Below are 144,179 nucleotides of genomic sequence, written 5' to 3'. Positions count from 1 at the left end.
GTGTTGCCCCTTAGCTGGCCTGGACAACATGCATCGCGAGACCCACAGCCTCTTAATTGCCCTCTAGCTAATTAGGGATGGGCAATAAATACTGTCCCAGTACTGCTCATGTCCTGTAATCAGACATAAAAAACTAAACAGCAGGAGTTTTCAGTCTCCATTTCTTTACATACACTGCTTAATATTTGTTCTCAACGAGTGAGAAGATTAACAAAGTTACTCTCTTATTAGCTGTCACTGTGAGAAAATATACTGGTGGGATCTCACCTTGATCTGCAGGTCTTTATGGAAATGGCAATCTCATGATGATGCTGTGTACCACTTGCTGGATTTTATCTTGGCAACACAAAAGAGATTGCCTGGTTAAATTGTCTCCCTTTTAAAACATCAGTTCACATGGAATTACCCCGGAACTGAGCGGCCTGTTTCAAAAGGTAGTTAAGAGTCAAACAGGTTGGTAAAGATCTGGGGTCACTTGTAGAATAGATTTCCTTTGCTAAAGGCCGTTAGTGAAGCAGATGGATTTTCCAACAATCAATGGCAGTAGTCACAGAGACAGATTCTATAATTGCAGATGTTATTCATTAAGTTTCACCAGATGCCGTAGTATGATGTGAGCCCCCTTTGCAAAAGCTGGGTCTCTAGATTGCTAGTCCAGTGAAAGCAACTGTACCACCATATCACTATCTCCCCCAGAGCGAGCCTTTAGGCAGGGAAATAGATCAAACAATGAACTGGGTCCTGAGTGAGATCAAACATCTTGGGTATGGTTGCAGTTGTCCCGTCATACTGAAGAGGGAAGTGCTGGTCTTGATCACTTCCCAACTAACTGCTGCAGGAGTGGATCCCCCTCTGTGATCAAGTAACCTGCCACATTTATGGTCAAGGTCATGGTTGAATGATTGGTACGAACGGAGAACTAGTGCTCAAAACATATTCCAGATAGGAATCGATGGTGAGGGATGAGGAAAGGAGAAAAACTCATAATAATGAATTCAATTACTGCCCGGTAGTCTGTAATTTCACTAGTTACAGCTTTTTAACTTTTCAGGTCAACCTATAATATTCATACTCAATCACAACAGAACAACAAAGCTTATTAATCAGACAGTAAGTCAGATACATTTTAGAAGTTCACAAATATTTTTCTTATAAAAATATTCTGTTTTCCATATCCCTGTCTTCATTCTGCAAAGTTTTATGCTTTCTCTGTAGTGCACAAACTTTCCTAATTGTGGAAAGCTTTGTTTACGAGAAGTACAGACAGATCACTGCAAGCAAAGGATGTGCAGCTCAAAACCATTTACAGACATACAGGTTACATTGCAGGTTACATTACTGAGACTAGAGTTCTTTCAACAGTCTGATAACAGCTGGGAATAAGCTATTCCTGAACCTGCTCACGTGTGTGTTCAGGCTTCTGTACCTTCTGCCTGACGGAAGAGGCTGTAGGAGATCATTACCAGGGGGTGATGGGTCTTTGATGATGTTGGCTGCCTTTCCGTGGCAGCGAGCCGTGTAAATAGAGTCCATGGATGGAAAGTTGGTTTCCATGATGGTCTGGGCTGTGCACAGCACTTTCTGTAGTTTCTTACAGTCCTGGGCTGAGCAGTTGCCATACCAGGCCGTTATACACTGGACAGTACACTTTCAATGGTGCATCTGATTAGCTGGTGAGGGATGTTATGGACACGCCAAACTTCCTGAGCTGTCTGTGGAAGAAGAGACGTTGTTGTGCCTTCTCGAATGTCACATTTACCTGGGAAGTCCAGTAATGGCTGTCGGTTATTGTCATTCTGAGGAACTTAATGCTGGTCACTCTCTCATCCTCAATTCCATTGATGTTGATGGGTGCATGTTCTCCTTCCTTCACTCTCAAGTCAATGATCAGTTCATTAGTTTTGCTGACGTTGAAAGTCTGATTGTTTTCATTGCACCATGTCACCAGGCCCTCTATCTCCCTCCTGTATTTTGACTCATCATTGTTAGATATCCATCCCACTACAGAGGCGTTATCAGTGAACTTGTAGATTGCGTTCATTCAAAATTTAGCAACATAGTCGTGTGTGTACAGGGAGTACAGTAGAGGGCTGAGAGCACATCCTTGGGTTCCTCCAGTGTTAAATGTTATTATGGAGGATGTGCAGTTACCTGTCCTCACTGATTGCAGCCTATGGGTCAGGAAGCTGAGGATCCATTTGCAGAGGGCAGAGCCGAGACCAGGGTCACAGAGTTTTGAGATCTGGAGGAAATAATGGTGTTGAAGGCAGAGCTGTAGCCAACAAGCAGGAGTCGGATACAAGTGGCTTTGTTGTCCAAATGTTCCAGGGATGAGTACGAGGCTAAGGATATGGAATCCTCTGTGGATCTGTTATGTTGGTTGGCAAACTACCGGGGATTGAGGCAAGTTGGGAGACTGGAGTTTATGTGAGCCATGGCCAGCCTCTCGAAGCACTTCTTGATTATTGGAATAGTGAAGAAAAAGCATCCACTGAATCATTTTTACCAGTTCCAAGGTTTCTGCCTCATGAAAGATCAAAAATAAAAATGGGAACAAGAGTAGGCCATTCAGCCCTTTGAACCTGCACTGCGATTCAATGGTTAATCTGATTACTCCACATTCCTTCCTCTTCCAGATAACTTTTTGCCTTGTTCATATTAAGAACCCATCTTCATCTGCATTGCAAATAATCAGTGTCGCCGTTCACTGCCTTTTGTGGAAGAAAGTTCCAAAGACTCAAGACTCTCTGCAGTGAAAAAAAATCACCTACTCACTGTCTTAAATGTGTAACCAATTATTTTTAAGCTGTGCCTCTAATTCTAGTTTATCCCACAAAAATAATCATTCTTTCCACGTTTACACAATAAAACCTCTGACAATTTTATGTGTTTCAATAAAATCACCCCTTTCTCTTCCAAACTCTAACAGATACAAGCCTAGATTTGTCTTGTCTCTAACAGATACAAGCCTTATCTAGATTTCTTCCTGCCCATTAATATATATTATGAATAGCTGGAGTCCAAGCATGGATTCCCATGCTATCCCACTGTTCACTGCCTGAAAAAGACACACTTATTCCTTCTCTTTGTTTCCTGTCTACCTGCCAACCACAGACCAAGCACTGCTATCTACAAGGGTCACCTGTTGAGATGCAAGCACGTGTTGAAACATTCTGTTTCTAGGGGCTTCTGCCTTACACTGTGTTAATAATGTGTCGGATTCCTTTTTGGTCAATGATCACCGGCTGTTATGACTATTGTCCCTTTGCTCACCTCCATGTAAAGATTAACTTCATTCATTCTAAAGCCAAGCCTCTTCATTGTACCACACACTGCATTGATAATAAGGTAATGTGGCTCCAATAAATCTTTGATATTAGCTCAATGAGACGTTATGGCCTCAAAGATTCTAATGATCTTTCCTTTGTTTTGACATGTTAAAGATTTATTTATGTTTGTAGAGTCTAGTTATTGCTGTAAAACGTAGGTCTAATCTAAGGAGGATGATTGTCCACTTTGGAAATTCCATCTCAATGGTCTTGTGTTATGTGATAGTTATCCGAATGGTGAGCCGATCCTAAAATGACATCTTCTTCTACACAATTGTGGTATGTTTCTGGGAGGTGGAATTGGACCTTTGCCTCGAGGTCATTGACATTCCTCTCCCCTGTTCCTTTTCCATACTTCCTATGGCAGCTGGATGTTCTCAAAGAACTTTGACCTTTCATACAAGAGTTTCCTTTAAATTGGTTTCTTCTGACTCACTGTCTCCCAAGTGTTGAGATCCATGTTGCAAATCTTGAGGAAGACTTCAAGGAGATTTCGAATTGCTTCCTGTAACCACCCCTCAATCAAGTGCCTTGTTTGAGCTGGACAAAGAAGGTTTCCTTTGGTAGTCAGAACACAGGCATTTTAAACACCATGGCCTGCCCAGTGGAGTTCGTTTCAGATGACCACGACTTTGATGCTGGTGCTATTAGCTGCTTCAAGGAGAGAGATGTTAGTACTTCTATCCTCCCAGTTGATGTGGAGAATCTGTCTCAAACAACATTGATAGTACTTCTCAAGGATCTTCTTTATATAGTCAAAAGTTTTGAGCCATATAGAAGAGTTGTAAGTTTAACTGCCTTATCTACAAGGATCTAGGTATCAGCATGGACGTCACGGTCATCAAAGACTCTTATCCTTCAGACCTTAATGGAGAGATGCACCAGAATTTGACCTGGAAGGTGTTGGTGAAGAATTTGAGCCTTCTTCAGGTTCAGGCTGAGATCAATTCTTCGGTATGTTTCCACAATGATGCTAAACAAGGGTTGAAAATTCTCTTCTGAGAGGGCAGAGATGATTGCACTTGCTCTCAATGCTTGGTTTGAGCAGAATTCCTGTGGCACGGTGATGACTGCCCCGATAATCCCAAACGCATCTGTCCTCTCTGTCACCTCTGAAGATGTCAGATCGATCTTCCTGAGAGTCAGGCCTAGGAAAACAATGGGGCCAGACAGTGACCCCGGCCGAGCACTCAGATCCCGTGGGGACCAACTGGTGGAGGTATTCACTGACATTTTCAACTTTTCCCTCCTACAAGCCAAAGTCCCCACCTGCTTCAACCAGACAATCATCATCTCCGTACCTGAGACAACACATGCAATGTGCCTTAATGACTACCGCCCAGTAGCTCTGACCTCAATAATCATGAAGTGCTTTGGCAGGCTGGCCATGATCCACACCAACTCCAGTCTCCCAACCTGCCTCAATCCTCTACAATTTGCTGACTGATGTAACAGATGCACAGTGGATACCATATCCCTAGCCCTGCACTCATCCCTGAAATATCTGGAAAACAAGGACACCTCCGTCAGACTCCTGCTCATTGACTACAACTCCACCTTCAACACCATTATCCCCTCCAGATTGATGACTAGGGTCTCGGCTCCACCCTCTGCAACTGAATCCTCGGCTTTCTGACCAAAGACCACAATCAATGAAGACAAACAACTGCACATCCTACACAATAAAACTCAACACTAGAACCCCCAAAGGATCTGCCCTCAGCCCTTACATTACTCCCTGTATATCTATGATGGTGTTATCAAATCCCAAATGAAAGCCACCTGCAAGTTCACTGATGACATCACCATAGTAGGAGAAATATCTAACAACGTTGAGTCAAAATACCGAAGGGAGACAGAGGGTTTGGTGACATGGTGCAATGAAAAACACTTGTATCTCAACATTGGTAAAAATAAAGAACTGACCATTGACTTCAGAAAGAAAGGAGGAGAACACATCCCCATCTACATCAACGGAACTGAGGATGAGAGGGTGAAGAGCATCAAATTCCTCGGCGTTTTGGTAACTGATGACCTGTCCTGGTCTTCCCACATAAATGTGACAATCAAGAAGGTACGATACCTCTTCTTCCTTGGGTGGCTTGGGAAATTTGGAATTTCATAAGGCCCCTCACCAACTTCTACAGATGCACCATTGAAAGCAAACTATCCAGGTGCATAACGGCCTGGTATGGAAACTGCGCTTGTAGGACTGTAAGAAACTACAGACGGCGATGTGCACAGCCCAGACCATCATGGAAACTAACCTTCCATCCATGGACTCTATTTGCATGATTCACTGCCACAGAAAGGCACGCAAAATCATCAAAGGCTCATCACACTCCAGTAATGACATCCTACTGCCTCTTCCATCAGGCAGAAGATACAAAACCCTAAACACGTGCACCAGCAGGTTGAGGAACAGCTTCTTCCAGTCTGTTATTAGACTGATGAATGGGCTTTCTAGCCTCAAATAAAGCTTTCCAGCAAGACGGCAGCAGGGTAAGTTGGTGAGGCAGTGTCAGAGAGAGTGAGCCGGTGTGGCAGTGACAGTGAGAGTGAGCAGGTGTGACAGTGTGAGTGAGAGTAAGCTGGTGTGACAGTGTCAGTGAGAGTGAGCCGGTGTGGCAGTGACAGTGAGAGTGAGCTGGTGTGACAGTGACGGTGAGAGTGAGTCAGTGTGACAGTGTCAGTGAGAGTGAGCCGGTGTGGCAGTGGCAGTGAGAGTGAGCTGGCGAGGCAGTGTCAGAGAGAGTGAGCTGGTGTGGCAGTGTCAGTGAGAGTGAGCCGGTGTGGCAGTGACAGTGAGAGTGAGCCGGTGTGGCAAGTGACAGTGAGAGTGAGCTGGTGTGACAGTGTCAGTGAGAGTGAGCTGGTGTGGCAGTGACGGTGAGAGTGAGCTGGTGAGGCGGTGTCGGTGAGAGTGAGCCGGTGTGACAGTGTCAGTGAGTGGGAGCCGGTGTGGCAGTGACAGTGAGAGTGAGCTGGTGTGGCAGTGACAGTGAGAGTGAGCTGGTGAGGCAGTGTCAGAGAGAGTGAGCTGGTGTGGCAGTGTCAGAGAGAGTGAGCCGGTGTGACAGTGTCAGTGAGAGTGAGCCGGTGTGGCAGCGACAGTGAGAGTGAGCCGGTGTAGCAGTGACAGTGAGAGTAAGCTGGTATGACAGTGTCAGTGAGAGTGAGCCGGTGTGGCAGTGACAGTGAGAGTGAGCCGGTGTGGCAAGTGACAGTGAGTGGGAGCCGGTGTGGCAGTGACAGTGAGAGTGAGCTGGTGTGGCAGTGACAGTGAGAGTGAGCTGGTGAGGCAGTGTCAGAGAGAGTGAGCTGGTGTGGCAGTGTCAGAGAGAGTGAGCCGGTGTGACAGTGTCAGTGAGAGTGAGCCGGTGTGGCAGCGACAGTGAGAGTGAGCCGGTGTAGCAGTGACAGTGAGAGTAAGCTGGTATGACAGTGTCAGTGAGAGTGAGCCGGTGTGGCAAGTGACAGTGAGAGTGAGCTGGTGTGACAGTGTCAGTGAGAGTGAGCTGGTGTGGCAGTGACGGTGAGAGTGAGCTGGTGAGGCAGTGTCGGTGAGAGTGAGCCAGTGTGACAATGTCAGTGAGTGGGAGCCGGTGTGGCAGTGACAGTGAGAGTGAGCCGGTGTGGCAGTGACAGTGAGAGTGAGCTAGTGTGGCAGTAATGGTGTGAATGAGCCAGTGTGGATAATGCCAGTGAGAGTGGGTTGATGAGGCGGTGATGGTGAGAGTGAGCCGGTGAGGATAATGCCAGTGAAAGTGGGCTGATGAGGCAGTCGGGTTGAGAGTGGGGCCGGTGAGGCAGTGATGGTGAGAGTGAGCTGGTGAGGATAATGCCAGTGAGAGCGGGCTGGTGTGGCAGTGGCAGTGAGAATGTGTCGATGAGGCAGCCCAGATTGGGACTCTAGCAGATGCAAGGCATGGGCTGGAAAGCATGGAGTGGGACTGCAGCAGTGGAATGGAAAGATAGACTGTCTTAAGTTTCTTTTAACCTACCTTATTCTATGTTAATGTGAACTGTGCCATGTATGTACGGCGAAGATACACACTTTCCATTGTATTTATACATTGAGTACAAGTGACAATAGATGATCCGATTCAATGATCTTGTTAAAGTTGATCTATCCTAGTGAGTGCCTTGTGCAATTTAATCTGCATGCCTCTTTCTAAGTCTTTTTCCAATCTCTGATCTGCACATCCTTGCTTACAATGATCTGCTTGTACTGCTCATAAACAAAGTTTTCACTGTACTTCGGTATGTGTGACAATAAATCAATCAATCAACCAATGACCGGTTTGATGGTAAGAGACAGAGGGCTGGGGTAAAGAGGTGTTTTTCGGACAATATGGATGAAAATACAGGCAGCTTAGTGAGTCAGTTTATGAAAAACACCAAAATTTGTGATATAGTGAACAGTGAAGAAGGTTATCTAAGAGTACAATGGGGTCTTTATCAACTGGACCGGGGGCAGAGAAATGGCAGGTGCAGTTTAATCTAGATAAATGCGATGTGTTGCATTTCAGTAAGACACGCCAGGGCAGGACTTATGCAATTAACAGTATGGCCTTGGGCAATGCTGTTGAACAGAGAGACCGATGGGTGCACGTACACTGTTCCTTAAAAGTGGTGTCACCAGTAGACAGTGCAAAGAAAGCACTTGACATGCTTGCCTTCATGGCCAGAACATTGAATACAGGAGTTGTGAGGTCATTTTCAACTGTACATGGCATTGGTAAGGTCACATTTGGAGTACTGCATAAAATCCTGATCACCCTGCTATAGGAAGGATGTTATTAAACAGAAAAGGGTGCAAAAATGATTTACAAGGATGTTACTGAGACTGGAGGGTTTGAGTTATAGGGAGAGGCTAGATCGGCTGGGACATTTTACCCCCTGAAGAGTCGAAGGCTGAGGGGTGACCTCATAGATGCTTATGAAATCATAAGGGACATAGATAAGGTGAATAGCCAAGGTCTTAACTCCAGGGTAGGGGAGTCCAAAACCTGAGGGCATAGGTTTAAACTGAGTGGGGAAAGATTGAAAAGGGAACTGAGGGGCAGCATTTTCACACAGAGGATGGTGCATGTATGGAGCAAGCGCCAGAAGAGGCATTAGAGGGCGGTTCAAAAATGACATTTGGATAGGTACATCAGTAGGAAAATGGAATTAGTTCATTTTGGGAAACCTGGGTGGCATGGATGTGTTGGGCATATGACTCAATGATTCCATAAGTAAAGTTGGTGTCGTTTTCTTCCTAGGCTTCAACTGGTTGAGGTTATAAAGCTTTCTGTTCATCCAACAGACAATGTTTCTTTTTATTAAGATTTAACATGTCATGTCATATATTGCCCATCCCTAATTGTCCACAGGGTAGTTAAGAGTCAACCACATGCTGCAGGTCTGGAGTCACATGTAGACCAAGCCAGTAAAGAACAGCTGTTACCTTACCAAAAGGACATGAGTGAACCATCCCATTCGGAAGCTTGTTCTTGACAAGATGAAGAATGGTGGTGATGAAGATGGAGAAAATGGTGATGGCAATCACAGATCCCTGCTTGACCTGAAACAATTCTGTCAGATTACAGTCAGTGAGGACCATCGCTGACATCTTGTTGTGGGTGAATTTCACTGGATGTTGGCCAATGAGGAGAGAGGAAGTAAATGGGCAGGTGTTATACCTCTGGCTGTTGCAAGGGAAGGTGCAGGGGGGCTGTGGAGGGGTGTTGGGAGTGAAGGAATGGAAACAGATGTTGAGGAAGGGAGGGGAAGAGTCAGAAATGGACAAAGGGTGGAAATGAGAAACAAATTTGATAAACGTTTACAATTTCAGATGAGGGAAGTAGCACTGATGATGTCATTGGTATTCAGGAGAAAAAGTTAAGGATGGGGCCCAGAGAAGGACTGGAGCAAGGAACGTTCCATGTGCCCCACAAAGAGCCAGACATAACTGGGGCCCCTGTGGGTGCCCATGGCCACCCACTTGAACTGAAGAAAGTGAGAGGAGTTAGAGGAGAAGTTGTTCAGAGTGAGGATGAGCTTGGTCAAGTGGAAGAGGTTTGTGGTATATTGGGTCGGAGCAGGCCTTTGTTCTAGGCAGAGGTGGAGAGCCTGAGAACATCCTGATGGGGAATGGATGTGTAAGGGGATTGTACATCCATGGCAAAGAGGAGGCAGCTGGAGCCCACTAGATTGGAAATTCTGAAATTGATCAAATGGGTCAATGGGCTGAAAAATGGCAGAGAGAGTTTTATCTGAATAAATTTGAGGTATTTTATTTTGGTACAACAAACTTGGGTAGGACCTATACAATAAATGGCAGGGCCTTGGCTGGTGCTGTAGAACTGGGGGGCCAAGGGGATCAACTACATAATTCTTTGGAATTTGTGTCACTTATAGATAGGATGGTTAAAAAAGTGTTTGGTATGCTTTCCTTCAATGTCCAGTCCCTTGAATATAGAAGTTGGGAATTCATGTTGAGGTTGTACGGGTCACTTCTGAAGCCTCCTCGGGAATACTGTGTCCACTTCTGGTTGCCCAGTTATTAGAAGGATTTTATTAAGTTGGAGAGGATTCAGAAGACACTTACTAAGATGTTGCCTGCTATGGAAGGCTTGAGTTATAAAGGAAAGCTGGATAGGCAGGGGCAATTTTTTTTTTACTGGACCATAAGAGGTTGAAAGTAGACTTTATAGAAGTTTATAAAATAGTGAGGGGAGTAGGTGAGTTAGTGTTAGTTGTCTTTTCCCTAGGATAGGGGATTTCAGGGCTAGGGCCACATTTTAAAGGTAAGAGGAGAGAGATTTAAAAAGGATATGAGGGGCAAACCTTTTACACAGAGCATAGTTTGCACGTGGAATGAACTTTCTGAAGAAGTGGCAAATATGGGTATAATTATAACTTTAGAAAGATATTTGAATAAGTACATGAATAGGAAGTGTTTGGAGGGATGTGGGCCAGGAGTGGGCAGATGGGACAGACGTAGTTTAGGATTATGTTCAACATGGACCGGTTGAACTGAAGGATTGTTTCCATGCTGCATGACCTTATGACTCTACGGTGTAAAGCGCAAGAAGAATTGCAGATGTAAGTGGGAAGAGATTGGATAAGTGGAGAAAAAAAGATTGAGCTGAGGTAGGAAGAGATCTCATGCATCTCAGGATGCACCTTATAGCTCTTCACTCCATTCCATAGCAGTCACTAACTTTGCATTTGCCTCTGTGGTGCAAAAACAGACTGAAACAATGGGTCTGCCTGGGTAGTCCTGTTTGTGAATTTTGGGAAGGGCATAGAAGCAGCTTGTTTGGGGTTTATGGATATGAGCTGGAAGGCTATGAAGAGGAGATCACCAGATGAGATGAGCTTCGTGACAGTCATAGACAGTAATGGGCACTCCTGAACTCCCACATTAATCACAATGCTGCTCATCTAATGCACTCACACAGCAAGGAATGAAAGCTATGGAAAGAGGTGTCCTGTCTCAACACTTTATCCAAATGTAAATTACACAATTGTACTGATTATTGTTTATTGCAAAAATGGTATGATAGCAGTAAGCCACCATGATAAATGCTCCCATCTCCATCCTCCACCACTATCTTCAATAAAAACACATCTCATAAACCACAGGCAATGTCCTTTTATATTTACAGTTCATTGAGCAATTATGGCAGCTCCAAGGCGTTGTTTCCCAGTGAGAACTAAGGAATGTGTTTCAGACCAGGTGATCCTTTTTATGTTGGTGTCTGACTACATCTACTTAGCAGGCATGAAAACCAAGCCCTGAAGGCAAGTTGTGGGCTGGATCCCAGTGCAGAAGGCAGTCTGAATCCAGGCTGGCCTGGGAGATGAGCTCTAGAGGCAAGTCATGGGCCCGAGGCTAGTGCAAGGAGGCAGTGAGTCCTCATGTTCTAAAGCCCCATGGGCGCAGTCTGTAATTTGAGTACTTTTTAAAGAAACTTCTTATTCCTATGCTAGACTATTACTTTACTCTTTCAATTCTGCAACAAACACTTAAGTATCTCTATCTAGGTAACTTGTGACTAAAATGGCACCAGAGTGGCAACATTACAAATGTTTCACTGCACTCATTAAAGTGGACATGACAATAAAGGCTACTCTATTCGAAAAGGAGGAAAGGAGTGTGAATAATATAAAGGCAACAGTTAGTTGCAGTGATAGTTTGTAATCTGCATTCTTGAGCTATGAGTGACCCATCAATTATTTTCAAACTGATGTCAGATGATGATATTACTGAATCAGTGAAGACATGATTAGCAAAATTACCCCTAGCCTGACCTCACATTCAATTTTACTTTGTCTGCAACGAGCCATATTGGGCTCAAAATGCAAACACTGTTTCTCTCTCCACAGATGCTGCCTGACCTGTTGTATTTCTCTGGCACTTACTGTTTTAATTTCAGATTTCCAGCATCCTCAAGATAATCCCAGCCATTCTGCATGTGGTGGCAGCCTCATTATTGAGCAGTTGAGTTTGGCGTGAATTGAGCCAGTTTTCTGTCTTTTGTCCTTGTGAGTGTGTTGGAGGCTCTGCCTTGGAAAGACAATGATTCCTTTTCCTTCATCTTCCCCTTTGTGTTGCTCTCCCAGGGCCCATGATGAATTTGCAGCCTCACTGTTGTTTCTGCTCAGCCCTTTTTTATAACCATTAAGGTCCCCATTTTGCTCCCAGAGCCCAATGCATTGGAAATGTCCTGATATAGCTGGCCATATACGCTCATCACGTCAAGGTCAGAATGATAGAAACCTGAGAAAAGCTATCTCCCATGCACTAAGAAATTCACACTTCTATCCAGGATCAGGAAGGGTTTAGAAGGATAAGGGCCAAATGCTAGCAAATGGAACTACGTCAAATTGGGATGTGTTGTTGGCAGACAAGTTGGACCAAATGGTTTGTTGTCATGCTATCTTGACTTCTTTCAGTATGACCATCCCCTCAGAAGCCCAGCCCAATGAAGACCATCGCCAGGCATGAGATGCCAATGTTCCCGAGGACTCCCCAAAGCTCCCCCTAATAAACTCCATTTTTTGCCTAAATCTCCAGGACTGACTGTGGCCCAGGCCCCAGAATGACCTGGTGAGACTGCCATGAATGATCACAGCCCACCCCTTGGGCTGATGGTTCCACAGCACACCACCTGATCTACTTGGCAAGCATGGCCCAGTACTTGGACTACAAATACATGGTACTTGGACTGTCCTAGGCCCAAGCACCTGACTGTTCAGTAGTGTAATTGGTCAAGCCCCTTGAGTAACTATTGTAACATAGGCTCCCTTAGCCTGGTCAGGGCTGATCCAGTTGGCTTTCAGACATGATTGAAGGACATGCAGTATGATTGCTATCTGAGCAGCTGGCACCTGCTGCAAATGTGATATTAGCCATGAACAGTGTCATTCATTCACATGTCTCTTCAATATTCCTAACTGGAACAAGCTGCCTGCCTCTCCCTCCGTACTAAAAAGCAATGCAAGCCACAGAGGAAGGTGCAAAGTGAGTGAGTGCTGAGGAATGAAGCTAAGAACTATACGATGCATTCTATATAGATGTGTGAGGTATGTGTGCCTGCCCCTGGCGGAAGTATACAAGATGTCCCTGAGCTCCAAAGAGAAGTGTTGAAGGGTTCAAGTGGTGTGAGAGTTGGCCTGAGGGCAGATAAGATGACGTGATGAGCCTGGTGGTTTACAATGCAGGCTGGAAGAGGACAATGTCCACAGAGCATGTTGGAAAATTATGGTAAAGACAGAATTGGATGAAGGCCTAGAAAAAGCAAGTGGTGAGCTCACCCTACCAGGTACCTGCTTTGATTTTCTTGTCAAAATTAGCACCATTGATTTTCTTGGAGGCAAAGAGAACTGCAAATAACTTATAAATGAGTGGAGTTGAAATAATAATGAGATACAAATGCATTGAAATAAAGTTGCTGCTTCTCATTAGCATGATTCTGAAGTCACAATTTAAAACTTAAAGAGAAAATCAGGAGTTTCTTTCTCAATATCAAAAAATTTCCAATATACTCATTCTTGTCATATTTGCCCATCTTCCCTGTCATTGCCTATGCCACACTGAGTGAAGGGGGTAGAATTTGATCCATACATAGCCACAGAATATAGATGTGCACTTGTGATGCCAAGGTATACAAGTACTAGTAAATAGAATTACAATAGTTAGGTGTATGTTTTTGACTGGTGCAGACATGATGGGCTGAAGGGCCTTTCTTGTGCCGTAGGCCTCTATGGCAATACAACCTGAGACAGGTTTAACATCTCCTCTGAAAAAACAGCACATTTAGCAGTGCAGTGCTCTCATGGTACTGCTTTGGTTTTAGACTGAATCATGTAATGGTGTCTGAACCCATTAAGTTAGGATTGAGATATAATACCAGCTAAGCTATTCCTGACATAGAGAACTTTGCACATTCCATGGAAGTAAGTTTTCAAAATATTGTTACTTAGAGTGCATCGGAGCTCCCATAGGAATTTAAAACAAACTTCCTGCAAACTACAGTTGCAAAGCTGCACATTTTTTTAAAAAAGACGACTGGGTAAATTTTGAATGCCACATGTCAACAGCAGCCCTTCATGTGCAACCAAGACTCATCAGAATTTCCTGGCTATACAGTTCAAGATCTGCTTTACAAAGATCTGATGGACTTAAATGTGCTCCCAAATTTAATACTTTAATTGGAATTGTTTATCCAGCTTTGAAGGTGATAAAGAAATTCCTATTTGTCCTTTTTTTTATTCTTTTGTAGGATATGGGCAATGCTAGTGTCCTGAAACTGAATGGTTTTCTAGGCCAGATCAGAGGATATTTAAGAGACAATGACATTGCTGTGAGCTTGGATTCACATGTAGGCGAGACCATAGAGATGCACAATTTCTTCCTCATAGGCTATAGCTATCCAGGTGGATTTTTATGATATTATAATTATAGTTTTGTAGTTACCATTACACAGACTAGAAGTAAATCCCTCTTTATTAATTCAATTTAAATTCCACCAACTGCTATGGCAGGCTTTGAACTTATGTTCCCAGAGAATTGAGTTCATTGCCCACCTGAACAATGCAATGTGCTTGTGTCAGCCGACTCCTAAATTAGGCATTACCACATTGCTGTTTTGAGAGACCATACTTTGTACAAATTGACTGATGTGTTTCCTGTGCAGTAACAGTGAATGCAATTCAACACTACTTCATTGGCTATAAAGTATATTATAATGTCCTGAAGTCATGAAAGATGCTGTAAATGTAAATTATTTCTCAGGTAGTACTGTTCGCTTCAGACAAATGCTTAGTACAAGATTTTAATTGCATGTCAGTCACACACTTGGGCAAACCACCATCAAAGCCAAAGGTTTTTCTCTTTGACCACACTTGTATTGGGTTTCCAGGGCTGGTGTGGAATGTGAAAATGAGAGTTTGCAATTGGTAATGGAGTGTGCTAACCTTGCAGCGTAAGAAAACCTCCAAATAAAAATGCAAGTGTATGAACATCTGGTAAACAACAATAAACACATTGACACCAATAAACATAGCAATTGGAGGTTACATTGTAGAAAATAACATTCCTATGCTGATCTAGCTGTAGATTTTTTTTCAGTTGTTACTCATTAATGAAACCACCAAATCCATATTGCTCCATTTAAATGCTAAAAATGCTCATCTTCACCTTGATCCCCTGAAACAATGTTTGTACTTAGTTTGTACTTCTCTTGACTAAAAACCCAAGTGTTTCTTTGCAAGTACTTTGAAGCACCTGCGTATTTTGTCCTGGCAAAATTCTAATATGATTTTATACCTATAAGATTTTACTTTCAAGACCTGCTTTGCACTGAAGAATGACACTGACCGAGAGATAAATTGAAGCTCAGAGCCCTGCTCTTATCACCTTGTCAACCATTCGCTTCTTCAACTCGAACATGTAACTTAGATGTTAATTGGACTATGAACTATGCCCATTAGCACAGAGTTGGGCAGCATGGTGGCTGAGTGGGTAGTGCTGGTGCCTTACAGCCCCAGGTTCAATCCCACCCTTGGGTTGCTTACTATGTGGTGGTTGAACATTCTCCCTGTGACTGTGTAGGTTTCTTCCTACAGTCCAAAGATTACAGGTGAAGTGGAGTGGCCTTGCTAAATTCGCCATAGTGTCCAGGGATTGTGCAGATTAAACGGATTAGCTGTGGGAAATGCATGGTTACAGGAATAGGAAAGTGGGGATTGGTCTGTGTGGGATGTTCTGCAGAGGATCAGTGTAGACTTGATGGGTTGCATGGTCTATATCCACACTTGTATGGATTTTATGATTGTATGTCAACTTTATGTACATTTAAGTCATCATTGGATAAGCATATGGACGTACATGGAATAGCGTAGGTTAGATGGGCTTCAGATCGGTATGACAGGTCGGCACAACATTGAGGGCTGAAGGCCTGTACTGTGCTGTAATGTTCTATGTTCTATGTTCTATGTGTTTACTGCAGTCACATTGTCACCACTGTTTTGATATTTAAAATATCTATTCTCCATTACCACAATAGCAATCTCATTTCAAAAGTACCCCATTTGCCATAAGCTTCTAAAATATCCTCTTTGGTACAGTGGTAGGATACCTACCTTTGGGGTGGAGGTCTATGTGCAAGACCCCCCTGTTCTGAAGTATGTCACAATGTGCCTGATCAGGTGATTAAAAATTTCCATAAATGCAAACTGTTAATTTATTTCATATCTACCAAGGCCTCGCTTAGATTAAAGTGTTCATTTTTTTATTTGGGAGGGCAGTTGCTGAAAGCTACATGAGTTTATCACTGACATAACTTCATCAAACACAAATCTGTAATTACCTGAGATAATGGGAACTGCAGATGCTGGAGAATCCAAGATAATAAAATGTGAGGCTGGATGAACACAGCAGGCCAAGCAGCATCTCAGGAGCACAAAAGCTGACGTTTCAGGCCTAGACCCTTCATCAGAGAGGGGGATGGGAAGACGGAACTGGAATAAATAGGGAGAGAGGGGGAGGTGGACCGAAGATGGAGAGAAAAGAAGATAGGTAGGGAGGGGATAGGTCAGTCCAGGGAAGACGGACAGGTCAAGGAGGTGGGATGAGGTTAGTAGGTAGGAAATGGAGGTGAGGCTTGGGGTGGGAGGAAGGGATGGGTGAGAGGAAGAACAGGTTAGGGAGGCAGAGACAGGCTGGGCTGGTTTTGGGATGCAGTGGGTGGACGGGAAGAGCTGGGCTGGTTGTGTGGTGCAGTGGGGGGAGGGGACGAACTGGGCTGGTTTTGGGATGCGGTGGGGGAAGGGGAGATTTTGAAGCTGGTGAAGTCCACATTGATTCCATTGGGCTGCAGGGTTCCCAAGCGGAATATGAGTTGCTGTTCCTGCAACCTATGGGTGGCATCATTGTAGCACTGCAGGAGGCCCATGATGGACATGTCATCTAAAGAATGGGAGGGGGAGTTGAAATGGTTCGCGACTGGGAGGTGCAGTTGTTTATTGCGAACTGAGTGGAGGTGTTCTGCAAAGCTGTCCCCAAGCCTCCGCTTGGTTTCCCCAATGTAGAGGAAGCCACGCAGGGTACAATGGATACAGTATACCACATTGGCAGATGTGCAGGTGAACCTCTGCTAAATATGGAAAGTCATCTTGGGGCCTGGGATAGGGGTGAAGGAGGAGGTGTGGGGGCAAGTGTAGCATTTCCTGCGGTTGCAGGGGAAGGTGCCGGGTGTGGTGGGGTTGGAGGGCAGTGTGGAGCGAACAAGGGAGTCACGGAGAGAGTGGTCTCTCCGGAAAGCAGACAAGGGTGGGGATGGAAAAATGTCTTGGGTGGTGGAGTCGGATTGTAGATGGCGGAAGTTTCGGAGGATGATGCGTTGTATCCGGAGGTTGGTGGGGTGGTGTGTGAGAACGAGGGGGATCCTCTTTGGGCAGTTGTGGCGGGGGCGGGGTGTGAAGGATGTGTTACGGGAAATGCGGGAGACGCGGTCAAGGGCGTTCTCGACCACTGTGGGGGGACAGTTGCGGTCCTTGAAGAAATTGAACATCTGGGATGTGCAGTAGTGGAATGCCTCATCGTGGGAGCAGATGCAGCGGAGGCGGAGGAATTGGGAATAGGGGATGGAATTTTTGCAGGAGGGTGGGTGGGAGGAGGTGTATTCTAGGTAGCTGTGGGAGTCGGTGGGCTTGAAGTGAACATCAGTTACAAGCTGGTTGCCTGAGATGGAGACTGAGAGGCCCAGGAAGATGAGGGATGTGCTGGAGATGGCCCAGGTGAACTGAAGGTTGGGGTGGAAGGTGCTGGTGAAGTGGGTGAACTGTTCAAGCTCCTCTGGGGAGCAAGATGTGGCACCAATACAGTCATCAGTGTAACGGAGGAACAGGTGGGGTTTGGGACCTGTGTAGGTGCGGAAGAGGGACTGTTCCACGTAACCTACAAAGAGACAGGCATAGCTGGGGCCCCTGCGGGTGCCCATGGCCACCCACTTTGTCTGTAGGAAGTGGGAGGAATCGAAAGAGAAGTTGTTGAGGGTGAGGATGAGTTCGGCTAGGCAAATGAGGGTGTCAGTGGAGGGGGACTGGTTGGGCCGCCTCCCCCTCTCTCCCTATTCATTCCAGAACCCTCACCCCATCCCCCTCTCTGATGAAGGGTCTAGGCCTGAAACGTCAGCTTTTGTGCTCCTGAGATATTGCTTGGCCTGCTGTGTTCATCCAGCTTCACACTTTATTATCTATAATTACCTGATATCTTTGTGAATGTTCATGAGTCTATTTTTGAATGTAAATATATATTCAACCGTCCTAAATACAAATAGTTTGCTATGTTTTTCAATTAATTTGCTTTTATCCTACTCTTAACTGATTTTAAATGACAATTGACATACAAAGGAGTACGTCTCATTTATTTCACAACAGTATATGGTCTCCTTTTCTTTTTCATTCTACCTCTACATCATGCTTAATCTAATTTAGATCACTTCACACTTTTGACTGGATGCCTTATCAAACTTGAATCCAACAAGAAACAATAATTGCTTTTCAAGATGTTTTTCCTTCAATGTAACATGTGACACCACTCATTCACCCCTGTTACTGCTGAATGGCTAAGACTTTTTAAATTGCTTCAAAGTATCTTGACTGCTGTTGATTCTCTGACACAAAATCTAATTTTTTTGTTTATGAAGAATCTGAATTTACATACAGTGTATACAAATATTGCACAGATGAAGCTAATCAGTTGGTTTAGAAACAAGATACCGGAGTTCATTTCTCAGGGAATAGAATTGAAAAGCAGAGAAGGTGCACTAGACCTGTACTGAACCTTTACTGTTACACATTTGATGTACTAGGAGTTCTGGCCTCCACTTTATAGCAGATGAGGGAGATGGAAACAGGAGGGTATGTTGAGCTGGGAAGATGAGAAAATGTAGAAGGTGGCTAAAGGAAAGCATAATCACTGTCATAGGTTAGTTGGGCTGAATGGTCTGTTTGAGTATTTAAATAAGTATGTAATAGTCTGCAATACTATTTTGTTTTATCCTTAAGAATAATAACCCAGGAGTTGATTAATATAGTGAACCTAATCATCAACATACTTTAGTAACATACCTGCAAGCTTTCAGCTTTAAACTGTGTTTGCTCCCTTCTTTACCACTTTGGTCTACCCTTTTATGTTTTTGCCTCGTAACAAACCGTTTCCCTGCCCAAAGTAATTTTTTCTATTCCTTTAACATGGATAGAACATTTTGCATCTTCCCATACAGTGGCATACAAATGTCAATGAAATAATTCTGGATTGCTTTTAGGATTGAATAACGAAATAATTCTGGATTGCTTTTAGGATTGAATAAATATAATGTAGTGTCTTCATTTTGTACTTAAAGAGTAAGATTTTCAAGCAAAATAAGCAAAGGGCATTAGCCCAATAATCCGGCCAGCTTTTCTAGCAATACAAACTGACCAGCATTTGGGTTGAGTTACTCAAGACTCCTCATTGTTGTACATTTTCTTAACTCAAAATAGAATTGGTGATGCCATGACAGTTTCTATGTGTCTTACAGAATAGAAAGATGTAAACTGGTTTGTCAACTAGCTGAGGCACATAGACAAGGGAACTGATCAGTTATAGTAGTGAACCATTATACATTAAATTGCATAACAATAGACCTTACTTGAATCCACCAACACAAGGACAACTGTCTCATGAAATTGATTGAACTGCTTGACTGGAATACTAGTGACAGAGAAAAGGTACTTTGGGAATAAATGGGCAAGTCACACGTAGTTAAGTGATGGGCGCTCCTTTTGGCTCAGAACATGGAATCTTTTCTCTCTTTCTACTCAGACAGAATGCTCTCCAGAACCATGGAGATCAGTGATTTTAACGAAGATGGTGAACACACCAGATTAACATCCCAAACATTATTGGCATGAGTGGCACAGAGTGTTCCACAGCTGCACAGAAGTTGCTCTTACTTGATTCAGTCCACCATAATTTGACCAAATGCATGCCTTCTCTATCCCAGATCATCCAGTGACAACATGATTTAGAATAATAAAGGAAGTTGTGTCTCTTCCCAATGGACAAAAATAAACATGAACATTCTTCAGTTTAATGGGATTACTGTGATCAGTGGGATGCCAGTTGGACAGACATAGAGCCTCTCTCTTTGCATTTATAAATAATCCTGATGAGAGTGCTGAAATTGGAATGTCTAAGATGACTAGATTATAGCAGGTTAAGTAAGGATTTGTAAAGGATATTTACAAGAGCTAATAAAGTACATGAGTTAACAGAGACTTAAAATGTGGGGAAGTAAATGACAGATTTTAACACTGACAAATGCAAGGTAATATTCTCTTTTCTTAAAATAGGAAAGATGGCTAGAAACCAAAGAATGTGCTGTGAAAAGAATAATTTTGATGCAATTGTTGACCAACTAATGGAACATAACATATGGTAGTGGTTAAATAGTAAATGGAATGCTTGCTGTATAAATTGAATCTTTCAATACATGTTTTCTAATGTTGTAAGACATAGTGTTATGCCCAGTTGTGGTCACTGTAGTTTTGAAAATTACAGAGGCAGTGAAAGGATTCAGAGAAATGTACCATGGATGGTTTCAATTTTAAATCAGTCAACGTCAAAAAGATACGAAGGAAACAAAACAACTCTCATTGGAAAAAAAATTAAGGGAGAGAGGACATAATCCAAGATTTTTAATAATATTTGGATAGAATCAGAAAGATATTTTATTGAACTAAAGTTCAAAACTCTGGGGACATAATTCAAAACTGAACAGAACATAAACCAATATGGCTTCAAGAATAGCAGTAGCCATGATTTGCAGCACTTCATGGATGGTACAAGACAACTGAAAGAATTATAGTCCCGAGTATACCCAGAGCTTCTCCTCATTCCTATTACTTTCAATCATTTCCATAGCAAGTTTCTTTTTACTGTCCCATTAAGGGATGTATCTAGCTCCAATAATTCTGCATTTTAAATGCATGATGAAGATAAAATTCTATCTAAGCTCACTTGTTTGTTGCTGTAAATATAGTCTACAATAGTTGCTTTCTTGATTTTGGTTGCATCTGTTTCTTTTATAAATGGTCTGAGCATCTTACTTTTGTGGGAGTGAACTGACGCTGTCATGTTCCTGTTTGCACAAAAGCATATGTGGGGAGTGTGGCAATAATTTCCCTTTTAGCCTGAATCAAAATGCTTGTTTCCTTTGCAACTGTACTTCTTCAAACTCTCTCAATGAGAACAAAATAAAAATGAAAATAGATCATTTAAAAATTATCAAATGCCTTTACCTCACAGAAATGTTGATTTTTGAAACAGCTATTATGAACAGGATCACTTAGTTCAACCCATGCAACTTATGTTTACAGAATGACACAGAAATATCATGCTGTCCAATAGCTAGGATGACTGATGAACTATAATGACTTCTAATTATTCTCCAACATTTCCAACCATTTTTCCTCATTGAGAGTTTTCACATATTTACGTTAGACTCTACACCTCTTTGGGTTTATAAAATGTTTTGCTTATATTCTTGTCTGTCTCTCCCTTTCTCTCCTCTTTCTCTGTTTGTGGGCTGACAGGGATCAAAGGATTTTCCGAGATAACAGGTGGAATGTCTTCTTTGACTATCTGGGTAGAAAATCAATTACATATTGCTCGTGGATTATATGCAGTGAACAATTGCCATTTAGCATGCCAACCAACTTTCATGCAGATGACTTTTTCAATCTTGGTGAATAAATACTTTGCGTAAGAACAACATTAAAAGTGACATTTTTTAAACACTCTCTGTGGAAAACTGACCCACCGTGAAACATGATACTTGTCAATTATTGTGTTTTCTTACCCTTTGAGCACACTTTGAGCTGAACTGTTTGTGACAACCACACTGTGATTTTGTGATTCAAAATATTGGGATTATACTCTAGGCAGCATATTTTTATCTCTAAGATGAACATGGTAATTTGGTAATACATTCTGGAAGAATTTGTGTTGCTCTTTAATAAGCATCTCCAATTAGTTAATATTTCTTTGATAATGTGTTGCCTATAAATTTCCATACTGTCAGCATGAGACACTGCCTAATCTTTTACAGGATCAAAATAGTTTCTTTTGACTTGTAATCAATTGCAGGCAAGATTCATCCAGGCCCTCCTTGCAACCAAATTAAGGAGAACCAATTCCAAGAAATATTTTTAGACATCAGAGCATTCCTGCTAACTATTGAGTGAAGCTTTCACATGGGAATGCATGGAAAAGTTTAATTGGTGCTGGTGTATCTAAGAGGCAACCAGATTTGTCAGCCTTGGGTGCTGTTTGTGTTAGCTGTCATCCAGCAGACGTAAGACATAACACCAAGCATCTTCTCAGTCCTACTACCTGTCTGACTGGAGGGAATTTCTCACCCTCATAGTGAAGAGGCAATTTTGTTGCAGTTCTATCGAAGTTTGATAAACTGACATTATGATGTGTTAATTGAGGCTGGTATTGTATTCAAGCACAGAGCTCTGTAGCATGGAGCCAGGAATATAACTTTTGTTTTGTGGTGCAGCGGTAGCAACTCTACCTCTGGATTGGGAGGCCCATGTTCAAGTCCCATCTGCTCTTGACATGTGCAATTACATCACTGAGCAGGTTAATTGGATAAAAATAGGTTAAATAAAAGTTATAAATTCTGTCTGAGGCATTTGTGGCGCAGTGGTAGTGTCCCTACCTCTGAGTATGAAGGCCAGGGTTCAAGCCCCACCAGCTCCACAAGAGTTTCATAACATCTCCAAACATGTTGATTAGAAAATATCTGTAATTTCCCTCTGCTACATGCAAATTATGCCATTGTCTAGCCTTATAACTTTTACATTGTATCTTGAGGATGAGTGTTTGACAATTCGGTTGTAGATATTGAAAGAGATAGCTTATTATCAGATCACTTCATCCAATTGGTTCTGAATGAGAGCTGCCTATAGATTCGTTTTCTCTCGCTGAATAGTCCACAACTGGATGATAGTGTTACAGGACACCACAAAGATAACACTGTTGGAAAGGATAGAGTATTCTAATACCTTCTGAAAGGTAGTTGAAGTAGTTGAAACCTGAAGTTAGCAGTTTAAAAAAAGCTGAAAGTATAAGGAACCCTATCCAATTACAGCTGAGAAAAGCTTTCTATTCATATAGTATTGTTGAAATGCTGCTTCCCAATCACTCATATATAAGTAGGACCACAAAGGTACAAATGGACATGAGATCATACTTTGGCTTAGAGGATCCAACCACCCTTTCACAAGGGTCAAAGTGATCTATTTTAACTTTCTACATTTGAACCTAAAAGAACTAAATCTGGTAAGTATTTTACTGCAGGTTCTGAATAATAAAATTTGGTCCCATCAACATGTTCTACAAACACAGTTGCACATCAGATTCTAAGATGCTTTTTTTGTTATTTAGCTGACTACGAGTGGTGAATAGCAATGAATTTGTTTGCATTGCATTTTCTGAAAAACAGAAGGGAGAAAGACATCAATATTTTGATCTGCAACATTTCATTATCTGCTGTTTAACTTGTCATGAAAGGCTATTGAAGGATGAACCTGCTGGACATAAATGAAATTCCAAGGTAAAGCAAAATAAATTCTTATATGTTGGCATATTCCCAAAATAATGCTTTATTGTTTTACCCTGAGGGGTTATGGGGAAAAGGCAGGAGTCTGTTGCTAAGTTCAAATGCTTGGAGAGGCAGTGCAGACATGATGGGACAAATGGCCTCCTTCTTCATTCTGTGATTCTGTGATGCACAAGAATCAAAAGAATTTGGCATTTAATCATCTATCAGGTCTTCATTTAAGTAAAGTTATGCAATAAGTCATCTTTTTTGACAGCAGTGTTGTGCTATTAGAGCACTGCAACATACTGAGGGAATCTGTGCTATTTTGATGTGTCCACTCTTCTGAGGCATAAGTAATTGATGTGAGCCAGTGATTTTAAATTGTACATATCAGACATTGAGTGATTGTCTATTTTCAATTTAGATGTCTTTCAAATGTCTGAGATTTTTCCTGGAGATTTTTACGTGCAACCAATGACTTCAAATTTGCTATGTCTATTAACCTGTGAATCATTATGTGTTATGTACAGCAGGAAGTTATATATATCAGATAGACCATGCAAGTAATTTTGTGTTACATCTTTTCTGCAGCCATTGAGAGTGATTCCACATTTTATACACCAGAAAGTCAGAACCAAATTGGTTGTGGTACCAAAGAAAAGCCCAGAGGGGAAGCAAATAATGAAATAAAGAAGCAGAAAGAGTGTATAAAAAGAGACTGGCAGCTAATATAACAATGAATATGAAAGCCTGCTGTAAGTATTATTGGTAAATGGGTCTGGCTACACTAAAAAAGGGGATGTGTATGTATAGAACAGTTCATGGTTGAGATACTAACTGAATGCTTTATAGCTGTCTTTATCAAGGACAACCCTTTGCTGTAGTCACAGTGAAAGACTATGTAATTGAAGTATGTAATGAACTTTTTAAAATGAAAAGGAAAAGGAATTGGAGAAGTTTGCCATAATTAAAGTTGATGACTTCCTAGGGTTTGTTTGGATCAATCCAAAGATAGTGGTGGGGTGGGGTGGGGGGCAATGCATGGAAATTACAGAAATACAGGCCAAATTTTCTATTCCTCCTCCTGAGATATCAGAGCGGTTCCAGAGGTCTGCAGAATTTCAACTGCCAGCCACTACTCAAAAAGAGAGTGTAAGGATAAGTACAGCATTGACAAGTTAATTTACCTTCTGCAGTGAGAAAATCTTTAGAAACAGTCTAGTGGTAGAAAATCAAATATTACTTGGACAATAGTGGATTAATTGAGGAAAGTTAACATGGATTGTTAAAGGCAAATTGTGTTCAGGAACTTCTTTTGATGTTTTCTGGATGAGGTGACAAAGAGGGTTAATGAGAATAATATGGTTGGTCTTGCGTAAAGGTCTTCCAAAAGACATTTGATAAACTACAAGGATACTTACAGCAATGCAGAAGCCCATGAAATAAAATGAACATTGACAGTATGAATTTAATGCTAACCCAGTGACAGAGCTTAGAGGGTAGTGATAAAATGTTGTTTTTGTCAGATGAAGAGTTTTTTGGGTTTTGCAGGAATTGTGTTTTCCTTCATCTATTAACACCAGGCTACAATGTAAAATTTGGAGGATGGTATAAAAATCTGGTGAATTATGGGGAGTTCCTTGAAGATTATTCAAGGTCCTTCCAAACTCATGGCCACTTCTACCTTGAAGGACAAGGGCAGCAGACACATGGGACACCACAGCCTGCAAGTTTCCCTCCAAGTCACTCACCATCCTGTCATGGAAATATATTACCATTCTTGTACTATTGCCTGGAATAAGTCCTGGCAAGGATGCTAGATGTCTCTGCACCCTAGGACTGGAGCAGTTCAAGAAAACAGGTCACCACCAATGTCTCAAGGGCAACTAGTGATGAGCAATAAATGCTGATCAAGCCAACAACACCTACATCTCATGAACAAACAAAATAACCGGCTGAAGACAGGCTGGTAATGGATAGATTCTGTTTCATGAGATGTTTAAAGTGATCCATTTTTGGCAGGAAGATTGAAGAAAAACAATATAAACTAAAAAGTGCAATTCTAAAAGGAATTCAAGAGCAAACAATCTTGGGGATATCTTTATTCAGTTTGTCGAATGTGGCAGGATAAGTTCAAATGCAGTTTTTTTTGTAAAAGGTACACAGGATCCTGTGATCTACATATAAATAAAAAAACTGGCCTCATCTAGAGTATTGTATCCAATTCTAAGCATTGTAGTTTAAGAATGATGAGAGGAATTAAAGGGTGCAAGAAAGATTTTCAAGAATGGTTGGAGGAGTAAGAGTTCATGTACCAATAGATTGGAAAGACTGGTGCTGTTCTCCTTTGAGGTGAGAAGGCTGAGAGAAGTTTGACAGAGGTGTTCAAGAAATGTCAAATACTACGGGAGGAGCAGAAGTTTAAAAGAGATGTGCGAAACAAGTTTTATTTTATACGGAGTGTAGTAGATGTCCAGGGAAGGTGGTAGAAGTAGACATGATAGCAACATTTAAGAGGCATATGGAGGAATTTAAGAGGGATATTGGCCATGTGCAGGCAGATGGGATTAGCTTGGAATTGCATCATGGTTGGCACAGATGGTGGGCTGAAGGGCCTGTTCCTGTGCTGTACTGTTCTGTGTATGTTCAATGTAGAATCACGAGGATTCTGGGCTGGGTGGAACTACTCCGACTGGCAGAACAGTTGAGAAGCGAGGGATGTGATTTAAGGTCATTATCAAAAGAACGAAAGGCGACAGGAGAGAAAACACGTGTATACCGCAAATGCCTACCTTCAGACTTTGTAAGGAGAATTGAGTCTGTGAATGTGCGTGTCTGTGCGTGTGTGTGTGTGTGTTTGTGTCAGAGGCGGTGGGGTGGGAGTTATGGAGTTAATGGAAAAGGACGGTGAAGTGGGGTCATCCAAAATCATTTTAGCCAGAGCCAACATTGACTCGACAGACCAAATGGCCTCTCCCTAGGTTATAACTGTCCATCTTTCGATATTTCAGATCGTTGGCGCCGATGGATTTGTACTGTGTGGGCTCAGAAAAGTGTAGCTTTTGTACTTATTTACAAACGTTGAATTAGTTATTTTGGTGAGGTCGGCACATTGGTTGTGATTTTTATTGGAGTCAGGGACATGAGCATTCAGAGGTAGACATAATGGTCATATTGAAAACTACATCAAAATCCTCTCGCTTCATTCGCCATTTGGCTGTTTATGAAAGTAATTAAGTTTTATTTTAGAAGCGGGTTTATTTTGGAAGCGGACTGTTCCGATCCCTGATCATTTCAGATATAGTTATTTTTCAGTGAAATTTATCCTTCTAAAATATGCTGGGATGTGATTGGGAATGGTAGCGCAGATGGCTACAGTATTCGAGTCAGCAAAGCAATGTCTTTAAATTAAGAGTATAAGATGCATTTTGAGATGATTCTATCAGTTGGGCTAATTTTCTTCAGTGGCACAGTGCGGGCAATAACGGTGCGTAAATTGGTTATATGCCCAGTGTGCATCTTTGTCCTTGAAAGTCAAATTACCGTGAAATAGTTCCATTCCAATCTGTACTCATCGAAATTTTATCTTCAAACTGAAAATTCAGTTAGCTATATATCATTAATCTACGCCAAATTCTAAATACTACAAAAAGATGTTTGTGGTGGAAAAAAATTTGTGAATTATACAGTAAACTTAAAGAATTGGGGGGGGGGGGGGGGTTGGGTGTGAAATACTTCCATATATTTTCGTGACAAAATGTGTTGAGAAGGAAAAGAAACAGTAGGCAGTTTCTCTGAAAGATAACATTTCATTGGTATTACAGGAATAATCTGGCTTCTCTTTTTTATTGTAAGAGATACTTAACGGTAGATGTGCCGAACAAAACGACCGAGAATATGGAAGGCAACATATAATGACGGTTTTTGAATATTGGGTTCTTTGGAGCCAGAGAACGCCACGTATTTGAACAAGCAATGACTTTTTAATCGGCGAGGGAGAGGAGACGGAGGCGAGGGGAGGGGGTCCTGAATTTATACCATCCCCATCCTTGTATTTATTGCGGCTAAACATTGCAACTTGCCCTTTCTTTCCCACCAACTCCCATTGAACACAGTAAATCATTGATATGTTCAGACAGTGGGAGAGTTCCCAACAGGATGCACAGCCTATGAGGAGTTGGGAATAGCGAATCTGAAACTACATTTTACACCCCGACGTAGTAATGTTCAGCTTCCAGAGAGAGAGGGGAAAAATGCTTTGTGATTCCACTTCCTTTCCCTTCCCTTTCAAGCAATTAATAATTGATACCTCTTAATTACAACAACGAGCACCCAGCGTCCACTTTGTCTGCGCCCTCCCAGTTGGGAAAAGACACTAGGCAGATGCCGCCCCTCTCTTATTAGATGATAGTGCATTGTCTGCGGTGAATCTGGAGCTGTCATTAGCGTGTTTACTTCCTGCTCGGAAGTTTATTTTTTCTAATCCTTATTTCTTTCAACCTATTAATTCATCAAACTGCACAGATATCGATAATTTATATTTATATACACACACATATGTATAAAGACATATGACTGGGAAACACTAGCAGTTATATGTAACGATATACATGGTGGAGATATTTTGTAAGGATGGCAATGCTCCGGCGACAACTTACTATGCGGCTTGAACTGACGCAAAGAAAAGCCTGATTTGAAACCACAGCGATCCTTCTGCAGCCAAACCCAGGGCAATGGGCGTGTGGAACAGAAGCTCGGTGAGCCCAAGTTACTCGGGATATAATTGGTAGGAACACAGCTACCGCTGCAAGTGACAACCTCTGGTTAGATGGAACATTCCCCACCCCCTCATGTTGCGTGCGATTATAACGGGATCCCGAATACACGGGGATAACTTTTGCCAATCCTTAAAAGGCCACCCCTTGCTTGGATGGATACACAGGGAAGACCCATCCGCCAACTCTCTCAACCCCCAACTCCCTTGAGAAACCGTTGTGTTTGGACTGAAGTCCTGTGTCTGGCAAGAATCTCCCCGTCAGTCCAGCAAAGGGGGACACAGAGAGAGGAAAAATCTCCACAAACTAAGCTGTTCTAGTATTGTTGCTGTAGGGCCACTAAGAGCACTTTCTGGGAGGTTAAGGGCTAATTAAAAATGCTTCCAGAAACAGACAGCAGACCACATCTAAAGTACCACCCTCAGTCAGAACCAGACCACATCAAAAGTGGATTTTTTTAAAAAAGAGAGAGAGAGAAATGGTCACCAGACAACTTATAATCTACGTCACTGAGCTTCCATTTGTCTGTAGTCTGCCTGAAAGAGCCACTTGATATGATGTGCCCAACTGGAGATTTTTGTATACAATCGGTTTAACCGTTTGGGATAGTGTGTTGAGGGAGTGAGTGAGCCCGAATGGGACATTGATTGGGTCTAATCGTCGGAGTGAAGGGTAATGTTGCCGGGGGAATTCGTCGCGGTCTCACGAGTGAGTTGAAATAACAGGCCAGCCACTGGAGAGAGCGAAGGGAGAGATACCGGTAGCCATTATGAGAATGGTAACCACCATGCAGGCGGGATGCAAGCAATTTTAACAAAAGTCATTGCATTTTGCTGTTCCACTCATATGATAGTCCAGTGATTAACAGTCAGCATTTAAAAAGAGGGTTTGGTTTAGATACATACATCTTTATTGCAATATTAAACAACGATTGGATTTTGTGACTGTGTGATTTGATTAGAGGCATCGGATACTATTGGAAACAAATTTTAGCTCGAATGATTGTCAATTAGTTACATGCTGGCTCGAGTTGTCACTGAAGTAGCAAGTTGCTTAGTTCGTATCCATCTAAGCACTTAACACGCCCTACACACTTCAATGATCAAATACGTTCGTATGCGCCGTTTCGTTAAATGTCAAGTTATAAAACAGACTGTGCGTGAGATATCCCATTCACAGGAGTTTCTGACAAGCGGGGAAAAAAAGAACTTCTGTCTTCCCCAGCTCCCCCGAGGTAGGTAAGGGAGATGGCCAGTAACTCTCATGTTGACCCATTTGGTGGTGTAAATAGGAGCAAACGAATTTGAGATACACTTAAAATATGCCTTGTTCTCCGTAAAATGGATGTTTCCAAATGAGGTTCTGATCACTTTCTTTGAACATTTGTGTCGGAAACCGGGATGTATGAGTGGAACAAAGGGAGAGCAGGCTGAAAAAAACTCGGCAGGGTCTGGCAGCATCTGAAACATTTCGAGTCCAGTGTGACTCTGCTCCAGAGCTGCGTCAGTACCGCTTGCAGGCAGGCAATCGAGCGGTTCCTTAGCTGCAAGTGATTCTGTCACAACATCCTACAGATGTGGGCTGATTAATTCTCAGGGAAAATAGAAGTATTGAAGGTGTTATCGATTTGAGCGCTTATTTCGGAGAGAGAATCGTTCATAAAAGGTTTTAATTAAGCACTGTAGAAAGTCCGTTCGCATTGCCCTGGGCGCACTCCACAGCAGTTCGCGAATGGAGATGCTACATGTTAGACTGAAGTTCCCCTTGCCGTCCGTTTCTATGACCACAATGGGCTTTCAATGAAATTATCTTCGAATTGACCTTGGGGGAAGGGGCGGGCTATGGAGGGGAATTGTGATAACCAGCCTAGGCTGGAGGTGTTTGTTGTGTGTGTGTGAGGGCGGGGGGAGGTGGGAACGGGGAGGGGGAATATTCGGTACATTCATTGAACACAGCCGTTAATGTTGTGCACACGCCCGATGCGGGACCAACCTATCGGAGCACTATAAGAAGGTGTTAAGTGGTCATTTTACGTGGACGAGTGGGACCAGTCAGGATTGCAGCCCAACTGCTTCCTTGAACACAATCTGCGACGTTGGCGATTCCCTTTTGTATGCAAGTTCAGTTTTTTTTAACCGTAAGCATTTTGGTTTTTTTTGTTTAAAACAGACCGCTTTCTTTCTCTGCGTCTCGAATTTGCTTCATTTTAGCATCAGTCACCTCAGGATGTCACGTATTGTTAGTTAGCATTGATAGGAACTGCAAGATCTCGCGTGCCCTGGGGAATAGTCTCTCTGCCCCTTCAGAGTGTATAGTTTCTCATTTGTATAATTAGGCTTTTTTGTGTGGTGGGTGGAGTGGAGCGGGGGTACGTGAGACTGTTAAAATGGGGCTCTGAAAAAAGTCTTTCCTCAGATGCACTTCTGGTAGCTTTGTGATGCGGTTTTCCGCATTGAGTCCGTGTGTGTCATGTTGTAATCTTATCCGTGCTGCACTCTGTGAGTTCAGGCACACACACACACACACACACTCAAAGCTGATAACTCCTACTCTCTTTGTATCAATTGGTTGGAGTTCGGCTATTGTTCCAAGGAAAAGTTCTTTCATTCCCATGCGCGGTCGCTCGCCGGAGCTGCGCCGAAATCTCACGATAGTGTCTTAAGTGAAATTGTACCCTTTTTTTTAGCTGTAGTCTGCCCTGCGTTATTTGGGAAGGAGGAGGACCCGCGGAACAGGCACCAGTTTAAGGGGGATTATGACAGGCCGGCCAAGTGAGGATTGATTCAGAAGGTCAAGACAGATGAAGTACCCAGAGCGTGAGCGAGTGCAGCGCCGCGTCCCGCAATCTGCTCGCCCGCCAGGAGCCCTTCTTTAATGGGAACCCTTGAGACGGCCATTCCGCCACGGATTGTACCCGCCTGGGTTTGGACCATGCCACGATGCTTATAACTGTCTGCCTGTTGCTGAGTTCGCTAGAGTTGAGTGCACAGCAGTCGCCGCTGGCCCAGGCGCCGGCTGTGGCTCCGAGGGAGCCGTGCGGCCCATCGCTGGCCTGCGAGCCCAGACTGAGGAGAGATGCCGGCGGCCGGGGGGGCGTCTATGAACATCTTGGGGGAGCCCCGCGCAGGAGGAGGCTCTACTGTGCCACCAAATACCATCTGCAGATCCACCTGAACGGGAAAATTGATGGCAGCCTGGAGAAAAACAGCATCTTCAGTGAGTACTCAGAGCATTCCGTGCACCAAAGGGGACAGAGAGATGGGGATATGGGTGTGTGTGAGGGTCTGTATGAAATGGGATCTGTGTGTATGTCGGGTTGATATGTGTGATGTGTTTGTGAGGGGAGATGAGTGTACGTGATGGGGGTGATGTGTGCGCGGGGTAGTGTGATGTGTGTACGGGAGTGATGTGTGTATATTTGTGTGTGTGCGGGGGTGATGTGTGTGTGTTTGCGGGGGTGATGTGTGTGTGTATATGTGTGTGTGTGCGGAGGTGGTGTGTGTGTGTTTGCAGGGGTGATGTGTGTACGCAGGTGATGTGTGTGGTGTGTATGCGGTGGTGATGTGTGTGTAGGGGGTATGATGTGTGCGCGCGCGGGAGTGATGAGTGTGTGTGGAGGGTGTGATGTGTATGTGTGGGGTGATGCGTGTGTGAGGGGTGTCGTGTGAGTGTGAGGAGTGATGTATGTGTTGGAGGTGTGATGTGTGTGTGTGGGGGGTGATTGTGTGTGTTGGGGTGTGATCTGTGCGTGTGGGGTGATGTGCGTGTGTGCAGGCGGTGATGTGTTTGCGGGAGTGGTGTGTGTCGGAGTGATGTGTGTGTGTGGGAGGTGTGATGTCTTCGAGGGATGATGTGTGTGCTTGGAGACGATACGTGTGTATGTGTGTCGTGGGGAGATCGTGTGTCGGGGGTGATGTGTGTGAGGAGCTGATGCGTGCGTGTGAGGGGTGATGTGTGTGTGTGAGGGATTTGATATGTGTGGCGGGGCGATGTTTGCGTGTGTGGGGGGAGTGATGTGTGTGAGGAGGTGATATATCTGTGTGAGGGGTGATGTGTGTGGGGGGCGATGTTTGTGTATTGGTAGGGTTCGTGTGTGTGGTGTGATGTGTGTGACGGGTGATGTGCGTGTATGGTGGGGGTGATATGTTTGAAGATGAGGGAGTGGTGTGTATGTGTGGGTGAGGGCATCGTGTGTGTATGTGTGTGTGGGTGGGGGAGATGTGTGTGTGTGTTGGGGGGGAAGATGCGTGTGTGTGCGGGGGTTGGAGATGTGTGTGTATGTGTGCGTGGGTGGGGGAGACGTGTGTGTGTGGGTTGGTGGGGGAGATGTGTGTGTGTTGGGGGAAGATGCGTGTGTGTGCGGGGGGGAGATGTGTGTGTGGGTGGGGGAGATGTGTATGGGTGGGGGGGGAGATGTGTGTGTGTGAGTGGGGGAGATGTGTGTGTGTGTTGGGGGGAAGATGTGTGTGTGCGCGGGGGGGGATGTGTGTGTGGGTGGGGGAGTTGTGTGTGGGTGGGGGGAGATGTGTGTGTGTGCATGGGGGAGATGTGTATGGATGGGGGGGGAGATGTATGTGTGCGCGGGGGGGAGATGTGTGTGTGTGTGGGGGGAGATGTGTATGGGTGGGGGGGAGATGTGTATGGGTGGGGGGAGATGTGTGTGGGTGGGGGGGAGATGTGTATGGGTGGGGGGAGATGTGTGTGTGTGGGTGGGGGGAGATGTGTATGGGTGGGGGGGAGATGTGTGTGTGTTTGGGTGGGAGAGATGTGTGTGTGTAGGGAGCGGTGGAGGGAGTATTGAACCGTGTCCTTTGGGATGCCACTGCACTGAACCGCAGGCTTCATCCTCATTGCTTTACACTGCATTTTATTTGGAAAGACTGAAATGTCCTTGAGGCGAGTGTGTAGGATCTGAAGCTCAACCAACTGGCTGCAGAAGGTCCGGATAGGAAAAGAGTGGTTTAGTTTCTGCAACTTCTGAGTTCAGATTTCCTCTCATCGTAATTCGATCCAAAGGCATCATTTCACATTGAGTGGCGATTTATTTTAATAGTTGACACTTTAAAGAGTCTAATGCCTTTTCACTGTTTTGGTTGTCAGTTTATTTTCGCGGTGTCAGTAGACATTCCAGCCGTTGCCCCCTCTCTGGGGCGTGTTAAGGATATGTTGCTTTCAGGCTAGCTGCTCCGTCTCTCTCATATCTTTTGCCAAAGTGATGCATCGCCTGACTCCTCTGCTCAGAAACAGCGCAATGAACTTTACATCCTGCCTCCAACTTTCCCGTTCTGTGTGTTTCTCTGGCACCCAAGCCTTTCGGACTAGCTGCGCGACACCCCCCACAGCCGCCCCCGCCCCCGCCCCGCTATAATTCAGCACATTGCAGCCAATCGCTGAATGTAAATCCATCAGATACTCTATTCCAAGAGAAAAAGATCCGCCGCATGTTTTGATCACGCTCTGCCCCTTCCCCAGGGTGTGACCTTGATGAAGGGTTTTGAGGGTCTGATTATGGAGCACAGTTCCTGGAGTCTGACACCTCAGGGTTCCCTGATCTCATTCCGCCGATGCCGGTCCACGTGCTGTTGGCGGCGAGTTTTGTTCAATTTACGCGCTTTGTATTAGGGTTCAGTTCAGGATGGACACCAAGGTAGTTTATTCCCCTGAATAAAGGCTAACTGCAGTAAGCTGTCACTTTGCTTAAGCACCTCTGAAGAAACCGACCCATTCCAGGGATTTATCCCCACACGCGTCATTTCCCCTGAAGGCTCAGTGTCATTACAACCCTAATGCGTTGCGCCGTCCTAGGAACGAGACACAGACTTGTTTTCTCAACGCCACAAAGCGGGTTAAATTGTTCCCCTTCTCCGAATCCTTTGTGTTGGGCGCATCGGCGAGACCCATTAGAGCAATGAACTGCTGTAATAGCCTGAACCGGGATTAACTATAATGGTGCTAATGTCGGTATGCTAGACTTCCGAAATGTATGGTACACACGAGAGGAGTGTAGTGGGAGCGCACATAAGAGAGTAATTTCTTTCTGAATACGAAGCAGTTAAGCACATTTAGATTAAGCCGAAAGTGACTGATGTTCTACGAAGTTGATATAAATATTTGAAAAGCACCTGTACTAATTGTGATAGCTGCAGTAGCTTTAATTATCCCACATTAAAGAGATAAGAAGATTCATAGATGTGGAAAGTTGGGAAGAGCATCTCAAACTCACGAAGGCCCCGAGCAGCTGTTAGAAATATTTTGATAAGGGAACACGACACAAATCATCACAAGATTCTCAAGTTTGGGTCAGAAATGTAGATAACCATGGGATTGGCTGGGGCGATGTGATAATGGGAGGATGGAATGAACCGTTAGAATCAACTGCCCTACAGCGTAGGAACAGATGCTGGAATCTGAACTCGAAGCAACAATTAGTGAAGATCACAGCTAGTCAGGCAGCATCCATGGAGAGCAAGCTCACGTCAGCTCCGACAAAGAGTATCTAGACTCGGAAAGTAAAGTTTACTCTCTCGCCACAGATGCTGCCTGGCCCGCTGTGATCTCCAGCATCTATTGCTTTCAGGTCCCCTTACATTGTTCGTTTGCTCCGAGCTTCGGCCTCTTTCAGCTAGATTCATGCAACATTTCTGCCATACCCGTGAGCACGAAAATGTTACTTCGGCAGGAAATTTGCAGCGGTTTTGTTGGAAGATCATACAGCGGTTGTAGGTATCTTTTTATATACAGCAAGTTCAGGCCAGCTATGACACAATCACTAGAACAAGTTCACTTCGGTTTATTTCAGTCCCCGACTCTTCCTGCATTGAGTTTGACATGATCTCTGAACTAGAGCAAATGTGGCATCCTGCTCCATGACTTCCTGTTTGTTTCATTTCCAGGCATTTTGGAAATAACTGCTGTTGATGTGGGAGTTGTGGCAATTAAAGGTCTGTTCTCGGGTAAATACCTGGCTATGAATAAAAGAGGTCGCCTCTATGCGTCGGTGAGTTAACTTTGTGATAAAAAATATTAAAATACGTTTTAACCGTGAGATGCCCATTTCAGATACGAAGATAAAACAGTTAAAAAGCGTTCCACACATTGTCAGCATGGGATTGGACAATAATCTTCAGTGCATGTATACAACATAGAACAGTCCAGCACGGTACAGGCCTTTCGGCCAATGATGTTGTGCCGACATCGTACTAGATGCCGCAGAAACAACGTGACCCAGAACACGACCAAGTGCACCCGTTCGCTTTGGATAAAAACCCAAAAAGAACTGCGGATGCTGCAAACCAGAAACAAAAATTGCTGGAGGAAGGGTCACTCGACCCGAAACGTTAATTCTGATTTCTTTCCACAGATGCTGCCAGACCTGCTGAGCTTCTCCAGCAATTTCTGTTTTTGCAAGCGTTAGCTTTGTTGAGTGAAATGTTTTTATTAAGAGATACATTAGCCAGCGCCATAAAGACTCCGGAAAAATCGAGCTGAAGTAGGCAATTCGGCTATTTAATTCCCATCCTCCCTTCAACATGATGAGGCTGACGCTCTATCTTGCAGCAATATTCCCGCACTCCCTGACACCTTTAAAATCTTCAGAGTCGTATGTTTATTTCTTAAATATATTCAGGCAGTGCCGAAGTTGTGTAGTGACTCGGAAACGGCAGCCAGCGCCCTTGGTGGTCAGTGAAGTGAGTTTGCTCTTGTTCGAGTCGTGGAGCTGAACAGCCCAGAAACAGACCCTTCGGTCCAATTCGTCCATGCCGACCAGATATCCTAAATAAATCCAGTCCCATTTGCCAGCATTTGGACCATATCCCTTCAAACCCTTCCTACTCATGTACCCATCTGGCCACTTGTCAATGTGCTCGGTTTTCCCTCCGTCCCTTTTTGTTACTGGCCTCAGTTTCCCGTTGAAATCTGGAGAGATTGGGCACAGTTACTGCTGTCTGCTTTATGTGAACAAGCCTGTGGTCTCTGGATGTTAACTGATAATATCGAGACGTGGCTCGCGGAGGTGGTATCCCCCAGTTTAAAGCCGACATTGAAAAGGTGGGAGTGATATGTATCTTTTTTTTGATGGTTTCTGGGATGTTGAGCAACGCTGAAGGTTGAGAAAGACTCACATCCCTGGGGATGGAGCCTCCATTCCCATTGGTCCCTGAAGCGGTGGCCTTTTTTTGCTCTCTTTCTGTCGTTTACCAAAAAGGGGCAAGTTGAGTGACTCTCCGTGTCCTCACTGAACCATACACAGCTGAGAGCTCATTGTGGTGTAAATGCCGAATCTAAACGTTCCTATTAACCTCTCAAATACAAAACAAACTTCCAAATATTCCGTCATCAGCTCAAACCCAAAATAGGTTTGCAGAAACTGCGCGGTGACCAATCAGTGGTTGCATTGCTGTCTGAATGTGAAAGTGGTTCGCATCAACCAAATACCGTCAACCCGCAGAATACTGACCGCAACCCTCACAATCCCCGCTCCACGACCTCCCTCAACACCCTTCCCCAGCATCACCGCCCAGCCCGGCTGTCTCCAGCTCCTGGAGATGGAGATAATGGGGAGATTCTTGTGGCAACAAGCAAACCATAAACTGCACAAGCGACCAGCCTGGCTTCAAACAGATGGGGAATCACCATTAGAAACTCCGCATTTCCCCCCAGACGTTTCGGATTAACTGCTTCACCGTCGGTTGTTCACGTACAATTTCCAAATCTTGGCTATCTTCAGCCGCCCTCCGGCATGATTCAAATCTGGTTTGACAAAGGCAGTGCAGTTTGGCTGAACTGTTTGTATCAAATACCTCTTAGACTTGCTTTATGGGGAGTCACGGTACAGTAGCAGAGTCCTTGTTAGAAATAAATTTTGTTCCTTACTTTCAGAGCATTAATTTACATGACGCTTTTTGGTTGGACTAAATTGATATTCACATGGAAGTATAGCTTTAAGACTGATAAGTAGCTGGTGTTGTATATCTTGATTTTTTGTTGTTTTGTCCCAATTTCAATTCCGCAAACCGCACAAGTACTCAGTAATGCTTCTCCAAAAAGGGTGGTCTCACATAATCTTTGTTTGATCCTTTATTCGGCTCTAAATTCTATGCAGATAGAGCATCGTTTGATATCACAGACTTGCAATCTTTTTATCTGTTCAAAGTGGAGTTATAAGAAAAGAGAAAGCGTTCTCACACAGCCAATCTTATCTCCCATCAGACTGCTACCGTCTCAGTGCCAGCTTTTTCAATATGACCCTCTGTTCGATTCAATGCCGTTTTATTCCTGATTGGTGGGTCCCTCACACGCAACCGAGCAAAGTGCTACTTCCGATAGTTGTGATTAACTGGCAAAAAGTTTATAATGTGTTTCAGACATTTTTTCTAAAAAAAAGAGGAAGGCGATTATTAAAACATTACTTCCGACTAATTTTGGAAGTTTGACCTGATAAGGACTTTAGAAAAATGAACTTTTATTCAATGCGTAATTATCTCAACTAAAAAATGAATAATTGTTAAGATCGAGGTTCCTAACTTTGATACAACAAAGAATCGGCGTCCTTTATACCTACGCCACAGGTTCTTACAGCTTTCCCATCGTGGTAATGCGTCGTTGTGGCGTGGGGGGTGGTGGGGGGGGTGGTGGTGCATGGGGTGTCGTTGAAGGAACTGACCAGCTTTGAAGAAGCACATGTATTTTTTGGTCTGTTCAAGGTCTTGGAATTGATTTCGTTGCAAGAAAACGAAAATAACTTCTTTTTAGAACAAAAGGGTCCCATTTGATTTAGCACCACTTGATTTATGAGGCAGATGAATGTAACGGGGCACCATCATTTAAAACTTTGTCCTCACATCAACCGGATTTGATGAGAGCACTCACCGCTGACTTGGGAATGAGCCAATTATTTAAACAAGTGTTAGATAGTTTCCCTGAGCAGATTGTCATAGGAGCCGGAGTAGGTCATTCGGCCAAACGAGTCTGTTCTGTCAAACAATGAGAGGATCACTGGTCTGCATTTTAAATCCATATATTTGCCTTTGGCCCATGTCTCTTAATACCGTTGCTTAACAAAAAAAAGTTTATCACTGATTTAATATTGACGACTAATCTTACATTCATTGCCCTTTGTGGAAGAGAGTTCCAAACGTCTCACACCCTTTGTGTGTAGAAGTGCTTCCTCACACCTCTCCTGGATGGCTTTGCCCCAATTCTCAGACTATTCCCCCTAGTTATATAATCCCCAACCAGTGGAAGTAGCTTATCATAATCTACACTGTCTTTTCCTGTTAATATCTTGAAGACTTCGATCAGAGAACCCTTTAACCTTCTACATTCTAGGAAATAAACAGGCTAAAATGTGTAATCTCTCCTTATAACTACCCCTGAAGTTCAGGTATCCAGGTGGTCTGAAGAACCACCTCCTTCACCCTCAAACACACACACACACACACACACACACACACACGCACAGACACACAACAAAAACGGGCAGGCAGCAGCATTGCTCCCATTTCCTCACGCCTTTGCTTCGGGAGACCTGAGAAGAGATGCTGAGTTTCCTTTTTGTTCATGTGGACTGGTTCTGTCACATGGGATACTGCGCTCTGCCGGCTGTTCCCAGGGAAACACAGGCCAGGCAAGCAATAACTGAAGCTGCAAGTCCATCAGCTCCCTGTAATCAGAACAGAAGTTGCTGGAAAAGCTCGGCAGGGTCGGCAGCATCCGTGATGAAAAATCAAGAGGTAATGTTTCGGGTCTGGTGACTCTTCGTCAGGACTGAGGAAGGGGTCACCGGACCCGAAACGTTAACTCTGATTTTTTTCTTCACGGATGCTGCCGGACCTGCTGAGCTTTTCCAGCAACTTCTGTTTTTGCTCATGACTTACAACATTCACAGTTCTTCCGGATTTTACTTAGCTCCCTCTAATAAATGTTCTTTGTGGTGCGGAAAACGTGTTGATCTTGCAGGATAACAGGGTGTGGAGCTGGATGAACACAGCAAGCCAAGCAGCATCAGAGGAGCAGGAAGGCTGACGTTTCGAGACTAGACCATTTTTCCGAAGATCGGTCTAGGCCCGAAACGTCAGCCTTCCTGCTCCTCTGATGCTGCTTGGCCTGCTGTGTTCATCCAGCTCTACACCTTGCTTTTTCAGATTCTCCAGCACCTGCGGCTCCTACTATATCTGATCTTGCAGGATGGAATGTTTTCAGACTGGCATGTTCCAAAGTTCAGACTCTGGGTGGGAGGAATGTGATGAAAGTTCTAGCAGCTGCTATAGAAACTCAGCGTGAAAGGCCACAGTCTAATACCAAACTGCCAAAATATACTGACCGACAGCAAATTGTAGAACCCTCTGGGAAACACCCTTGATATGGAATGTATATTGAAAGTATCATGTGTTTTGCAAATTACAGTGCAGTAGCTTAGAATGCAACGTGCTATGTGAAGCAACGTTTAATTTCATTGCACTTTCTGTAAGATTCAATTTGAAACATTTTGTAATGAGTTTTGTGCATTTTATTAATAAAGCGTGTGTTTTTTTTTGAAAACAAAGAGTAATTAAACAACACGAATTTGGCAGATGTACTTTTCACGTCCTTTTGTTTTTATATGGATTTGGGCGTCACTATCCGGGCCAGCATTTATTGCCCATCCGTGACTGCCCCTTGAACTGGGTGACTTGCTAGGATCATTTCAGAGGACACGTAGGAGTCAACCACATTGCTACATGTATGGAGTCACGTGTAGGGCCAGGCTGGTAAGGATGGCAGTTTCCTTCCCTAAAGGGCCCAGACGAGTTTCTGCATTCTCCCTCCATTGTGCGAAAACAATGGTGAAGTATACATCCAACAGAAAGGGGAGACAGAAAGTGCGAGAGGTAATGAGTAGGTCTGGCAGAATCTGTGCAGAGTAAAACAGAGTTTCAAAAATTTCACATCGCTGACCTTTAGCTGGGATAGTCTGTTGCTTTACTCCCAGTCCGGGCTTCCAGCAATCACAGAACGCTGTCTGTGGTTTATTCTGAAGTTGTACTGAGTTTTACCAAATTGAGAAAGGCACGATAAATATAAATCTCCCAGATGGGGCGGCATGGTGGCTCAGTGGTTAGCACTGCTGCCTCAAAGCGCCAGGGGCCTGAATTCGATTCCACCTTCGGGCGACTGTCTGTGTGGAGTTTGCACATTCTCCCCGTGTCTGCGTGGGTCTCCTCCGGGTGCTCTAGTTTCCTCTAGTTTCCTCCCACAGTCCAAAGGTGTGCAGGCCAGGTGGATCGGTCATGCTAAATTGCAGATATTGTTAACAATGGGTAGATTAGGTGGATGGGTCTGGGTGGGATACTCTGAGGATCGGAGTGGACTTGTTGGGCCGAAGGGCCTGTTTCCACACTGTCGAGATTCTATGATTGTGGTTGCAAGGATTTTGGATTTTGGAATTTGAATGGCCACTTTGCAGCAGCGACGAGCTGTTAGACGCCGAGCAGACTTTACTACATTGGGCAAGTCACATTCTCTGTGTGTATTGCATGTTCTGTACGCATTAGCGAGGAGCAGGCCCATTCTCAGTGTACGGGTGATCTGACCCAGAAACCAAAAACTCTAAGAATGTCAAAGTCAGACGGGGACAATGACGAGCAGAGCAGAATTAGTTTAACCCCTATATTTGCACAGCAACAGTTTTTCGAACAGGCAGGCACTTAATGTAAGTAAACGATCCCAAGATGTTGGGACCCAGTCTGATACAACTTAGAGCACAAAACAGAAGTTGCCAGAAAAGTTCAGCAGGTATGGCAGTACTTGTGAAGAGTTAACGTTTCGGCCCCGGTGGCCCTTCCTCAGAACACAGACCCCAAGACGGGTCACTGAACCCAAAACGATAACTCTGATTTTTCTTCACAGATGCTACCAAGCCTGTTGAGTTTTACGTGCAAATTCTGTTTTTGTTCCTGATCAACAGTATCCGCAGTTCTTTCGGATTTTATAATTTAGAGCCCTATCGCTTCTGGATGTGAATCTCATACACTTCTCTACCCATTTTGCAGGAAGTCTACAATCCGGAGTGCGAGTTTGTCGAGCGGATTCATGAACTGGGCTATAATACTTACGCTTCCAGATCCTACAGGACCGTTCCTAACGCAGGCGGCGCAAGGCGCCGGAACAGCGCCGAGAGACTATGGTACGTCTCCATCAACGGCAAAGGCCGACCGCGGAGAGGGTTCAAAACCCGCCGGACTCAAAAATCCTCCCTCTTCTTGCCGAGGGTGTTGGACAGCAAAGACCACGAGATGGTCCGATTATTCCACACCAGCTCGAAGTTTCGAGAGAGCCTTTGGAAAAACTCGAGCAAATCCGAGAAGACAAGAGCCGGCCAATAGTGAGAATTCCTGCTGCCATAACTTAAGATATTTTATAATTGTTGGGACTCGCGTTTGAAATAGGACAAAATTTATTTGTAGAATGATATACTTAGCATTACAGGTGGAGACTATTTGTGATATATTAATTAATGTAAATATGTAAATTAGTTTTTATTTGGTCGTTGCCTTCGTGTTGATCATTTCCAATGTCTGACTGGAACTATGTAGGGATTTCTTGTAGTCAGTGATATTTGAAACATGTTCTATTTTTGTATGTCTTTTTTTCCATCAGAAAAAAAAATACAACAGATTAGTGGAGTAGCGCTCTCTAATTATTTCCCCTCATTGTGGACAGAACTCGGGATTCCATTTTACCGGCTCCCATTGGCTTCATAACATATTGAAAGAGAGCAGGTCACAGAGTGTAGGGATGGTTCCCCCACCGACAGGGACAGGGGGAAATCTGAAATCCACTGCCTGTGATATGCACATTTGAATACGACTTTCAAAAGTGATTTGGATGAATATTTAAAGGAGAAACAGTTGCAGGGGTAATAAAATGTGAGGCTGGATGAACACAGCAGGCCAAGCAGCATCTCAGGAGCACAAAAGCTGACGTTGCGGGCCTCACGTTTTATTATCTTGGATTCTCCAGCATCTGCAGTTCCCATTAGTTGCAGGGGCATGGGGAAAGATGGTACGAATTAATTGTTTATTCAAAGGGCCACCTGAAAGCAGCCGAAGCTTTCCTTACCCGTACAGTATTATTCTCAGTCTAATTCAACTGCAAAGGTATTCAGAAACCTGGCTGGACAATGGACACGAAGGCTTATCTTCATTTGTTGGGTTTATTTAAATTTCATGAGCACTTACAAAGTTTGATGTACAGGATGGTCCTTGGTTCAGTTCACTTGGGGATATAGGGACATTGGTTTTAAGAGCAGTAATGTGCCATTCGGCCCCTAGAGCCAGCTCCAGCATTCAATAAAATCATGACTGGTCTGGTTGCTGTCTCAACTCCACTTTCCAGCCTGACGCCAGTAACTCTTGATTCCCATTATCTGCCCAAAATCTGTGTAACTCAGTCTTGAATGCATTCAATAACGCAGCCTCTCCATCAATAGCACAAGGGTGGACCAGTCACTTTTAATCTGCCGCACGGAGTTCTATCGAATGTTAGCAGGGTGAGTTTATAACGGAAATAGATCAGATTTATCCCCATTCCAAAACAATTCTAGTGCAAGGGTGGTCTGGCTCTGTAATTGGAGAATTATCACTTCTGATGATAAAGAGGGGATGGTCAATCCCAATATTACAGATCCATTCTTATTAATATGGAGACTTGGTCATGGAGGAAACCCTCAGCTCGTTTATAATTTTCTTTTTGGCTGTATATACACGTTCCCACGCCGTCCAATAATTCTTACAAAAACCGAAAGAACTGCGGATGCTGTAAATCAGAAACAAAAAGAGGAATTTCGGGAAAAGATCAGCAGAATTCCTGACGAAGGGTATATGAACCCGAAACGTTCACTCTGATTTCTCTCCACAGTTGCTGTCGGACGGACTGAACTTTTCCAGCAATTTCTGGTTTTGTTCTCAATAATCCTTATTGTTCGCCGTCACATAGAACCTTCTAAAATAGCACTGATCGCCACTGGCTCGGCTAGAACTTATTCTCCAAATCTAATTGCGCAGAGGGCAGCTTAAGAGTCAACCACATTGCTGTGGGTCGAGAGTCTCACGTTGGCCAGACCAAGTGAGGATGGCAGATAACAAAGTGTGAGGCTGGATGAACACAGCAGGCCAAGCAGCATCTCAGGAGCACAAAAGCTGACGTTTCGGGCCTAGACCCTTCAGCAGACAGGAGTTTCCTTCCCTAAAGCACATTAGAACCGGTGAATCTTTGGTAGAGTGCAAGGTTTTACATTATTGTGAGCAGCGCCTAGAACCAATCAAATGCTGGTAGATAGTTTATTGTGAAGTACCCGGTGTTATTTGATGGCAGCGATGATGTGGAAGTGCCGAAGTTGCACTGGGGTAGATAAAGTCAGAAATCACACGACACGATGTTATAGTCCAACAGGTTTAGTTGAATTCATAAGTTTTCTGAGCCTCACTCCTTCCGACAGCTTGTGTTTTCAGATAAAGCTGTTGGACTGTGAGCTGGTGTGGCGTGATTTCTGACCTTACTTGACGGTAGGCCTGTATTTGATGACGGAGGCTGGATCCAATTGTTTCACTTTCCTCATCAGTTTGAAGTTTTGATGGAGCATGAATCGACTTCGAAGTGTTTTTTTTTAAAATCGCTGACACTTCACATCAAAGCAGCTTTCCCGCTCAACAAATCCGTTTTCTCTGTGAGTTATCAACCGGGAACTCTCGCATGATAAGTTTCAAACTGCATTTAGAACTTGAACACTTTCTTCTACATCCTTTATCGACTCCCACACCCTCCGGCTGCTTTCCGCACAGCCAAGCCGCTCTCACCCACTCACGGTCTCCACTATCAGCTTCTTTTCTTCCTCGGCTTAACATCCCTTTATCTGCCCAACTCTCTCTCCATCTTTCTCTGGACTCTGTATCTACCTACACCACTCCTGTCTTCAACATAAATATCAGCCCTTCCTCGCTACTCTCAATCTGAAGGAGAGTCACTGGATTCAAAACATAGTCTCTTTCTCTCGCCACAGATGCTGCCAGATCTGCCGAGTTCCTGCTGCAATGTTTATTTTTGTTTCAAATTATTATCGGCCTTTCAATTTGCCAAAATAATTTGGCTGTGCCTCTAATAGACACCGTTCGAAGGTATTTTCCAGAAAAAAGTGTAGAAATCTTTGAAGGATTTGGCAGTCAATCTTGGAAAGAGTGATGCGGTTCTGGGATATTGTGTGGTAAAATGTTCGAGCACAAATGGACCACTTTTGCTATTTTAGGAGAACATGAAGTTGAGGCTGGTATAATTACAATTCCAAAAGGCACCTGACAAGTACATGAATAGGAAGGGTTGAGGGGGATATGGGTCAAATGCTGACACATATGCCTACATCAGTTTGGGATATCTGGTCAGCATGGGTGAGTTGCACTGAAGGGCCTTACTTCCCTGCTGTACAGCTCTATGACTCGATGTATGGATTCGGCCCAATGAATAAAGCCCAGGAGTTCAGGAATCGCAGTCATGGGCTCGGACACTTTTCTGCTGGGTTTTCTTTGGACACATGGCCATGTCGAAACCCCAAGACTATCTATTCTGTTTTTTTTTCTATCTATAGAATGGTAGTTTCATTCCGAAGGTATGGAAGTCTGTCCGTTTGAATGTTGAAATTTTGTTGTGTGGAGTTTTGTTGCCAATGCGTATCACCGGGATACACAAGGAATAAGTAGCTTCTGCTGGATTGGCAAATCAGGAACCACCCGAGAAAGTAGCTAACATTCAAAAGAAATGTGGGTGCTGTGCTCGGTTTTGTGCTGTCAATGCAAGAATGTGCCGAGGTGAAATGGCCCAATAAGCTGAAAAAGGCAAGTCAAAGATCTTACTTCGAATTATTTCCTAGCCCTGCAATCAGGTCCCATCATGAAATAAAAACCGAAAGGACTGCGGGTGTTATAAATCAGAAACAAAAACAGAAATTGCTGGAAAAGCTCAGCAAGTCTGGCAGCATCTGCGGAGAGAATTCAAGAGTTCACGTTTCAGGTCTACTGAGCCTAACTCAGAACTTTCATAAAATAGTTGCTTAAAGCTCAGCTAAACCGTTTTCAACCACTTACAACTCTCCACCCCTCTCACCTATCTATTCTTCACTGGCTTACCACCAACAGCCCGTTCGCCGATCATCCTTTCCCGGAAGAAGGTTCACTGGACTCGAAACGTAACTCTGACGGTCCTCTACAAATACTGCCAGACACGGCGAATTTTCCAACATACCCTCATTTTCTTTGCCTAAGGTCTTACTTATTGCCTGGAGGCGAGAAGTAATTCAATTATCACAGATAATGGGAACTGCAGATGCTGGAGATTCCAAGATAATAAAATGTGAGGCTGGATGAACACAGCAGGCCAAGCAGCATCTCAGGAGCACATTCTTTTGGAGTCTAAATTTCAAAAGACCCTCGGACATATGCTTGCTTGAAGAGGAGCTCAAACCGTCCCCTCTTTGGGACATAGCATCTATTAAAAAGAACCCGAAAACGACAAAAGAGTGTTGATGATCAAACATAATCACAACAAATGAACTCGTAAGTTTGCATCCAGCTCCACACTTTGTTATCTCGGATTCTGCAGCATCTGCAGTTCCCATTATCATAGGTTTCAAATGTGTGAACGGCGCAAAGGAGGAACTGGTAAATAGTGCTTTCGGATATGATCAATAGTTACCTGCAACAGCCTGTACTTATAAACGCAGCGTTCATCCCACTGTGATCAAATCAGTATTTGCAATTGTAGCCTCCTCTATGTTCAGCATAGATTCTAAAATGATAATACCGCGGCTGACCAAAGTGTAGTCCCTGAAATGTAACTGCCCCGTTTTCTCACGGGAACTCAGTGCAACCTCCCCGGGAGAGATTTGACGAGTACCGTCATCTTAAACAGAATAAAATAATCTACTTCATATGTAGTGAAAATCTAAAAAGAGTATAGTGCTCAGAGATGCACCGATCATTAAACTGTCATGAAAAGATACCGAAAATGTGTAGAATACCTCAGGCAATGTTGACCGTTACACTTAAGCGGGGCACAGGTCACGCTTCAGCTAATCAAAGACACGATTAGACTACAAGTGGAATGTTCAGACCTTCTGAAAATCACACCTTCGAAGGAGATATTGGTTTTGGAAAAGGGTGCAGTCCGTTCCAGGATCCCACGAGTTAATTACACGGCGAGATCCCACAAGCTACGGTTATGGCGGCAACATGATGGACTTGATAAAATACCAAGAAGTTCAGAAATGAAGAATTGCGAGATTTTCTCCCCCTCCCGCCGGTCGTGGAGTCTAGGATTAAGAATGTGTCTAAGAAAATCAAGGCAGACTTTTTAGGAGGGAGAACAGAGAGAACAGTTGAAATTTGCAATGCCCTTCTGCCGATGTCAATAAATGTCCCGCAGGTGCTGGACATCTGATTCAAATTCAGAAAGTGCTGGAGAAACTCGGCTGGTCAGGCAGCATTTGTGGAGAGAGAGAAACGCAGTTAACGGTTTGAACGGAAACCTTTTCCGAAGAAGTCGTAGTAGACTGGAAACGTTAGCTTAGTTAATATCTGGTCAATCTACAAATATGCACTGATGAACTGTATAAGAAGATATGTAACATTGAGAGGCGTACATCTGCCAAGATCTCAACATGTCAGCAAACAGGCTGGCGGAGGTATACCCTGTTTTTGAATAAATAGCCTGCACTATCATTGGCGAAAATAACTTTCCTCGGAAAGTGTTCCCGCAGTTCGATTTTGACATGGTGCAGGAATCAGAGCACCCCTCTCACTTTCAAATAGCCTTCCAGCAGACATGAGCCACTGTCAGGGCAATGTTCCACAGACCACTGGCATTTGATAGTTTCCTAACCTCCCTGCGGTGGGTTTACACGGTGTAGCAAGTACAAAAGCATATCCACCCCATTTGTATGGGCGGGGGGGGGGGGGGGGGGGGGTTGCAGGAGGTGGTGATGTGACATGGCGACGTGTGATCAATTTGTACAAGATATTTTGAACCGTGGTTTCAACAGAATCTCTTAAAAAAAGATTGTAGACAGGCCACACAGATTCCGAATACAACCACAAATGATGGTTAGCATTTTCTCAGGGTTTTAAATGAAGTCGTCACATGACACCAGGTTATCGTCCAACAAGTTTATTTGAAATCACAAGTGCAGCTCCTTAGTCAGGTGAAGTGAGAGGGTAACACACTGAAAGAAAATTTAGGGCAGACAAATCAAGGGCAGAGAGATCAAAAGATCATACCAATGGGGTGCGTGGAGTGTTGAATAGTAAGTCTCTGTAGGACACCAAGAGCGTTAGAAGGTGTGAGTAAAGTGTCAACAGCTGAATAAAAAACAAAGGACTGGTCCAATTAAAATGAGACAGAGAGATAATTAAAAAAAACAATAAGGTGGTGCTGGAGACAAACTAAGAGACTGGAATAACATGGTAGGTATAACAACCACGAGCAGAGGGTCTAACTGAAGCCATAAGTAATCCAAACCTGTACAAACTGATTAAGGTAGAGGCATTATAACAATTTATCCAAGCAATGGTGATAAAACAGAACAGTAAGGATGATTTTACAGGTACAGAACAGTACAATGGGGTTACATGTAGTGTGACATAAGCCCAATATCATGGCTGAAGCTGTCTTCATGGGTACAGAAATCGGCTATCAGTCTCTGCTTGGTGATTCTGCATTGTCTTGTATCTTCAAATCTGTCTTGGAGGATACTTACCCAAAGCTCGGAGGCTGAATGTCCTTGAATGCTGAAGTGTTCCCAACTGGGAGAGAACATTCCTGTCTGGTGATTGATGTGCAGTTTCCAGTTATCCCTTGTCATAGTGTCTGCATGGTTTTGCTGATATACCGTGCCTCTGGGTATCCTTGCCTGCAGTGTATGAGATAGACAACATTAGCCGAATCACATGAGTATCTGCCATGTACGCGGTGGGTGGTGTTCCGTGTGATGGTAGTGTCCATGTCGATGGCCTGACATGTCTTGCACAAGTTGCCATGGCAGGGTGGTGTGGTGTTGTGGTTGGCGTTGTCCTGAAGGCTGGGTACTTTGTGACACACAATGGTGTATTTAAGCTTTGGGAGTGGTTTGAAAGGTGAGAAATAAAGACATAGGGATGATTATGATGTATGCAACAATGCAGATTTGCTGAGCAGAAACTGATAGCCAAGTTCCACCCCATGAAGATAGCCATGAAGATGATCTTTTGGGTTCATGTTGCACTATGGGTGACCTCACCATACTGTACTGTATCTGTAACATCTTCCATACTATTCTGTTTTATCAAGATTGCCTAGAAAAATTATGATCGCTCTACCTTAATTAGTTTGCACTGTTTTGGATTACTTATTTCTTTGGTTAGATCATTGGCATGTGACTCTTATGTTATTCTAGCCATTTGGTTTGTCTCCAGCACTATCTTCTTTTTAATTTCTTCATAATTCTCTCTGTGTCCTTTAATTGGATTATAGGTCATCCCTTCACTGGTTATTCTGCTGATGATTCTTTTACTTACACCCTCCAATACTCTTGGTCAGCTGAAGAGACTTTTGGACATGCCTACACCAGTTGTATGATCTTTTGATCTCTCTGCCCTTGATCTCTCTGCCCATAAACTCTGCATCTGTGTGCTCTTCTCTCTCACCGCACTTGACAAAAGGGCTGCTCTTGGAAAGCTTGCGATTTCAAATAAACCTATTGGACTGTAACCTGGTGTCGTGTGACTTCTAACTTCACCCAGCCAACATTCACATCATGGTTTTAAATGAGGCAGTTCAGAGTTTAGACAGCAACATGCCTGGCCAAAGTGTAATGTACATGACAGTGTCTTTACAATGAGCAAGAAGCAGGGCCTTAACGTGGTAATGAGTTCTCCTCCGGATCTATAGCTGCATAGATGCTCAGCACCACATGATTTTCTTGCCTACTTGCCTCTTGCCCACTTCCTCCTAGATTTAGAACCATCTCTGAGGTTGGCTGGTTTGAACCACTCGTGTTAAAGTGTCAGATATTAAACCGAAGGTGTTCACTGACAGAATGAAACCCAAGAGACAGTAAAGTGTGGGCACTCCTCCCCCATGGGGGCAGGATGCTGAGAGGCCATCTTTCACAAACACAAACAATGCATTGTGATATCTTCATTTTAATTATGTTACGCCTACTTAAAGATATTTCATCTAGAAGCCAAGGTGTTGTGTGAATCTGTAATGCCATAACTAACATAAATGTATGCCTGATAATAAAGTGTGAAGATGGATGAACACAGCAGGCCAAGCAGCATCTCAGGAGCACAAAAGCTGACTTTTCGGGCCTAGACCCTCCATCCTTTGTGCTCCTGAGATGCTGCTTGGCCTGCTGTGTTCATCCAGCTTCACACTTTATTATCTTGGATTCCCCAGCATCTGCAGTTCCCAATATCTCTGATAAATGTATCCCTGACTGATATCAGCCAAACTTAGAAACATAGCGAATAGGTTCAGGAGTAGGCCATCCTGAGCCTGCACTACCATCCAATATGATCGTGGCTGATCATGCAATCACAGTATCCCATTCCTGCCCTCTCCTCATACCCCTTGATCTCTTTAGCCGCATGGGCCACATTCAGCTCCCCCTTGAATATATCAAACAAATTGGCCCCAACAGTTTGTGCGAGGAAATTTAACAGGCTGTTACCTGGGCTGGAGAGTTTCAGACTTTATCTTAAAGCTGAAGAGATTGAGGGGAACAAGACTGAGATATAGAAAATTCTGAGAGGTAACGACAGGGTAAACAGGAAGAATCTTTTCCCCTTAATGGGGGGGGGGGGGATAGTGACAGGGACACTAGGGACAGGAGGTTTAGAAGGGATGTAAGGAAAATCCTTGTCACCCTAAGGGTGGTGTGAATATGGAATTCACTGCCTGGAAGGGGTGGGAGAGGCAGAAACCCTCAGAACATTTCAGGTGTGTTTGAATGTGCACTTGTGATACCAAGACATATAGGGCTAGGGGCTGGGTTCTGGGAATGGGGTTAGAATAATAACGTGTTTGTAGACAAGAGGTGGTTATTTTTTGACCGGTACGGAGGTGACGGGCCAAAGGACCATATTCCGTGATGACAATCTCGATGACTCTATTGTGTTTGAATTACTGCCATTGCAAGGGTGTTTCATCATCTGTGTCATCTCTGTTCCTCTCCTCCTAACCGTTCGGCTCCGCTTAAAGAGAGCTGAGTCTACGATTTAAATTGATCAGGATGGCCAACGGTTTTAGCAGCCGGACAAAAGTTATTGTCAACAGAATGGAAGGGCCACAATTAAAGAAAAGAAAAAGCTAGCTAAACTCAAAACTTGCTCAAAGAAGCGAAGGTAGCCTGTTGTAAAAAGGCAGTCAAGGGGGAGATTAATGCATCTACTTTGCTTTTAATAAAAGACCGTGGGCGTCCGTGAAGTGTATAAAGACTGGAGAAAATCAGCCCTTCGAGGCACGGTGTGACCAGAATTGGATCCCACGGGGGTACAGTAATTGGCTGAATCCCTACGTGGTACTCCTTGTGAAAAGGCCGCAGATCAGAATGGGCAGCTGCGGGCCGTCAATGGGCGGCCCGTATTAACCAGTCACATTCCTCCCGGCGGCTCCTCAGCTGCGATGTTGCTCAGAGGGAGAGGGCCCGGGGTGCTGCATTCATCTAGCTACTTTGTCAGCAGGCCCAACTGAGCTCCCTTCCTTCCGAAATAGAAACAAAAATTAAAGAAACTCAGTATCTACACAGGCAGAAAGTGATCCTTCTTCACAGCATTTCTCCCCGATCATTGGGTCAAACCCCTTTGCTCAACTCCCCAGCTCGTTCTACCGAGCTATCCGGAAACTTCTAGAATGCTCCCTGAGTACTGTTGACTCGTCTTGGGCACAGTTTGCAGTCACTTTAGCAAGTAGTAAAGAATTCAGTCATATCTCCCGCAAACACTGAGTGTGTGAAGGGAATCACACTCCGTACCATCACTAACGCACAGCTCTGTTAGACCTCCACGTTGACAACGCGTCCTCACACACCGAGCTCCTCATTTCAAAGGATCGTGTTCTTGTGTTGGCGCTAATTTTCACTGTCGGGCTGTCTCGGTCTCTAAAAGAAAAATACTGTGTAAACAAAAACATAAAGTCCTGAAGAAGGTCAGGCAGCATCTATGCACGAAGAAACACATTTACCAGCAGGCTCAAGAACAGCTTCTTCCCCGCTATCATTAGACTTCCAAAGGGTCCTCTCAAATTTTAAATTTAATGTGCTCTCGCATTTTGTGCACCTTCTCTGCAGCTGTAACACGGTATTCCTCACTCTGTTCTATTACCCTTATGAACTTCGTATGGTATGATCTACCTTTACTGCATGCAAACCAAAACTTTTCACTGTACCTGCGTACATGTGGCAATAATAAATCAAACTGAATTCAATTAACTTGGGGGCGGAAGGAGTGAGTGCGATATGTTGATGGGGTTAGAATGATGGCGGAGGCGAAAGTCTGGTCAACGTAGCAACAAGGGCAGGTCACCTGTCTATCCAAGCTGTGAATCCTCTATGAACTATACGATTTGGAACCACGCCAGAGTTTCCAGAGCATTTTGAATTTTTTTCAGAAACTTCAGACTCAAAAGGTTAACTCCGTTTCCTCTCCACAGACGCTGCTGGAGCTGTCGAGTTTCTCTAGCATCCTCTGGTTTTGTTGAATGTGTTAGCGTGTGCGCTGTGTCTTTGCCGACTGCCCCTTCATTGATAATTTTCCTATCAATTTGCAAATATTGCGACCATCAGCATCATTGAGTTAATGGGAGTTTGCCGTTTTAACATAAGTTAACAAACGTTATTGTTCAAGTCGCAAACTTTACGATCATCTGATTGTGGAATGTTAAATTCTCTCTTCAAAATGTGATAAGGTAAAAGTGAGAATGTTGGATATGACTGACGCTGCGGACAGATTTCCCCGGCAACTTTCCACTGAATCTGCACCAATTTCCGATTCCAATTAATCTCAAAAGATTACAAAACTGTTCCTGAAAGACAGCATGAAACATTCCATTCTTTTCCTCGATCAGAGTTTGTATCGGAAACAATCCAGATGGAGAGAAACTGCAGCGTTCTGCTTTAAATTAACCCGTAATTTGCTTATGCCGAGGAGGTACGGTTCCAAATCGTATAGTTCAGAGAGGATTCACAACTTGGACAGTCAGGTGACCTGCCCTTGTTGCTACGTTGACCAGGCCAGTCTCCGCCATCATTCTAACCCCATCAACATATCGCACCCACTCCTTCCGCCCCCATGTGCTTGCCTGATTTTTCCTTAAATCTATGGATCTCATAATGGATGTGTTGGTGAATATCTAACATTTGCAGGCTTTCGTTCTTGCCCCCCACCTTCAGTGGAAACTTACTCTACACCTTCACCATATCAAACCCTTCATGTATGTAAGCCTGCAATTTTCCGATGAAAAAGAGCTCCCTCTGAAAGATCTAACCTCTCAATATAACCTCTGCATCATTCCTGCGTAGGGTTAGTGTTAGTGTTAGGCTAACCCTAACCTAATCCTAACCCTAACCCAATCCTAGCGAGTTTTGAGAAGATTTGTAAGATTTGTACCTTGCAAGAACTGTGACAAACACTATATTGGACAAACTGGCAGAAAGCTAGCCACCAGCATACATGAACATCAACTAGCCACAAAATGACATGACCCATTATCACCAGTATCCTTACATACAGATGAGGAAGGACACCACTTTGATTGGGACAACATATCCATCCTAGGTCAAGCCAAACAGAGACACGCATGAGAATTCCTAGAAACATGGCATTCCAACCAGAACTCCATCAAAAAAACACATTGATTTGGAGCCAATCTACCACCCCCTCAGAAAAAGAACAGGAAATGACATCACCAATGCAGGAAATGACATCACCAACCCAAGGAAACCTAAACAGATAAATAGAAAGCGGGACATAACACCAGCGCTTCGTTGGAGGCTCACTGTTGATATTACCTAGAATGGTGACAAAACATCTGGGAACAAACCTTCCAGCTCAGTGAACCAGCTTACATCTGGAACAAAATAAAGACCCACTCTTCTGTGGACCGAGAGGAGGAGAGCGCTGTGTTGGAGGTGGAAGGAAGACATCGGGTTGGCTGTGCACCCTTGCAACCGATGGATCTTAATGCTGGCTTCGGCCTAACGCTGGTTCAGGGGAGCAGCCAACCTGCAACGATGGCTGCGGCAAGTGCTCGTGCCCCGGGTCAGGGGGTCCGGAACACCATCCGTGTTTGCGTGAAGAAGGTGGATGAAGGTGCACCTGTGGACCGCACCTTCTTCGTGAAGAGGGTCCTGTTGGACTGTTGTGGGTTCGCTGCTGCGGACATTTACTGCCTGCAGGATTTCCCCGGAGGAGGTTTTTACGATGTGACCTTCAGGAGTGCCAAGCTTTGTGAGCACTTCCTGGAGTTTTTCAAGGAGAAAGGAGGTGAGGGACCCCTCTCTGTATTGACCGCTGTCCCGCTGTTCGTGATGCCAGCGCAGAGGAGCCGTATTGTGACTGTATGTATGTACAACCCGCATGTGCCAGCAGTTGATGTCCTGACCTTCCTTGGAAGGTACGTGAAGGTGGAAGGGGACCTAACCGACATCATGGACCCCTTTGGCATCTGGACCAGTAAGAGGCAGGGCAAGGTGACGCTGAGGATGGGCGCGGACGGGAACATCGTACATCCACCGTCCAGCTTCATGATCGGCGGGAGCAGGGGCTACCTGACCTACGCAGGGCAACCTAAAGTCTGCCATGCCTGTGGTAAGTCAGGTCACGTGGCGGCCGACTGCAAAGCCACCATCTGCAGGAACTGCAGGGAGGAGGGACACCTTGCAAAGGATTGCCCACAAAAGAAAAGCTGCAACCTTTGCGGGGAAGCGGGCCACCTCTATAGGGCATGCCCGCTGCAGGGGACCACCTATGCCCAGGTTGCCGGCAGGGGCAATGCAGGGCCAGCCCCCCCCGGAAGAGAGGAAGGCACCAGGGCCCAGCAAGGACCCCACTGATGTGCAGGAGGGCCAGGTCGTGCAGCAGGGCCCAGCCCTGCAGGATGCGCCCACGGCCAGCAAAGCACCCCTCCAGGCTCTGCTCCCCCCGACAACCCGGAGTCGATGGAGGCAGCGACAGGCGACCCAGGGGAGTGGACAACGGTCCGGAAAGCGAGGAGGAAGGCGTGCCAGCGGGCCCAGGAACCACAACCATCAGGCGGGAAAAGGCAGCTACGGGGGGGCTATAAGAGCTCCTCTGACGAGGGAGATTCAGAGAGGGCCCGCCCAAAGCAGAAGCTAAAGATCTCAAGGAAGAAGGAAAGCAGCACCCGGCTTCCAGGTGACGGGGGGTGTCCTGAGGCTCCATCCGACACCCAGCCACGTGCCCCTGTGGCCTTGGAGGGCCCCCCGGAACTTCCAGGCAGGAAGGAGGAAACAGCGCGTCTCCAGCCTGACTCAGAGCCGGACTCTCCTGCCTCCGTACCCCCAACGGGAAGATGCCACCCGGAAGGCAGCACGGATGGTTTCCTGAGCCCGGAGAGTGTCCAGCAGTTAGCCCAGGCAATGGGCATGAAGGGTCAGATGGAGGGGCTGGACCTTGGACTTGGGGAGGGTACTGCGGTCACTGCCCACAATGGGGGTAAGAGTTGCGAGCATTAATGTGCGCAGCGTCAAGTCCACCGCAAGATGTGTGTCCACGTTGGCCTACCTGACCACCATCAAGGCGGACCTCCTGTTTCTGCAGGAGTGCGGGATACCGCACCTCGGCAGGTACGGGAAATGGTCCGGCACCTGGACCTGTGGGCCTTCGATCTGGTCGGGGGGTAATGACTGTCGCTCCTCGGGCCTGGCTATTCTGCTGCAGGGGCGCAACTTCACCATCTCTCAAGTTCAGGAGGTGGTGGGGGGGCGCCTCCTAGTGGCTGATGTCACCTACAGGAACGCTCCCCTGAGGCTGATCAACGCCCCAGCAGTACGGAATGAGCGGTTGGCCGTCCTGCAGCGGCTTCCACCTCTGCTGGCTACATCCAGGCTGGTCATCCTAGGCGGAGACTTCAACTGCATCATTGATGCAGATGGAAGATCCGGCGTGGGGACAGCGGGTGGGGGGAGTCAACTGGACATCACATCCAGGTTCCTGATGGGCACGGTGAAGGACGCCAAGTTGCTCGACGTCTTCAGCACCCCTGCAGATGGACCGCAGCGGAGGTACACCTGGTCGCGGTCAGACGGGTCTATTCGCTCAAGGATAGACTTCCTGTTTGTGTCACGGGCGTTCTTGGTCAGGTCCACCGGCGTCGAGCCGGTGTTCTTCTCTGACCACTGCCTTCTGCTGGCCGACTGTCACTTACAGGACGACCAGCCGGCCGGCAAGGGGACGTGGAAGCTCAACACGACTCTGTTGACCCCAGAGAATGTTGAGGAGCTTAAGAGGGAGTACGCCGGTTGGAGAACCGTGAAACCCCTCTTTGAGTCTCCAGGCGACTGGTGGGAGACGGTGAAGGAGAACATCAAGAGGTTCTTTATCCTCAAGGGTGTTCGGAAGGTGAGAGCGAGGCGGGGAAAGCTGTCGCGATTCCAGAACAGGGTGCAGAACCTGCTCCTTCTGCAGTTGATGGGGCTCGATGTCACAGATGATCTCCGCGAGGTGAGGGGCCAGCAAGCCTCGCTCTTCACCGCGGAGGCCTCCAGGATAATCTTCCGGTCCAGGGTCTGCTCCGTGGAGCAGGAAGAGACGTGCTCGTGTTTCTTCTTTCAGAAGGTGCACAAAGAGAGCTCTGTGCTTAGCTGGCTGAAGGAGGACGACGGCTCGGTGACATCGTCTCGGCCCGACATTTTGAGGATCAGCAGATCCTTCTATGCTGGACTGTACGACATGAAGCCCACGGACAGCACGGCCTCCGAGTCATTCTTGTCATCTATCACGGAGGTCTTAGACGACGGCACGAGGGAGTGGCTGAACCGGCCGATATCCCTGGACGAGCTGACCAGAGCCCTCAGGTCCTTGCAGAGGAATAAGACTCCCGGGAGCGATGGCTTACCGGTCGAGCTGTATTCCGCTCTGTGGGACCTGGTTGGCCAGGACCTGCTGGAGGTGTACGATAGTGCACTTCGGGCAGGGGAAATGTGCACGTCCATGAGGAAGGGCATCAACACCCTCATTTACAAGAGGAAGGGGGAGAGGGAAGAAATTAAGAATTGGCGTCCCATTTCACTATTGAACGTGGACTACAAAATCCTGGCCAAGGTCATAGCCAACCGGGTCAGGTCTGTCCTGGAGTCGGTGATTCACCCTGACCAAACCTGTGCTGTGCCGGGCAGGAAGATCGCTGGGGGCCTCGCGTTCATCAGGGAAACGATTGCCTACGTGCAGGACAGACGGGTGGACACCTGCCTCGTCAGCCTGGACCAGGAGAAGGCCTTCGACAGGGTCTCTCATGCTTACATGAGGGACGTCCTCTCCAAATTGGGGTTTGAGGAGGGCATCCGCAATTGGATCAGGCTGCTCTACACCAACATCGTTAGCGTAGTCTCGATCAACGGGTGGGAATCGGACAGTTCTCCCGTCAGATCTGGAGTCAGGCAGGGCTGCCCGCTCTCTCCTGCCTTGTTTGTGTGCTGTGTGGAGCCCTTCATCGCCTCCATCAGGAAGGACGTGAGCCTGAAGGGTGTGGCTATCCCAGGCAGCGGAGGCCTTCAGGTCAAGACCTCCCTGTACATGGACGACGTCACCGTGTTCTGCACCAATCGTCGGTCGGTGAGTAGGCTATTGGACATCTGCGGCCAGTTTGAACTGGCCTCGGGTGCCAAAGTCAATAGGGGTAAGAGCGAGGTCATGTTCTTCGGGAACTGGGACGACTGCTCCTTCATCCCCTTCACCGTCAGGACAGACTACCTGAAGGGGCTGGGTGTTTGGTTTGGTGGAGCTGGGGCGTGCACTAAGACTTGGGAGGAGCGTATCACCAAACTGAAGCAGAAGCTGGGCAGGTGGACGCTCCGGTCCCTCTCCATTGCAGGTAAGAACCTGGTTGTCAGGTGCAAGGGGCTTTCGGTACTGTTGTATGTGGCACAGGCCTGGCCTATTCCCTGGACCTGCGCCTCTGCGGTCACCCGGACCATCTTCCACTTCATTTGGGGGTCGAGGATGGACTGGGTCCGCAGGGACACCATGTAAAAAGACCTGGAAAATGGGGGAAAGGGCGTACCGAACGCCACCCTCGCCCTGACGGCTACCTTTGTGTGCGGCTGCATCAAGCTGTGCGTAGATCCTCAGTATGCAAACACCAAGTATCCCTACTTACTGGGGTTCTACCTGTCCCCGGTGTTGCGAAGGATGGGCCTGGCCTCGTTGCCGCGGAACGCTCCGAGTAGTTGGACCGTCCCGTATCACCTGTCCTTAGTGGAGAAATTTTTGAAGGGAAACACCTTTGACCACAAGGCCGTCAGGCAGTGGTCAGCACGTAGTATCCTCGAGACCCTTCGGGAAAAGCAGGGTGGATCCCGTCATGTGGTTCCCCACGCAGACTCATCGCCAGAACTTTCAAACAAGCACAAGGACATTGCTTGGCTGGTGGTGAGAGGGGCTCTGCCAGTGAGATCCTTTATGCATGCCTGGAATCTCTGCGCCACCGCACACTGCCCTCGAGGTGGCTGCGGGGGGGACGAGACTGTCGATCACCTCCTTCTGGAGTGTGCCTATGCGCAGGAGGTCTGGAGGGGGATGCAGTGGTATTTGTCGAGGTTCGTCCCGAGCAGCTCTGTCACATGGGACTCCGTGCTCCAAGGGCTGTTTCCGGGGACGCACACCGAGACCAACATCAACTGCGCCTGGAGGACCATCAATGCGGTGAAAGACGCTCTTTGGTCTGCCCGCAACTTGCTGGTCTGCCAACTGAAAGAACTGACCCCGACCGAGTGTTGCAGACTGGCGCACTCCAAGGCCCAGGACTACGTGCTGAGGGATGCGCTAAAGCTTGGGGCAGCCGCCGCCAAGGCGCGGTGGGGAAAGACCACGGTATGAAACCCCTCGTCCAGAATAGAAAAAAGGGCCCTATCTGGTAACTGGGCCCAGCTGGCGCCTTCCCCAACTGGTCAGGGGGCCAACGGGGACTGTGCGGGGAGACGACTGCCGGGGCGGTTTCTTTGCTTTGTTTTATTTTTCTTCTTCATTTTGTTTTTTCCTTTAGTTGGTGTACGTACCCCCTGGGTAACCCGGAGCGGCTTGCATGACTGGGTAGGTGTATAAATGTTTTATTTTTTGTACATCTTATGAATAAAGTATATTTTTTCAAATAAAAAAAAGTAATGAAACGTCTGAAAACTAACCTTCCAGCTCAGCGAGCAAACTCACATCCTAACCCAATCCTGTTGTTCTGAGGAAGGGACCCAAAACATTAACTCTGTTTTTCCCACCACAGATGCTACCAGAGCTTTTCCAGTGACTTTATTTTTGTTCCAATCCTTTTGGCATTGCTTCTACTACTTCACATCCTGTTTGATGTAATGTCCAGAACTAATCCTTCTGTGTTCAAAGTCAGGTCCACCAAGTCTTTTTTAAACAGTTGTTCTGATTTTCAATTAACTACAAAGACTTGTTTGTGTTTTGATGGCCTTACTAAGGTGTGTCACTACTTTTATTGAATTGTGCTTCCCCAAACCTGAATGCTTCTGTCTATCTCTCCCATTGAAATACTTGTTTTTTGACAAAGTGACATGTGGCTTTCTTATTGTCCCCAGTGAAGCACACACTTCTCTGACTTGAATTCAAATACCAATCATATGGAAATTTTCTAAGTTTATTAATGGCCTGGACTTTGCTCTGCTTTTGACAGTGAAACATTAGCATTTGCCACCAATGTCTGTCTGAATCTATCAACATCAGGATTTAGTGCAAATATAGTTTAAGAACATCAGACCATAGGAATAAGAGTAGGCCATTCAGCTGTTTGAGTGTGCTCTACTATACAATATGATCATGGCTGAACAAACACTTCAATACCTGTTACCTTCACAATTCTTATAAACACTTACACTACTGGCCATCAAAATTTATCAACGTAATAAAATGTGAGGCTGGATGAACACAGCAGGCCAAGCAGCATCTCAGGAGCACAAAAGCTGACGTTTCGGGCCTAGACCCTTCATCAGAGAGGGGGATGGGGGGAGGGAACTGGAATAAATAGGGAGAGAGGGGGAGGCGGACCGAAGATGGAGAGTAAAGAAGATAGGTGGAGAGGGTGTAGGTGGGGAGGTAGGGAGGGGATAGGTCAGTCCAGGGAAGACGGACAGGTCAAGGAGGTGGGATGAGGTTAGTAGGTAGCTGGGGGTGCGGCTTGGGGTGGGAGGAAGGGATGGGTGAGAGGAAGAACCGGTTAGGGAGGCAGAGACAGGTTGGACTGGTTTTGGGATGCACACAAGTCCTCCTCCTGGACACCACCCCCAGGCCTCCTACCCTCCCTCGACCTCTTCATCTCCAACTGCCGTCGAGACATCAACCGCCTCAACCTCTCCACCCCTCTCACCCACTCCAACCTCTCCCCAGCAGAACGGGCAGCCCTCCGCTCCCTCCGCTCCAACCCCAACCTCACCATCAAACCCGCAGACAAGGGTGGCGCAGTGGTAGTATGGCGCACTGACCTCTACTTCGCCGAGGCCAGACGCCAACTCTCCGACACCACCTCCTACCGCCTCCTCGATCATGACCCCACACCCGAGCACCAAACCATCATCTCCAACACCATTCATGACCTCATCACCTCAGGGGACCTCCCACCCACAGCCTCCAACCTCATTGTTCCCCAACCCCGCACGGCCCGTTTCTATCTCCTTCCCAAAATCCACAAACCTGCCTGCCCTGGTCGACCCATCGTCTCAGCCTGCTCCTGCCCCACCGAACTCATCTCCACCTATCTGGACTCCATTTTCTCCCCTTTGGTCCAGGAACTCCCCACCTATGTCCGTGACACCACCCACGCCCTCCACCTCCTCCAGGACTTCCAATTCCCTGGCCCCCAACACCTCATATTCACCATGGACGTCCAGTCCCTGTACACCTGCATTCCGCATGGAGATGGCCTCAAGACCCTCCGCTTCTTCCTGTCCCGCAGGCCCGACCAGGCCCCCTCCACCGACACTCTCATCCGCCTAGCTGAACTCGTCCTCACACTCAACAACTTCTCTTTTGACTCCTCCCACTTCCTACAGACTAAGGGGGTGGCCATGGGCACCCGCATGGGCCCCAGCTATGCCTGCCTCTTTGTAGGTTACGTGGAACAGTCCCTCTTCCGCACCTACACAGGCCCCAAACCCCACCTCTTCCTCCGGTACATTGATGACTGTATCGGCGCCGCCTCTTGCTCCCCAGAGGAGCTCGAACAATTCATCCACTTCACCAACACCTTCCACCCCAACCTTCAGTTCACCTGGGCCATCTCCAGCACATCCCTCACCTTCCTGGACCTCTCAGTCTCCATCTCAGGCAACCAGCTTGTAACTGATGTCCATTTCAAGCCCACCGACTCCCACAGCTACCTAGAATACACCTCCTCCCACCCACCCTCCTGCAAAAATTCCATCCCCTATTCCCAATTCCTCCGCCTCCGCCGCATCTGCTCCCACGATAAGACATTCCACTCCCGCACATCCCAGATGTCCAAGTTCTTTCAGGACCGCAACTTTCCCCCCACGGTGATTGAGAACGCCCTTGACCGCGTCTCCCGCATTTCCCGCGACACATCCCTCACACCCCGCCCCCGCCACAACCGCCCCAAGAGGATCCCCCTCGTTCTCACACACCACCCTACCAACCTCCGGATACAACGCATTATCCTCCGACACTTCCGCCATTTACAATCCGACCCCACCACCCAAGACATTTTTCCATCCCCTCCCCTGTCTGCTTTCCGGAGAGACCACTCTCTCCGTGACTCCCTTGTTCGCTCCACACTGCCCTCCAACCCCACCACACCCGGCACCTTCCCCTGCAACCGCAGGAAATGCTACACTTGTCCCCACACCTCCTCCCTCACCCCCATCCCAGGCCCCAAGATGACATTCCACATTAAGCAGAGGTTCACCTGCACATCTGCCAATGTGGTATACTGCATCCACTGTACCCGGTGCGGCTTCCTCTACATTGGGGAAACCAAGCGGAGGCTTGGGGACCGCTTTGCAGAACACCTGCGCTCAGTTCGCAACAAACAACTGCACCTCCCAGTCGCAAACCATTTCCACTCCCCCTCCCATTCTCTTGATGACATGTCCATCATGGGCCTCCTGCACTGCCACAATGATGCCACCCGAAGGTTGCAGGAACAGCAACTCATATTCCGCCTGGGAACCCTGCAGCCATATGGTATCAATGTGGACTTCACCAGTTTCAAAATCTCCCCTTCCCCTACTGCATCCCTAAACCAGCCCAGTGCATCCCCTCCCCCCACTGCACCACACAACCAGCCCAGCTCTTCCCCCCCACCCACTGCATCCCAAAACCAGTCCAACCTGTCTCTGCCTCCCTAACCGGTTCTTCCTCTCACCCATCCCTTCCTCCCACCCCAAGCCGCACCCCCAGCTACCTACTAACCTCATCCCACCTCCTTGACCTGTCCGTCTTCCCTGGACTGACCTATCCCCTCCCTACCTCCCCACCTACACCCTCTCCACCTATCTTCTTTACTCTCCATCTTCGGTCCGCCTCCCCCTCTCTCCCTATTTATTCCAGTTCCCTCCCCCCATCCCCCTCTCTGATGAAGGGTCTAGGCCCGAAACGTCAGCTTTTGTGCTCCTGAGATGCTGCTTGGCCTGCTGTGTTCATCCAGCCTCACATTTTATTATCTTGGAATCTCCAGCATCTGCAGTTCCCATTATCTCTGATAAAATTTATCAACGTCTGTTTCAAATATGCTCAAAGACTGATCTTAAAGCAGAAATAATTAAACTACAAACTGTCACTAATTTTCACCTAGTCTGTGCTGTTGACCAGAGCCATGAGACTAAAAATAATTAAAATCAGTTGATTTGTTAAGAATTCCCCGTTCTCTGCTCTAACATCATTGTTACAACAACTTTGAAAAATATCACCCGGGTTTTGACAGTGAACTGAGTAATAATTATTGCTGAAAACTTAAATGTGGTATCTGTACAGTGTTGTTATACATCAGCATTCAACTGTTTACTCCTCACAGGTACTGGCTGACCTGCTGTCTATTTGAGACATTTTCTGTTTTTCTTTCAAAATACAGTTGTTTGCTTTTTGGTTAGTGTTTTTCAGTTACTGATGGAACTTGAGATTATAGTGATAATCTGAGGTGGTTACATGAATTTACGTACAATTTACTGGAATGAAACAGGTGATTTGATCTAGCTATACTATGACAATGTTTATTCTCCATCATCTCTCCAAAATGTGCTTCATCATAACTTTTTAATACCTTTTACCTTCATATTACCTGTCCGGCCTCTATCTTTCAAGAATCTATGTTCATTACGCCAGTTACTCCATGTGGTGGTGAGTACCACAATTCAAACACTCTCTGGACACAGAAGTTCCTGTGCAATTTAATTTTTTAAATGATTTGTTCAAGGGACATAGGCTGTGCCAACACTTATTGCTAAAAGGGCAGTTAAGAGTCAGTCACATAGCTGTGGGTCTGAAGTCAGATGTAGACCAGACTGTATAAGGATGGCAGATTTCCTTCGCTGAAGGGTATCAGTGAACTAGACGGTTTTTCATGACATGGTTACTACTAGACTAGCTTTTTTTTAATTCCCAGAATTTTATTGAACTTAAATTCTACCATCTGCCCAATTGAACTTTAGCCAATGTATCTAGAGCAGTGGGGTTCTGACTAAATAGTCCAGTGAAATTGCCACTGCTCTGCAATTATATTTTAGGAAATACTTCCATGGCTGTAAGATGTTGCTTCATGTACAATAGTCAGAGAGACTCAGAGGCAGTTTGAACCGAGAGGTTCACAAGACATTATAATATTGAACTTCTCAATTCTGGCAGTTTTTTTCCTCTTCTTCTCTCTACCTGAGCAAGAATCATAAATGGACATGATTTAAATTATTCAAGGCAGCTACATTTAATAAATCTGAGACAAAATGTATGGCGAAGAGAATCAAAGGAGGAAATATTTGGAGGTGTGACAAAACTTTTTGGTAAAAAGCAGGATTTCAAGGGAAAACAGGCTGTTGAGAAGTGGGATCATAACATAGAACATGGAACATAGAACAGTACAGCACAGAACAGGCCCTTCAGCCCACGATGTTGTGCCGACCATTGATCCTCATGTATGCACCCTCAAATTTCTGTGACCATATGCATGTCCAGCAGTCTCTTAAATGACCCCAATGACCTTGCTTCCACAACTGCTGCTGGCAACGCATTCCATGCTCTCACAACTCTCTGCGTAAAGAACCCGCCTCTGACATCCCCTCTATACTTTTCTCCAACCAGCTTAAAACTATGACCCCTCGTGTTAGCCATTTCTGCCCTGGGAAATAGTCTCTGGCTATCAACTCTATCTATGCCTCTCATTATCTTGTATACCTCAATTAGGTCCCCTCTCCTCCTCCTTTTCTCCAATGAAAAAAGTCCGAGCTCAGTCAACCTCTCTTCATAAGTTAAGCCCTCCAGTCCAGGCAGCATCCTGGTAAACGTCCTCTGAACGCTCTCCAAAGCATCCACATCTTTCCTATAATAGGGCAACCAGAACTGGACGCAGTATTCCAAGTGTGGTCTAACCAAAGTTTTATAGAGCTGCAACAAGATCTCACGACTCTTAAACTCAATCCCCCTGTTAATGAAAGCCAATACACCATATGCTTTCTTAACAATCCTGTCCACTTGGGTGGCCATTTTAAGGGATCTATGTATCTGCACACCAAGATCCCTCTGTTCCTCCACACTGCCAAGAATCCTATCCTTAATCCTGTGCTCAGCTTTCAAATTTGACCTTCCAAAATGTATCACCTCGCATTTATCCAGGTTGAACTCCATCTGCCACCTCTCAGCCCATCTCTGCATCCTGTCAATGTCCCGCTGCAGCCTACAACAGCCCTCTATACTGTCAACGACACCTCCAACCTTTGTGTCATCTGCAAACTTGCTGACCCATCCTTCAATCCCCTCATCCAAGTCATTAATAAAAATTACAAACAGTAGAGGCCCAAGGACAGAGCCCTGTGGAACCCCACTCACCACTGACTTCCAGGCAGAATATTTTCCTTCTACTACCACTCGCTGTCTTCTGTTGGCCAGCCAATTCTGTATCCAGACAGCTAGGTTCCCCTGTATCCCATTCCTCCTGACCTTCTGAATGAGCCTACCATGGGGAACCTTATCAAATGCCTTACTGAAGTCCATATACACCACATCCACAGCTCAACCCTCATCAACTTTTCTAGTCGCATCCTCAAAGAACTCGATAAGGTTTGTGAGGCATGACCTGCCCCCAACAAAGCCATGTTGACTGTATTTGATCAAGCCATGCTCTTCCAGATGGTCATAAATCCTATCCCTCAGAATCCTTTCTAACACCTTGCAGACAACAGACGTGAGACTTACCGGTCTGTAATTGCCGGGGATTTCCCTATTTCCTTTCTTGAAGAGAGGAATTACATTTACCTCTCTCCAGTCCTCAGGTACCACTCCAGTGGAGAGCAAGGATGCAAAGATCCTCGCAAGTGGCAAAGCAATTGCATTTCTCGCTTCCCAAAGCAGCCGAGGGCAAATCTGGTCCGGGCCTGGCGACTTGTCAATCTTAATGTTTGACAAGATTTTCAGCACATCAGCTTCCTCTATCTCTATCCATTCCAGCATGCACGCCTGCTCTTCAAAGGTTTCATTCACTACAAAGTTCGTTTCTTTCGTAAAGACAGAAGCAAAAAACTCATTTAGGGCTTCCCCTACCTCCTCAGACTCCACACACAAGTTCCCTATGCTATCCCTGATCGGCTCTACTCTTTCTTTGACCATTCTCTTATTCCTCACATAAGTGTAAAATGCCTTTGTGTTTTCCCTAATTCGCTCTGCCAAGCCTTTCTCGTGCCCCCTCCTGGCTCTCCTCAGACCATTTTTGAGCTCCTTCCTTGCCTGCGTGTAATCCTCTTTAGCTGAGCTTGACCCTAGCTTCCTCCACCTTATGTAAGCTACCTTCTTCCTTTTCACAAGAAGCTCCACCGCTCTCATCATCCAAGGTTCCTTTATCTTACCTCTTCTTGCCTGTCTCAGAGGGACATATTTACTCATCACTCGCAACAACTGTTCCTTAAACAGTCTCCACATGTCTATAGTGCCCTTACCATGGAACAATTGCTCCCTGTCCATGCTTCCTAACTCATGTCTAATCGCGTCATAGTTTCCTCTTCCCCAATTAAATGTCCTCCCATTTTGCCTACTCCTCTCCTTCTCCATAGCTATGTAGAATGTGAGGCAGTTATGGTCACTATCACCAAAATGCTCTCCCACCACAAGATCTGATACCTGCCCCGGCTCGTTTCCGAGCACCAAGTCTAGAATGGCCTCTCCCCTCATCGGCCTGTCAACGTACTGAGTTAGGAAACCCTCCTGAACACACCTTACAAAAACAGCTCCATTCAAATCTTCTGCTTGAAGGAGGTTCCAATCAATATTGGGAAAGTTATAGACACCCATTACAACAATTAGGGCAGAATCTAATAAAATAGCAACATTGACCACTGAGAGCATGCTTACCAATTGTGTGGAATAGTTTTTCTTTGTGGAGCCGAAATCAAGATTTTCAACCTGAATCCAAACTTGAAGATAAGTGATGGAATCTGGGAATGAGAAAATGAGGGATGAGGTTTTTTTAATGTAAAAATGTATTTTTGAGTAAAATATGTTATAGGATTGTGGGAATATCCTTTACCAGCTATAAGAGGAAATAAAAAGAAAATTAAAATAACATAGAAGAGAACATGAAAAAAAGAGAATTGAGAAAGGGTAAGAAGTGCAATTAAAGCAAAATATTTATGTTTAATCAAAATCTCAGCATTTATTTTTAATTCGAGATCTCCTTTACGATGTATTTATTTTCAGTTTATCTTCATTATTTTGGGTTAATTTTTAAATGACTTTTGAATAGCTTGCATCACATTGATGGAAAACTGAAAATAAATCACATTCCTTTGTGACCGATTAGTACACTAATGTTTGAATGCCATCAGATGTAATTACTTGATTATTGTGGTAGCTGTGATCTATCAAATATCATGAAAGAAAGAATTATGGCCCTTTGTGGTAAATTATCCCAAACTTGGCAAGAAAAGTTATCACAATAATTTGTTGTTTTGGTAGAGCCTAAATACTGAATTGTTGTATATTTTGCATACCATATATTGAGGATTGTTGGAATAAACAGGTTCTTTCAAAATATATGAAAGACATAAGAACATTTAAAATGATGGGTGCTAAGAAATGTAAACATGTTTTAATGGTCCAAAATGGAACAGTTTCCAAATATGGTCATTGATCTATTTGTTTATTCTTCTTGTGAATACAATGTTGAGCCCAGGAAGCTGTAAAGGACTATTTGAAAGAAAAGGTGTTGTCTTTTCAGCTCATTGGAACTAAGGACAAGAGAGAGCAGAGTAAGCCTGTGGCAGATCTTTACAATGATGGGGTGCTAATGTTTGGGCCACAATTGTGGACTAAATGGTAGTGTTCTGTAGAGGATCAGCTGAGTAGCATTTGGTCTTTCCGAGTGGTGAGCAACACATTCAGACACAAAACTGAAAAAAAAAATCAAAGAAATGACCACTTCATCTTGGAGTATCCAAGATAACAAGGTGTGGAGCTGGATGAACACAGCAAGCCAAGCAGCAGCTCAGGAGCACAAAAGCTGACATTTCGGGCCTAGACCCTTCATCAGAGAAGGGGATGGGGAGTGTTTGGGATCCTGGAAGGTGGGAAGGGAGGAGGTACAAGAGTAAGTGTTGTATTTTCCAGGCTTGCACAAGGAGGGCACAATGACAAGGAGCATTGAGGCCTGGATGTGGTTGAAAAGGAGATCAGAACTGTATAGAGAAACGTATCCATTCAAAATTCTGAAAGGGGAAGCATGAGGAGAATACATTTGTTGTCGTGCCATCTAGAGGCAATCTAGAGCTCAAGGATAATCAGGAACACAAACAGAAGTTGCTGGAAAAGCTCAGCAGATCTGGCAGCATTTGAGAAGAAAAAAATCAGAGTTAACGTTAATATTTTCACTCACAGGATCAGTGTCCCTCTATTCCCTTTCTATTCATGTGTTCATCCAGATGTTTCTTGAGTGCTGCTATTACGTCAGCTTCCAACACTTCCTTTGGCTGCATATTCCAGGCATTCACCACCTTTGTTGTGAAAAACCTACCTGGCACGGCTCTTTTAAACTACCTCCCTCCCTCTACATACACACACACACACACACACACACACACACACACACACACACACACACACAGAACCTGTGACCCCTGGTAAATGACATCTCCATTCCAGGAAAAAAGTCTCATACTTTTCACTGCATCCATGCCTTTCACAATCAAACACCTGTGTTCTGTGGAAAACAAATAAAGGCAATCCAACCTACGTCATAGTTAAAATCCCCCATACCAGTCAACACCCTTATAAATCCTTTCAGTGCACTATCAAGTGCACCCACATCCTTCCAGTAGAATGTTGACGGGATTGTCTATAGAGCACAAAAAAAGAAAATGTCATACTGCAATGACACAAGGTGTTGGTGAGGCCACGCATGGAATATTTTGTAGTTTTGGTCTCCTTATCTGAGGAAGGATATTCTTGCTGTAGAGGGAGTGCAGCTAATGTTGACTAAATTCAGTAAGGCATTTGATAAGGTTCCCCATGGTAGGCTCATTCAGAAGGTCAGGAGGAATGGGATACAGGGGAACTTAGCTGCTTGGATACAGAATTGGCTGGCCAACAGAAGACAGCGAGTGGTAGTAGAAGGAAAATATTCTGCCTGGAAGTCAGTGGTGAGTGGAGTTCCACAGGGCTCTGTCCTTGGGCCTCTACTGTTTGTAATTTTTATTAATGACTTGGACGAGGGAATTGAAGGATGGGTCAGCAAGTTTGCAGACGACACAAAGGTCGGAGGTGTCGTTGACAGTGTAGAGGGCTGTTGTAGGCTGCAGCGGGACATTGACAGGATGCAGAGATGGGCTGAGAGGTGGCAGATGGAGTTCAACCTGGATAAATGCGAGGTGATGCATTTTGGAAGGTCGAATTTGAAAGCTGAGTACAGGATTAAGGATAGGATTCTTGGCAGCGTGGAGGAACAGAGGGATCTTGGTGTGCAGATACATAGATCCCTTAAAATGGCCACCCAAGTGGACAGGGTTGTTAAGAAAGCATATGGTGTATTGGCTTTCATTAACAGGGAGATTGAGTTTAAGAGTCGTGAGATCTTGTTGCAGCTCTATAAAACTTTGGTTAGACCGCACTTGGAATACTGCGTCCAGTTCTGGGCGCCCTATTATAGGAAAGATGTGGATGCTTTGGAGAGGGTTCAGAGGAGGTTTACCAGGATGCTGCCTGGACTGGAGGGCTTATCTTATGAAGAGAGGTTGACTGAGCTCGGTCTCTTTTCATTGGAGAAAAGGAGGAGGAGAGGGGACCTAATTGAGGTATACAAGATAATGAGAGGCATAGATAGAGTTGATAGCCAGAGACTATTTCCCAGGGCAGAAATGGCTAGCACGAGGGGTCATAGTTTTAAGCTGGTTGGTGGAAAGTATAGAGGGGATGTCAGAGGCAGGTTCTTTACGCAGAGAGTTGTGAGAGCATGGAATGCGTTGCCAGCAGCAGTTGTGGAAGCAAGGTCATTGGGGTCATTTAAGAGACTGCTGGACATGTATATGGTCACAGAAATTTGAGGGTGCATACATGAGGATCAATGGTCGGCACAACATTGTGGGCTGAAGGGCCTGTTCTGTGCTGTACTGTTCTATGTTCTATGTTCTAAATTGATTCCTGTGGTGGCAGGACTGACATATGAGAAGAGACTGAATCAGTTAGGATTGTATTCACTGGAGTTTAGAAGAATGAACAGGGATCTCATAGAAACCTATAAAACTCTAACAGAACAGGTTAGAAGTAATAAGGATGTTCCTGATGGCAGGGGAGTCCAGAACCAGGGGTCACTGTTTAACTTTGAGGTCTATGATGGGGAGAAATGTCTTCACCCAGAGAGTGGTGAGCCTGTGGAATTCACTATCACAGAAAGTGGTTAAAGCAGGCCAATTCCAGGGATGGCGTGACTGACATATGGGGCGAGATTGTGTAGTTTAGGATTGTTTTCAGGAGTTCAGATGAATGAGGGGTGGGTGGTGGGGTGGGATCTCATAGAGACTTATACAATTCTAAAAGGACTGGACAGAGTAGATGCAGGGAGAATGCTTCTAATAGTGGGGGTATCTAGAGCCCGGGGTCACAGTCTGAGGAATCGGGGTTTATGACCTAGGACGTAGATGAGGAGACATTTCTTCACCCGAAGAGGGTGAGCCTGTGGAATTCATTACCACAGGAAGTAGTTGATGCCAAAACATTGAATGTATTCAAGAGGTGATTAGATATAGCACTTGGGGCAAATGGATCAAAGATTATGGGGGAAAAAGCAGGATTAGGTTATTGAATTGGATGATCAGCCATGATCGTGGTGAATGGAGGAGCAAGCTCAAAGGGCTGAATGGCCTCCTCCTGCTCCTATCTTCTATATTTCTATGCAGGTTAAAACATTGCATATTTTCAAGAAAGAGGTAGACTTAGCTCTTGTTATACAGTCTTAGAGTCATAGAGACCTGGCTAAAGATATGAAGGGATATGGGGAGAACACAACATGGCTAACTAAGGAAGGTAAGATAATATCAAATTGACAGAGAAAATATACAATTCTGCAAAGATTGGCAGCCACTTAGAGGAGTGAACAGAATAGTAAACAGAAACAACAGAATGATTGTATATAATGAGGAAGAATCTCGAATATGAGAGAAAGTTAGCTAGGAATATAAAATCAAGTAATAAGAGTCTCTAAAGACATTTACGAAGGAAAGGAACATTAAAATGCACGCTGGCCTTGTCAAGAGTGATGACAGGGAATTAATAATGAAAAATAAGGAAATGGCAGGTGAACTGAACAAATACTTTACATATGCTTTCATTGTGAATGATATAAATGACATTCCAGAAATAATTAAAACCATAAAATGTCGGAATAAAAATAGGTTATTCAGCCCATGAAATCTGCTCTACCATTCACTGAGATCATGGCTGAGCTAATAATTGTCAACTCCCCTTTCCTGCCTTTTCCCCAAAAATGTTCTTGATAACTGATTAGAAATCTTTCTGTCTCAGACTTTAATATAGCTAATGGCCCAGCTTCAACAACACCCTGAGGTAAAGGATTCTAAAAATGCACAACACTCTGAAAGAAGAAATTGCTCTCATATCTATTTTAAATAGGTTACCCCTTTTCTGAGATAAACCTGCCTGATCCTATACTCTCCCACAAGGGGAAAAAAAACCTGTCTGTATTTACCATGTCAAGTCCCTAAGAATTTTGTATGCTTCATTCATCTAAACTCTAACTTAACCTCTCTTTGTAAGACATTCCCTCCACACCTAGGATCAACCTACATTTAGAATCATAGAATCCCTACAGTGTGGAAGCAGGCCATTTGGCCCATTAGGTCCTATCTGACTCTCCAAATCACATCCAACCCAGACCCAAACCGTTACTCCATCCCTGTAACCCTACATTTCCCATGGCTAATCCACCTAGCCTGCATATCCCTGGACACGATTAGCAGTTTCCCATGGCCAATCCACCTAACTTGCCCATCTTTGGACAGTGGGAGGAAACCAGAGCAACCAGAGAAAACCCATACAGATGCAGGGAGAATGTGCAAACCACCACACAGTCAAGTTTAGAACCAAACCCAAAAATGATAATCACCGAACCACTGATCCCCCCACCGCCCCCCCAACCTCTCTGCGCTACCTCCAATGCCAGTTTATCTTTCCTTAGGAAAGGGGCCTGAAAGTGCTCACTGTGTTCCAGCTGTGGTCTGACTGGCAAATTTTGCATCAGGAGGAACAAACTTAACACAATTACATTCACTGTGGACAGGATACTAAAAAAGTATTAAAGTTAAGGCTGACAAGTGTCCATGTCCTGACTGACTTTACCCCCTCTCTACAGGCTGTTGATATAGTGAATGTATGGGTTTTAATTTTGTGCCATTTTGTACATTCTGGAAAGGATCCATCAAGTTGAGAAATGGTGACTATGACTCCTGTATTTAAGAAAGGAAGGAGGCAGAAAGAACAGAGCTACAGGCCAATTAGTGTCTGAGATAATGGGAACTGCAGATGCTGGAGAATCCAAGATAATAAAGTGTGAAGCTGGATGAACACAGCAGGCCAAGCAACATCTCAGGAGCACAAAAGCTGAAGTTTCAGGCCAATTAGTGTAACAGGTGTCATCAGAAAATACTAGAATCCATTTTGTTAGGAAGCCGATGGCAGAGCATGTACATAAACTCAGCATAATTGGCAGATTTAATGTACTTTTGTAAAAGGAAAATGGTGCCTGACTAATTTATTAGTTTTCTTGGAAAATAACAATCAACATGTATATGTGGCACAATGACTCCGTGGTTAGCACTGCTGCCACACAACGCCAGGGTCATGGGTTCAATTCCGCCCTTGGTAAGAACCAAAAGAACAGCGGATGCTGTAAATCAGGAACAAAAACAAAGTTGCTGAAAAAGCTCAGCAGGTCTGGCAACATCTGTGGAGGAGACAAAAGTCGATTTGGAAATGTTCATGTACAAAGGTGGGTGAACTTGCAGCATGGGTTAGTACCTGGGACTTCGATGTTGTGGCCATTTTGGAGACATGGATAGAGCAGGGACAGGAATGGTTGTTGCAGGTTCCGGGATTTAGATGTTTCAGTAAGAACAGAGAAGACGGTAAAAGGGGGGGAGGTGTGGCATTGTTGGTCAAGGACAGTATTACAGTTGCAGAAAGGATGTTTGGGAACTCGTCAACTGAGGTAGTATGGGCTGAGGTTAGAAACAGGAAAGGAGAGGTCACCCTGTTGGGAGTTTTCTACAGGCCTCTGAATAGTTCCAGAGATGGAGAGGAAAGGATAGCAAAGATGATTCTCGATCGGAGTGAGAGAGACAGGGTAGTTGTCATGGGGGAACTTCACCTTTCCAAATATTGACTGGGAACACTATAGTTCAAGTACTATAGATGGGCCAGTTTTTGTCCAGAGTGTGCAGGAGGGCCTCCTGACGCAGTATGTACATAGGCCAACAAGGGGCAAAGCCACATTAGATTTGGTACTGGGTAATGAGCCCGGCCAGGTGTTAGATTTGGAAGTAGGTGAGCACTTTGGTGATAGCGATCACAATTCTGTTATGTTTACTTTAGTGATGGAAAGGGATAGGTGTATACCACTGGGCACGAGTTATACCTCGGGGAAAGGCAATTACGATGAGATTAGGCAAGATTTAGGGAGCATAGAATGGGGAAGGAAACGGCAGGGGATGGGCACATTAGAAATGTGGAGCTTATTCAAGGAAAAGCTTCTGTGTGTCCTAGATAAATATGTACCTGTCAGGCAGGGAGGAAGCTGCAGAGAGCAGGAACCGTGGTTTACGAAGGAGGTGGAATCTCTGTTCAAGAGGAAGAAGAAGGCTTATGTTAGGATGAGATGTGAAGGCTCAGTTAGGGCATTTGAGAGCTATGAGGTAGTCAGGAAAGACCTAAAGAGGAAGCTCAGAAGAGCCAGGAGGAGAAATGAGAAGTTGTTGGCGGATAGGATCAGGGTAAACCCTAAGGCTTTCTATAGGTATTTAAGGAATAAAAGAATGACGAAAGTAAGATTAGGCCCAATCAAGGATAGTAGTGGTAAGTTGTGTGTGGAGTCAGATGAGATGGGGATGCGCTAAATGAATATTTTTCAACAGTATTCACTCTAGAAAATGACAATGTTGTTCGAGGAGAATACTGAGATACAGGCTACTAGACTAGGTGGGATTGAGGTTCACACGGAAGAGGTATTAGAAATCCTTCAGAAGGTGAAGATAGATAAGTTCCCTGGGCGGGATGGGATTTATCCTCGGTTCCTCTGGGAAGCCAGAGAGGAGATTGCCGAGCCTTTGGCATTGATCTTTAACTCATCATTGTCTACAGGAATAGTGCCAGATGACTGGACGATAGCAAATGTGGTTCCCCTGTTCAAGAAGGGGAGTAGAGACATCCCTGGTAATTATAGACCAATGAGCCTTACCTCAGTTGTTGGTAAAGTGTTGGAAAAGGTCATAAGGGATAGGATTTATAATCATCTAGAAAAGGATAAATTGATTAGGGATACTCAGCACGGTTTTGTGAAGGGAAGGTCGTGCCTCACAAACCTTATTGAGTTCTTTGAGAAGGTGACCAAACAGGTAGATGAGAGTAAACCAGTTGATGTGGTGTATATGGATTTCAGTAAGGCGTTCGATAAAGTTCCCCACAATAGGCTATTGTACAAAATGCGGAGGAATGGAATTGTGGGAGATATAGCAGTTTGGATTGGAAATTGGCTTGCTGAAAGAAGACAGAGGGTGGTAGTTGATGGGAAATGTTCATCTTGGAGACCAGTTACTAGTGGTGTACTGCAAGGGTCGGTGTTGGGTCCATTGCTGTTTGTCATTTTTATAAATGACCTGGATGAGGGCGTAGAAGGATGGGTTAGTAAATTTGCAGATGACACTAAGGTCGGTGGAGTTGTGGATAATGACGAAGGATGATGTAGGTTGCAGAGAGACATAGATAAGCTGCAGAGCTGGGCTGAGAGGTGGCAAATGGAGTTTAATGCAGACAGGTGTGAGGTGATGCACTTTGGTAGGAGTAACCGGAAGGCAAAGTACAGGGCTAATGGTAAGATTCTTAGCAGTGTAGATGAGCAGAGAGATCTCAGTGTCCATGTACACAGATCCTTGAAAGTTGCCACCCAGGTTGACAGGGCTGTTAAGAAGGCATACAGTGTATTAGCTTTTATTAATGGAGGGATCGAGTTCCGGAACCAAGAGGTTATGGTGAAGCTGCACAAAACTCTGGTGCGGCTGCACTTGGAGTATTGTGTACAGTTCTGGTCACCGCATTATAAGAAGGATGTGGAAGCTTTGGAAAGGGTGCTGAGGAGATTTACTAGGATGTTGCCTGGTATGGAAGGAAGGTCTTACGAGGAAAGGCTGAGGGACTTGAGGCTGTTTTCATTAGAGAGAAGAAGGTTGAGAGGTGACTTAATTGAAACATATAAAATAATCAGAGGGTTAGATAGGGTGGATAGGGAGAGCCTTTTTCTTGGGATGGCAACGGTGAGCACGAGGGGGCATAGCTTTAAATTGAGGGGTGAAAGATATAGGACAGCTGTCAGAGGTAGTTTCTTTACTCAGAGTAGTAAGGGAATAGAACACTTTGCCTGCAATGGTAGTAGATTCGCCAACTTTAGGTACATTTAAGTTGTCATTGGACAAGCATATGGACGTACATGGAATAGTGTAGGTTAGTTGGGACTCATATCGGTATGACAGGTCGGCACAACATCGAGGGCCGAAGGGCCTGTACTGTGCTGTAATGTTCTATGTTCTAAACGAGTTAACGTTTCGCGTCCGGTGACCCTTCCTCAGAACTTCCACCCTTGGTGATTATCTGTGTGGACTATGCACATTCTCCCCGTGTCTGTGTGGGTTTCCTCTGTGTGCTCTGGTTTCCCCCCACAGTCCAAAGATGTGCAGGCTAGGTGGACTGGTCATGCTAAATTGCCTTCAGTGTTCAGGGATATGTAGATTATGTGGGTTATAGTGGAATGAGTCTGGAAGGGAAGCTTTGAGAGTGGGTGTGGACTTGTTGAGCTGAAGGGCCTATTTCCACATTGTAGGGATTCTATGATTATGAACAAATATAAATATAGTGCATTTGGATTTCCAGAAGGTACTCAACAAGGTATACACTATCACATCAAAAGTTAGGAAAGAATTAATGGTCTTGGTAGTAACAATATTAACATGGATTGATAAGTGGTTGATAAGTAGCTACAGAAGAGATAATGGGAACTGCTGATGCCGGTGAATCCAAGATAACAAAGTGTGGAGCTGGATGAACACAGCAGGCCAAGCAGCATCTTAGAAGCACAAAAGCTGACATTTCTGGCCTAGACCCTTCATCAGAGAGGGGGATGGGGAGAGGGCTCTGAAGTAAATAGGGAGAGAGGAGGAGGTGGATCAAAGGTGGATAGAGGAGAAGATAGGTGGAGAGGAGACAGACAAATTAAGGGGTCGGGGATGTAGCCGGCCGAGGTGAGGATAGGTAGGGAGGGGATAGGTCAGTCTGGGGAGGATGACAGGTCAAGGGGGTGGGATGAGGTTAGGAGGTAGGAAATGGAGTTGCGGCTTAAGGTAGGAGGAGGGGATAGGTGAGAGGAAGAACAGGTTAGGGAGGTGGGGATGAGCTGGGCTGGTTTTGTGATGCAGTGGGGGGAGGGGACGAGCTGGGCTGGTTTTGGGATGCAATGGCAGCAGGGGAGATTTTGAAGCTTTTGAAATCCACATTGATACCATTGGGCTGCAGGGTTACTAAGCGGAATATGAGTTGCTGTTCCTCCAACCTTTGGGTGGTATTGTTGTGGCAGTGCAGGAGGCCCATAATGGACATGTTGTCTATGGAATGCGAGGTGGAGTTGAAATGGTTCGTGACTGGGAGGTGCAGTTGTTCATTGCGAACGGAGTGGAGGTGTTCTGCAAAGCGGTCCCCAAGCCTCCGCTGGGTTTCCCCAATGTAGAGGAAGCCACACTGGGTACAATGGATACAGTATACCACATTGGCAGATGTGCAGGTGAACATCTGCTTAATATGGAATGTCATCTTGGGGCCTGGGATAGGGATGAGGGAAGAGGTGTGGGGGCAAGTGTAGCATTTCCTGCGGTTGCAGGGGAAGGTGCTGGGTGTGGTGGGCTTGGAGGCGAGTGTGGAGCAGACAAGGGAGTCCTAGAGAGAGTGGTCTCTCCGGAAGGCAGACAGGGGTGAGGATGGAAAAATGTCTTTGGTGTGGGGAGGTCGGATTGTAGATGGCGGAAGTTGGAAAAAAAGGTTACGTGGAACAGTCCCTCTTCCGGACCTACTCTAAACCCCACCACTTCCTCCATTACATTGATGGCTGTATCGGCACTGCCTCATGCTCGAACAATTCATCCATTTCACCAACACCTTCCAACCCAAACTCAAGTTCACCTGGACCATCTCCAATAGATCCTTCCCCTTCCTGGACCTCTCTGCCTCCATCTCAGGCAGCCACCTAGAAACCGATATCCATTTCAAGCCCACCAACTCCCACAGCTACCTAGAATACACCTCCTCCCACCCAACTTCCTGCAAAAATTCCATCCCCTATTCACAATTCCTTCGCTTCCACTGCATCTGCTCCCAGGATGAGGCATTCCACTCCCATACATCCCAGACGTCCATGTTCTTCATGGACCGCAATGTATCCCCGCAATGGTCAAGAACGCCCTCGACCGTGTCTCCCGCTTTTCCCACACAACATCCCTCACAGCCAGTCCCTGCAATAAACGCCGAAAGAGAATCCCCCCTTGTCCTCATGTACCACCCCACCAACCTCCAGATACAACACACCATCCTCCAACACTTCCACTATCTACAATCTGACCCCACCACCAAAGACATTTTTCCATCCTCACCCTTGTCTGCCTTCCAGAGAGACCGCTCTCTCCGTGACTCCCTTGTCCGCTCCACAGTCCCCTCCAACCCCACCACACCCGGCACCTTCCCCTGCAACCGCAGGAAATGCTACACTTGCCCACACACCTCCTCCCTCACCCCCATCCCAGGCCCCAAGATGACTTTCCACATCAAGCAGATGTTCACCGGCACATCTGCCAATGTGGCATACTGCATCCACTGTACCCGTTGTGGCTTCCTCTACATTGGGGAAACCAAGCGGAGGCTTGGGGACCGCTTTGCAGAACACCTATGCTCAGTCCGCAACAAACAACTTCACCTCCCAGTCGTGAACCATTTCAACTCCCCCTCCCATTCCTTAGACAACATGTCCATCCTGGGCCTCCTGCAGTGCCATAATGATGCCACCCAAAGGTTGCTGGAATACAAACTCATATTCTGCTTAGTAACCCTACAGCCCAATGGTATCAATGTGGATTTCTCAAGCTTCAAAATCTCCCCTCCCCCCACTGCATCCCAAAACCAGCACAGCTCATCCCCACCTCCATAACTTGTTCTTCCTCTCACCTATCCTCTCCTCCCACCTTAAGCTGCACCTCCATTTCCCACCTCCTAACCTCATCCCACCCCCGTGACCTGTCCGTCCTCCCCAGACTGACCTATCCCCTCCCTACCTGCCCACCTATACTCACCTCTGCAGGCTCCATCCCCACGCCTTTAACTTGTCTGTCTCCTCTCCACCTATCTTCTCCTCTATCCATCTTCGCTCCACCTCCCCCTGTCTCCCTATTCATTTCAGAACCTTCTCCCCATCCCCCTTTTCTGATGAAGGCTCTTGGCCCGAAACATCAGCGTTTGTGCTCCTAAGATGCTGCTTGGCCTGCTGTGTTCATCCAGCTTCATACTTTATTATCCCAAGTAGCCATAGAAGTGTTGTTTATGAGTTGTAATGATCAAAGTGCCAGAGGAATCAGTGCTGTTGTTTCAACTGTTTGCAATTTATATCAAGGAGTTTGGTGTTGATGTGTGGTAGATAGATGGAAGAACAACGGTCACTTTGTTATCACTCTAAAGAACTGCTGACTCCTTTGAGGGAGACAATTGGTGATGGCTTAAGAACTTCTCAGGCAAGGGATAAGGTAGAGAAGGCAGGACACCACTGTAACATCAGCTAGAGTAGTAATTGAACCTTTGTTGGAGCCATTTCTCTACGAGACATAACCCAATGATTCAACCAACAGAGCTAACTAAAGAACTAACTGCAAGGTGGAATAGTAAATTAAGAAGGGCACATAAGGAATTTAAAAAGCGATATAGATAGGATGGGCTACAGTGCAGTATTTTGGTAGTTGCAGGATAATGCAGTAAAATGTGAATTTGTCCACTTTGGTGGGAAGAATAGAAAAAACGTGCATGTAATGAGAATGGAAATATGTTGCACAACATTGTAGTACAGAGAGACCTGTGCGCCCTAGTACATAAATCAAAAAGGTCAGCATGCAGGTACAGCAATTGATGAGGAAGACAAATACCATAGAATCCCTACCATGTGGAAACAGGCCCTTTGGCCCAACATATCCACACTGACTCTCAGAGCATCCCAACCAGACTCATTCCTCTACAAACTGCCCAATCTACACATCCCTGAGCACTACAGGCAATTTAGCACGGCCAATGTACCTAGGCTGCACATGTTTGGACAATGGGAGGAAACCGGAGCACACAGAGGAAACCCACAGAGACACAGGGAGAATGTGCAAGCTCCATACAGACAGTCTCCTGAGCATAGAATTGAACCCAGGTCCTGGTGCTGTGAAGCAGCAGTGCTAATCACATAGCCACCAAGTCACCCTAAAAAGACAGGGTGTTTTTATTGTGTTTTCAAGAAAAATGGCACAGAAAAGTGCAGAAATTTAATTATAGTTATGCATGACATTTGTGCCTCCTCATGAGTGCAGTGTATGTAGTAATGATTTCCTCACTTAAGGAAATAATTGCAGAAGTAGTTCAGAGAAATAGTTCAATCAACTAATTCCTGGATGAAGTGGCTGCCTTATGATGAACAATTGGATAGGTTAAGTCTGTATATATGTGGGAATCTAGAAAATTGAAAACGTGATCGTACTGAAACATACATGTTCCATGGGCTACGACAGGATGATGCATTAAGCATGTTTGTTTCACCTTGTGGGAGAGACTAAAAACAGGGAACATAGCTTAAAAGTTAGAGGGCCCCTATTAAACATAGCGATAAGGAGACTTTGTTTTTCCTGCAGAAGGCTGTTAGTCCTCAGATTTCTCTTTCCCAGAAAATAGTGGAGGCAGGGTCATTGAACATTTGTAAACCTGAGTTTGATAGAGTCTTGATTGTCAAGACTTCAAAAGTAGACAGGAAAGCACAGTTGAAGTCAGCCATGTTCTTGTCAAATGGCAGAACAAGAACAAGGGGCTGAATGGTCTACTCCTGTTTCTAACGAATATGATCATAAGCTTTAGAAGTAGCATGTTATCTTGTGATTCATCAATCTGGTTCACTAGTTCCGAGGAAGGGTCACCAGACCCGAAAAATTAACTCTGATTTTTCTTCACTTTTCCAGCAACTTTATGAAGGGTCTAGGCCCGAAACATCAGCTTTTGTGCTCCTGAGATGCTGCTTGGCCTGCTGTGTTCATCCAGCCTCACATTTTATTATCTTGGATTCTCCAGCATCTGCAGTTCCCATTATCACAGTACTCTCCATCTTTGATACGCCTCCCCCTCTCTCCCTATTTATTCCAGTTCCCTCTCCCCATCCCCCTCTCTGATGAAGGGTCTAGGCCCGAAACATCAGCTTTTGTGCTCCTGAGATGCTGCTTGGCCTGCTGTGTTCATCCAGCTCCACACTTTGTTAACTTTTGTTTTTGTTTCTGGTTCGCTAATGTTCTTTGGGAAATCCAAATGATAAAATAAAGACCTCATCTTATAATTTGACCACACAACCTACTGGACTCAACATTGGGTTCAACAATTTGATCAGATTTTTTTTTCAGACAGCAGCTGCAGGTATTGATTCTGTTATTACCTGCAGACTATCCTACTGTAGACCTTTGTCCTTTTGTTCGCCCCATCAACCTTTCTCTGCTTCAATATCCACTTAAAGCCAGTTACACCTGTAACATTTTCCATTGCCTTTGTCAGGTTATTGACTTGAAATATTAACAGTTTCTCTCTCCAGAAATACATGTAGAGCTTTTCTATCATTTTTCTGACTTTGCTTCAGAATATTTTTAAGTTCAGACAGTGGGAAATTAATTACAGTCCTGCCCTTGATCACTGCTCCCTGCTGCAAAATGGTTATGGGCCAAAGGCAGCTGGAGGAAAGGCTGCCTTCAACTGTGGTGGTCTCATCAGGAAACAGTTGTCCAAAAGCCACTCTCTGGGCTTTACCATAAAGAACAACAATCTGACTTAACAACATGTGCAGAAACAAATTCCAGCACTCCAGGACTGGTGAAGGAAATAGAATTGGAAATTGACATGAAAATGAAATATTTAACAAAATTAGATTTAGGTCTAGACTCCACACTGTAGCAGAATGAAAAAAAAATCTTGCAGCAATTAGATGATAAACCCTCAATCAGCAGCAGGAAACAGTTAACAGAAGAAAATGTGATGCCGTCATACAAAAGTTCCTGTGAAGCCTTTATTGAGTTGTTGCAGTCCTGAGGTTTTCCCACACACCATCAGATTACAATTCAATAACGAGCAAGAATAAAGCCTTAGAAGTACAAAGGTCTGATAGAATTGGAAAGCGGTACTTTCTAAGGATTATTAAAGACCAAATATCACCTTTACCAGTTAATTATCACCTTTTTAATAGCTATTTGCAGGTCAACAATACTTAGAGGTATATGTGGAGTTTCTGTGCAGTTGTGGAGATAGAAAGCTTGTGATAAATGGAGCAGGAGTGAGGTAACGTGAGAAAAGTGATAAATAGGTAAACTTGAACCACTGGCCTGGAGGACTGTGCCTAATTCTGATGTATTTCGAGGCTCTCTCTGTCCCTTTATTGCTTGACAAGTTAACTTATGCTAACTTCTCTTCCCTCATTTTTAATTTGGATTCTTGTACAATTGGTGGACTAACGTCCTGAGTTCATGATCATTAAACTACTAGACTCACCCTGGCCCAGTTAGTATGAGAAGAATTTTTAATTCTTGCTTTTGTATAATGGTAGTAAACAATTAGGCGCAAAGGAAAATTCCAAATTGTCTGTACTTAAATAACTCTCAAAGCTTCAACGCAAAGATTTAAAGGGACTAATTGAATACAAACTACCCACAAAGTTCTTTGTAACTGTAATTGTTGAAATGCAAATAAATATCATGATGAAATAGATTATAGTCAAGAGAACTGTTCAATAAACATGATTTCAGTGGCATGATAAGATTTGAAACAGCAAAAGCTTGATTTAAAATAATTAACATCCTAAAAAGACAAATTTGGCAGACACCTTAAAATACATCAGTTCAGCTTTATTTATTTTTAAATTCAGGTTAAACATTTTTCTTATTTAATCTGTACATTACAGAATAAATTATTGGTGACTTGAAAATATTGCCTACGTTTTAGGAAATGCTTCCATCTCTTGAATTCTAAGATATGGTTGGGCATAGATAGAGTGGACAGGAAAAAAACTTCTCACCTCTGATGGAGGGATCAATGACAGAGGACATAGATTTAAGGTAAGAGGCAAAAGGTTTAGAGGGGATGTGTGGAAAACCATTTTCACTGGACGGTGGTAGGAGTCTGGAGTTTCACTGCCTGTAAGGGTGGGAGAGGCAGAAGCCATATGTATAGAAGCCCTACGAGGTGGAAACAGACCCTTTGGCCCAACAAGTCCACACTGACCCTTGCAGCATCCCACCCCAGACCCATCCCCTTTAAATCCACCTAGTCTACACATCTCTAAACACTACAAGCAATTTAGCATTGCCAATCCACCTCGCCTGCAAATTTTTGGACTATGGGAGGAAACTACAGCACCTGGAGGAAACCCACGCAGACATGGAGAGAACATGCAAACTCCACACAGTCACCTGAGGGTGGAATTGAACCCAGGTCCCTGGTGCTGTGAGGCTGCAATACCAACTACTGAGCCACTGTGCCACCCTACCCTCATGCCATTGAAGAAGTATTTAAATGCGCATTACAATGGCAAAGCATCTAAGGTTCTGGGCCAAGTGTGGAAAATCAGATTTGAATAATTACGTGGTTGTTTTGACCAGTGCAGACACGATGGGCCAAAAGGATTTTTTCTGTGCCATAGATCTCTGTGACTCTGTTACATCATAGATAGTGTCAAGACATAAACTAGCAGTTAATCAAACATGTTTGTGGAGTTCCTGCAATGGGGCTAGCTATTGTGATACTAAAGTACTTTAACGATGTTCGGCTTTTGTTGTCTTGGCCTTTGTAACTAATGTACAAATGTGATACAACTGCCCCCATTAATTTGGGCTGAGGCAGGATAATTCTCACTGAAGTGAACGACCTGGGTTTTTACCAGCCTTCTCAAGATGAGCTGGGACTTGGAGCAGCTTGTAAAATGGCAGCACCAGGCATTGCAACATAGAATCAGTAATTCATCACCTTTCTCTCCATCTTCAAAGGACGTAAAATAAAGAGTCAGTCAAAGCATCCAAGAGTCATAGTGTGAAGAAGACTACAATCAGTTAATCTGATTGATACGATGTGAATCTAAAACAATGGTCTTGACTAACTTGGACAACCAGTCCTGAGCCTGTATCCATACTTGCTACAGAATTAGTTTCAAAGAACAAAAAGCTGCAAAATCCAGTATCCCTGTCACCATTTCAACTTTTTGATGTGCTCAGATCATGTCTTATCAGTGCATTGAAGTGCATCGAATCCATCAACACATCTTTCACATCAATGGTACTATGCATAATTTAATATGACATTACAGTATCAAATTCATACAGGACTATTACTTTGCTAGATGCCCTCATAAATCTGAAACACTTGCATACCTCATTTATTGTACACACAAAAAAAATCAGTTTAGAGTATCGCTGGTGCTGGTGGAAATGTGAATCCTGCGCAAATTTTAACAATAAAGAGGATTTTTGATGCTTTCAAAAGATGTGAGGTTCACATGAAAGCTTCATTATGAACAGCACATCTTTCAAACTCTCCAACAACAAGTTAGTTGTAAAAGTTGTGACAGAATCACATTTCTTAGTTGTCTGTAAGACTATGAATTGACTGCTGGCTGTGTGCAGAAACATCAGGCCAGTGGCACTGCCCCTTTAAATAGTAAAGTTATCCACAAAGAGGTGTCACCAGCAAGCCTTATGGCAGGCTAAAAGAATGGGGTAGTAGGAGGCACAAATTAAGTCCAGAGGGGAGTAATAAACAATATAATGTACTGTGTCCCATATGGTTTAGTTTCTGAAGACACCATTCTTCCTTCCCCCTCCTTAATAGAAAGCAACAGGAAGGATGTGTGGTATCATACATTTCTCATTCTTTCTGTTAGAAATGCTACAAGGTACAGTTAGTGGTTTGAATGATATTTCAGGATGAGGATTACTGATATATTAATAATGCCTTAAAACTTGATTGCACACACCAAATTCCAATTAAAGGGAAAAGGCAAATTGAGTTGATTTACTTGACTTTTCATGACTGTGAAGCACATTAGTTACAACAGATCACAATCAGTGGAAAAATTCTTATCATTAAATGAGCAGGAATGGGTTTTATAATTCTACTGAAGACAACACTTGTCCTTATTTAGCTGATACCTTTCCTTTGATATGAATTTTCCAGACAGAATGCAGCCCAGGTGAATCTGTTCCCGCACTAAAGCATGTTGTCACTGATAGATATGCTAAGTTGATACAGGAAATGCTCGATTGATTAATGTGCTTTCACCATTACATGGTTTTTACTTTACTCCCCATGATTCCAAAGACATGAGCCTGAGATAGCTTAGTTCTTACTCGACTCCCAGCAGCTTGAAGGATGAGATGCACACTGAACCTCAGCATAGCTGGGTATGCTCCTGTCTGTGCAGCTCATTTTGGCTCCTGCCTGCCTTAATTAAGGCTGGAAATGTTCTTAAAAACTCAGCATCTGCAGACAGAAACAGAGTTAATGTTTCAAGTCTAGTATGACTCCTCTTCAAAAGTCCGTGACAAGATAGAAATCAGCTGGCAGGCAAAGCTCAGAGTGCACAGGACTACTGCTCTGGTGGCTCAGCCATATGCCTTGGAAATTGGGTGACATATGCACACCACATGATGAAAATGAATCACTTTCACCTAAGTTGCCCGGAGATGGCTAATGATGATCAGACAGCAAGACCCTGAAATTGAGATCCTTAAATAGGCTGTCATGCCAGGATAGATGCTACGATCACATGAAGACATAATTATGAAGTTCAGATTGTGTGTTTCAAATATTTGATCAATAAATTGTGAACAGGATCTCATTGGTCCATATTTCTAATTATTCACGTAATGTTCACATCAATGGCTGGGCCAGCATTTATTCACCACCTCTAATTGGCCTTAAAAGTGCTGGTGGCTGTAGTCTTTTGGGGTGTGGGGAGTTGTTAGTATTGTTAGGGAGCGATTTCAAAAACATTGCCTGTGACAGTGAAGGAACAGTGATATAATTCCAAGTCAGGATGGCATGTGGTTTGGAGGGGAATATTTGAGGTTCCTGTACATCTGCTGTTTTTGCCCTACTAGGTGGAAGTGGTCACAGGCTTGAACGATGCTGTCAAAGGAGCCTGAGTGAGCTAATGTATTGTATCATGTTGCTAGTACATACTGCTGCCGCTTTGTGTTAGTGTTAAGGCAGTGAATGTTGAAAGTGGTTGACGTGGTGCCAATCAAGTGGACCACTTTGACCTCAATGGTGTCAACCATACTGAGTGTAATTGGAGCTGCGCCCATCCAGGCAAGAGGGGAGTGCCCCATTACAGTCTTGACTTGTGCCTTGTAGATGGTGGATAGGATCTGGGGAGTCAGGGGGTGAGTTACTCATCAGAGGATCCCTAGAAACTGACCTGCTTTTGTAGCTACAGCATTTATGTAGTTAGTCCAGTTCCGATTAGAATCATGGAATTATTTGGCACAGAAAGGCCCTTAGGCTCATGGAGTCTGCACCAACAAAAACTATTCTAACAAAAACAAAGTTGCTGGAAAAGCTCAGCAGACCTGGCAGCATTTGTGAAGGAAAAAACAGAGTTAATATTTCAGGTCCGGTGACCCTTCCTCAGTACCTCTCAGTGTTCTGAGGAGGGGTCATGGACCTGAAACTTAAGTCTGATTATTCCTTCACAGATGCTGCCAGACCTGCTGAGCTTTTCCAGCAACTTTGATTTTGTTCCTGATTTACAGCATCCACAATAATAGATAATAAAATGTGAGGCTGGATGAACACAGCAGGCCCAGCAGCATCTCAGGAGCACAAAAGCTGACGTTTCGGGCCTAGACCCTGCATCAGAGAGGGGGATGGGGTGCGGGTTCTGGAATAAACAGGGAGAGAGGGGGAGGCGGACCTGAATCTGCAGTTCCCATTATCTCTGTTACAGCATCCACAGTTATTTTGGTTTATAAAAACTGTTCTAAATCTACCCCAGTCCCAGCATTTGATCCATAGCTTTGAATGTTACAAATGAGATTAGTTCAATCATCTAGTATGTTAACGGTGGGGGGTGAAAGTAAGGTTTGCTGATGGGAATTCCAGTCAACATTAAGTCATTAATAAAAAATATCACCATTTATTGTAATCAAACTGTTTCTAAACAATGGCAAGAAAGAAAGTTGAATTACGAACCGATAACACTCTAACTTAAAGTCGACCTACTGTTTTAAAATTTCCACACGCATACAAACAGATACCCAAATGTAACTATAAGGATATCATGGGAAGGGGGAGGGAAAAAAAGTCAGAGATTCACAGTTCTGGCACTAGTTGAGACCACAGTTGTCGATGAGTTGTTACTTTTTATCTTTCTTCTGATTCTTTAGTCATGATATGAGGTTGTGCGTATTCTAATTCTCAGTCTTTCATTCACTGTTTGAGGATTGACACTTTCATCCCTAAAGGCACCCTTTTCTCTTTCCTTTCAACAGGGCAATTTGTAGAGAAAGTCATTTACAAGAGAATGCTAATTGAGGACAGCTACAGGAGATTGTCTGTTTCTTCTCAATTTGGAAGGGAAAGAGAGAGTGATTGAGATACTTTCTCTTCACATACTACATGCTTCTCCAGGAATGTCCCAACAGAATACTGTCACCACCTGATCAGGAACAAATGAGAAGTTGTTACTATATTGATCATTCCTGAATGCACACCACTGATCCTGCTTGAAAACAGTGTGTTTCTTGGCAAGATAACAAAGTGTGAAGCTGGATGAACACAGCAGGCCAAGCAGCATCTTAGGAGCACAAAAGCTGACGTTTCGGGCCTAGACCCTTCATAAGTGATGAACGGTCTAGGTCCGAAACATCAGCTTTTGTGCTCCTGAGATGCTGCTTGGCCTGCTGTGTTCATCCAGCTCTACACTTTGTTATCTTGGATTCTTCAGCATCTGCAGTTCCCATTATCTCTGACTCATGGGTTCCCAATTTTGAGTTAATAGATCAATTTGAAACCTGTACCATTTAGCACAGGGTTAGTGCCACTTAGGATCCAGGCTGTCCTCATTATGGAGATGGGGATTTGCCTCCACTAGGAGTATGCAGAATTCATACCCGCCAATACTATCGTCCCTTATGTTGGTTCCCTCATCACCTACAGTGGACCCAGACTAGCAGCTATGCCCTTTAAGAACATAGAACATAGAATAGTACAGCACACTACAGGCCCTTTAGCCCATGATGTTGTGCTAATCTATTATCCTACTAAGATCAATCTACCCTACATTGTACTATCCTCCATGTGTCTATCCAAGAGTTACTTAAATGTCCCTAATGTATCTGAGTCCGTTACCACTGCCAGCAGCGCATTCCACACACCCGCCACTCTCTGTGTAAAGAACCTCCCTCTGACATCTCCCCTATACCTTCCTTCAATCACCTTAAAATTATACCCCCTCATAATAGTCATTTTCAGCCTGGGAAAAAGTCTCTGACTATGCGTGGAAAGTTCTTTGCACTGAGGGTGGTGGGCGCCTGGAACGCGTTGCCAGCGGAGGTGGTAGACGCAGACACATTAGCGTCTTTTAAGATATATTTGGACAGGTACATGGATGGGCAGGGAGCAAATGGACACAGACCGTTAGAAAATAGATGACAGGTTAGACAGAGGATCTTGATCGGCGCAGGCTTGGAGGGCCGAAGGGCCTATTTCTGTGCTGTAGGTTTCTTTGTATCCATTCTATCTATGCCTCTCATCATCTTGTACACTGCTGTCAACTCACCTCTCATCCTTCTTCACTACAATGAAAAAAGCCCTAGCTCCCTCAATCTTTCCTCACAAGACCTGCCATCCAGTCCAGGCAGTATCCTGGTAAATCTCCTCTGCACGCTCGCTAACGCTTTCACATCCTTCCTGTAATGAGGCAACCAGAACTGAACACAATATTCCAAGTGTGGTCTAACCAGAGTGTTATAGAGCTGCAGCATAACCTCATGTCTCTTAAACTCAATTCCCCTGCCAATGACAGCCAATACACCATGCACCTTCATTGCAACCCTATCAACTTGAAATTTTATGATTTAGATTTAGATTTAGATTTAGATGTTTTAGACTTTAGATTTTAGATTTAGATTTTATTATCACATGTACTGGAGTACAGGAATACAGGAGTACAGTGAAAAGTGTACAATGTCACTTCTCTGGTGCCATTTCAGTTTACAAAAGTCAGTAATAAAAACAGAAGCAGAAATAGAAGAAAAACCTAAAGAAATGCAGATGCTGTAAATCAGGAGCAAAAACAAAAGCTGCTGGAAAAGCTCAGCAGGTCTGACAACATCTGTGAAGAAAAAAGTCAGTTAATATTTCTGGTCCGGTAACCCTGCACTCAGAACAGTTCTAATGAAGGGTCACCAGACCAGAAATGTTAACTCTGATTTTGTCTTCACAGATGCTGTCAGACCTACTGAGCTTTTCTAGCAACTTCTATCTTTTCAGAAATAAAAGAAACAGCCAAAAGAAAAGGAACATTCCAGATTACTTCCCCGCCTCTGCCATGAGTCTTCACTGCCAGAAACTCAAAGCCACTAAGTCCATCCTGTAGTCTTCAAGAATTCAGGTGTCCTAGGTCCCCATACATCACCCACAGCAGGAACACCGTTACCTCCACCATCAAGTACCTGGGCCCAGCAATGTCAGAGCTGTGTCACTGCCACTGGAACTATGTCACCATTAAGGGCTTGACCAGCTTGGCCAGAAGTGCTTCTGCTGAACCACTCTTGGAGGTGGTGCTGAGGGTTGGGGTATGGTGTGGTGTGTGCCAGTCAGCAAGAGAATTCCTTGTCTGTGTTTGACCTGATGGTGTCATGAGATTTCATTAAGTCTGGGAACTCTCAGCGCAACACCCTTACAACTGTAAAACTCTAGTGGGTTCTGCTTGATCGGCACAGGCTTGGAGGGTCGAAGGGCCTGTTCCTGTGCTGTAGGTTTCTTTGTTTCTTTGTTTCTTTCCTTTGTTAGTCTTCGTCATGGTTTTATATAACCAAGTGACCACTTTGGCCCATTTCAAAGTGCAGTTAAGGTTCAACCTCATTTTTATGGGCCTGGGGTTACATGTAGCCACGGTAAGTAAGGATCACAGGTTTCATTCCCTAGCAGGATGTATTGATGGCTTCTTGCAATGGTTGAATGATCACTGTTAGGTTGGTTTTTAATTCCAGACCTTTACTGAATTAAAATTTTACCATCTGTGACGGTTGGAATCGAACCCATGTCCCCAGAACATCAGGCTGGGACTCTCGATTATGAGTCCAGTGATAGTACCATCATGCCACTCCTCCAAGTGAAAATTCTGAAACAATCTCATCATCAGCAAATAAAAACATTGCCGCAGAATTCCTCTGAACTCTGAAACATGCAGCAAAAAGAATGTCTATAAGTTGGAATTACCCACTGGGGGTATTAAAACATGGAAATAAAAGAGATAAGGTGGTACTGTCACTCATTAAAAATCTAGCACTTCTTACTTTGTGGGTATGTTGAGGAAGCCTCACCCACAAAACCAAGATCCCCAACTTAATGCACAGCGGATCTACTGTTCAATGTGTGGACACTTATTCTAAGCAAAAGCTGGAATCATCAATCTAAAAACTAGCTCTCTGATAATGAAGGATAAATAAACATGCTGTCTTTTTTAATCATCATTCTAAAGAATGTTCAACTGAACCACAAACAATGAACATACACTTGTGGTTGCACTTGTAATTTCTTCCATAGCTTTTTTAGATTAAATATTTTCATTGAGTCGTATAATCATACAGACCTACAGAAACACATCCTTTGGCCCAGTTTCCCCAAGCCAGTAAAAACAACCATCTTTTAATCATTGATTCATGGGATGAGAATGTCACTAGCTAGGCAGCATTTATTACTCACTCCTAACTGCCCAGAGGGCAGCGTAGATTCAAACACATTACTGTGGGTCTGGAGTCACATGTAGGCCAGACCAGGTAAGGATGGCAATTTCCTTCCCTAAAGGACACTAGTGAAACAGATGGGTTTTTGTGATAATTGCCAATGGTTTCATGGAAATCATTAGGCTCTTAATTCCAGACTTCTTTAAAATTTCACCAAGGTAAGTAAGGATTACAGATTTCAAATTTCAAGGATTTGAACCTGGGTCACCAGAATAATACCTGGGTTCCAGACCATTACCTGGATTAACAGTCCAATGATAATATCACCAGGCCATTACCTCCCCTTTTTTCTAACTTGTTCTATTTTTATTTATTTTAACTATTCTAAACTCGGGTTCAGTTTCTTTTCAATTATGCCATGTTTTAATGTTGCAACTAACAATTATGGACTCTTCTTTTTTTAGTTTTGGTTACATATGATGAAACCGCACTTTAGTAAAAATATACATCCTGAATTTAAATATTTTGGAAACTTTTTGGAAATTGCCAATTGAATTTTTAAAAAGAAAAAGGGCTGACCAAGGGTTTTGACCCAAAATGTTGACTTTCCTGCTTCTCGGATGCTGTCTGGCCTGCTGTACTTTTCCTGCTCCACATTTATTGACTCTAGCTTCCAGCATCTGCAGTCCTTACTGTCACACAGTCAAGGGACTGAAGATCACAGATGGTCGTGCATTCATCTCACTGCTTCTCCCAAATTCCAACTGCATTGAAATTGAGACAACATCTGCAAAGTTGCATCATAAACGATTACCTGGAGGAGAATGAATGGCGACCATCCCATATACCATGAGCAAAGCATCATCTGGGTGCTCACCTGAATGGAGATAAAACCATCAGACTAATCTTTGGGACAATGGTTGTTCAAAGAATGCACTCACACATAATCTCAACATATAAGCTAGACAACTGGAATAAAATATGACCATATGTGGGTTGGTGTTCAGTTGCAGAAAGAATGTTATGTGGCCAGCTAACCAACCTTTTGTGTGTTTAAGCAACTGTTTGTTTTCACTGTGGAATTACAGCTGTCACTGAAACACCAAAGGGGCAAAAGCCTGACATTCTCCCACCACCTCTTCTTTTTCTCTTTGTCTGAATGTCTCTTTCTCTCCTGTCTTATGAATTTCAAACTCTATCTGCTGATTTTAAATAACCAGGTTGCTGCAAGCAGAGTCCTTTCTTGGAAAAAAAGCGAACTGAAGCAGCAGCTATGGTCCATGGAACAACAGATAATTCATCTGGCTTCATCCTTAAACTGTATGATGCTGGAAGCAGAGGAGTCACCAGGTTCAGCTTTAAGTCAGCCAAGTCAGTAACCTTCACCTAGTGCATACTCCTTTCATTTTACCACACTTTGAATTGGTTAATCCACCTTCTCATTCTGTAAATTATTTGTGTGACTGTGGACTATAATAATGTGAAAGTCAAACCAATTTTATTTACCAATTCACAGTAGATTGGGCTGAACACATTAAAAAGAATCTTCTTTTCTCCCAAGCAAGAAGTAAATCTGTCATATTGTGGCTTCTTTAATCACAGTAAATAATTCTAAACTCACTGAATTGGCAAGTTTAACCTTTCTATCAGATCCATTGCACTCAAATGAGGAGTGGAAAAAGAAGGCAGTCATTAGATCCCTCTGCATCTTATTGTAATGCAAGCAAAATTAATGAGTAATATTTACATTTAATAGCTACATTTGGTCAAAACCTCTGGTAATAATTTCTGTTGGCAGTTTTGGTTCAGTGATTGTATGCACCTCTAAACTAGAATATCAGAGGCTGAAGGCCCACTCCAGATATTTGGTGAATCTATATTCTCATTTCAGGATTGAGGGGCACTCCAATTGCAGAAGTATTGTTTTTGGATGAGATGTTAAGCGAGGCCCCAGCTGGTCTTTCAAATATTTTTAAAGACTTCAAGATACTATTTGGCCAGCGCTTATCCCTCAACCAAAATCCCAAAAGCAAACTACCCATTGATTATCTCATTGTTATTTATGGGACTTTGCATTGTGAATGTTCATTTTTGTGGTTCCTAACAACAGTGACTACACGGGATTGACTAGAAGCACGCATTGAGATGTCCTAAAGTGCGGAAAAGTGCTATGTAAATGCCAATTCTTTCTTTCATTCCTTGGTCAGGTATTCAGTGCAGCTGAAACACTGGACGAGCATCTCCTGACCAGTTTCATTGCTGCTTCACCTAGGACACCCTTGTTTAAGCCAGAATCAGATGCTGCACCATTCTCTAATGTTTGAATTTTCCCTTCCAGGTGGAGAGTCACGTGGCCTTTTTCATGCTATCACACAACATGACTAATGTTAGAAACTCAATCACCTGGGAGATAGTATTCTACAGCTGCAACTGAAGGGTGATCCAGGTGACCAGGGAGTCATCTCAGAATACAGGGTTGGCCATTTAGGACTGGGGAGAATTTTCTTCACCCAGAGAGTAGGGACCCCATTAAATTCTCTGCTGTAGAAGGCAGTTGAAGCAAAATCAATGAATGTTTTCATTTTGGAGTTAGGGCTAAAAGTAACAAAGGGTATGAGGAGAAAACAGGAACGGGTGACTGAACTGGATATTCACCCATGATCATATTTAATTGTGGAGCAGTTTCAAAAGGCTGAATGGCCTATTCCTGCCCCTAGTTCACATGTTAGTATACATCTCTTTCTACAGCTTGTTTTGAACATTATTCACTTTCTGACTCAGGCGAGCCTTTTTATGAAAATGCATTCATCTTACCATTGCTATTAATTCTGCTAGGTTATACTTTTGGCAACAGCTCCAAAATTGATGTGTTATGATACTAATTTTAAACTGATGTCAACGTACATCAGACCTATATCAATACAATTCATTTTGATGGTTTAGTACTCTTACCTCGGAGTAGGTCACAGTTCAACTTCAGAGACAAGACATCAGAATCTATGCTGACATGTCGCCGCATTACTGAACGAGCGCTGCACTGTCAGAGGCTGCATCTTTCAGGTGAAGTGTTAAATTGAGGTCACAGCTGTCTTCACAGGAGAATGTAAAAGATTCCATTGCTGTGGTTGACTTCACATTCTGTGAAGAGTTCAAGCTGTGCCATCATCTCCTGTGATGCCTTTATTGTTGAAGTATCTACTGTAAAATAGGCAGGATGTATACAGGATTGGTCATTCATACCACCAGTCAGTACCTGGAACTGCTCAGCAGCACACTCTCTGGTTATCTCCTGGGCATTTTTGGTGTTGCTTGTCTGGTGCAGATAGTCCTTAATCGTCCTGAGCCACAATTCAGTGTTTATCTCCATGTGCGCCTGCAATGTTTTCCTGAAAGAGGTGGTCTGCAATCCAAAACTCGGTATGAAAGCTTGATGTCCTTATATTGTTTGCATTGACCACCCTGACATCATGTGCCCTGAGACAGTTCTCCATTTGAGGATCTTCTTGAAGACTCCATGATGATCAATGTGGGAGACTTGGATGTGGAAGTTGAACTTTCTGGAGGGAGGTCTCCATGCTGTCAAGCTCAGCATGATGAAGGACTCTGTTTGTGATTTTTCTTCACCATCAAAACTTTATGATGGTTCTCAGCTGCTTTTGACAGAAGTGTTCCAGGTCTTTGATGTGGTTCAATATCAGATCTGGGGTTCTCCACTATACAGCAGGCTGGGAAGGACAATGCCTGGTACAGTCTGATTTTAGATTTCTGCTTCAGGCCATGCTGCTCCTAGGCAAAGTTATATTATTCATTTGCTTCTGATCTGTGTGTGTATATCCTCATCAATTGTGGCAATTGTAGAGAGCAAATTAACAAGAGAATTTTTCTGGAATCTTGAAATTGGTATCATCAACAGTTTTGCCTCATGCAATGTAGAATGGAGATCTACAGCAGAGGGAAAATGGGCCCTTTGGCCCATCAAGTCTGCACCAGTCAAAAATGGCCACCTAACTATGCCAGTCCCATCTTCCAGCACTTGGCCCAAAGCCTTGTATGCCTTTGTATTGCAAGTGCACATCTATGTACTTCTGATGTTGGCTGAGAGAAAACATCAGACTTGGAGACACCAAATTTCAGATAGAAATGTAGAAGATAGGAGTATGCCACTCAACACCTCAAGCCTGCTCCACCATTCAACATGATCATGGCTGATCATTGAGCTCAATATCTTAATCCTGCGCTTCCCCCATATCCCTTGATCCTTCTGGCCACAACAGCTATATCTATCTCCTTCTTGAAAATACATCCGCTCGATCATTTTCTGTGGCCGTGAAGTCCACAGGCTCAGCACTCTCTGGGTGAAGACATTTCTCACCATCTCAGTCTGCACAGGTTTACCCTTAACCTTAAACTATGAGCCCTGGTTCTGCACTCGCCCACTGCAGGTAAAATCCTTCTGGGATCTAATCTGTCTGGTCCTGTTAGAATGTTATAGGTTTCTATGACATCATCCTCATTCTCCTAAACAGTGAAAGAGCTGTGGATGTTGGAAATCAGAAACAAAAGCAGAAATTGTGGGAAAAGCTCAGCAATTTGGCAGCATCTGTGGAGTGAAATCAAAGTTAATGCTTCAGGTCCAGTACACTTACTGAGGAAGCGTCACTGGATCTGACAGGTTAACTCTGATTTCTCTCCACAGGTGCTGCCAGACCTGCTGAGCTTTTTCAACAATCCTAACTGATTCAGTCTCTCCTGGTTCTGGTCGTCTCAGAAATCAATGTGGTGAACCTTCGCTACACTCCCTCTGAGAGGAAGTGAGGACCTGAACGCTCACTGTCCACCGTGTGTGGGATCTTGCTGTGCACAAATTGGCTGTTAACAGTGCAACAGTAACAGTACTTGAAAAGTAAAGCCTTGGCAGTAAATCACTTTGGGGAATCTGAAGTCTGGAAGGGAAGTGTTTAAAAGTGAACTGTATTTTTTTCAATGTTCTCATTAATTTTTAATACGTAGTCCACCTCCTCCCAATAAGAGAGAACCATTCAATGTCTAGCAGACAGTACAACATGCGTGGAATTGTCTCCCTGCAGACATGAGATTACAGTAAATTATATAGAATTTAATGCAGCGAGACTAACCATTCGAACCAAGTACTCCAGGCCGGGGTTTACACTCCACACGAGCCCCCTCCCACACTAATTTATCTAACTCTCTGCTTATCGTCCTGAAAGAACTCCGTCTTCCTCCCTCCCCACAGTAAATGAGAGGGCAGTGGGCTCTTCCTGCAGATCATTTTGCCAGACTGCACTTGCGGTTTCTTTAGTGACTTTGAACATCTTCCTGTTCACTGTCAGAAAAAATGCGTCGTTTTAAAATATATATTTTTGTTTTAAAAAGAATCAAAATATTCTTCTGCAACGTCGCTAGTTGTTTTTTGCCTGAATAAATTCTCCTTTCTTGAGCAACTACCATTGAAATAAATATAACCAGGAAGGGAGCAGAAAATAATATGATTTTGCCGATTCCAGATCAATCCTGAACCGAACTGCTTTGCAGCTGTTAGTAGAAGCCTGGCCTGGAGCATTGGATTTATACACATCCCTGTACAAAGCAAAGTTTAAGCACTGGTTTCCTGTCCACACAAGCATTTCTGAGGTATCTGACCACCCCGAGGAAATGTAACCGCAATTGCTGCGAAAATGCTGTGAGTGCTACACTGCGGAAGGCATACTGTTTAAAAAGCGCACGACAGATCTGCAAAACATTACATCAGATTGAAGTACAGCAATTTATAATCTGAATATCTGTCACCTATATTAGGAACTTCACTCTGTATTGAATAGTGCCTCTGTAATCATTACTTGGAGATAAATTTTCTGTACTATTATTTAACAAAAGGAATTCAAAAGCAAATAAACTAGAAAAAAATAAAATCTAAACTTTGCCATGTTCTAGAAATCAATTATTTCTTCAGTGACTTTGAATATCTTCCTGTTCCCCATCAGAAAAAAAGTAAATGAGTTGTTTCAAAATAAAAAGGTGGTTGGAGGTAACCTCGACTTTGCAATTAACAGAGAATGCTGGAGAAACTCAGCAGGTCTGGCAGCATCTGTGAAAAGAGAAAAGGTGTTAATCTTTCCAGTCCAGAAATTCTGAAGGAGACTCCTGTTGGAAAACTAAAGGCTTTGACTGTTTCTCTCTCCACAGACCTGCTGAATTCCTCTACCATTCTCTATGCTTGATTCAGATTTCCAGCATCTGCTGTATTTTGCGTTTATAAGATCATAAGAATGAGGAGCAGGAGTGGGCCATTCAGCTGCTGGGCACTATAACACAGTGATGGCTGATCTCATCTCAGCCTCAACTCCACTCTCCTGCCCACTCTCCAAAACCTACAACCCACTATATATTTCAGCAACTGAAATTCCAAAATGAGATCTGTAGTAGGTCCTATGAAAGTGTATGAAAACCAAAAGAACTGCAGATGCTGAAAAGATGGAACAAAAACAAAGTTGCTGGAAAAGTTCAGCAGGTCTGGCAGCATCTGTGAAGGAGAAAACAGAGTTAAAGTTTCGGGTCCAGTGACGCTTCCTCAGAACTGATGGTGGCTGGGAAAAGGTCAGTTTATAGGCAGAAAATAGGGAGGTAGGTGGGTGGGGAGTATACGATAGGATAACCATAGGATCATTAGCTACCCCTTCATCTGTCCAAATGTCTTTCTCTCTCTTTGGCCTCTATCCTAGCGTTTTCCCCAGGGCAGGATTGACTGCCACAAGGGGTCATAGTTTTAAGGTGTTAGGAGGAAAGTATAGAGGAGACGTCAGAGGGAGGTTCTTCACCCAGAGAGTTGTGAGCGCATGGAATAGCTTACCAGTGGTAGTCGTGGAAGCGGAGTCATTAGTGACATTTAAGCGACTGCTGGACATGTGAATTGAGGGGAATGTAGGTTAGGTTATTTTATTTTTGGATTAGGATTGTTCCACGGCACAACATCATGGGCCGAAGGGCCTGTACTGTGCTGTACTTTTCTACATTCTATGTTCTATGAATATTTGCACAGAGGTACTGGCCATCCCCAAACCATCTTTGACACACATGTATGGAAAGTTAATAAATATATATTTGATAAAAGACCCACTAATGTCACTTGAAATAATCATTTATTTCTCCTACAGATCATAAAAAACCAAAACCAGCAAATCCAAATTTAGAAATAGCAAGAACTGAAGGTGCTAGAGCCAGAGATAACACAGTGTGGAGCTGGAAGAACACAACAGGCCAGGCAGCATCAGAGGAGCATGAAAGCCAATGTTTCAGGTTGTTTTCTGTGGAAGGGTCCCAACCCAAAATGTCAACTTTCCTGCTCCTCTGATGCTGCCTGACCTGCTGTGTTCTTCCAGCTCCATATTATGTTAAATCCAAATTTATCACATTTATCTGTGCATTCCAGATGCTGCATGCCAGCTCTCAGATACCTTCTCCTATCTTCCCCTGGACCATGGCCCCGCCATGACATATCAGGCCATTGTATCAATGACAGTAAATGTCCTAATTTCATCTGGTGATCTCACTGATACTGCTTCCAAGCTGATAGTCCTCCAACCCTGCACAGCTCACTTCCACCTCCTTCCCAAAATCTACAAACAGGACAGTCCGGAAAGGCCCATTGTTTCAGCCTGCTCCTGCCCCACAGAACTCATCTTTTCCCACCTTGACTCAGTCTTCTCTCTCCTGGTCCAGTCCCTGTCCACGTACATCCATGATTCATCTGACGCCTTATGCTGGTTTGAAAGCTTCCAGTTTATCGGCTCCAGCCACCTCCTCTTTACCATGGATATGCAATCCCTTTATGCATCCATTCCTCACCAGGAGGGTGTTAGGGCTCTCCACCTCTTCCTGGAGCAAAGATTTGAACTGACCCCACTCACCACCACCACCCTCTTCCACTTGGCCGAGCTTGTCCTCATTCTCAACAACTACTTGTTTAACTCATCTCATTTTCTTCAGGTGAGATGGGTTGCCATGGGTACCCGCATGGGTCCTAATTATGCCTGTCTCTTCATGGGGTATGTGGAACATTCCTTGTGCTAGTCTTATTCTTGTCCTCATGCACAACTCTTTCTCTGATATATTGATAACATCATTGGTGCTACTTCCCTCTCTCGTCTGGAATTGGAAAAGTTCATTAACTTCACCTCCAATTTCCACCCTGCCCTCACTTTCACCTGGTCTATCTCTGACTCCTCCCCCCCCTTCCTCTACATCTCTGTTTCCACTTCTGCGGATAGACTGGCCACTAGTGTCCACTATAAACACACTGACTCCCGCAGCTACCTGGACTATACATCCGCACACCCTGGCTCCTGTAAAGACTCCATCCCATTCTCTCAGTTCCTCTGTCTCCATCGTATATGTTCAGATAAGGCCAACTTCGATAAGGGAGCTTCCGACATGTCCACCTTCTTCTTCAACTGAGGATTCCCCAGCTCCATTGTCGACAGGGGCCTCACCCAGGTCCGACCCATCTCCTGCACTTCTGCCCTCACCCCTTCTCCTCCCTCCCGCAACAGCGATAGGGTTCCCCTTATCCTTACCTACCATCCCAGCAGCATCCTCATCCAGAAGATCATCAGACACCATTTTGTGCCACCTCCAGCAAGATGCCACCACCAGACACATATTCCCCTCCCCTCCCTTGTCCACCTTCCACAGGGACCGTTCCCTCCGGGACAGCCTGGCCCACTTTTCCTTCACCTCCAATACCTCCCCACAGCACTACAGCACCTTCCCCTGTAACCGGCAAAGGTGTAACACCTGCCCATTTACCTCCTCCTTCCCCAGTATCCAAGGGCCCAAACATACCTTCCAGGTGAAGCAGCACTTCACCTGTACTTCCCAGAATCTAGTCTACTGCATTCGCTGCTCACAATGCAGTCTCCTCTACACTGGGGAAACAAAGCGAAGAGTTGGTGACTGCTTTGCAGAACATCGATGTTCTGCTCACAAAAAAGACCCTGAAATACCTGTTGCCTGCCCCTTTAATGCACCACCCTGTTCCCTGGCCAACATCTCTGTCTCTGGCTTGCTGCAGTGTTCCAGCGAAGCTCAGCACAAGCTGGAGGAACAACACCTCATTTTCCGAAATCTACTCCAAAACCTTCGAGACCTCATTTTCCGCTTGGGGACCCTGCAGCCCTCCAAACACATTTATTGAGTTCGGAGATAATGGGAACTGCAGATGCTGGAGAATCCAAGACAATAAAGTGTGAAGCTGGATGAACACAGCAGGCCAAGCAGCATCTCAGGAGCACAAAAGCTGATGTTTTGGGCCTAGACCCTTCATCACAGAGGTCTCTGATGAAGGGTCTAGGCCTGAAATGTCAGCCTTTGTGCTCCTGAGATGCTGCTTGGCCTGCTGTGTTCATCCAGCTTCACACTTTATTATCAACAATTATTGAGTTCAGTAATTTTAGGGCCTAGACTCTCCCATGTCCCAGACCCTGACCTCACACACCAGGCCTTGTTATCACATAGCCTGCCATTACACATCACCTATTGTTAGTCACTAACAGTCCCTATTCATCCTCCCAGCCAGATCATTACCAATTCCTTTGTCTGTCCAAGTGCTCTTCTCTGTCTTTGGGCTCTATTCTATTGTTTACTCCCTACCCTATTCCCCTCCCCATTATCTGCATATAAACTGACACTTTACAACTACCATCAGTTCTGAAGAAGGGTTACTGGACATGCAACATTAACCCTGATCTTTTTCTTCACAGATGCTGCCAAACCTACAGAGCTTTTCCAGCAACTTCTGTTTTTGTTCCTGATTTACAGCATCCGCAGTTCCATTTCAGTTTTTATTTAGCAGGGACACACTGCTGACACTGTTTAAACTCTATTGAGATCACATTTTGAACATTGTGAGCAGCTTTGGTCCTTATATTTACCCTGTGCCAACTTTGAAGAGGTCCAGGTGAGGTTTAGAATGATGACAACAAAATGTGAGGCTGGATGAACACAGCAGGCCAAGCAGCATCTCAGGAGCACAAAAGCTGACATTTCGGGCTTAGACCCTTCATCAGAGAGGGTTAGAATGATCCTGGGAATGATGGGCTTACCAAAGGGGAGCAGTTGAGGACTCTACATCTGTACTCGAAGGAGTTTGGAAGGTTATCTCTGTGATGCAGGATTCTGTGCAGTACACGCTGTACCCCAGGATACACACATAGACAAACACTGACCATCAACTCAGTGAGAGATGTTCTTTGGTCTGCCTGAAACCTGTTGATCTTCCAAAGCAAGGAGTTGGCCTTGACCGAGTGTTGCAGACTGGCACATTCAAAGGTGCGGGATTACGTGCTGAGGGATGCACTAAAGCTTGAGGCAGCTACCACCAAGGTGCAGTGGGGAAGGACCAGTGTCTAACGTCTTTCAGCCAAAGTACAATGGGGCTCCATTCAGTTATCGGACCCTCCCAGTGCCATCATTGTATGTAAATAGTATCGTGCATAATTAAGAAATGCCTTGGGCTTTTTGGAACTGTCGGGAGAGTTTCTCCATGTGCTAAGACTGTACAGAACCCAACTGCTTAAGTGACTATGTGTGTAAATAAATTTTTTAATGAATAAAGTGTATTTAGAGTCTTTGAAATAAAATAACATTTCAATACAGGTAATTGAAGTATAGTTATTTTGTTCCTATTCCTTTTCATCTATTTTCCAAACAACTGTTAATTCATATTTTTTTCCCCACACGGAGGGAGGTGAGTGTTTGGAACAGGCTGCCAGAAGTAGTAGTGGAGTTGAGTACAATTTTATTATTTAAGAAACATTTGGACAGGTACATGGATGGTATAGATATGGAGGAATTTGGACTAAACACAAGCAAACAGGACTAGATTAACTGTAAAAAACTGGGTGGCACAGACAAGTTGAGTGGAAGGGACTGTTTCCATGCTGTAAACCACTATGACTCTGTGGCATAACTACAATTCAAATTACATCAATGGAGAAAAATCATGTTATGGTGCAATTTGGGAACACCAGTCCATGAGATCACCCTAAAAAGAGGGAGCAAAAATGTTGGACAGATTGAACCTGTATCTGCAGGACAGGGCCAAAATATTTTTGTTCAAGGATGTCTCTTTAAATTTTTGACAGGGTTACATTTTGATTTTTGGGGCTGCTATTTGGTTTTCAGAGACTCCTTTTTCATTTCCAATAATTCTTGTACTTTGTGGTGTAATAACACAGTTATACGTGTGTTGATGTGTGGTGTATTTGACTCTCAGAAATCAACAATATCCTCAACAATAATCACCACTCTATTAAAACTAATGCCACTATACACAAGCAATACAACAATTTCCAAATTATAAGAGCATTTAAATGGGAATAAAGTAAAATTAAGAACTGTAAATACTGGAGATGTGAAGCAAACAAATCAGATATTCCTGGGAAATCTCAACAGGTCTCACAGCACCTGTGGAGAGAGAAACAGAGTTTCCTGAGATGCTGCTTGGCCTGCTGTGTTTGTCCAGCTTCACACTTTGTTATTTTGGATTCTCCAGCTTCTGCAGTTCCCATTATCTCTTAACATTTTGACACCCATTTAAATTAGTTCAGACAAAAGGGAACTGAAGATGCTGAAAAAACTCAGCAGGTCTGGCAACATCTGTGAAGAAAGGTTTCAGTTAACGATTCAGGTCCGGTGACCCTTCCTCAGAACTCAGACTCCGGGAAGGGTCATTGGACCTGAAATGTTAACTCTGATTTTTCTTCACAAATGCTGCTAGACTTGCTGAGCTTTACCAGCATTTCTGTTTTTGTTCCTGATTCACAGCATTCGCAGTTCTTTTGGTTTTTATTTAGGAATAGAAGGTTTTGTTTTTAACTGTCACACACCCATGCACAAAAACATAAACAGAAACATATTAGGTAACAGCTGAACAGTTGCATGTTTGTCACTAACACTGTCATTGCACCTCAAATAATTCATAACACAGGATCCCCCTTTCCTTTCTTTGTTTCACACATAACCATTTGCAAACTTCAAAGAGCTGCCATGATGATTGCCAATGTAGGAACCAATACCACAACATGAAGACGGCAAGGAAAATGGCTGAAAGGTCTTGTCCAATCCCAGCACAAATACTGATCCCAAACAGTCAGAGGCACAATGAAAACAAAGGACATCATCTCGAGCTCACAGGGTAAGCCAGTGCCAAGTACAAATTATTTTTTCACCATTGACGACTCAAGGGCAGTAGCAGAGTCAGAAATGCAATCTCATACAACCAGGAATTAACTGAATTCCCAGGGAATTGCGCTACAGTTACGCTTTTTCTAATCACAGAGAAAAATGTAGGGCCTACATTTGCATCACTTTCCAGCTATTTCCAAAGTGGGAAAAAAACAACCCATTTTTAGTCTTAAATGGATTTTACAATTATCATGTGCCACATTGAATCATGGAATCCCTACACAGTGGAAGCAGACCTTTTAGCCCATCAGTTCACACAAACCCTCTGAAGACAATTCTATCCAGACATGCTCCACTACCCTATCCCTGTAAACTTGCATTTCTCATGGCTAATCCACCTAACCTATACATCCCTGGACACTATCAGCAATTTAGCATGGCCAATCCACCTAGCCTGCACATCTTTGGACTGTGGGAGGAAACCACTGCATCTAGCTGAAACCCACACAAACACGTGGAGAATGTACAAATTCGTCGCAGATAGTCACCCAAGAATGGGATTCAATCTGAATTCTTGGTGCTCTGAGGCAGCAGTGCTAATCACTGAGCCACCGTACCACCCTGGCTGTCACCTCAGCAAGTGGAGGTAAATGCTGTCCATATGCGTTGATGCAGATTTTAATTGATCACCTTGAGATAACAGGGAGAACGTGGAGGAACAGAAGGCAATAGCCTCGTATTTTTTCAATAGATAGAGTCATAGAGTTGTACAGCATGGAAACAGACCCTTCGGTCCAACTCGCCGACACCATCCAGGTATCCTAAATTAATTTAGTCCCTTGATTATTAATCCAGACACTTGGGTAATGTTCTGGGGACCTGGGTTAGCAGATGGTGGAATTTGAATTCAATAATAATCTGGAATTAAAAGTCGAATGATGACAAGGAACCACTGCTGATTGCCAGGAAGAACCCATCCTTTCCTGGTCTAGCCCACATGCGACTGCAGATCCACAGGAATGTGGTTGACACTTAACTGCCCTCAGGGATGGGTAACAAATGCTGGTCCAGCCAGTGACGCACAGATTCCATGAAGGAATAAAAAACATTATTAGAAATACATGTTAACAAACAGAGACGGGGTGAGATAACAAAATGTAGAGCTGGACGAACACAGATGAAATACAGCTTAATGTAGAGGAGGCCTAGGCCTGAAACATCAGCTTTTCTGCTCCTAAGCTGCTGCTTGGCCTGCTGTGTTCATCCAGCTCCACACTTTGTTATCTTGGATTCTCCAGCATCTGCAGTTCCTATTATCTCAGAGACTAGGTGAAACTGCATTTTATTTTCACTATCTTGCCACAGAAGACTTCCACTTTGGACTATCTCCATCAAATGTATCTACCATTTCAAACACACCAGCAATGATTGCCAGAATCAGATAATATTTACACACTCATCACAATGTTGTTTACAAGATGGTTAGTATCTGAAAAGGTTAATTAACATTGACAGATTAGCTCCATATCAGGGTATAAAGGACTGTAAGGGTTCTTATGATGTAGTGGTAATGTCCTACCTCTGAGCCAGATGACCCAGGTTCAGTTCCCACTTGCTCCAGAGGTGTGTAATAACATTTCTGAATAGATTGATTCAAAAATATCAGTAAATGACTGTTCCTAAGAGGTGCTAGCCAGTTCTGAGTTTGTTTCAAAGACAATATTAAAATGGTAGTAAAGTGAACTTATTGTAAAATTGACGCAGAGATAGTAGGAGCTGCCGATGCTGGAGAATCTGAGATAACACAGTGTGAAGATGGATGAACACAGCAGGCAAAGCAGCATCAGAGGAACAGTAAGGCTGCCGTTTCAGGCCTAGACCCTGCTTCAGAAATGGGGGAGGGGAAGGGGATTCTGAAATAAATAGGGAGAGAGGGGGTGTTGGAAGGTGGATGGGTAAAGGAGAAGATAGGGTGAGAGAAGACAGATAGGTCAAAGAGGCAGGGTTAGAGCCAGTGAAGGTGAATGTAGGTGGGGAGTTAGGGAAGCGGAAGTTAGGAAGGTCGGTCCAGGGAGGACGGACAGGTCAAGGAGGCAGGATGAGGTTAGTGGGTAGGAGAGGGTGGTGGGGGCTTGAGGTGGGAGGAATGGTTAGGGAGGCGGGGAATAGCTATCCAACCCCACCACACCTGGCACTTTCCCCTGCAACCACAGGAAGTGCTACACTTGCCCCCACACCTCCTCCCTCACCCCCATCCCAGGCCCAAAGACGACTTTCCACATGAAGCAGATGTTCAGCTGCACATCTGCCAATGTAGTATATTGCATCCGCTGGATCCGTTGTGGCTTCCTGTAGATTGGGGAAACCAAGCGGAGGCTTGGGGACCGCTTTGCAGAACACCTACGCTCGATTCGCAATAAACAACTGCACCTCCCAGTCGCAAACCATTTCAATTCCTCCTCCCATTCTTTAGATGACATGTCCATCATGGGCCTCCTGCAGTGCCATAACTATGCCATCCGAAGGTTGCAGGAACAGCAACTCATATTCCGCTTGGGAACCCTGCAGCCCAATGGTATCAATGTGGATTTCACAAGTTTCAAAATCTCCCCTCTCCCCACTGCATCCCAAAACCAGCCCAGCTCATCCCTGCCTCCCTAACCTGTTCTTCCTCTCACCTATCCCCTCCTCCCACCTCAAGACGCAGCTCGATTCCCTCCCACCTACCTCTTCCCTCCCCTTTGACATGTTCATCCTCCCCAGACTGACCTCTCCCCTCTCTACATCCCCACCTACACTCACGTCTATTGGCTCCATCCCCATCCCTTTAATTTATTTGCCTCCTCTCCACCTATCTTCTCCTCTATCCATCTTCGATCCGCCTCCCCCTCTCTCCCTATTTATTTTAGAACCCTCTCCCCCTCTCCCATTTCTGATGAAGGGTCTAGGCCCAAAACGTAAGGGTAGTTAGTGACAGGGTAACCAGGTAAAGGGCAATTAGTGACAGGGAACCAGGTAAAGGGCAGTTAGGGACAGGGTAACCAGGTAAAGGGCAGTTAGGGATATGTGATCATGTAAGGGCAATTAGGGACGGGTAACCAATGCTTGTGTAAGATAAAAATGGGTAATTCTTACTGAGCTCTCGATCCAGTTGAAGTCATTCAGCCGGTTTTCCAATTTGCTTCCTCGCTGTTGAACTAAATGTTTTAATTCTTAGATTTTTCGCTTTCAGTAATCCGGGTGGCGGACCCAAAACGATCGCGTTGTAACCCAGGCAGATTACCTTTCCCATCTCATACTCACCCTTTCCCCATGCACTACCCCTTTTCGAGGCTGATTACCTGATAGGTCATCGTGAATGCGGGCGAAGGACCCTGAAAGTACTTTTTTTTGGGGGGTGTAGTGGATTTTGGGTGGGTATTAGCGAGGGACGTGAGGTAGGTGTCTCCCAAACCCCTCCCCTCCAAAAGAGGAGGAGCGGCTGAGTTGTTTTTGTCAGTTTCACGGGAAGCACTGAAATGTCCAGAGGTGGGAGCTGAAATAGCAGTTTTCCTGCAATTACAAGCGCCGCTCCTAACCAGAAATTCTGAAGAAGGGTCTAGGCCCGAAACGTCAGCTTTCCTGCTCCTCTGATGCTGCTTGGCCTGCTGTGTTCATCCAGCTCCACACCGTGTTATCTCTATACCGCCGCCACAACTTTGTTGGTTCGAGCCCCGGGATATCGCAGAGAAAGGGCTCCTGTGGTGCGGGGGTAGTGCTCCTACCGCTGAGCCAGGAGACCCGGGTTAACAGTCCCACCGGCTCTACGAGGACTGTGTGCTAATATCTCTGAACAGGTCAATTAGGAAGTATTCCACAACATAGACAAAGAGACAGACAGGCCACCCGCTCCTTCTGACCGTTATTATTGTATGAGTTGCGTTAAAATGTATATTCACTTCCCAGTCACTGATTTCAGTGATTACTAGTAAGATTCTTAAGAAAATACAAAAGGGAAAGTGTTAAAGTCAGTATTTTCTGGATTTTGTTATTGTTGCAATGATATGAATGACCTTCATCTCATTTATTTATAATATGTAATGCAAGTTATGCTTTCCAATACTTGTGGCATTCATCATCCATAGTTACACGATTATCCATTTTTAATGGCACCAGAGTGTCTAAAGAGCTGTGTAAAACAGCAGTTAGTTTGTATTGCAGCCTTTGAGCTGTGGGAATTTGGTTTCACTCTGGTGTATACTGGTCTGACTTACTAGGCAGGTGTTGATCACCAACGAAAATCAGTTTACTAATCTAACCGGATTCATCCCTCCCATCGAACAACCAGGTTGTACCTCCCACCAGTCTCCACCATTCTGCTATTCCCACCAACACCACCCCCCCCCCCCCGCGTCTTATCTGCAGCTCACCCGACCCATATACCCAATCCTGATGAAGGGTAATACCTGAAACCTTGACTGTTCATTTCCTCCAGATGCTGCCTGGCCTGCTGTGTTCCTCCAGCCTCCTGTTTGTCTGCCTTGGATTTCAGCATCAGCAGTTTTTTAATATCCTACTAATTCAAAGTTTGTCAGCAAGAGTTTGTACGAATTGAATCATTATCATTAATTGTATTTCTTTAAACTACGAAGCATAGCTTTGATTTCATGCTTTAAACATAATTTAAAGCTCTGAAGAAGTAATTCTAACTCAGAATATCAAGTCTGTTTCTCTTTCCACAGATCCTTCCAGATCTGCTGAGTTTCTCCACTATTCTCAGTGTTTGCTTTGGATTTCCAGCATCGGCAGTTTTTTTTATTCATTGCACCTGTATTTATTGTCCATCCCTAACTGTTGTCTGTGGGCCAGACCGTTTAAGAGCCTCAGTTTCCTTCCTCAGGGACATTAATGAGCCAGACGGCTTTTTCACCAACAATTGACCACAGTTTCGTGGTCATCATTAGACTCTTAATTCCAGACTTTTCTAATGCAATCAAATTCCACCATCTTCCATGGAAGGATTTGAAGCTAGGACCCCAGAACATTAATCCAGAAACCCAGGGAATAGTCTAGTGATATTATCTCTCTGCCCTCGGGTTTTCTAAACATATGCAATGGGCAATATGCTCTTAAACATATGTAATGAGCAAACTGAAATAAGCTTTCAAAAATTTTACAAATTTATTGGTGGAACGACAGCTGTGCCACCAGCATTTTAGTGGGCTCTTGATGATGAAGAAAAAGTTCCTCTTTAGCCCATACAAAGAAACAAACAAACAAAGTTTGTTTCTTTGTCTCCTATTTAGCCCATACAAAAGGGTCTGATGTTGTGAATTGACACCAGGTACAATTTTTACAAATCAGTTGGAGCAGAGCATTATTTTCCTGACCTTCTAAATATTAACACCATGAATACCAACATTGTGCAGCCTTTGATCAGAACCCCCTTGTTACCCTTTCCTTGGCTCCTCAGGCTATACAGGGATTTGTTTCTCACTGGGTCATTTCAGAGGGCAGTTAACAGTCAACCACATTGCTGTAGATCTGATGAGAGAAACAGGTGAGATGAGGACACTGTGACAGGGAGTCAGCGTTGCATAGAGGATATAGGCAGACAGAAACAGACCTAAATTCATTACAACAGATTGGAATTGCTTCTTCTTCTTCTTCTTCATAGAAAGGATCTAACCACCTGGTGATGTTCTGGTAAGTTGTCAAGGTTTTAAATATTAAGATTACCCACAGCTACCTAGAATACACCTCCTCCCACCCACCCTCCTGCAAAAATTCCACCCCCATTCCCAATTCCTCCGCCTCCGTTGCATCTGCTCCCAGGATGAGGCATTCCACTCCCGCACATCCCAGATGTCCACATTCTTCAAGGACTGCAACTTCCCCCTGCAGTGATCAAGAACGCCCTTGACCGCGTCTCCCGCATTTCCCGCAAGACATCCCGCACACCCCGCCCCCACCACAACCGCCCCAAGAGGATCCCCCTCGTTCTCACACACCACCCCACCAACCTCTGGATACAACGCATCATCGTCCGACACTGCCGCCATCTACAATCCGACCCCGCCACCCAAGCCATTTTTCCATCCCCACCCTTGTCTGCCTTCCGGAGAGACCACTCTCTCCATGACTCCCTTGTCCGCTCCACACTCCCCTCCAACCCCACCACACCTGGCACCTTCCCCTGCAACCGCAGGAAGTGCTACACTTGCCCCCACACCACCTCCCTCAGCCCCATCCCAGGCCCCAAGTTGACTTTCCATATTAAGCAGATGTTCACCTGCACATCTGCCAATGTGGTATACTGCATCCATTGTACCCGGAGTAGATTCCTCTACATTGGGGAAACCAAATGGAGGCTTGGGGACTGCTTTGCAGAACACCTCCGCTCGGTTCGCAATAAACAACTGCACCTCCCAGTCGTGAACCATTTTAACTCCCCTTCCCATTCCTCAGATGACATGCCCATCATGGGCCTCCTGCAGTGCCACAATGATGCCACCCGAAGGTTGCAAGAACAGCAACTCATATTCCGCTTGGGAACCCTGCAGCCCAATGATATCAATGTGGACTTCACCAGCTTCAAAATCTCCCCTTGCCCTACTGCATCCCAAAACCAGCCCAGCCCGTCCCCTCCCCCACTGCATCCCAAAATCAGCCCAGCCTGTCTCCGCTTCCCTAACCTGTTCTTCCTCTCACCTATCCCTTCCTCCCACCTCAAGGCACACCTCCATTTCCTACCTAATAACCTCATCCCGCCTCCTTGACCTGTTCGTCTTCCCCAGACTGACCTATCCCCTCCCTACCTCCCCACCTATACTCTCCTCTCCACCTATCTTCTTTTCTCTCCATCTTCGGTCCGCCTCCCTCTCTCTCCCTATTTATTCCAGAACCCTCTCTCCATCCCCCTCTCTGATGAAGGGTCTAGGCCCGAAATGTCAGCTTTTGTGCTCCTGAGATGCTGCTTGGCCTGCTGTGTTCATCCAGCTTCACACTTTGTTATCTTAAACTGATAGAGATGTGGGCTGACATGTTTTTGGGCCCAGGTGGACATCATTCTGGGTCTTAAGAGAGTTGGTCAATGAAGTAGTGGGTGCATAAGTGTTAATTTTCCCAAATTCCCTAGATTTAGGAAAGGTTTAATCACACTGGAAAGTATTTAAGAAGGGAGGGGGACAAAAATAGTAAGCTATAGACCAGTTTGATGTTTCTCATGGGGAATATGTTAGAATGAATTGTTAAAAAAGTTATAGTTGTCAAGTGGAAAAGTTCAATTTGGTAAGAGTCAGCATGGTTTTATCAAAGTATCTCGCTTTTAACCAATTGTTTGGAGTTCCTCAGTCGAGGGATAAGTGCTGTGGCTAAAGGGGAACCAATACACATTGTTCTTGGAGTACCAGAAGGTATTTGATTAGATGCCACAGAAATGATTATTGCAGAAAATGAAACCTCGTGGAAAAGGGTGAACATATGAACGTGGATAGATGACTGCCTGTCTGACAGTAAGCAGACAGTATCTATAAATGACAAAAACAGAAGTTGCTGGAAAAGTTCAGCAGGTCTGTCAGCATCTGTGAATGAAAATCAGAGTTAACGTTTCGTTTCCAGTGACCCTTCCTCAGAACGGATGGTAGTTAGAAACTTGTTGGTTTTTATGCAGAAGATAGAGTGGGGGAGGGGGTAAGAAGTAAACTATAGGTGGGGATAGAGCCCACAGAGAGAGAAGAACAAATGGACAGAACAAAGGAATTGATAACAATCTGCCGAGGAGGGTGACTAGCTGTTAATGAAGCCAGTACCTATGGCAACAATAGGCACTGTGTAATGGTAACTATGTGATAACAAGGCCTGGTGTGTGGGGTAGGGGTCTAGAACATGGGAGAGTTTCGGCCTTAAAATTATTGAGCTTGATTTTGAATATGAAAGCCTGCGGGGTCCCCAAGCAGAAAATGAGATGTTAGTCTTTTAGCTTGCACTGAGCCTCATTGGAGCACTGCGGCAAGCCAAAGACAGAGAAGTTGGCCAGGGAACAGAGTAGTTTGTTGAAGTTGCAGAAAGTAGATGTTCTATGAAGTGGTCACCCAGTCTACGCTTCGTTTCCCCAATTTGGAGGAGATTACATTGTGAACAGCAAATGCAGTAGACCAGACTGTGGGAAGTGCAGGTAAAGTGCAGCTTCACCTGGAAGATGTGTTTTGGCCCTTGGATAGTGGTGAGGGAAGAGTTAAATGGGCAGGTGTTACACCTTGGCTGTTGCAGGGGAAAGTGCTATGGGGATGTTGGGAGTAAACGAAGAGTGGACTAGGGTGTCCCAGAGGGAACGGTCCCTGCAGAGGGTGGATGAGGGAGGAGAGGCAAGATGTGTCTGGTGGTGGCATCTCACTGGAGGAATGGAAATGGTGTCTGATGATCTTCCAATCTAGATGTTGGTGGGATGGCGGGAAAGGACAAGGGGAGCTGAGGTCAGAAGTGCGGGAGATGGGTTGGATCTGGTTTAGGCCCCTGTCGATAAGGGTGTTGGGACATCCTTGGTTGAGGAAGAAGGTGGACATTTTGGTGCTCACTTGTTGAAGTTCGCCTCATCTGAACATATGCGATAGAAATAGAGGAACTGAGAGAATGGACTAGAGTCTTTACAGGAAGCAGGATGTGAGGATGTATAGTCCAGGAAGCTGTGGGAGTTGGTGGATTTAGAATGGCTACTAATATCCACTATATCTCCATAAATGGAAACAGACGTCGAGGATGGTAAGTGAGGAGTCAGAAATAGACCAGGTGAAACTGTGGGCTGGAGCAAAATTAGGACTGAATTTGAAGAACTTTTCCAATCCTGGATGAGAGAGGGAAGCAGCACCGATGATATCATTGATATGTCAGAGGAAGTGTTTAGGGTGGGGTCCAGAGTAGGACTGGAACATAGAATGTTCCACGTGCCCTGTGAAGAGATAGGCCCAGGTCTTTGCCTAGCTGGCAGGATGTGATGGGTAGAGTCCCACAGGGGTTTCTCATAGTGGTAGAGTCATAAGAATCCTACAGCACAGACAGGCCCTTTGGCCCAAACTGGTCCATGCTGACTAAAATTTCCATCCACTCGAAACCCCATTTCCCAGCACTTGGCTCATATCTTTCTAAACTTTTCCCTTCCATGTATTCATCCAAATGCTATTTAAATATTGTTAATGTATCTGCCTCAACTACTTCCACTGGTAGCTCATTCCATTTGCGTACCGCCCTCTGTGTAAAAAAAGTTGCCCCTCAGGTTCCCATGTATTCTTTCCCCTCTTACCATAAACTGATGCCCTCTTATCCTTGACTCCCCAGCCCTGGGAAAAAGACTGAACGTATTCACTCTATCCATGCCTCTCATGATCTTATACACTTTCATGGGATTCCCCACTCAGTCTCCTACGTTCTAAAGAAAAATGTCCTAGTTTGTCCAACCTATCCCTATAACTCAGTCCCTTGAGTCCTGACAACATGCTTGTAAATTTCTTCTGCACTCTTTCCAGCTTAATACCATCCTTCCTATAAGCAAGGTGACCAAAACTGAACACAATAGTCCAAGATGATTGGAGGGTGGCAAATGCCATTCCCTTGTTCAAGAAGGGGAATAGGGATAATCCTGGAAATTACAGACCAGTGAGTCTTACTCTTGTGGTGGGCAAATTATTGGAGACAATTCTGAGAGATAGTATTTATGATTATTTAGAAAAGCACAGTTTGATTAGAAATAGCCAGCATGGCTTTGTAAGGGGCAGGTCATGCCTCACAAGCCTAATTGGATTCTTTGAGGATGTGGCAAAACACATTGATGAAGGCAGAGCAGTGGATGTAGTGTATAAGGATTTTAGCAAGGCATTTGATAAGCTTCCAAATGGTAGGCTCATTGAGAAAGTAAGGAGGCATGGGATTCAGGGAAATTTGGCTGTCTGGATACAAAGCTTCCACATCTGGCTGTCCAACAGAAGACAGAGGGTGGTAGTAGATGGAAGGTATTCAGCCTGGAGCTTGGTGACCAGTGTGCTGCAGGGATCTGTTCTGCTCTTTGTGATCTTTTTATAAATGAGTTGGCTGAGGAAGTGGAAGGGCGGGTTAGAAAGTTTGCCAATGACATGAAGGTTGGTGGAGTTGTGGACAGCATGGAGGGCTGTTTTCAGTTGCAACAGGACATTGACAGGATACAGAGCTGGACAAAGAAGTGGCAGATGGAATTCAACCCAGAAAAGTGATTCAATTTGGAAGGTTGAATTTGAATGCGGTATACAGGGTTAATGGCAGGATTCTCGGCAGTGCAGAGGAACAGAGGGATCTTGGGGTCCACATCCATAGATGCTACCCAAGTAGGTAGGGTTGCAAAAAAGACGGATGGTGTGTATGCTTTCATTAGCAGGGGAATTGAGCTTAAGAGCTGTGAGGTTATGCTGCAGCTCTACAAAACATTGGTTAGACCACACTTGGAATATTGTGTTCAGTTCTGCTTCTCTCATTATAGGAAAGATGTGGAAGCTTTAGAGAGGGTGCAGAGGAGATTTAACAGGATGCTGCCTGGACTGGAGGGCAGGTCTTATGAAGAAAGGTGAGGGAGCTAGGGCTTTTTTCACTGGAGCGAAGAAGGATGAGAGGTGACTTAATAGAGGCGTACAAGATGATGAGAGGTATAGATAGAATGAATAGTCAGACTTTTTCCCAGGACAGAAATGACTATTACGAGGGGACATAATTTTAAGCTGATTAGGGGAAGGTATAGGGGAGATGTCAGAGGGAGGTTCTTTACACAGAGAGTGGTTGGTGTATGGAATGCGCTGTCGGCAGTGGTGGTGGAGTCAGATATTTTAGAGACTTTTAAGTGACTCTTGGATAGGCACGTGGAGGATAGTAAAATGAAGGGTGTGAAGGGTAGTTTGATCTTAGTGGGATAATAGGTCAGCACAACATATAGTTTATGGCTACTGCGCTGCCCTCATCAATCTTCCTGGTCATTTCATCAAAGAACTATATAATAAATTTGTGAGGTATGATCCCCCAGGCATGAAGCCATGCTGACTGCTCCTAATCAAACCCTGTCTTTCCAAATGCATGTGTGGGCCTCTAACCTTTACAACTTACATCATTGACTTTGAAGAAACGAAGGAATAGTAATTAAATTCACTAAATTCATTCAATTCCAACAACAATCAAGAAGCCTGACACCAGTCATATGATCCATTACAAAGCAAAGCACATTGGCACTCCATCCACAAACATTCAGTACTGATGCTGAGTAGCAGCAGTGTGTACCATCTACAAGATGCACTGCAGGAAGTTACCAAGGTTACTTAGACAGTTACTTCCCCACCTAGAAGGACAAGTGCAGCAGATACATGGGAATACATTCCCCTGCAAGTTCCCCTCCAATTCGTTCACCACCCTGACTTGGGAACATATCACTGTTCCTTTAGTATCATTGGTCAAAAATCTTGGAACGCCCTTCCAGCATTGTGGGTATCCCTACAGCCTAAGGACTAAAACAATTCAAGAAGGCAGCTCACCTCCACCTTCTTCAGGAGCGATTAGAGTTAAACGCTAACTCAGCCAGCAAATCCCTAATTCCACAAATGAAGGAAGAAATGTGTATAACATTCTGAATGGTCTTGACAATGTGTACATGAAAATAATGTGGGTCAATCCAGAACATGAGGCCACTGTTTTAGCATGGTGGGGGGGTGTCCCTTTTAGGACCAAAATGAGAAGTTTGTTTTTCCCCTCAGAGGGTTGTGTGATTTGGAGCGCACTGTCGCAATGTCATTGAAAGTGGGGCCATTAAATATTTTTAAGGTGGTTATGGAGAGTAATCAAATCCAAGATTATTGATGTGGAGAGGATATGTGGAATTCATTTGCCAAAACAATAGAAGATAGGATTGGGAGTAGGCCATTTGACTCCTTGAGCCTGTTCAATATGATAATGGTCGATCCTCAAGCTCAATACCCTAATCCCTTGATCCCTTTAGCCACAAGAGCTATATCTACCTCCTCCTTTAAAACACAGCATTTTGACTTCAACCACTTTCCATGGTAATGAATTTCACAGGCTCTCTGGGTGAAGAAATTTCTCCTCATCTCAGTCCTAAAGCATTGACCCTTTATTCTTAAACTATGACACCTCATTCTGGACTCAACCATAATTGGGAACTTCCTTCCTGTATCTAACCTGATTAGTCCTGTTGGAATTTAATAATTTTCTATAAAATCACACCTCTTTCTTCCGAAACTCCAGTGAACACAATCCTAACACTCTCAATCTCTCCTAATGTGTCAGTTCTGCCATCCCAGGAATCAATTTTGTAAATCTTCAACAGATCAGCTGTGAACTTATTGAATGGTAGAGCAGGTTTGACTGCCTGAATGGCCAATGTTTGCTCCCATTTGATATGAGTCATTTGTAGGCCAGGCCATGTCAGAATAGCAAATTTCATTCCCTGGACATTGGCCAAGTGAATGAGTTTTTTACAATTAATGGTCAAGCTGACAAGGTTTCCATTCCTGATTTGAATTACCTGTGTTGGAGTTTCATCAGGCTGCCATGGTCGAACTTGAACCCATGTCCCCAGAGCATTTTCCTGCGCTCTTGGATTACAACAATGTCACCCTGTACCCCTTGAGGTAGGATATAGAACAGTTCCTACAGGTGAGTCCCTCAGGAAATAGTACAGGTAAATATTGGAGAAACATTTGAGTCAAATTAACAGCATTTTATTGAATCTCCCTTTCTCTCAGTTACCAATGAACCCCAGACAGTTAAAAACTCAGATGTAGAGAGCAGGAGTAGCCGCAATTTTTGTAAAAAAGTATTTGTAAAATGGAATATCAATTTGTGGAGATATAATTTGCAATGGAAATCTGTCCATGACCTTCTCAGAGGATGATAAAGCCTTGAATTTTTCATTATCATGCTGTCGGATCTGATTAAACACTTACTTAATTCTCATTTCTTGTTTACTGACGTAGCTTGCAAACAAAGAAGCAATTCCAGATGTTGACGTAGGGAAGGAAACATTCAGTGCTCATCCCACATGTGACAGTGTAAATTAATCTGCATTGTACAATAACTTTCTGTTGTACTCTTTATGTGTTTACTTGTGAGATGTTGGTATAATATGAGTCTAGTTTGAAATCTCAGCCCAGCTGTTTGGCCATGGATATGAAGTTGGGAAAGAATTGGAAAATTGTCCAAGAACTTTGCTTGTTGCTACTAAAAAACTTAAAAAATTCATTCCTGCTTTTCCAATTGTAACAATTAATGAGCATTGACAAAATAAGTTAATATTGTGAATTTGAATTTAACAGAGTCCAGGATTGTCAATAATTTTTGACATAGCGAGCATTCAAGTTATGATGACAACTGACTCTGTTACTGTCTGTTACTCCATGTTTCAGGAAATATAAAAATGATGTGCAAACTTCCATCTATCATCTAGTCATTTCTTATTAGCTACAAATTGATTGTCTAAGGCCCTCAAACCTCCAGAGAGGCTGACACCTGTGTAAAATCCATTGAGCTGTCTGCTCCAGTGAGCCTTTGACAGAAAAGTAAATTTACATTGTAAATATATAGCATGTGTGGTGAGACACATTACATGTTTTATTGAAAGAAACTGACCAATATTGTTCTATGTCATATCGTTTATCATAAGATTAGGAGAAGTAGGAGAAAGAGTGGCCATTTAGCCCATCAAACCTCCTGTGATCTGATCTCAATTTAACTGAGGCCTGAGTACATTCGAAGCCCCATCTGTTGGGGAAGGGCATTAAGGCACTGGAGCACCTTGAAAGTGAGTTATGAAACTGCACCTCAGAGAGTTTAAATAGTACAGTGTGCAGAGTTAGAACACTGCAAAAGGACTGGAACACTGTCTTGACAAGACAGGGACATGAACATTCAAAGAAGATAAATTAGTTTTCGTCAGAGCCTGCAATATCTATGATTAAAAATTATAGCCATGTTTAGAATTAATACAGAAAAAAAAGTGTAACTTTGAATTTTAGCCTTTTTGACTGTACCTCTCCTTTAAGAATCTGTAAAGAATCGAAACTCAGTGTGTCATCAAACCTCATCACAAAAGACAGCGGCATTCACTGTACTTTCAGGAAGAGAATTCCGAAGGTGAATGACCCTCAGAAGAAATTGCTCATCTCCATCCGAGGTGAAACACTGCCTTTTTTAAAAAAAAACCGTGCCCTTTACTAACCCAGTAACATCACACCCTGTAAAGAAGTCACAACAATTTTAATGTGTGGTTGTTGTGAACTGTTAAAGCTATTGCTAATTTCAATGCAAGTACAATAGTTTCGATGGCATTACCCAACCAGATAATGTCATGATGTTGATGTGATTTTAACCAGTTCTTTCCTGCCAATCCCACTTTTGCGCAAAATTAATATGTCTTGATGATCTCTTGATGCTGTCACAAAAAGACAAGGCCAGACATGTTAAACATATACAAGAAATGTAGAGAAAATTATACATTTTCCACTGAAGACCCAAATGACATAGTTAGCATCTTTGCAGAGAGTTTAACTGGTTCCAGATGTACTGAAGGATAGATCTGCACCTGTCTGCATCCTCCTGTAACTGCAGATATTTAAATAGCATCTGTCTCCTTGCTATAATATTTAGTCCCTTTCTGAAATAATCTGACATATTCCACAATAAACCAAAGTACTGCTGATACTGGAAACTCACTAGGTCTGGCAGCATCTGAAGAAGGGTCGCTGGATTCGAAGCATTAACTCCTGCTTCTCTCCACAGATACTGCGAAACGTCCTGAGTTTCTGAATTGAATTTTGTGGATGTGGCTCCCAACTCTATTGCAATAGCAGCACACCCAAATGAAGATCTCTCATGTGGGATTGCCATTGGAGGGAGGAAAGCAGTTTGAGGGAGCAGGAGAGATAACAGGAGGCAGAGGAGGCTTGTATGTGGGGAGGGGACAGCATAACTTGCTGTCCAATACAGAGGAAACCAAAAGAACTGCGGATGCTGGAAACCAGAAACAAAACAGCAGTTGCTGAAAAAGCTCAACAGGTCTGGCAGCATCTGTGAAGAGAAAATCAGAGTTAACGTTTCGGGTCCATTGACCCTTCCTCAGAAGTCGACCTGAAATGTTAACTCTGGTTTCTCTCCACAAATGCTGCCAGACCTGCTGAACTTTTCCTGCAACTTCTGTTTTTTGTTTGTGATTTCCAGCATCCACAGTTCTTTTGGTTTTCTCTGTATTGGACAGCAAGTTATGCTGTCCCCTCCCCACATGCGTGCCTCCTCTGCCTCCCTGTTATCCCTCCTGCTCCCTCAAACTGCTTTCCTCCCTCCAATGGCAATCCCATGACACTTCACAGGAATCCTTACAGTCTCAGAAGATTCTATTAATTGACACAGTTTGAGGAAGTTTGAACTCATCATAAATGGCCCCTGGACCTCCCACTCAGTGCATGCACCACTGCAGTCTCCTGTGATGCCAGGAAAATCTGATTTCCATTGGAGCATAACTGCTAATTGGTTGCTGGTAAGCCTTAATTGGCTTCACACAGCTGCCAGGGGTGGGTTAGACTCAATACATTAGAGCGTCCCTCACTGCCCAGACATGCCTTGGTGTGCCCATTTGCCACTGGATGGTGGGGATCCTCAGCTCTCTATGTGGGACTCCTCCCTCTTTCTCTCAGGGAACTGTGGGGAGTGTGTTGCACGCAGCAGTCCTTTGTAACCGCAGGTCGCGGTGGTTCACGGACTCCCAGCCCAACTGTTTGTTTTGCAGCGCTGTAGGAGTCTGTGGACCATGTGTATACTGGCTGTGGATGCTTGCACTCCCTTTTCAGTTACCTTAAGAGCCGTTATCTGTTTTCAGTGGCACTTCAGCCCCACGCTCCTGATCTTTAGACACCAAGTGCAGAGGGGAGCGGGCAGGTCTTGTTATCTCCTCCTGGGTCTGTGCTTGGGCCTGGCCTAACCGGCCATTAGGGGTTCTATGCAGTGGGCCATGGAGGGAGTCATCATGGCCGACTGCTTGCCCGCTTCCTTGGCTATGTTTGGGCCTTACTGTCCCTGGAGAAGGAGCACACAGTATGCACCCACACTCTGGATGCCTTTAGGGAGAGGTGGGCCCTGAAGAGTGTGGAGAGCTTTATTTCCTCTACCAATTCCATCTTGATTTGATCCCTCTGCTCCCCTTCACTTTTTCTTTCACACAGGCATTGCCCTGGCTAGGGCCTGATTGTCCCTGGTTCTTGGTCCACGTAGGTACCTTTCCTGGTGGTGTGAATTTAAATAAAGTTCTTTATGCATCTGGTGTTTTCACTGCATGCTACACTAATGCGCATGCACAGGGCTGCTGGGTCAATAAGCACTACTGCGGAAGAATAAAAAAAATACACTGAACCTTTCCCCTGGGAACAGGGTGAAGAGCTGAGAATCGGCACCACTTTCCTTGTCCTTATTTTCCCAGGGAATCGGTTCCTACCTCAGAAATGCCCTGGGAAAAGTCCCAAGCTTATCTCTCTACCCCAGAGATGAATATATCTTTTCACTATCCAAATGCTGTGACAAATTTGCAGGGCAGTTCCCACTCTTTGAAAGTTCGGCTCAGAAAGTGCTCTGGTTTGATGTGCTTTCAGTTATTTCCATTGCATCACCTGTTTCCTTTTAACATATTTTCCAACTCCACAAACTTAATTTGTATGTTCTTAGCACTGGTTTTAAAATAACTAACTCTCAGCTTGTCATTTATCTTACCGCTTTTCATCCATCATCTTATTTACCTACTCATCTCAGTAATGATGATTATGAAGTTACTGGTTCATTGTAAAAATCCATCTGGTTTACGAATGCCCTTTAGGGATGGAACTCTGCTGTTCTTAACCAGTCTGGCCTGCAGGTGACTCCAGACCCACAGAAAAATAGCTGACTCTTAACTAGCACAAGCTGTAACTTCATGATCTGGCACATCCTTCCATCAAGCCTGGGGACCAATCTTGGTTCAATGAAGGTTAAAGGAGAACATTCCAGAAGTATGGCTTGGCATGTCTAAAAATGAAGTGACCACCTGGGGATGATATAACACAGGACCACAGCTAAGCAGTGTGAATTGCTTGTTATAGACAGGGCTAAGTGATCCCACAACCAACAGATTATATCAAAGCTCTGTACTCTTGCCCGAAGCAGCCCGGAATGGTGGCAAAAAAATTAAAACTAACAGGATGTTAAAGATCCTAAATTGTCCCCATTTGTCAATGATGGCAATGCCCAGCAAATGAAAACAAAAGACAAGGTAGAAGAACCATTTGTAACCACCTCCAGCCAAAATGCCAAGTGTACAATCCTGGCCTCCTTCTGAGGTTTATAGTATCATTGATGCTTGTTTTCAGCCAAGTTAATTTAGTTCATGTGTTATGATACTAGTTGCTGTTAAAACTGGAGAAGTCTGATCCCCAGAAACATTGTTTCTCTTTAGCTGTTGTAGTCAGTTGCTGAATACATCCACAAGGGCCTGCTGGTATATTTTTGACACAAAGAATAATGATTAAACACAGATATTAGGAGTTATATTGCTCTGGACAAGAGAAAGTGTTTGAAAGATTTTGTTACATATTTCAGAAAAGGAACCAAGTTCATGCTGTTCTTTTTCTGCCTGCAATGTCCTTACCAAGACCCAACTCTTAGTAAAAACCGAAAGAACTGCAGATGCTTTAAATCAGAAACAAAAACAGAAATTGCTGGAAAAGCTCAGCAGGAGATAAAGCGGAGTTAATGTTTTAAGTCACTGCTGGTCTCCTTTCAATGAATTTCTGTGCAGTCATGACATGCTTTCTCCCTAAGACACCTAGGACAATTTAGAAATTAAACTCACAGTGACATTAACTTCTGAGCAACTACATGGATCTTTAAGCCCAGCGTCCAGCATTCCTTGATATCCATAGATACACACTGTGCAGTTTTCCAGATTATTCTGCATTTCTCAGTAATTCACTATTGCTAAGCAACAGCAAAAGTTTTCTCTCTTTGCCTTTTAAACTGTTCACCTGAAGGGTGTAACACTTAGATTTATTTTTAAAACACTCACAGGATGAGGGTGTCGCTGGCTAGGCAGCATTTATTGCCGATCGCAGAGGACAGTTAAGAGCCAACCACATTGCTATGGTTCAGGGGTGTGTGGGTTATGGGGGGATGGGTCTGGGTGGGATGCTCCAAGGGGCGGTGTGGACTTGTTGGGCCAAAGGGCCTGTTTCCACGCTGTAGGGAATTTAATCTAATCTAATCTATGGGACTGGAATCATCCCAGTATCCTGTGAGAGAAGAAATTCCTCCCCATCTGTTTTAAGTGAGTCAGAAATCACATGTCAACAGGTTATAATCGAAAAGATTTATTTGAAATCACAAGTTTTCAGAGCACTACTCCTTCATCAGATGAGTTCACCTGACAAAGGAGCTGCACTGAGGAAGCTTATGATTTCAAATAAACCTGTTGGACTATAACCTGGTTAACGCGACTTCTGATTTTGTCCACCCCAGTACCAAACCGACACCTCCACGTCTTGGCTACCTTTTAAATGAGTGACCATTTATTCTGAAATTATTCCCCCTGCTCTTAGACCATAAGACCATAAGACATTGGAGCAGAAGTTAGGCCATTCAGCCCATCGAGTCTGCTCTTCCATTCAATCATGGATGATAAGTTTCTCCACCCCATTCTTCTGCATTGTCCCTGTAACCCTTGGTCCTTTTGACAATCAAGAACCTTCTATCTCTGTCTTAAATATATTCAAAGACCTGGCCTCCATAGCTTTCTGTGGCAGTAAATTCCAGAGATTCACCATTCTCTGGCTGAAGAAGTTTCTCTTTATCTCTGTTCTAATGCTGTGCCCTTGGGTCCCAGTCTCTCCTACCAATGGAAACACCTTACCAACATCCATTCTGTCCAGGCCATTCAGTAATCTGTAAATTTCAATTAGATCTCCCCTCATCCTTCAAAACTCCATTGAGTATAGACCCAGAGTCCTCAAACATTCCCTCATATGTTAAACTTGTAGGGACCATTCTCTCTCCTGAACCTGCTCCAGCATCAGTACATCTTTCCTGAGATATGGGCCCAAAACTGTGCACAATACTCCAAAAGTGGCCTGACCAGAACCTTATAGAGCCTCAGAAGTACATCCCTGCTTTTATATTCAAATCCTCTCAATATAAATGACAAAGTTGCATTTGCTTTCTTGACTACTGTCTCAACCTGCAAGTTTACCTTCAGGGAATCCTGGACTAGAACTCCCAAGTCTCTTTGCACTTCAGCTTCTGAATTTTCTCCCCATTTAGAAAATAGTCCATGCTTTTATTATTCTTACCAAAGTGCATGATCTCACACTTTCCTACACTGTAGTCCATCTGCCACTTCTTTGCCCACTCTCCTAACCTGTCTAAATCCTACTGCGGCCTCCCCACATCCTCAATGCTACCTGTCCCTCTATCGATCTTTGGTTCATTCTCAAATGTAGCTAGAATGCCCTCAACTCCTTCATCTAGATCATTAATGTATAAAGTAAAAATTTGTGGTCCCAATACTGACCCATGCCACCTTGAAGAAGACCCTTTTATCCCCACTCTCTGTTTTCTGCCAGACAGCCAATCTTCTATTCATGCTAGCGTGTTGCCTCTAACACCATGGGCCCTTATCTTCCTCAGCAGCCTCCTGTGCAGCACCTTGTCAAAGGCCTTCTAGAAGTCCAGGTAGATAACATCCCTTGGCACTCCCTGGCCAACCCCTTCTGATTTTGTCCTATTTTACGATGCACTTCCGAGTATTCAGAAATCTCATCCTTCACAATGGACTCTAAAATCTTACCCACAACTGAGGTTAGGCTAATTGGCCTGGAATTTTCAGTCTTTTGCCTTACTCCCTTTTTAAACAGGTGGTATCACTGTAGCGATTTTCCAGTCCTCTGGGGCCTCCCTGACTCTAGTGCTTCCTGAAAGATCACCACTAACACTTCCGCTATCTCTTCAGCTATTTCCTTAAGAACTCTGGATTGTAGTCCATCTGGTCCAGGTGATTTATCCACTTTCAGGCCATTCAGTTTTTCTCATACCTTCTCCTGGGTGATGGCCCCCAAATTCAGCTCTGCTCCCTGACTCTCTTGAATTTTTGGAAAATTACTCATATCTTCTTGAGAAGACTGACACAAAGTAATTATTCAGCTCCTCAGCCATTTCTTTGTTCCCCACGACTATTTCTCCAGCATCATTGCCCACTTTGCCCTCTTTTAACATTTATAGATCTAAAGAAACTCTTACAGTCCTCCTTTATATTACTGGCTAGCTTACCCTCATATTTAATCTCCTCCCTCCTTATTTCTAATTTTGTTGCCCTCTGTTGGTCTTTGTGAGCTTCCCAATCCTCTGATTTCTGACTGCCCTTCTCCACATTATATGCTTTCTCTTTTGATTTTCTGCTATCCCTGATATCCCTAGTCAACCACGGTTGCCTCATCATCCCTGCACCATGATAATAAAATGTGAGGCTGGATGAACACAGCAGGCCAAGCAGCATCTCAGGAGCACAAAAGCTGACGTTTCGGGCCTAGACCCTTCATCAGAGAGGGGGATGGGGAGAGGGAACTGAAATAAATAGGGAGAGAGGGGGAGGCGGACCGAAGATGGAGAGTAAAGAAGATAGGTGGAGAGAGTATAGGTGGGGAGGTAGGGAGGGGATAGGTCAGTCCAGGGAAGACGGACAGGTCAAGGAGGTGGGATGAGGTTAGTAGGTAGCTGGGGGTGCGGCTTGGGGTGGGAGGAAGGGATGGGTGAGAGGAAGAACCGGTTAGGGAGGCAGAGACAGGTTGGACTGGTTTTGGGATGCAGTGGGTGGGGGGGAAGAGCTGGGCTGGTTGTGTGGTGCAGTCGGGGGAGGGGACGAACTAGGCTGGTTTAGGGATGCAGTAGGGGAAGGGGAGATTTTGAAACTGGTGAAGTCCACATTGATACCATATGGCTGCAGGGTTCCCAGGCGGAATATGAGTTACTGTTCCTGCAACCTTCGGGTGGCATCATTGTGGCAGTGCAGGAGGCCCATGATGGACATGTCATCTAGAGAATGGGAGGGGGAGTGGAAATGGTTTGCGACTGGGAGGTGCAGTTGTTTGTTGCGAACTGAGCGGAAGTGTTCTGCAAAGCGGTCCCCAAGCCTCCGCTTGGTTTCCCCAATGTAGAGGAAGCCGGGTGCGGCTTCCTCTACATTGGGGAAACCAAGCGGAGGCTTGGGGACCGCTTTGCAGAACACTTCCGCTCAGTTCGCAACAAACAACTGCACCTCCCAGTCGCAAACCATTTCCACTCCCCCTCCCATTCTCTAGATGACATGTCCATCATGGGCCTCCTGCACTGCCACAATGATGCCACCCGAAGGTTGCAGGAACAGTAACTCATATTCCGCCTGGGAATCCTGCAGCCATATGGTATCAATGTGGACTTCACCAGTTTCAAAATCTCCCCTTCCCCTACTGCATCCCTAAACCAGCCTAGTTCGTCCCCTCCCCCGACTGCACCACACAACCAGCCCAGCTCTTCCCCCCCACCCACTGCATCCCAAAACCAGTCCAACCTGTCTCTGCCTCCCTAACCGGTTCTTCCTCTCACCCATCCCTTCCTCCCACCCCAAGCCGCACCCCCAGCTACCTACTAACCTCATCCCACCTCCTTGACCTGTCCGTCTTCCCTGGACTGACCTATCCCCTCCCTACCTCCCCACCTATACTCTCTCCACCTATCTTCTTTACTCTCCATCTATCTTCTTTACTCTCCATCTTCGGTCCACCTCCCCCTCTCTCCCTATTTATTCCAGTTCCCTCTCCCCATCCCCCTGTTTGATGAAGGGTCTAGGCCCGAAACGTCAGCTTTTGTGGTCCTGAGATGCTGCTTGGCCTGCTGTGTTCATCCAGCCTCACATTTTATTATCTTGGAATTCTCCAGCATCTGCAGTTCCCATTATCTCATCCCTGCACCATGCCTCTTTTTCCTAAGGATGAATTTTTGCTGTGTGTCCTGAATTACTCCTAGAAATTCCTGCCATTGCTGTTCCACTGTCTTTCTTGCTAGGTTCCTCTCCAAATCAATTCTGCCCAGTTCCTCCCTCATGCCTCTGTAGTTGCCTTTATTCAGCTGTAATACCACTCCCCCCGATTCTATCTTCTCCCTCTCAAATTGCAGAATGAATTCACTCATATTATGATCACTTCCCCCTAAGGGTTCCTTTACCTTTAGCTCCCTTATCAAGTGTGTCTCATTATACAACACTAAATCTGGAATTGCCTGATCCTAGTGAGCTCCACCACAAGCTGCTCCAAAAAGCCATCTTGTAGACACTCCACAAATTCCTTTTCTCAGTCCACCCGTATATTGAAATCCCCCAAGGTCACTGTGACTTGGCCTTTCTTACACACCTTTTCTATTTCCTGGTATATCTTGTGGCCCAGCTCCTGACTACTGTTTAGAGGCCTGTACCTAATTCCAACAATGTTTTTGTTTTAACTCCATGGCTCCTCAACTTTACTCACACAGATTCTACATTATCTGACCCTACTTTGTTTATTACTATTGATTTAATTTCATTTCTTACTAATAAGGCAACCCCACCCCCTCTACCCATTTGCCTATCATTTTGATATGATGTATATCCTTGGATAGTCAGCTCCTAAACCTGAACCTCTTGCAGCCATGTCTCTGTGATTCCCATCACATCATATCTGCCAATTTCAATCTGTGCCACAAGCTCATTTACCTTCTTTCTCATACTGCGTGTATTCAGGCATAGCACCTTCAATCCTGTATTAACCACTCATTTCTTATTGTCTCTCATTTATTCGGAATGCTTGAAGTTTGATTCCTAACCCTTTCCAAACACTCTGTCCTGTTTGTGTCTGTGCTGGATTTATTAGTTTATTACATTATTACATTACATTTATCACAATAGTTTTATTAGTTGTGGACACACCAGTCACCCTACTGTACATCAGGGACTTATCAGAGATGACCACAAGACTACTCAGACCCCTAGGTATCAGAATAGCCCACAAACCAACAACCACCCTGTGACAGCTCCTGACGAACATAAGGGATCCTGTGCCCACAACCAGCAAAACCAATGTAATATAAAAAATACCATGCAAGGACAGTGAGAAACATTACAGAGGCCACGTTGGAAGAAAACTGACTTTAAGGATACACAAACACCAAATAGCCACCAAGGGATATGACCAACTTTCACTATTCTCAATGCACACTGACAAAGAAGGACACGAATTCAACTGGAACCACACATCCTTAATAGCACAAGCAAAACAGAGACATGCCAGGGAATTCCTGGAGGCCTGGCATTCCAACCAGAACTCTGTCAACAAACACATTGAACTGGACCCGATATACAAACCACTGAGAAACAGAACCAGAAGTAATGCCAACCACCCCAGCAAACCGAGGCAAATAAATAACATGAGGGATAGAACTGGAGGCGCACTGACGATGTTATCTAGCAGGGTGATGAAACGTCTGCAACCAAACACACCAGCTTGGCGAGCAAGTCTGAAACCTCATTCTCATTCTTCTCAACCTCAATGAGTACAGTATTTCAGGTTTGGCCTAAATAGTGACTTGTACAGTTTTAGTAAGGTTTTTCCTGCTCGTATGCTCTATTCCCCTTGAAATAAAGATTAACATTCCATTTGACTTCCCCAATTACCTGCTAAACTACCTCCTCAACACACAAAGTGTAAATTATAAATTCAATTTATAGTGATACATTGTTCTCAACACTTCCTCACTAGAAAGAAACATTAATAAAATCTTTAATAGGCAGTTTTGTTTTTCTATTACAATCTCATCACAATCTCCATTTCACTTTTATGTTTTTTACTCTAGCAGTAATGGTGTACTTACAATAGGTGTACAAGCATTTTTCATGAAAATCACTTTCTTAACATTTTGATTGCAACATTTGTTTTCCTCCATTTTTGCACTTTATAAAGTATCTACTGTGGTATTATCTTTTCCTACTCCATGAATGGTGATCAAATTATTTGGTTGTAGCTTTGTACTTCAATGAAGCTGTCTCAGATTTTTGGTATGAAACTTGCTAGGAATGTAATTTGATAGTGGCCTATTTAAATAACAGTCTCTGCAGATTTACTGGGCACATAGATTTCAAAACACCATGAAAACTTTCACAACTCAAAGTCTTTTATTTTCCACAGTTCAGTATTTCTATTGGTGTGCATGCAATTTGGAACCAAAGTAACTGACCATTCAATTCTCATTGATGACTCCTTCAATCAGATTGCGCTAATACCTGGGTTGCTAGCATCAACAGCCAGTTTAATTCGTTTAGCATAATTCAGTGATGCTGAAATATTGAAAGAGTCAGTGCAGCTTTCACATTTTGAAAGATACTAGAACATTCATCCTTCCATTTAAATTTCTTGCCTACCTTTAACAGACCTGACAAAGGAACCTTTACCATGTTTTTTGACTTCATAAGCTGTGGGGTTAATAATTAACATCTAAGTATTTCTGTAGCTATAGCAATTTTTTAAAAAAGTCTGTTTTTGATGCTTGGCTTTCAAATTAGTGTATTTTAATGATAATTGGCCAGGCTTTACAACTGCACAAGATTAAAAAAATCTCAACTTTAGAAGGTCATGAGGGTTTTATTACCTTTGAGGGGATCACCCATGGTTTATAAGAGACTGTTTTTCTTTCTTTTATTTTGAATTTGGAGCATTACTTTGAATCTTTGGAATATAGAATAGTGCTCCTGAGAATGGAATGAAAGGATATATAGTAAGCCAGGTTACCTTAGAGTGAAGAGTTAGTGTCAATTCCAGGCCAGAAGTGTTGGAACAAAACTCTAAAGAGGTTTCTTCAAGTTATGTATCTTTAACCAAGTCTATAAATAGCTCCAAAAAGAAAAGTAATTGCAACTTAAAAGTTAAAATCAAAAATGACTTAAACCTAAATACATGGACTTTGTTGTGAATAAGTAGAAAAGATGTCGTAGACACTGTTCAAGCGTATATGTTCAGTATTGTTTTAAAGCTGTTTGCTTCTTATTAATTTATAAAGTTGTGTTTGGGTTTCATAAGTTTATATGTGTTTTTTATGTTATTTTAATTTTACTATGTGTTTCAGTAATCTTTGAATTTATAAGTAGATGGTTTGATTTATTTTACGTTATTTTCATTTATTTGTTAATAAACTTCTATATTTTCGGTAAAGTAAAATCTGCAACATTGTGTGCTAATGTTTGTTCTCAGGCATGAGGATACCTAAACCCTCTGAGTTGCAGCTTTTTCCAGTCTTGTCCATTGGGGGTGGCACAGTGGCTCAGTGGTTAGCAATGCTGCCTCACAGCACCAGGGACCTGGGTTCAATTCCAGCCTCAGTCAACTGTCTGTGTGGAGTTTGCACATTCTCCCTGTGTTTGCCTGGGTTTCCTCCAGGTGCTCCAGTTTCCTCCCACAGTTCAAACATGTGCAGATTAGGTGGATTGGCCATGTTAAATTTCCCCTAGTCCTCAGGGAGGTGTACATTAGGTGGGTTACAGGGTGATGGGTCTGGGTGGGATGCTCCAAGGTTCAGTGTGGACTTGTTGGGCCAAAGGGCCTGTTTCCACACTGTAGGGATTCTGATTTCTGAAATATTTTGAGCTTCTCTTTTCTTCCTGTAAATGGATATAACCTTACATTTACCCACTTTAAATTCCATTTGCTATGTTTTTGCTCACTCTTTTAACCTATGTCCTACGTAAACATTGTGTGACATCCCCAGCACTTGCTCTGCCACTTATTTCTATATCATCATAAATCATTCATGGCTATTGTAAATTATTGTAGCTTCATCACTGATCCCTGTGGCACTCCACAACTTACAGATGGCCATCCTAAATATGCCCCCCTTTAACTCAAGTCTCTGTCTTCTATTAGTTAGCCATTTCTCTATCCATGCTAATGTACTACCCTGAAGAAAATGTGCACTTATCTTCCCTATCAAATACCTGCAAATTCAAACAAATTACAAACACTGGTTCCACTTTACATGTTCCACTCATCATTTACTCAAATACGTCTGTTGAGTTTGTTTGGCCATTTCTCTCCTTGATGAAGCCACGCAGGACTCTGCTTCATTTTATAATACATTTCTAACTGCTCCACTATCATATCATCATTTTTATTTGGCTCTAGTATTGTCCCAATAAAAGGCATTAAAAAGCTTGTCCACAGTTTCTTTACTTCTGCCTTTGTCCCTCTTTGAATAAGGATGATGCATTGCCACTTCCCAATTTTCTGGGGCTTATTCAGAATTTGAGGATTCTTGGAAGATCACTGCCAGGCCATGCACTACATTTGAAGCTACTTCCTTTAGATGTAGCCCACTACGGCCAGGGGACGTATCTATCTTTAACTCGACTAGTTCCCTGAGTACTTTTTCTGTAGTGATCATTCCTGTGTTTACTTACTCCCCAGTTTTTAGCCTTAATTAAATGCATTCCAAAAATATCAATTAATATTCTGTACTGTGAAAACTGATGCAAAGCATTTATTGAATTACTCTGCAATTTCCAGGTTCCCCATTGTTATTTTCCCAGCTTGATTGTCTAAGGGGCCTATGTTCATTTTATACAAATAAGAAGCTCTTAACTTATGTTTTGATCTTAATTGTTTGTTTATCTTCAGAATTTATTGGCTTGCTTTTAATTTATTTTGGACATCATTTGCTTTCAAAAGTTTCCCAATCCTCTGGTTTACAATTAATCTTTGCCACCTTGTATGCTATCCATACTTCCCTGTCTAACCAAGACAGACTAAAAGGTCATGGCCAGTGCTCCAGCAAGTTCCACTCACATTCTTCAAAATCCTTGGATGCAGGAAGATGGTCATGATTGTTGGAGGTCAGTCATCTCAGCTGCAGGACATCTCTGCAGGAGTTTCTCAGGGTAGTGTCCTAAGACCAATTATCTTCAGCCACTTCATTAGTGACCTTCCCTGCATCCTAGAATCAAAATTGGGGACGTTCACCAATGAGTGCACAATGTTTAACACCATTTGCGATTCCTCCAATACTGAAGCAGTCTGTGTTCGAATGCAACATGACCTAGACAATATCCAGGCTTGGAATGACAAATGGTAAGTAACATTTGCACAACAGAAATGAGGCTAATGACCATTTCCAGCTACAGAAAAAATAATTATTGTCCCTTGACATTCAATGGCATCATCATCATCATCATCATCACCATCACTGAATACCCAACTCTCAACATTCTGACAGTTACCATTGACCAGAAACTAAATTGGTCTCACAAAATGAGAGTGGGTTAGGAGTTAGTAGTCTTTAATGAGTACTTCACCTCCTGGTTCCCAAAATCTGCCCACCATCAACAAGGAGCAAGTAAGGAGTGTGATGCAATACTCCCTGCTTGGCTGAATGGGTGCAGCTCCAACAACATTTAAGAAGCTTGACACCATCCAAGACAAAGCAGCCTGCTTGATTGACACCAAAACAACAGTTCCTGGAGAAACTCAGGTGGTCTGGCAGCAACCATAGAGAGAAAACAGAATTAATATTTTGAGTTCAGTGAGCCTTCTTTAGCCCACTTGTTTGGCACCACATCCATAAGCATCCACTCCCTCCACCACCCACACTCAGTAACAGCAGTGTGTGCTGTCTACAAGATGCACTGCAGAAATCCTCAGACAGTGCCTTCCAAACCCACAACCACTTTCATCCAGAAGGACAAGGACAGCAGATATATGGGAAAGCCAACACTTACAAGTTCCACTCCCAGCCAGATTTGGAAATATATCATCATTCCTTCAGTTACACTGGGTCAACATCCTAGAACTCGCTGCTTAACAGTATGTGTACCTACAACAAATGATTCAAGAAGACAGCTCTCCCCCTACCTTCTCAAGGGGTAAAAATGTAGAAAAATAGAAAGTAAGAGCAGGAATAGGCCAGTCATCCCTTTCAACCTGCTCTTCTATTCAATATGATCATGGCTGATCATCTTGTTCCTGTTTTCTCACTGTATCCTTTGACCCCTTTAGCCGAAATAGCTATTTCTAAGTCTTTCTTGAAAGCATTCAATGTTTTGGCCTCAACTGCTTTCTGTGGCAGAGAATTCCACAAACTCCACACTCTCTGGGAGAAGAAATTTCTCTTCATTTCAGTCCAAAATAGTCCACCCTCTCACCTCAGAGTGAGAAGGGTTTGTTTTCAAGCTGTACTACTCTATGACTCTAAGCATTCTTGTCCTAACCAATCCAATCTCTCTTACATTCATTCCTAACATCCCAGGCATCAGTGAACCTTTGTTCCAAACCTTTCTTAGCCAGAACACCCGTCCTCTGATAGGAGCTCAAAACTGCTCACAATACTCTAGGACTCACTAGGCCCTGTATAATTGCAGCAAGACATCCCTGTTCCTGTACTCAAGTCCTCTCACTATGATGGTCAGCAAACTATTTGCCTTCTATTTGCCTACCTACTACACTTACACACTTACTTTCAGCTACTGATGAACAATGACACTCAGGTCTCACAGCATATTCGCCTCTCTCAGTGTATTGCCATTCAGACATAATCTGCCTTCCCCTTTTTGCTTCCAAAGTGGATAATCTCAGAGGATTCACCCACAGGAGTAGACTTGGAGAGTCAAATAGCATTGGCTTGCTCTTTATACTTCCATGTTTCTATGTTTAACAAATGCCTAACGTTTTCATAAATGTATTGTTGTGGCCCTTGCAAAGCTATTCTCTGTTCTATCTAGCCTATCAGAGCAAAATGATTGGGCACTATTAATCTCCAGTGATTTGGGAAATGCTTGACAGGAATAAACTTGGTGCATGCACGATGATCATCTCAATGAATCATTTATAATTAATGAATGACTTAGGTAGACCTCTTATACTTGAAAGATAAATGGTCACTTCAACCAAACACAATGTCTGCATGACTTTTATTGTTTGCTGAAACATATATTTTGTCTTGTAAGTATTTAAGAAAATATCTTGCATCATAGTCTCAACATCCCTCAATGTATAGAGCAGCAATTTACTAATGAAGCACTCACACTGGTAACTAAATTTCTGAACCTTGTTAAGGATCCTGGCAGAGCTGACTGCAGCACCATGGGAAATAAGTTTTATTCAAATATTAAATCAGCCCTCCCAACCCCTTTGCTGTGGATATCATTGGCCTATAATTCCATTGACACCATACCTTTCTCCAGTTGTATGTTTCATTGGTGAGTTTAGATAAAAAAAATTGGTAGCTATTCACCTTAAAGTCATTGCAATTGTGCCCAAGTCCATTTCTCTCTCATGTTCGTTTCAATAGAACATTCCAGCAGTGAATAACAGTCAGGAGCAGGAACTTTGGCTAATTCTCCTCCTTTGAATCCAAGCATAGTTATCCTATTTAACAGCCAGATGCAACACTGGCTAAGATCAGCTATTTCAACACACAGTGAGGATTAAATGTATAACCTTTTCATCTGTATTGTTTTACTAAGGAAACTTAACAGCATAGATAAAGGTATTCATTCAACTGCACCTGGGCTGGCTTTTTTTGAAAGAGCCATTTAGTTGTCTCAAAAGAAAGACTTATTCCCATTCCCCTTCCCTTTATCCATTTTTCATTACCTTTTTTGTTGAATAATTATCCACTTCTCTTCAAATATAAGCAGTATCTTAACCTACTAGGTTAGTTTTTTTTGTACTTTTAAGCAGTTTGATGTGGTTATTCTCTTTAGAGAGGAGATTAGAATATGTTTGTATGCCAGTGGTGGTCAGGATTTGTAAAGCTCCACTGAGGCCCAGTTTGAACCCCTTTCGTCTGGCTCTTGCCTGCTGATTGTATTGAGATGATCCTGATCTAAGTCATCACCCGTGTTGGAGACTTGTTGCTTTTGAACCACCTTGTCGTATTTGTTCTCCGCAATGATCACTACATTCTCCTCCCAGATCCTATTTCCATGAGACTGTGCTTATACTCCTGTCAGAGTTGTGGTAATACCACCTCATCAAACTCCCACGGAGTTTCCAAAGTTCTGTCATCCAGCACCCTAACCTCACTTATTATTACCTGTGATAATAAAGTATGAAGCTGGATGAACACAGCAGGCCAAGTAGCATCTCAGGAGCACAAAAGCTGACGTTTGGGGCCGAGACCCTTCATTAATACCTGTTTTCATTTTTGTGCTTGTCTATTAAACTCACCTCATGATTGCGAGCCCAACTCCTGCTCCCTCAACTTTCTTCATACTGAAGTGCTGATAATCCACCTTCTCTTCCGAGTGCCTACATTTTCTGATGGCTCTGTCTCTTTTCACACTGTCTCCGCCCTTCAAAACCATCATCAATCTTCTTAAACAGGAAACTTATCACTTTGCAAACTACAGCATGACTTCCAACCTGGCTTTTGCCTCAAGCCCTTGAAAGTGACATTGCCAATGTTGCCTCTAAGCTATGTAACTGTGCCAGCAGCTGCTCTGCCTTTCCATACACTGTTCCCGAGATTGCTGCCGTGTATGGATCTCAGAAGTCCACACAGAAAAGAATGAAATTAGGATGATACTGGCCATCGCCTCCAAAATCTATGTCCATCTTTCCTGGAACTCTGCATTTCAAACCAATCAACCTGCCTCTGCCATTCTGTGGAAATGAGACTACCCAAAATCCTGAATGATATTCCAAGCAACTGTGACAAAGACACATTATCCCTCATTGCCCCTTTATGATACATTTGCAGTCTACAATACAGTTGACCGTAAAATCCTCTACCAATGTGTCCCCAGTACTGTCCAGTGAGGTGGGTCCACATGCCTGTGTTTTTAATTGTACCTTTTTCATCCTAGTGGGAGGAACATACACAGTGTTAATGGGAATTGCAGATGCTGGAGAATCCAAGATAATAAAATGGGAACATACACAGTGGCTTCTTTTCCCACTCCCACAGTGTTTTTTATCTCTATTTTTCCCAGGGCACTATCTTTAAACTCATTGCATTTCTCACCTACACTTTGCTGCACAGTGACAATATTCAAAAACACACTGTCAGCTTTCATGTGTATGCTCACCTGTACTTCACCTGTAACTCACCTGTACCTTATCTGTTCCTCTGTTTCTCTTGAAGTTTCCACTGTTATCAAACTAACAGATGCCTGTCCAACATCCAGTACTGGATAAGAAATACTGAAGAGTCGTATCAGAATCTGTTTCTCTGGGAAGAAAGTAGAGTTAACCTTTCAAATTCTGTGACGCTTCATCAGAACTGTTAATAGCTAGGAAAATATGGAGGACAAAAATAAAAATGGTTGGTAAAACTGAGGAAGTTCTGAAAAGGCGTCACTTGACCCAAAACATTAACATGGATTTCTCTGCACATCTGCCAAGCTTTTCCAGTACGTCTACTTTTGCCTTCAACTTACAGCATCCCTGTAGTCCTTTTATTTTATTTGGGAAAAAAACAGTATTTATCCTGAAGCTGAAGTGAGTAGGCGCAGGGATTTGGGGCAAGAGTTGAGCGGACAGGTGAAGATGGAGCCCATAGAGAGAGGGGAATACAGAAGGGGTAAGTAAACAAGGAGATAATGAATAGCAGGTCAGGACAAAAGAAAAGCTGAATAAGAGATATAAGAGGTAAGCATGAGAAAATGGCTGGGCTGTGCTGAATGTAACCCATATGATGTGAAAATGGACCTAGGAGTACATGGAAATGGGTGGCTGTGCTGCATTTGTTAAATGCTGACTGATGTGTAAAAAGACAATTTGCTGGGTTCTTTCATTAAGATAAACTGCCTGGAGGTAACCATTTAATTAATTTTCAGTTGCAGTTATGTCTTAACGTTTGACATTTAAATCTGTGCATTCTCAAATGCCAGCACTTCACATGTTAATGTGAATGCTTATAATCTGCTTTTGATGAAGGAAAGAGTCTCCAGTGCTGGAGATAATAGATAGGAACTATCCTTATTAGGAACTATCCCTAATCTTAATCTTAACTCTAACCCCAATGTGAATTCAAGTCATTTTATTTCACTTTGATGGAGAATGTGTGCAGCAAAACTTCAAGAATAGAGACCAAAAGAACAGTGGATGCTGTAAATCAGGAACAAGTTCTGAGGAAGGGTCACCAGACCCGAAACATTAACTCAGTTTTCTCCTTCACAGATGCTGCCAGACCTGCTGAACTTTTCCAGCAACTTTGTTTTTGTTCAAGAATAGAGGACAGTCACAGTAGCTTCTTGAAAGGATAAATGAATACATCAATAGCTAACAGCTTTAAGTAATACATATTTATGTAATTCCTATCAAACACGAGTAAGAAACAGCTACATTGTCGAAGTAGTTGGGCATTTTATACATGGACATCATTCTCCACTTGATGGAACTTCTCTTTAAGATGGTCGATTGTTCCAAAATTGACAGCACACTGTTTCACAACTTAGGTACAAAATGTTCCAACCGCAGTTAATGTAGGACTCGTGTCTGTGGTCGTTTAAATAGAAAATAAAATATGCCCCATGTTGGCATCACTGGCACAACCACTTTCACTATACAACAGCACAGTTTGAAAGTATAATACAAGCCAAGAAAGAAATAAAGAACTTATGTTCCTATCACTGTTTCATGGTCCTCAGGATATGCCAGAACCTTCAAGCCAATGGATTAATTTGGGGGTATATTCAATAAGCACAAGCCACAAAAGCAACTAAAGTTGGCAAAAATGTGTTCCACAGTTCTTGGAGATAATCAAATGGCAACACTTTCTTTGCTTCATGTTGATTGGGGAATAAAATGTCGGTTCAGGCACTGGTTAGCCATTCTCCCATGCGCACATCTGAAGAGAGGATGCTCTGAGTTTAATAGGACATTCCAAAGAAGGAACCTTTGATGAAGCAGCAGGTCTTCAGTGCTGCACTATGTTCTGAACAGTCTGTTGCCTTCAGGCTGGAATATCCAGATTTTTGGGGTCTTATGGAATCAAGGGAAATGGAGAATGGGTGGGAAAGTAAAAACTAAGATCAGCCTTGATCACATTAAATGATATAGCAGGCTTGACAGGCCATGCAAACAGACAAAAGTACAAATTAAGAACACGAGTAGGCCATTCAGCCCATCATGTGTGCTCACCATTCAATAAAACTATGGTGGACATGCTTGCAAGCTCAAATATGCATCTCCACCTACTCTGAATGTCCTTTCAAAACCTAACTAACAGTGAGTCTATTCTCCTCTGCCTTAGAAAGAATTAAAGGAGTCTGCTTCCAGCAACTTTTTAAAAAGAGAGTGTCAAAGGTTCACAAACATCTTAGAGAAAGAAATGTTTGCCTCATCTCTGTATGAAATAGTTGCTCACTGCTTTTTAAGTACAGTCTTGTATTGTATTCTGTTGAGATGAAGGTTCATGTTACTGCTATTTGGGATCTTGAGGTTTAAAATGGGGCGACTGTAAATGTTGAGTACATGTGACAATGAAGCTTATTCAATTCAATTCAATTGAGAGATACTGCTAAGATATTGTCTGACTTGAGTTTTACAGTTTTGAGAAAGAGAGAGAGGAGAGAGGCTAGAGCAGGTTCATTCGGAGAGAGGAGGTTCATAACAGCAGATGTGCTGTTAGTGGCAGTTCCCTCAGGGCTAGGAACAAGTTCTGAGCTGCTTTAAGAATGGTGAGAAGAAATCTACAGAAGCAGAAGGTTCTGGTGGTGCTGGGGAAGGTGACATCCTGCAAGGCTGTTCACAGGATCCCATAAGTGTTGTAGTGCAGAAGGAAAATATTTAGCCTATCATTATCTGCACCAGGTAACCAGGAAAGTCAATAAAATGAATTATTTAGCAGAGATAGCAAGAACTGAAGATGCTGGAGTCAGAGATAGCAAAGAATGGAGCTGGAGGAGCACAGCAGGCCATGCAGCATCAGAGGAACACGAGAGTCGACGTTTCAAGTTGGGACCTTTCAGAAATGGGAAGAGGGAAGGGAGCTCAGAAATAAGTAGAGAGAGGAGGGGTGAGGCTGGGGAAGGTAGGTGGGGTGGTGATAGGTGGATGCAGGTGGGGGTGGTTGGGATTGGTCAGTGAGGTAGAAGGGGCGGATAGGTGGGAGAGGATGGATAGGTTGTGTCAGGTCAAGGAGGCGGGGATGAGAGGGAGGGTTGGACATGGGATGAAATCGGGGGTGGAGAGATTTTAAAACTGGTGAATTCTATGTGTAGGCCATCAGGCTGTAGGCTCCCAAGGCGGAATATGAGGTGCTGCTCCTCCAGTTTGTGGGTGGCATCGTTGTGACGCTGAAGGAGGCCCAGGATGGACATGTCCCCCAGGAAGTGTGAGGGGGAGTTAAAATGGTTCGCGACCGGTAGATGTTGTCGTTTGTCTCTGTTTGGTCTCATCGAAGTAGAGGAGGCCGCATCGGGAGCAGCAGGTGCAGTAGACCAAGTTGACAGATGTGCAGGTGAACCTTTGTCAATTATGGAAGGCTTGTTTGGTGCCTTTGGTGGAGGTCAGGGGTTGCAGGGAAAGGTGCTGGGGGTGGTGGGGCTAGTAGAAGTGTGGAGTGGATGAAAGAATCACAGAAAGAGTGGTCCCACTGAAAGGCAGATAGGAGTCGGGAGGGAAATTTATCTTTGGTTGTGGGGTTGGAATGTAGGTGGTAGAAGTGGCAGAAAATGATATGCTGGATATGGAAATTGAAGGGGTGATATGCGAGGACAAGGGGGCTTCTGTCTTTATTTTTGTTGGCAGGAGGCGAAGTGAGGGCAGAGGTGTGGGAAACACAAGAGATGCGTTTGAGAGCATTTGCGATCACCGGAGGGGTAATGTTACGGTCCTTGAAATTATTTTGTCGACTCTCTAGATTGCAGGATGAAAAATTAGGTGCGCCTATTAACATGTCAAACAACACCATTGCAGAGAGGAAGGTAAGAAGGAGTAAGTACGTCAGGTGTTGAGATTAACGGAGGATGACAGAGACAGTGAGATTGAGGTAAAAGGGAATGTAGATGAGTCACAAACTGAATATCCTACTAATCCTATCAGATTAACTGTAACAGTTAGGGCTACTTAAAAGAAAGACTGTTGGAGGATCTAATAAGATTACTTATTGAATTGAAGGAGATTTGTCAAAGATAAATCAAGGAGTACAAGTTTAACCAGTTACGATATAGAAGTAGGAGAATCTGAACATATAAAATAACACCCTTAACATTTATATGTGGAAAATCAGGTGAATACAGAGTTTCAACATATGCAAGAAAAAACTTCAGATTGAAGGAAAGTTTTCAAAAAGGAGAAGTTTTGAAGAATTTTCCCAAAGGGGTTAGAGAAGGTTCTTAGCAATAAATGCATCAAAGGATATGGATAGAATGCAGGAACAAGTTACTGTATGGATCATCAGCCACGGTCATATTGAATAGTAAGGCAGGCTCAAAGGGCTGAATGGCCTAGTCCTGCTCCTATTGTCTATGCTTCCTCCAAATTTCTAGTAAAAGAGTTTGGTGTTAAATTATATATAACTTCCTAGATTGAATGGGTTGACTAAATTCTGTGTTGATGACAGGAAAGTAAATGTAGTGAGAAAACAGTTTGAAGATTGTATTGTTGCAATGTCTCATTCCTTACTGACATTGATTTATTGAAGGAAAACTGTCAAGTATCATTGAAGGGAACATGGGATGACTTTGCAAATGGGGTTAAGGAGAATCCAAAGAGATTCTACAAATAGATTAAGAGTAAAAGAGTAACTAGGGAGAGAATAAGGCCACTCAAAGATCATCATGGCTGTTAATCTGTGAAATCATAGCAGATGATTACAACGATAACAATGCTGGGGCTGCACTACAGGTCTCCCAACAGTGAGCATAAGGTAGAGGTACAAATATGTAGACAGATTACGGAAAAATGTAAGATCAACAGCATGGTAGTGATGGGAGATTTTAATTTTCCCAACATTGACTGGGATTCACTTAGTGTTAGAGGTTTAGATGAAGCAGAACTCGTAAGGTGCATCCAGGAGGGTTTTCTAGAGCAGTACGTGAATAGTCCAACTCGGGAACGGGCCGTTCTGAACCTGGTGTTGGGGAATGAGCCTAGCCAGGTGGTTGAAGTTTCAGTAGGGGATTACTTTGGGAATAGTGATTGCAATTCCGTAAGTTTTAGAATACTGATGGACAAAGATGAGAGTGGTCGTAAAGGAAGAGTGCTGAACTGGGGGAAGGCCAACTACAGAAAGATTCGGCAGGAACTGGGGGATGTGGATTGGGAGCAGCTGTTTGAGGGTAAATCCACATTTGATATATGGGAGGCTTTTAAAGAGAGATTGATTAGAGTGCAGGACAAACATGCCCCTGTGAAAATGAGGGATAGAAAGGGCAAGATGAAGGAACCTGGGATGACAGATGAAATTGTGAGACTAGCAAAGAGGAAAAAGAAAGCATGAATAAGGTCTAGGCGACTGAAAATAGATGAAACTTTGGAAGAATATAGGGAAAGTACGATCAATCTGAAAAGAGAAATTAAGAGGGCTAAAAGGGGTCATGAAATATCTTTAGCAAACAGGGTTAAGGAAAATCCCAAAGCCTTTCATTCATACATAAGGACCAAGAGGGTAACTAGAGAAAGGATTGGCCCACAAAGGACAAAGGAGGGAAGTTATGCGAGGAATCAGAGAAAATGAATGAGATTCTTAATGAGTACTTTGCGTCGGTATTCACTGAGGAGAGGGTCATGATGGATGTTGAGGCTAGGGATAGATGTCTGATTACTCTTGGTCAAGTTGGCAGAAGGAGAGGGAAAGTGTTGGGTATTCTAAAAGACATTAGGGTGGACAAGTCCCCAGTTTGGATGGGATTTATCCCAGGTTACTGAGGGAAGTGAGAGAGAAAATAGCTGGGGCCTTAACAGATATCTTTTCAGCATCCTTAGACACAGGTGAGGTCCCGGAGGACTGGAGAATTGCTAATGTTGTCCCCTTGTTTAAGAAGGGTGGCAAGGATAATCCAGGTAAATATAGACCGGTGAGCCTGATGTCAGTGGTGGGAATCTGCTGGAGAAGATACTGAAGGATAAGTTCTATTTACATCTGGATTAAAATTGGCTTATTAGTGATAGGCAGCATGCTTTTGTGCAGGCAAGGTCAGGTCATACCAACTTGATAGAATTCTTTGAGGAAGTGACAATGTTGATAGATGAGCGAAGGGCTATAGATGTCATACACTTGGACTTCAGCAAGACATTTGGTAAGGTTCCGCACGATAGGCTGATGGAGAAAGTGAAGTCACATGGGGTCCAGTGTGTAGTAGCTAGGTGGATAGAGAACAGGCTGGGCAACAGGAGACAGAGAAGGGAGTTTCTCAAAATGGAGAACTGTGACCAGTGGTGTTCCACAGGGATCTGTGCTGGGACCACTATTGTTTGTGATATACATAAACGATCTGGAAGAAGGTATAGATGGTCTGATTAGCAAGTTTGCAGATGGCACTAAGATTGGTGGAATAGCAGATAGTGAAGGGGACTGTCAAAGAATGCAGCAGAATATAGATAGATTGGAGAGTTGGGCACAGAAATGGCAGATGGAGTTCAATCCGGGCAAATGCGAGGTGATGCATTTTGGAAGATCCAATTCACGAGCGAACTATACAGTAAATGGAAAAGCCCTGGGGAAAATTGATGCACAAAGAGTTCTGGGTGTTCAGGTCCCTTGTACCCTAAAAGTGGCAATGCAGGTGGATAGAGTGGTCAAGAAGGCATATGGCATGCTTTCATTCATCACACGGGGTATTGAATACAAGAGCTGGCAGGTCATTTTACACTTGCATAGGACTTTGGTTTTACCACCTTTGGAAAACTTCGTACAGTTCTGGTCGCCACATTACCTAAAGGATGTGGAAGCTTTGGAGAGGGTGAAGAGGAGGTTCACCAGGATGTTGCCTGGTAGGGAGGGCACTAGCTATGAAGAGACATTGAGTAGATGAGGGTTATTTACATTAGAAAGACGGAAGTTGAGATGGGACCTGATTGAGGTCTACAAAATTATGAGAGGCATAGGCAGGGTGAATAGCAAGAAGCTTTTTCTCAGAATGGGGGACTCAATTACTAGGGGTCACGATTTCAAGGTGAGAGGGGAAAAGTTTAAGGGAGATATGCGTGCAAAGTTCTTTATGCAGATGGTGTTGGGTGCCCAGAACACGTTGCCAGCAGAGGTAGGAGAGGCGGGCACGATAGCATCATTTAAGATGTATCTAGACAGATACATGAATGGGCAGGGAGCAGAAAATAGGTAACAGGTTTGGATAGAGGACCTGCATTGGTGCAGGCTTGGAGGGCCAAAGGGACTGTTCCTGTGCTGTAATTTTCTTTGTTCTCTTTGTTCTTGTTCTATGAGTAAGATACAAAAAGAGTTTTTCTCTTCAGTATCTTAAGATGGACATAGAAGCTGGAGAACTCGGGGAAATAAATCGTGATATCTTGAAAAATGTCCATATTATAGAAGCAGAGATGCTGGACATCTTAAAACGCATAAAGGTGAATAAATCCCCGAGAATCTGATCAGGTGCATCCCTGAACTTTGTGGGAAGATAGAGAAGAAATTGCTGGGCCCTTTCCTGATGATGTCAGTAGTGGGTAAATTATTGGAGGGAATCCTGAGAGATAGGATTTCTATGTGTTTGGAAAGGCAAGGACTGATTAGGGATAGTCAACATGGCTTTGTGTGTGGGAAAATGTGTCTGAAAAACTTGAATGAAATTTTTGAAGTGATAAAGAAGATTGATGAAGGCAGAGTGGTAGACATTGTCTGTAGGTGTTCAACAAGATTCTGCATGGTAAACTCATTGGCAAGATTAGATCACATGGAATCCAGGGCCAGCTAGCCAATTGGATACAAAATTGGCTTGAAGGTGGGAGAGAGAGGGTGGTGTTGGAGGATTGTTTTTCAGACTGGAGGCCTGTGACCAGTGGTGTGCTGCAAAGATTGGTGCTGAGTTCACTTTTTTTTGTTAATTGTATAAATGATTTGGGATGTGAATATAGGAGGTATGGTGAGTAAGTCTGCGGCTAACACCAAAATAGGTGGTGTACTGAGCAATGAGTACAAGAGGATCAATGGACTGAGGGGTGGCAGATGGAGCTTAATTTAGAAAAATGTGAGGTTCTGCGTTTTGGAAAGGCAAACCAGGGTAGTACTTATACACTTAATGGTAGGGGTCATGGGGAGTGTAGCTGAACAAAGACACCTAAGGGTGCAGGTTCTTGGTTCCTTGAAAGTGGAGCCACAAGAAGATGGGATGGTGAAGAAGGCATTTGGCACACTTGTCTTCATTGGTAAGTGCACTGAGTATAGGAATTGAGATGTTGTTAAATTTTAAAGCGTTCAGAAAAGATTTGCAAGGATATTGGCGGGATTGGGAGGTTTTAGCTATAGCGAAAGGCTGAAAAGGCTGGGGATTTCTTCACTGGAGTGTGGGAAGCTGATGGGTAACCTTAGAGATGTTTATTAAATCATGAGGGGCAGAGATAGAGTGAACAGACAAGGTCTTTTCCCCGGAGCGTGGAGTCCAAAACTAGAGGGCATAGGGTTAAGGTGAGAGGGGAAAGATTTAAAAGGGACCTGATGGGCAACTTTTTCATGCAGACAGTGGTGCATGTGTGGAATGATCTGCCAGAGGAAGTGGTGGAAGCTGGCACAATTGCAACATTTAAAAGGCATCTCTATGGGTACATGATAGGAATGGTTTAAGAAGGATATGGGTCGAATGCTGGCAATTGGGACCAGATCAGTTTAGGATAACTGGTAGGAATGGTGAAGTTGTGCTGAAGGGTCTGCTTCCATGGTGTAATACTCTATGATTCTATATCACGAGTGAAGGAGATAACAGATTTTGTGATGTTAAATGACTTATTTCAACATTAAGTTGTACCATTTGGATTTATAAATACTCCAGTTACCAGACTTACAAACCAAATTATAACTTGTGCACCTAATTTTGCTGAGTTCTTGAATGATGTTTAAATATGTAGCTACATTTCAGAAGAACATGTAACACAGTTGGAAACCTTATTTAAACTGTCACAATTAGTAAATGTAATGATAATTCTTGCCGATTGAGTTCACAAAAAGTTTTCCGCTTACTTGGGGCAGATGGTAGGGCAATGGGAAGTGTTGCCAAGTATAGCAAACCAAAATAATTTGTTGAAATTTTTCTTTGCTGAAACTAAGCATGAATTTGAGAGGTTTTTGGAGATGTCACATTTTGTCAAATGTTTATGCCAAATTTTAGCACAAACCTGTCCCCTCATAAAATTGCAGTCGCTTATTCAATTCAAATCTCACTATCTGACATTTGAATAAGTGTTCCCAGAGCATTAGCCCTGAATTCTGGAGTATTGATCTAGCGACATTACCACCTGTGCCACCACCACACTGTATACTTAGCGAGCTTTTGTGAATGTAAATTTTTGGTTATTGTGCACTAGTTCAAAGCTTTGGTCAAAATTCTGCCTCAAGCAATTGTATATAATGAGATTAATGTAAATCACATTAATGTATAAACAATGGGAGGTGATGGCCTATTGGTATTATTGCTGGACTGTTAATCCAGAGATCCAGAAAATGTTCTGGAGGCCCAGGTTCGAATCCCACCATTGCAGGTGATGGAATTTGAATTCAGTAAAATATCTGAATTTAAGAATCTAATGATGACCATGAATCCATTGCTGATTTTTGGAAAAACCCATCGAGTTCACTTATGTCTTTTGTGACGGAAATTGCATCCTCACCTGGTCTGGCCTACATGTGATTCTAGACCAACAGCAATGTGGTTGACTCTGACCCACCCTTCGAGCAATTAGGGATGGGCAATAAATGCTGCCCTAGCCAGCGACACCCTCATTATCTTAATGAATTTAAAAAATGATTCTCATATCAGTAAGATAGAAGATGCCAGTCTAGACTGAGCCTGTGAAGAGAGAGGACTTGCACCAGAGAGCTGTGTTTGAGATCCTACTACTTACAGGTGTAAAGAGAGAAGTGCTCGAGTACTTAGGGAGTTCAAGCACCTTGTCTCGTAATAAGGACAAAGGACTAGCTGAAGGTACAGTGTGTGTGCAGTTCGGAGTATTGGCTTAAAGCACAAGGTAACGTAATAACTTTATTCAGTGTAGCGTACTGGGTTTTGGAAGATCATATTGGTCTTGAAATCAGTGCAGAATATGCTCAACAGAATGAATTTGCTGGGGTACAAAGGTTTAATGATTTGACGGTGTATAATCATGCCCAATAACTTTGGAAGATTGAGTGAGTGTCTGGCTGAGAATATTAAAACATGTAAAAGATTTGATTGGGCAGAAAAATAGAATTTCCTTATGGGGACGTCATCTTAATATTGAAGTTCAGTCACTCAGCAGTGAAACCAGAAGCACCTTTTCACAGGAGAGACAATAGAAATATGGGATTTTCCCTCCAAAAGGCTGTGGATCCTACGGGCAATATGAACTTTCGGAACTGGGAATTTTTTTTTGTAGACAATGGATAAGGAGCTACAGTGTGACTAGGAATACAGAACACATTGAATGTTGGAGCAGGCTCAAGGGGATGCTAAAACTCTTCCTACGTCTAACATTATCCTAAAATATAAACACATTAAAACTGGTGAATGACACCTTCACTGGTTAATGACAGGTCTGCCTTATCTTACATATTCAAAATGATGCCAATAAAAAACATTTCCAAGTAAGGCTGTATTTTACTTTCCATCACTGGGACTGAGTATTGGAGAAGTAAAAATATCTCTAGTTGGCATAGATGATTTGGACCGAAGGTTCTGTTTTCCATTTTGTACAACTCTATGCAGGTAAAGATAACAAGACCAAAAGGATGTCAGGCAGCTTTTCTGAAACTGAAGGCAGTCCCAATGAATAAACGGGTTCAGGCTATCCCGGCTTCATTAAATACTTTAAAATAATGATTGTCTCCAGTGACTTGGACGTAGATTGCGTTCAGAGATAGTAGGAACTGCCTTTTTCTGAATTGTCTTTTCTGAGGAAGGATCCAGACCTGAAACGTCAGCATTTCCTGCTCCTCTGATGCTGCCCGGCCTGTTGTGTTCATCCAGCTCTGCACCTTGTTATTGTAGATTGCATTGTTTGTATTGCATTAAAAGAAATATTCTACAAAAGTCAACTCTGTGAGTGCGACTAGCTCTGAAACTTTTGGAACT

The 144,179-nt window shown here is 44.1% G+C and overlaps 1 protein-coding gene and 1 long non-coding RNA gene across 2 annotated transcripts; one reads left to right on the top strand and one right to left on the bottom strand.

Annotated features, from left to right (window-relative positions):
* The first annotated feature begins 31,199 nt into the window (after positions 1-31,199).
* Positions 31,200-41,744, top strand: fgf3 (fibroblast growth factor 3). The gene is made up of 3 exons (XM_048545935.2): positions 31,200-31,476; positions 35,154-35,257; positions 41,292-41,744. Exons 1-3 carry the CDS (start codon positions 31,200-31,202, stop codon positions 41,622-41,624), a joined length of 714 nt encoding a protein of 237 aa, XP_048401892.1. The 3' UTR covers positions 41,625-41,744.
* A 6,260-nt stretch (positions 41,745-48,004) lies between these two features.
* LOC132210681 (uncharacterized) lies at positions 48,005-105,327 on the bottom strand. Its single transcript, XR_009446823.1, has 4 exons — positions 105,041-105,327; positions 66,075-66,157; positions 51,296-51,421; positions 48,005-48,193 (listed from the first exon to the last, which is right to left on the bottom strand). It is a non-coding gene; the product is annotated as an uncharacterized LOC132210681 (long non-coding RNA).
* Positions 105,328-144,179: the final 38,852 nt, after the last annotated feature.

Source organism: Stegostoma tigrinum, chromosome 17 (genome assembly GCF_030684315.1).
Source record: "Stegostoma tigrinum isolate sSteTig4 chromosome 17, sSteTig4.hap1, whole genome shotgun sequence".
Taxonomy (NCBI): domain Eukaryota; kingdom Metazoa; phylum Chordata; class Chondrichthyes; order Orectolobiformes; family Stegostomatidae; genus Stegostoma; species Stegostoma tigrinum.
The sequence above is the reverse complement of the archived record's forward strand: the minus strand, read 5'-3'. Positions and strand labels throughout refer to the sequence as shown.

What these genes read in the sequence shown, in the direction of transcription:
- fgf3 (XM_048545935.2), top strand. Translation starts at nt 31,200, where the DNA reads ATGCTTATAACTGTCTGCCTGTTGCTGAGTTCGCTAGAGTTGAGTGCA. An exon ending in GGAGAAAAACAGCATCTTCA is followed by an intron (nt 31,477 to 35,153) that starts GTGAGTACTCAG and finishes TTTCATTTCCAG; the next exon opens with GCATTTTGGAAATAACTGCT. An exon ending in GAGGTCGCCTCTATGCGTCG is followed by an intron (nt 35,258 to 41,291) that starts GTGAGTTAACTT and finishes CCCATTTTGCAG; the next exon opens with GAAGTCTACAATCCGGAGTG.